The 121,431-nt window shown below is 36.0% G+C and overlaps 16 protein-coding genes across 20 annotated transcripts; 4 read left to right on the plus strand and 12 right to left on the minus strand.

Annotated features, from left to right (window-relative positions):
* Positions 1-389: 389 nt before the first annotated feature.
* LOC145230272 (cytochrome c oxidase assembly protein ctaG-like) lies at positions 390-1,611 on the plus strand. The gene has a single exon (XM_080095665.1). It carries the CDS (start codon positions 438-440, stop codon positions 1,338-1,340), a length of 903 nt encoding a protein of 300 aa, XP_079951791.1. The 5' UTR covers positions 390-437; the 3' UTR covers positions 1,341-1,611.
* A 30-nt stretch (positions 1,612-1,641) lies between these two features.
* Positions 1,642-9,019, plus strand: LOC145230256 (transcription initiation factor TFIID subunit 6-like). The gene is made up of 12 exons (XM_080095642.1): positions 1,642-1,828; positions 3,678-3,749; positions 3,905-4,073; positions 4,595-4,782; positions 5,105-5,236; positions 5,543-5,722; positions 6,091-6,273; positions 6,514-6,588; positions 6,655-6,780; positions 6,971-7,153; positions 8,450-8,596; positions 8,757-9,019. The coding sequence occupies exons 1-12, from the start codon at positions 1,658-1,660 to the stop codon at positions 8,781-8,783; spliced, it is 1,653 nt and encodes a 550-aa protein (XP_079951768.1). The 5' UTR covers positions 1,642-1,657; the 3' UTR covers positions 8,784-9,019.
* Positions 9,020-9,071: 52 nt separating this feature from the next.
* Positions 9,072-14,741, minus strand: LOC145230276 (arginine and glutamate-rich protein 1-like). Its single transcript, XM_080095669.1, has 5 exons — positions 14,360-14,741; positions 13,467-13,587; positions 11,216-11,320; positions 10,494-10,577; positions 9,072-9,511 (listed from the first exon to the last, which is right to left on the minus strand). The coding sequence occupies exons 1-5, from the start codon at positions 14,689-14,691 to the stop codon at positions 9,356-9,358; spliced, it is 798 nt and encodes a 265-aa protein (XP_079951795.1). The 5' UTR covers positions 14,692-14,741; the 3' UTR covers positions 9,072-9,355.
* A 4,836-nt stretch (positions 14,742-19,577) lies between these two features.
* LOC145230270 (spermidine synthase-like) lies at positions 19,578-22,539 on the minus strand. Its single transcript, XM_080095663.1, has 6 exons — positions 22,371-22,539; positions 21,904-22,117; positions 21,189-21,342; positions 20,531-20,760; positions 20,179-20,301; positions 19,578-19,752 (listed from the first exon to the last, which is right to left on the minus strand). The coding sequence occupies exons 1-6, from the start codon at positions 22,499-22,501 to the stop codon at positions 19,681-19,683; spliced, it is 924 nt and encodes a 307-aa protein (XP_079951789.1). The 5' UTR covers positions 22,502-22,539; the 3' UTR covers positions 19,578-19,680.
* A 1,139-nt stretch (positions 22,540-23,678) lies between these two features.
* On the plus strand, positions 23,679-24,800 carry LOC145230271 (transcription termination factor 4, mitochondrial-like). The gene has a single exon (XM_080095664.1). It carries the CDS (start codon positions 23,728-23,730, stop codon positions 24,631-24,633), a length of 906 nt encoding a protein of 301 aa, XP_079951790.1. The 5' UTR covers positions 23,679-23,727; the 3' UTR covers positions 24,634-24,800.
* A 33-nt stretch (positions 24,801-24,833) lies between these two features.
* Positions 24,834-30,786, plus strand: LOC145230258 (N-acetylglucosamine-6-sulfatase-like). The gene is made up of 11 exons (XM_080095644.1): positions 24,834-24,992; positions 25,069-25,177; positions 26,120-26,274; positions 26,823-26,888; positions 26,950-27,048; positions 27,332-27,508; positions 28,124-28,325; positions 28,618-28,832; positions 29,055-29,159; positions 29,484-29,675; positions 30,037-30,786. The coding sequence occupies exons 1-11, from the start codon at positions 24,843-24,845 to the stop codon at positions 30,199-30,201; spliced, it is 1,635 nt and encodes a 544-aa protein (XP_079951770.1). The 5' UTR covers positions 24,834-24,842; the 3' UTR covers positions 30,202-30,786.
* Positions 30,787-30,927: 141 nt separating this feature from the next.
* LOC145230285 (selenoprotein K-like) lies at positions 30,928-33,081 on the minus strand. The gene is made up of 4 exons (XM_080095679.1): positions 32,827-33,081; positions 32,315-32,399; positions 31,796-31,873; positions 30,928-31,375 (listed from the first exon to the last, which is right to left on the minus strand). Exons 1-4 carry the CDS (start codon positions 32,843-32,845, stop codon positions 31,285-31,287), a joined length of 273 nt encoding a protein of 90 aa, XP_079951805.1. The 5' UTR covers positions 32,846-33,081; the 3' UTR covers positions 30,928-31,284.
* Positions 33,082-33,438: 357 nt separating this feature from the next.
* LOC145230254 (copine-8-like) lies at positions 33,439-47,325 on the minus strand. Its single transcript, XM_080095638.1, has 16 exons — positions 47,158-47,325; positions 46,275-46,315; positions 45,565-45,611; positions 44,627-44,730; positions 44,518-44,557; positions 44,379-44,455; positions 43,929-44,096; positions 43,467-43,613; positions 42,958-43,033; positions 42,567-42,682; positions 42,038-42,158; positions 41,467-41,574; positions 36,296-36,423; positions 35,421-35,581; positions 35,079-35,152; positions 33,439-34,836 (listed from the first exon to the last, which is right to left on the minus strand). The coding sequence occupies exons 1-16, from the start codon at positions 47,268-47,270 to the stop codon at positions 34,597-34,599; spliced, it is 1,761 nt and encodes a 586-aa protein (XP_079951764.1). The 5' UTR covers positions 47,271-47,325; the 3' UTR covers positions 33,439-34,596.
* Positions 47,326-48,940: 1,615 nt separating this feature from the next.
* LOC145230257 (copine-5-like) lies at positions 48,941-56,049 on the minus strand. Its single transcript, XM_080095643.1, has 16 exons — positions 55,713-56,049; positions 55,073-55,110; positions 54,820-54,866; positions 54,592-54,695; positions 54,450-54,483; positions 54,319-54,389; positions 53,832-53,990; positions 53,430-53,576; positions 53,210-53,285; positions 52,496-52,611; positions 51,925-52,045; positions 51,400-51,507; positions 51,008-51,135; positions 50,411-50,571; positions 50,209-50,282; positions 48,941-49,939 (listed from the first exon to the last, which is right to left on the minus strand). Exons 1-16 carry the CDS (start codon positions 55,793-55,795, stop codon positions 49,763-49,765), a joined length of 1,644 nt encoding a protein of 547 aa, XP_079951769.1. The 5' UTR covers positions 55,796-56,049; the 3' UTR covers positions 48,941-49,762.
* Positions 56,050-56,278: 229 nt separating this feature from the next.
* LOC145230247 (uncharacterized) lies at positions 56,279-69,059 on the minus strand. Of its 2 annotated transcripts, none has more exons than XM_080095625.1 (20): positions 68,890-69,059; positions 68,586-68,731; positions 68,412-68,495; positions 68,064-68,161; positions 67,651-67,805; positions 67,321-67,543; positions 66,281-66,405; positions 65,553-65,637; positions 65,372-65,499; positions 63,236-63,350; positions 63,080-63,165; positions 62,913-62,970; positions 62,800-62,836; positions 62,471-62,605; positions 62,104-62,241; positions 61,510-61,729; positions 60,754-60,983; positions 59,551-59,727; positions 58,806-59,028; positions 56,279-57,067 (listed from the first exon to the last, which is right to left on the minus strand). In XM_080095625.1, the coding sequence occupies exons 1-20, from the start codon at positions 68,996-68,998 to the stop codon at positions 56,748-56,750; spliced, it is 2,892 nt and encodes a 963-aa protein (XP_079951751.1). In that variant the 5' UTR covers positions 68,999-69,059; the 3' UTR covers positions 56,279-56,747. The 2 variants fall into 2 exon arrangements, with proteins under 2 accessions (XP_079951751.1, XP_079951752.1); XM_080095626.1 differs by having other exon boundaries at positions 68,885-68,980.
* On the minus strand, positions 69,053-72,835 carry LOC145230263 (KICSTOR subunit 2-like). 2 transcript variants are annotated; one of them, XM_080095654.1, is made up of 9 exons: positions 72,444-72,835; positions 71,997-72,155; positions 71,660-71,824; positions 71,239-71,433; positions 70,739-70,851; positions 70,259-70,424; positions 69,804-70,031; positions 69,338-69,501; positions 69,053-69,268 (listed from the first exon to the last, which is right to left on the minus strand). In XM_080095654.1, exons 2-9 carry the CDS (start codon positions 72,132-72,134, stop codon positions 69,136-69,138), a joined length of 1,302 nt encoding a protein of 433 aa, XP_079951780.1. In that variant the 5' UTR covers positions 72,135-72,155; positions 72,444-72,835; the 3' UTR covers positions 69,053-69,135. The 2 variants fall into 2 exon arrangements, with proteins under 2 accessions (XP_079951780.1, XP_079951779.1); XM_080095653.1 differs by having other exon boundaries at positions 71,997-72,192; positions 72,444-72,834.
* Positions 72,836-73,294: 459 nt separating this feature from the next.
* Positions 73,295-78,893, minus strand: LOC145230260 (H/ACA ribonucleoprotein complex subunit DKC1-like). Its single transcript, XM_080095648.1, has 15 exons — positions 78,749-78,893; positions 78,614-78,666; positions 78,084-78,265; positions 77,696-77,880; positions 77,221-77,285; positions 76,761-76,887; positions 76,459-76,589; positions 76,080-76,223; positions 75,620-75,740; positions 75,439-75,557; positions 75,210-75,313; positions 74,354-74,432; positions 74,105-74,174; positions 73,776-73,891; positions 73,295-73,605 (listed from the first exon to the last, which is right to left on the minus strand). Exons 1-15 carry the CDS (start codon positions 78,774-78,776, stop codon positions 73,513-73,515), a joined length of 1,617 nt encoding a protein of 538 aa, XP_079951774.1. The 5' UTR covers positions 78,777-78,893; the 3' UTR covers positions 73,295-73,512.
* A 1,509-nt stretch (positions 78,894-80,402) lies between these two features.
* Positions 80,403-89,922, minus strand: LOC145230269 (calcium-binding protein 39-like). 2 transcript variants are annotated; one of them, XM_080095661.1, is made up of 9 exons: positions 89,683-89,922; positions 88,569-88,733; positions 88,059-88,177; positions 87,617-87,785; positions 87,134-87,259; positions 86,444-86,587; positions 84,255-84,404; positions 83,109-83,188; positions 80,403-80,619 (listed from the first exon to the last, which is right to left on the minus strand). In XM_080095661.1, the coding sequence occupies exons 1-8, from the start codon at positions 89,791-89,793 to the stop codon at positions 83,138-83,140; spliced, it is 1,035 nt and encodes a 344-aa protein (XP_079951787.1). In that variant the 5' UTR covers positions 89,794-89,922; the 3' UTR covers positions 80,403-80,619; positions 83,109-83,137. The 2 variants fall into 2 exon arrangements, with proteins under 2 accessions (XP_079951787.1, XP_079951786.1); XM_080095660.1 differs by lacking the exon at positions 80,403-80,619 and having other exon boundaries at positions 80,639-83,188.
* A 2,109-nt stretch (positions 89,923-92,031) lies between these two features.
* On the minus strand, positions 92,032-100,815 carry LOC145230250 (nose resistant to fluoxetine protein 6-like). Its single transcript, XM_080095633.1, has 13 exons — positions 100,502-100,815; positions 99,974-100,122; positions 99,381-99,547; positions 98,878-99,023; positions 98,528-98,695; positions 97,393-97,582; positions 97,084-97,258; positions 96,288-96,367; positions 95,940-96,062; positions 95,217-95,397; positions 94,175-94,364; positions 93,652-93,810; positions 92,032-93,296 (listed from the first exon to the last, which is right to left on the minus strand). The coding sequence occupies exons 1-13, from the start codon at positions 100,800-100,802 to the stop codon at positions 93,124-93,126; spliced, it is 2,202 nt and encodes a 733-aa protein (XP_079951759.1). The 5' UTR covers positions 100,803-100,815; the 3' UTR covers positions 92,032-93,123.
* A 2,999-nt stretch (positions 100,816-103,814) lies between these two features.
* Positions 103,815-105,162, minus strand: LOC145230286 (HIG1 domain family member 1A, mitochondrial-like). Its single transcript, XM_080095680.1, has 3 exons — positions 105,023-105,162; positions 104,577-104,689; positions 103,815-104,309 (listed from the first exon to the last, which is right to left on the minus strand). The coding sequence occupies exons 1-3, from the start codon at positions 105,084-105,086 to the stop codon at positions 104,214-104,216; spliced, it is 273 nt and encodes a 90-aa protein (XP_079951806.1). The 5' UTR covers positions 105,087-105,162; the 3' UTR covers positions 103,815-104,213.
* LOC145230245 (ribonucleases P/MRP protein subunit POP1-like) lies at positions 105,163-116,964 on the minus strand. Of its 2 annotated transcripts, none has more exons than XM_080095624.1 (20): positions 116,810-116,963; positions 116,658-116,724; positions 116,504-116,596; positions 116,131-116,196; positions 115,966-116,063; positions 115,586-115,690; positions 115,439-115,520; positions 115,049-115,215; positions 114,251-114,470; positions 113,894-113,999; positions 113,585-113,703; positions 113,425-113,514; positions 113,113-113,262; positions 112,437-112,534; positions 111,679-111,841; positions 111,340-111,527; positions 111,063-111,163; positions 110,634-110,989; positions 109,974-110,199; positions 105,163-106,471 (listed from the first exon to the last, which is right to left on the minus strand). In XM_080095624.1, exons 1-20 carry the CDS (start codon positions 116,873-116,875, stop codon positions 106,369-106,371), a joined length of 2,664 nt encoding a protein of 887 aa, XP_079951750.1. In that variant the 5' UTR covers positions 116,876-116,963; the 3' UTR covers positions 105,163-106,368. The 2 variants fall into 2 exon arrangements, with proteins under 2 accessions (XP_079951750.1, XP_079951749.1); XM_080095623.1 differs by lacking the exon at positions 105,163-106,471 and adding an exon at positions 108,831-109,218 and having other exon boundaries at positions 116,810-116,964.
* Positions 116,965-121,431: the final 4,467 nt, after the last annotated feature.

A 121,431-nucleotide genomic window follows, 5' to 3' on the forward strand; every position in this document is an offset into this window, starting at 1 on the left:
ATTCACTTCACTCCCATCAACAACACAAGGTTCAGTTGGAAACATTCATATAAACGGGGATTTTAGGTTCGGCCTGATTCAGCCGAAATTATTCGGCCTCGTGGCCGAATATTTGGTTGGCCCGAATCTTTTTAGGCAGGTTCAGTTCATCACTAATATAAAGGTGCACCAAGTGATTTACAGGTGCACTTTATAATGCTGTACTGTGAACCAACACCAAGCTGTGCTAATAATACACCAAAACATTCTGTATACATATCATTTTTCCTTACATGCCATTTTTTTAAGTTTGCTTTTAAAGTTCGACTACAAAACACGTTTTTGATGTTTGTAAAAGGAACTTTAAAACTTATTTAAAAGCTTAAACACACTTGGTTTGTACTGAATTAACAAACTTGGGTTAATTGCAGAGGTCAACTTGAACTGATGTTGATGTTATGATTGTTTTAAGATATGTTGCTTGTGCATTTGTGCAAAGAGCAGTGATTTCAAGCCAAAAGACAAAGTTATCGTCATTGCTATCTAGTCATATCAGCAATCTTGGCATTGGAAAACAGATAAACACTTTTGCAAAATGGTCAACAAAAACCAGCAAACAATTTTATGGGTGTCAGAAATACTATAATTCCAAGGTGCTATACTTTGGATGTCAGACACCAGTCTTCCCTAAACTGTTGTCATGGCAATTGCAGAACGCCAGAAGCTACAGTCAAGGACAGAAACCTCCGCCGAAAGATAATACAAGCACAAACACAGTGATATATATAGTGTCTGTGTTGATTTTTATGCTTGGTATGTCATACGCTGCAGTCCCGATGTATAAAATGTTTTGCCAAGCGACCGGTCTTGGTGGAGACCCAAAGTTAGGCCATAAAATGGACAAAGTTGAAAGTATGGAACCGATTCGGGAACGCAGATTGAACATATATTTTAATGCAGACCACCATGCGGCTATGCAGTGGAATTTTAGACCAAGTCAGAAAGTAATTACAGTTGTACCTGGTGAAACTGCTCTAGCATTCTACACTGCGAAAAATCCCACTGATGAACCAATTGTTGGCATAGCAACATACAATGTGTTGCCTACACAAGCTGGACTTTATTTTAATAAGATTCAGTGTTTTTGTTTTGAGGAACAGTGGCTGAACCCCCATGAAGAAGTCGACATGCCTGTTTTTTTCTACATTGATCCTGATTTTGATGACGACCCTTCTCTGGCTGATGTTGATGACGTTGTGTTGAGTTACACTTTTTTCAAGGCTGAAGAAGGAATGAAGCTACCATTGCCTGGTTTTATGAACGTCAAATCTGTGCAGACTGTTAATGCTGCCCCCGCTTAAACTAATAATATCCTAAAATTGCTTTATCAATGCTTCGATATCAGTCTACAATTTTGAACATGTTTTTATTATTTGGATCCGTCGTAAAATGTTTATGCAAGTTAGCCATCACACCATGCTTAAAGTTTTGGTACTGTGCCTTTAATAGGTCTGATTTATTATGGTTTGCTGCTGTATTTCATTACAAAGTTCTACTTAGATGAAGTGATGAATATATAGTTTCTGTTTGGCAAAACTTGTTCCAAGTAACAAGTTTTTTGTTTCCATGTAGGTTTTGTGTTTACTGAGTTTAACCGTCCAGTTTCAACAAAACCATAATGGCTGACCCTAAATCGAAAAGGAAAAATTACAAAGAATCTTCTGCTGATGAATTTTCATCGGAAAGTGTAAAAGTTATTGGAGAGTCGATTGGAATAACACACATACCGGAACAAGCAATGCAATATGTAGCAGATGAAACATCATATAGATTGCGGGAAATTATACAGGTAATTGCAATTTCAGGAACTCCAGTCTTGCACATGAAAATACCTCCAAAATTAATGCCCGAAGCAATTATTCAAAAGTATAAAAAGTGAAAAAAAAAAGTTTTGTAATAGTTATGAACACATGTTGATTTTACTCGATTTTTTTGTTTTTTTTTTCTTCTTTTTTTTCGTTTTTTTTTCTAACCTGAAGTTTGTCCACCCTCTTTTGCCATGAAATGTTTGATGGATTTGAATGAAACTTTCACAGATGCTAGATATAGTTATGTAGATGTGCCATCAGCCTTGTTTCACTCGATAGCCCCAGTATTTACCCCACCAGCCTCCAAAGTGTAAAACGTTTTTGTATGTTGCTGCGCACCACAAACAGAAAATTTCTGTGGTGTAATAGTATAATAAAGGCAACATAACATACGTTGCTTGTTTTGCACATACCAACCAGAGGGGTGTTAACAGCCTTATGATGTCAGAAAGGTCAACAAATGTTGCTAATGACACCTCTAGTGGTCAGAAGTTTATACATTGGCCGATTTGGATGAAATTTTACATGACTGTTGATTGGGTCATTGTAATTTCATATTTTATACTTTTGGGTGTAGAACCCCATTAGTTGCCCCACTCACCCCCTAAAATGGGTGAGTTTTTTAAACAGTGTCGGAATTAAATGAAATTGGACAGCTTGCGGGAAGACTTGGTGGACGTTCCTGCACATGTCAGTCAGAGGGGTGTTAACAGCCTTGTGACGTCAGAAGTGTTACAAATGTTGCTAATAACACCTCTAGTGGTCAGAATTTTAAACATTGGCCGATTTGGATAAAATTTTACAGGACTGTTGTTTGGGTCAATGTGGTTTCATATTTTTGGGTGTAGAACCTCATCAGTTACCCCACTAATCCCCTAAAATGGGTGAAATTTTTAAACAGTGTTGGAATTAAATGAAATTTGGACAGCTTGCAGAGTTTGTCATTTATAGGTGTCAATTGTTGTGTTTAACCCTGTAGTCCCAATATTTACCCCTCTTGCCCCCTAAAATGGGTGAATTTTTTAAACAATGTCTGAATTGAATGAAATTTGGACAGCATGTAGAGTGTGACATTTATAGTCGTCGATTGTTGTGTTCAACCCTGTCGCACCAACATTTACCCCACTATCCCCCCTAAAATGGGTCAGTTTTTTTAACAATGTCTGAATTGAATGAAATTTGGATAGTTAGTATATTATGTCATTTTTGGGTGTCGATTGTTCGGTTTCACCCTATAGACCTAACCAGTACCTAACCAGCCCCCTAAAATGGATGATTTTTTAAAACAGTGTTGGAATTGAATGAAATTGGACAGCTTGTACAATTTGCTATTTATAGGTGTCGATTGTTGTGTTTCACTTTATTTTGCCACTATTTACCCCTTCATTCCTACAAATAGAACACTAAATAGGAAATACTACAATGTGTGAATTGAATCAGATTTGAATTACTTTTAATAGCATGATTATTTAAGCCAGGAACTGACCACAGTGTTTTCTTAAAGCACCAAACTTACTGATGGTTATCTTATGAAGTGCATTGTTTTTAACTTTGCATGTGTGGGGACCCATGAGTTTCTGCCTGCAGGTTATAGTCAGTGGGTGATATGGGACCCAATATAAAATAAGTGTAGGGAGTATATTAACGTTTCAAAATAGGTTAAAGTGTATGTGCAATGGCAACATGTGCTGAGCCACCCTTCTAGTTTTTTTTTTGTTCTTTTGATTTTAAGCATCCTAATCAATTTCATCAGAAATTCATTGGACACATTCAAATATATATTTGTGTTTGCCGTATAATACAACTTTTAACTGTGAAACTGTATTTCAGGAAGCATTGAAGTTTTCTCATCATAGAAAAGGAGTAAAACTGTCCTGCCAAGACATTGACAATTCCCTAAAGGTCTTTTATTATTTGTGCATAAAATTGTGAAGTAAAAACCTAGTTGTGCTTTAATGAGGAATAGTAACAATCTAAACAGATAAAAAGCGACATGATATATTCGTTAAATGCTCATGCCACCATCAGTAAATATATTTTTTTCTGTTATATTTTAGTCAAAAAATTTGGAGCCTCTTTATGGATTCGTAGCCGAAGATTTCATTCCCTTCAGGTTTGCCAGCGGTGGCGGCAGAGAGCTGCATTTTGTTGAAGATAAAGAAATTGATTTAAATGAGATTATAACTGGTGGTCTGCCCAAAATTCCACATGATGTTGCAATTAAAGGTGAGTTATCATATCACAAAATGATAGTACAACTTAATAACAAGAAAATACAAACCAACCCTTGTGTGTGAAATATTTTTATTGTGTTCATTGTTGTTGCATATATTTAGAGTTAGACCGATTTTCAAGGTAGAGCTACTAACACCATAACGCAAATGACATCCAAAGTCGATTAGGGGGCGTAATGAGCTGAATTATTTTATTTAGCGGCTATAAATGGGTTGGGTTGGAAAATAAGTTTTTAAATTTTTTACATTAGTAACTAATTTTTTAGGTTAGTTTTATTGAATTTTAAGTGCTATTACCTTACCCCGACCCTAATAGCCCTAACCGTGAGCATTTTTGAAGATATAACCAAATCGACTTTGGTTGTTATTTGCGTTATGGTGTTAGTAGCTCTACCGATTTTCAACATAGGCATGCTAAAGAATAGACACACAAAAACATACAGGAATTTTTAAGCATTTTGGTAACTATGTGTTTCATCACATTGTAATTGTGGCAAACATCTTTGCTTGCAGCTCACTGGTTGGCAATAGAAGGTGTGCAACCTTGTATCCCCGAAAACCCAACACCTGAAAGTCAATTCTCAATTGATGTGTTGAGACGTAATGAAAAGTCTGAAAGTGGAAAAGCAATTGAACCAATCAAACGGTGCCAAGTGTCAAACAACAATCCACTTACTGCCACACTGTCACAAGGAACCAAGGTAAATCTGACTTGAATCTTTTAACTTTAATTATCTATAACAGATGATTAAGGTTGGGTGCATGCCTAATTTGCCATCTTATCATGTGAATAATCAGAGATATCACTTTTCCAAAATCAATGATCACAGCATGTGGATAATGTCCACAGCGAGTATATGTGGTAAGGTGGATTATTAAGAATAGTCTGTATTTAAATTTGTGACAAACATGTTTTTTAGTGAAACAAAACTTAACTTACCAAAAAATGGATGTATATAAGTTACACTAAATAGTAAAAGCATGAAGCCCACTTTTTGTGAATTCTGTGCACTTGATTTTCAGACTGGTGACGGAACTCACAAATCTTTGGTTGGATTGAAATCTCGTTTTACTCATGAACTATCGGTTGAACAACAATTGTATTACAAGGAGATAACTGAGGCTGCTGTTGGTTCAAGTGAAGCAAGAAGAGCCGTAAGTAAACAAATAAAATTGTAACAAATATAACCTATTTTCGTTAGAACAGTTTGAAACAATTGGTTATCAGTCTTGTAGGGGCCAATAGATCAATTTCCTAACTGGTTAAAAAATATTTCCACAATGCATAAATTCAATTGGGTTTCAATAGCCTCAAACTATGTGTTGCACTGTCCCCACAAAACGGGTCTATTGCTTTGCATGGCTTGGCTCAATGGCACATGAATATTATAAATAACTGCTAATGTAGTATTTTTTTCTATTTGGAAGTCAATTAAAACCATTTATTTTTAAAAAATTCAGGAAGCATTGCAAAGTTTGGCTACTGATCCTGGCCTATCCCAAATGTTACCACGATTCAGCACTTTCATATCAGAAGGTGTGCGAGTTAATGTCGTCCAGAATAACTTGGCGTTACTTATCTACCTTATGAGAATGGTCAAAGCACTCATGGACAATCCTACATTGAATCTTGAGAAATACGTGAGTTGGCAAAATTCTGTTTGACATTAATCTTGTTGAAGAAGCAAAAAGTGGTTCCCGAACTAATTTGACGAATTCCTCACTTAACAATTCAAAACATTTTCAGTCCTAAATAGACTACATAGTGGACACTAAACTATATAAAGATTGTATAAAATTAGGTCTCTATCAAGTTCACAGATATATTTTAAAAAAATATGTGTGTCTATTTGCAAACCTTTTGCACAAATTAAGATAATTTCTTCCCTAGTTGGGAACCACTAGATGAAAGTGTCGCTAACTAATTTTCTCATTGCTTGCATTTTTAGACACAAGCTTTATTGGAAAGATTTTGTCATGTTTTTAAAATCGTACAAATTTTATTCCAGTTGCATGAACTGATTCCAGCAGTGGTGACTTGCATCGTAAGCCGACAATTGTGTACAAGACCTGATGTGGACAATCATTGGGCACTGAGGGATTACGCTGCAAGACTCATGGCTCAAATATGCAGGAGTTTCAGCACTTCAACAAATCTTATTCAATCAAGGATTACAGGGACATTTTGCAAGGTTCATGGCTAACTAGTACTAATCTAATTTAGTCATGGCCCACAATGTTACTGTTTATAACATAATCAGCTAAGGCGAACATACACTCAGACTGATCAGTGATCACAGCAAACTCAATCATAGTTCAACGGTCCTGACGCATTATGATTGACAGTGTAATGGTTTTCTTGCCATGTACCCTCAAAATAAGTGATAAATAGTGTTAAGCATAAATAGTGTAAGATTGTGTTCCATTTTTAGTGCCTACATGATGACAAATCATCCCTTGCAGCCAGATACGGAAGTGTAGCTGGACTTGCTGAACTAGGTCCTGATGTAAGTAAATTACACACAATTCTATAAAGAGTTGCAGCAGACTTTACATTTTCATGTTGTGTCTAGGTTGTGCAGAGTCTGGCGTTACCACGACTACGGGTTGAAGGTGAACGGATAAAGAATATACTTGAGAGTCCATTGCTCAACAACATCGACAGAACTGCTGCTGAGCATCTTAGGGGACTTTTGGTTGTAAGTGATGAAATGATTTTCTGTTGATTTGTCCCAATAAGACTACATGTAAAAAAATAAAGCCTGATTCAACTGACTTGCAATAAAACAGGCGGCTCAGGAGCAGACTTATTGTGAGCATATTGCATCAAGGCGTTGCCAACCCACTAAGAATGAAAATACAATCATCTTAACTAACTTTTTACTGCAGAAACATTGTGGGTCTGTAATCAAAGGATTGCGGCAAGCACCTGATATCCCAGAGGAGTACTTGAATGAATATGGATCACTCGGTCCACTAATTTGCCAACAAATCATAAAACTTCGTGAACAAGAAGCCCACAAATCAAGACTTCTGGCCAGTGCTGGACTGGCGAGGCCTACACCTGCTGTGGTAAGACTTAAACCAGTGCATGTGAATGTGAAACCAGTGAATGGTCAAAATGGGTTTGGTATCTTATCCTCACCAGAGAAGTGGAAACGTGTTGTTTAATAAGTATCAAGCAGTAGAAGGAAAATCCAATAGGGATGGGCTAAGCCAGGGGCGGGCAACTTCTCCAGTCGGCGGGCCTGATATGGGAAAATAAAGTACTTGGCGGGCCGGATTCCCGAATCGATACATTAATCGCGTATTTATCCAGTGATTTAAAACGGATTTTTGACCACCTAAACCAGTGGTCTTCAACCATTTTAGCGAAATCGCCCCCTTGCTAGGGCACTGACTCAATATCGCCCCCCATTATATCGTTTTTTTTTAAAGTTCTTGACTCTTGAGCATTTGCGTGCAATTAGATTTACCCAGCACCAACGAATGCTTATGTTAACAGTTAAAACCCAATTTAATTGCTACAACAACACTGAGGGTCAATTTCACGCAATTCTAACGCATCCAAGCAAAGTTTGTGACGTCATAGACAAGATAACATCCTACGATTATGCGCAAACAATAGCTATTTTGATTAAAAGTAATGGGGCATTACTCGGCAAAAGAGAAACCTATACATTCCACATTCATAACTTACACTAGATTTATCAAATTTAAGGATGATACAAAAATTTCGCAGTTTTTGAAGTGCAAGTAGGCCTATAGAAAGTGTAAAAGTGAAACAAGTTTGAGGGAAAGCTCGTTACCGTTATATTAAAAAACGTAGAGCCGGTCACCATACATAGTGCATACACCACAGATTTAGATAGTTGTTTTTTTTTTTGCTTAGATAGTAACGGCGGGAAAGTTTTTTGCTATTGGGGAGCGTTACTGTCCGTTACAACTATAATTGGACGAGTATGCAAGTAGTGGGGGATTGTGGCCGCGGGCCACATTACCATGTATGACCCGGAAACTGTCTGCGGGCCGGTCAAAATCCCGTCGCGGGCCGTATGTTGCCCACCCCTGGGCTAAGCCAAGCGTTTTTTGACATCGCAGTTTTTTACGCTTGGTTCCTGGCCCAGCAGCTGCACAACTAATCCGATCATTCAATTTGCAAATTCATGCCCTGCTAACACCTGACACTAGCATTCAAAAGGGTATCCATGAACAAAAGGACTGTTGAGACTACAAAACTAGTGTGGAATTTGAAATGTTTGTTATTTGGCAAATAACATATGACACTGCTTCACACAAATCAATGTGTAGCATCTAAGCCAGAAGCAGACTTACTTCCTTTTGAGACCAATCATTTTCATTTGTCAGGGTTCCCGACCTCCACTCCTCAGTACTGGCAGCACATCAGGTCAATCTGTCAGCATGATTGGTGTCGCTCCTCAGCTCGAACGGCAATTTTCTTCCTCTTCACAGCAGTACAATATTACCCAGAGAAATGTTTATCAAAACAACAAAGTAAGTACAGATTTCCAGTTTGTAGAGCTCTTCTGGCAAATGTAATTTTATTCCTTCGCTCTACAAACCGGATATTATGCCTGGCAGCAATAGCTTATGTAATACAGATTTGTGGTGCTAGCTACATTGCCTGCAGTTTAAATGTTTTTTTGGTTTTTAGTTTGGTGGAATAAAGCCAGAATGGTGAGAGATCAAAAACAAAGAGTTGTTCTAGAAACTGCCATTGTCCGTTCAGCTACAGATGCTGCAAGGCACATCTAAGTGGAGAATCATGAGGATGAAAAGAACTGTTGTTATGTCTTACAAATATCGCACTTCTGTCTGTGGTAACATATCAATGACGTTTAGGCCAAAGTGGTAATACATTATTGTATGTATGAGCATTAAAATGTCATCGCTCGTGTAATAAAAATACCACCGTACTATTTTGTATGTGCTATAGGTTTAAACACAATGTGAGTCAGCTTCGAAAAGATAAGCTGCAAACTTGTATTTCAACAAAAAAGTAACAATGACAGACAGGGATGAACTGTTACACAGTAACAAAGACAAAAAGTAAACGCGATCAATTTCTCCCAAACAACATTAAATACTTACCTTACCAAGATCCCTAAACAACCATTAACAGCGCAAAAACCCAATATTGAAACAAGTGGTTTAAATAAAAGATTGTAAACAGCATGTATCACAAGTAACAAGTAAATCGCTTGCACCAGACATTCAAGTCAACAAAATATGCTGATTTTTCGTTCAGGTTGTTCATTTCAGGGAGAATGAAAGTTTAGGCCTGCTGTTTTTCTTGCCCAAAATAACATTCTGCTCTTGTCGAGTCTGTTTTTTGCGTTCCTCTTCCATTTTCAATCTCTCTTCGTGGATAAACCTCTGTTCTTCCACCATTGCAAGACGCTCTTCATCCTAAAATTGCAGAGGATTTATTTCACCGGTTCCCAACCGGGAAGGATTGTTAAATTTAAGGGGAGGAATTTATTTTAATCATAAACATAACTTTGTCCTGCACTAATAATGACAACAGAGATTGTTGAAATGTCTGCACGATGTATTCTATATACACCAGTACTTTTGCAGTTATGTTTATGATTAAATTACTTTTTAAGTCCGTGTATAGTGTTCGTAGCAATTTATTTTAATTTGTACATGTGGTTTGTAAACAGACAAATTCGCTCTTGGAATATAACCTGGGAAGTTGATAGAAGACGCAATTTTAAACCATATTTGTATGGTTTGGCTTTTACTGTGCAGTGCTGTATTACGGAGGAATGAAAATGGTTTGAATTGTTATGGGAGGAATTGGTTGAAAAAGGTTGGTAACCACAGCTTTATTTGAAACCAAATCACTAATTGGATTTTTTATGTCAACACAGTACGATTCATTTTGCAATTATCCATAATATTTTTACAGATTATTATATTCGTTGTTGTTTATTGAATGATATTACAGTATGGCAGGCCCATTGAAGGCGTTATACCGAATCAGCTTATTGAGTGGTGAAATTGGATTAACACCATGGTGTCAATTACCAAGAGTGTTATGCTGACAAATCTATTACAGCTGCAAGGCAAGATATCACAGCAGCACAAACGTTATGTGGCACACAAAAGTTATTGTAAAGTTGTGCTTCATCAAACAGAATATAGAAACCGAAAAAGGTTTTGTACCACATTTACTCAAATGATTCAACTTCAACGTAAAATGCAAACTAAATTCCAAACCAGACTACAACTACAAACTGTGTGCATTATATATATTATAAATTCACTACTCACTAGACTCTCAATACAAGAGATGTAGACAACAGTTGAATATAATGGCTGACTGTTTTTTAATAAAAGACGGTAAATGACTGTGGAAAGTTTTTAGTTGACTACAAATTCTTACCAGTTTTTGTTGTGCTTCTTTAATCTTTCGTTCATTTTCAGCCATTATAACTTCCAGTTCGACACGCTTACGCTTTTCCTCCTCCTTGAAAACATAAACCAAGTTAATATTGACAAAAAAACACATTTGTAAACATAACTACACCATAGTCGGTCCATACCAAAAACCTGTATCCTAAAATACTTGATATACACCAGATATATAACAGTACAAGTTGACAAAAACACACGCATGAATGGAATTTACCACTATGCAAGCCTTGAACACAACATGACCTCTTTTGTATAAGAGGCCACATGACCCCTCTGTAATAGTTCTTGCAGTTCCAATAACATCCAAGGACAGATAGAAAAGGCCAGCTATAGTTACATCACTTACCGGCTAAAACCTGAAATCGTTGCCGCACTTTTACACTATTTTTTTTCTTTCTTGACACTGCACCACTATCATGGATAAGAGAAAAACACGTTTTTATTTAATTCCACTGAAAAGCGTTTACACCAGCAAGCAGTCATTTTGTCAGGATGTTATTCTGACATACCTGACAGGTTTAAACACAAAACATCACGTTAAAACTGTTACATAACATGTTTGGAATTTGGAGACGACGCAAGATGTATGGCTTTCTTTCCACTACACCTTTAGTGGGCGTATTTCATTGTTTTTGGAGCAGTTTTTCTATCAATTTCAAAAAACCCTGCAAAAGAAACGTTTTGGCCTACCTCTTTTTCATGACGAGCTCGAATTTCAGCTTGTTTTTGTTTCTCAAGCTCCTCAAGCATTTGTTTTTCCATGACTTTTTTCATTTCCTCAACTCTTCGTAACACCTGAAAGCAAAAATATCCACGTTCTAATAAATTTCATAGTCATAGTTGCTAGGTTAACTTGCATGCCAACAACAAAGAAAATACTGAACAGGCGTTTCGTCCACCAGGTTGCATATTTAACAAATTTGTCATTCAACTGGTGTAATGCTAAACAAAATACTAGTTGTTGTTTTCAAGAACGTATTCACCAACGTTTCGCCCACCAGAGCGGTAGGGCTTCATCAGAGCAATGAATGAAGAATTGCGAGCAACAAGTATTTTGTTTAGCATTACACCAGTTGAACGACAAATTTGTTAAAAATGCCAACAACATTTAAAACAGTAACTAGACAAAGTTCTACAGTGATGCTAAGCATTGTTGAAGCAAACTAGAATGGTGGCTTTCTGATATACTTCCATTTTATATATTCTATACGATATTTACCAATTTACTATACACATCATTTGATCTACACATATGATTGTTTTTGTAAACAAAAACTAATGGGTCCCCACACGCGTGTTTGTGCGGATTTACGGTAAACAAATGTTGCGGTGATTTTTAAATTCTTAAGAACAAATTTTTAGAAAGCGTTAACCCAACAATGAAAAATTTTGTTGTATTTTTTTGCACTATTATTGTCGTATAATTACAAAAGCATTAAAAAAGAACGAAACAAATACTTTCAATTTAATCTCTTGCTTTGACCCAGATATTGTCGTCCAAGGTCGGGTTTTAAACACAATTTTTTTCTAGAAAGCTGTAACAGTTGTGTTACAGACAATTAAAATACGATTTGCTGCAAGTGTATACATAACTTTTCATTTAACTTTGTTTCGCAAAACGAGTTTTTCATTTAACTTTGTTTCGCAAAACGAGTACCATTGACCTGTAGTAACCTTTAGGGTGCACACACCAAACGACTGTTTGACCTTTTGACACCGTTTTCAATAGCACGCCGTCCTTGGTGTTCAACAACACCGTTTGACCTAATTTATACATGCCTTGAGTATTTGATTCAAAAAAAAACAAAAAACGCTACGTTATGGCGAAAGAAAGTTCTGAACTGTGTTAGTAATACCTACTAATTGACCTTAAGTAACCCGTGGTCATGCAGCGGCCAACCTAACAACGAGCATTTAAAAAAAACTGTTATCTTGCAAAAAAGTCAAGTTTATTTTTTCATATTTAGTTTGTTTAACAAAGTTTTGCTTGACATTATACGAAACCAAAGCACGCTTATTAGGTTTAAATCGCGTCATATGTGTGAAACCTTTGCCAAAACTGAAAATGTGAGTGATAACTTAATAAAACGACATGCATTGCTGTGCAAAACAGCTGATTTCTAATCACCGAAACGACGTCTCGTAAAACGTCTGTCCGACGTCAAGCTGAGCCCTCCCGCTCTGCCCTATTATTCGTAAACGTACTCTCTTGGGACTTCTGCCTACAGTGTCTTTCTTGACCAAACGAGCGTTAGACACATTTACGTTTCGGGGGTCTGTGGGTGTGTCGCTGGGTCATTCGGGGTCAAACTTCAGGTGGATCAAGTTCAGATTAATATCTAACATATGTCCAAATTTGAATAAATTTGAAGCACTCTTTCTTTACTAAACGACCGTTACAAACCAGCGTTAAAAATTGTACGTTTCGGGGGCCTGTGGGTGAACCGCTGGGTAATTTGGGGTCAAACTTCTGGTTGACCAAGTTTGAATTAATATCTAACATATGTCCAAATTTCAATAAATTTGAAGTACGCTTTCTTCACTAAACGAGCGTTACAGACCAGCGTTAAAAATTTTACGTTTCGGGGGCCTGTGGGTGAACCGCTGGGTAATTTGGGGTCAAACTTCACGTGGACCAAGTTTGGATTAATATCTAACATATGTCCAAATTTGAATAAATTTGAAGCACTCTTTCTTGACCAAACGAGCGTTACAAACCAGCGTTAGACAGAAAAAAGAAAAAAGAAAAAAAGAAAAAAAGAAAAAAAAAATACGGACAAAAACAATATGTGTCCCCTTCAGGGAAGGGGACCCATAATAAACATGAGATAACTTCCAAAGAACGAAGTGTCATTACAAATGTAGTTTTTTTGTGTGTTTTTTTAAGCATGTCAAGCTTTGATAACAAACCTTACAGGTTACGTTTAAACAATAGACATACTTCATTTTCAATCTCATCTTTCCGCTTTGCAAGTTCTTCCTCTACTCTTTTAGCAACCATTTCCTCAACTCGTCTGGCAGTCTGTTCTTCAATCAGTTTTTCCTCCATCAACTTTTTCTGTCTGCAAATTTCAGCAGACAAAAGTTAACACAAAGATAATGAATGTTGCAGAGAAACATTTCATCACATTTGAAAATTGTTGTTGTATTAGTAACTAAAGTTTTCCAATTTATTAATATTCTTTGCACATATTTAAGTGTTTTAAAAAGTACAATATATGCACAAAACTATGGCTTATAAATTTTTGTAAAAATTTCATTGATTAGCTCAACAAGATGAAAATCTCACCAAGTTTAAAAATATTCTATAACAACACTAACTCTTTAAACCTTTTGCCTAGAAAGACAAAGAGACATAATATATACTATCCGGTGATTGTGAAGCTGTAATCAGTATTTGTACATCGGGGAAGCAATAACCTTCAAAAGAGATTTGGCCATTTTAATAAGAAATCTAGCAAAAACAGACAAGTTTATTAATATTGCTGAACATCAACCTTAGATAAAAATTAGATTTTTATCTAGTAACCTTAAGTTACACATAGAACAGCTAGCATTTTATTGATGTTTTTTTTGTTTTTAATTAAAATGCTATATATATATGTATTAGCTCATATGGCTGATATCTCTTCACCAACTGCACTGACGAGACCTTACAGGTTATAACAGTGTGGACTGTCTGCACCTAATTAAAATGCTTTTTGTAACTCGTAAAAGTGTTGTAACCCCAGACAGCAATTATCACATCTTTATGCCAGCATGCATACCTAACACATTGGATTTTGAACCACACATAAACCTATTGGTAGAGTAACAGCAATGAACATGACATACATAAGCCTCTGGCGTTCAACAGCAAGTCTTAATTCCTCATCCTCCTTTCGTTTCTTCTCTTCGAGGGCGCTCCGCTTGCTCAGAGCTCGACCGAAAATGTCAATTCTTTCAGCGCTGGAAGACCTGGAACGAGATCTTTTTGAGCTGCCGTGGCGACTGCTGCGATCTCTAGAATGACGACGTTTTCGATCACGTGAACGAGAGCGATCACGATGTCTTGAACGGTATTCACGATCTTTCGAGTAGCTTTTGTGTTTGCTGTGCTTCTTTTTCACTTCCACGGGACTTGAGCTTCGGGATTTTGACATATTTTTCTCAATTAGATCAAACATGAATATTTAAAAAAAGATTGATTTAAATAATCTGCAAATTAACAGGAGATTTAAATGTGAAATAAATGCACTCACAAGAATGCTAGACCTGATACACAGGTCTATGGGTTAGTAACTTAGTATGCAAAAATGCAATTTCTTACGCTTAAGTTAATCACAGTTTAAGTGCAAAACAATAAGAATTGAAGAAACAATTAAATCATAGTTATCTTTCAACATACACACAAAAGTCAAAACAATTTGTCACAAAAACAACAACAAAGGAAAGCATAATTCATTTCAAAATTCAAAAACTTCACCTCACTGCTTACTAGAAACACAAAACAGAGTGCACAGTGGCATTTATTGAAAAAGAAACACCTCCACACAAAAACAACCTCCTTCAGCAATCAGCGAATGCGATTCTGTAATTGTATTTCGAGTTTCGACACCAAAGACAAACAGAGAAGAGAACTGATTAACAAGTAGTGACGTCACGAAGCAGGAAATGACGTTTCAGTGTTTTTCACGTGTCGAAAAGGGGCGCAATAAAACTAAAAATTAAAGGAGGGAAATTCGTTGTCCATGTTACTTAGTATTGGCTAATATTGAATGTTTGTTTATCAGTAAAAATATTTTATGTGGTACTGAAACATATCGCGGTTTCGCATGTTTGTTTCTTTTTTACATAAAAAAAGCGATTCCGATAGTTGGTTTCGTCGCAACCTGAAATTTTTTTTCGTTGAGAAAATGAGAAACTTTTCTGGTTTTTACACTGTTTAGGCGGGTTTTCTTCTTTTTATGTATGAGGTGAAATTCAACATCGATTTTTGAAGTTGCTGCTGGATTTTTCGATTTTTTCTCGCATTATCGATTTGTTTCTCAAACATTTGAACCTCAAAGGCGCGCCTATAAATGACCTAAAATTAGACAGGAACTTATAAGGAATCATATCATACATATGAACAAAACTTTTTCGTTATCTTTGGGCGTAGGCCTACCTGGCAACCGTCCAGGAAGCAACGTTTGAAAACCACTAGTGTGGACCGAAAACCATTAACTTTTTGTGTCAAGTGTAGCGGTCACGTGTTTTTAAACCATCGTTTTAGCACTTTGGTTGGCCTAAGCATTAAGCGATGGAAAATTTTAAGTTTGGATAATGTGGCAAACGCTGCAAATGCTGCAATTCTTGCAAATATGTTTCTCACTGTTGTAATGTGTTCGTCTGCAATGAAATTGTCAACTTTGCAACTTGATTAACTTTGCAGAACTGTGAAATCCATATGCCTGCTGGCGACATCGGACATCGAGTTGTGTTATTCACTTGCTCGTGTCTTCTTGTGATTCAGTAATGGTTGGAATTTTTGTGTTCAGTGTCGCTAGTCCCACACTAGTTCATGTACCCGTTTTCCTGTTGTGCCAGAGCCGCCTGGCCATATGCTGGGCAGTTGCGCAAGCTGGATATTGCGAAATAGTTGCGCAATTTATTGCAGCCGATATTTCGCGCTTTGCATTTTTGCAAGTTGTTAAGTTAAAACAAACTAAAACTAATGTGATTTAAAAAAGGGGTTTCTTGGTAATAATCGTAGAAAAAGGGAAAATTTAACTATAAAAACTGGTGTTTTATTGCATTTCGGCCTTCTATTTTACCTTGAGAAAATGAGACTTGCGTAAATAAAAATTACAGAGAAGGATTAAACCTTTTGTGGACAATGTTATGCAGCACAGTTACGAGTTGCAATAATGTCTACTGTTGAGAATAACTTGATTGACCAAGAAGAAATCGCACATACGGGCAGCTAGCAGAAAGGCAAGACGATCTGTCAGATTTTGAAGATCCTTTAAATACGGCCCTAGAATTCTCTGATTCCGAGAGACGTTATCTAAGCAACGCCGCGGTGTCTCATCCCTTGTTTCCTATATACAAGTGGTGGGTGCCTTCTCAAACCTGGCTGTGGTGTCTCAATACCTGTGAGCTCAAAAACGTTCCCAAATATTCGGAATTCTACGACGGCACTATCTTTGGTCCTGGTTATCACCTGCTGAGATACCTTCAGCAGTTCCGTTCTGTCTTATATCAAAAGGAGATTGCAAGTGTAGATTACTCCCAGGTGGTTCAAAGAGACGGACGGTGTGTCAATAAGAAGGCGGTGTGGTTCTATCAACGAGCGCATAAGCAGAACGTTGATTGGTTGGCGTTTGATTTGGCTGCCCCTGAATTACCTTTCGGGGCTCGACGCTCAGCGGAACGACATTCGGTTACTGGACTTTCGGTTCCTGTGGTACGCGATACTCTCGTCGGAGACGAGGACCACGCTCTACACAAGCAAGGCATTTTTTTCAATGTTTCGTTTCAACATTTAGGTTTATTGTTTTGTTATAGGATGGGGACTACATTTTTTAGCATTTTGCTGGTTTGGAGACTAGGCTGTTATTTTTCGCTTATTCGTCCCCAGGTTATCATTACGTCGACACAAACTAAACCCACACCAAGGTCCGGAAACCTTTCAACCTCCAAAGCTTGTCTGAAAAGTCCTGTGATTTCATTGCACTTCTTGCTACTCGACAAAAGATGTCAAAATGAAAAAGGAGAATGAATGTCTAATAACGAAACTGGTGCGATTTTATACATAGGCCTAATCAGGTTTTTTTTTAAGGTTTGGTTTGGGTGACCTCTAAGTAGTTTTAAGAGACCGCAAGTGTTTCATCTAAATACCAAAAACTGTAGTTGTAGTTGCAAGTCCAAATTTTGGGAAACCGCTGGAGAAATTTGGGGGACCGTTTCGGTCCCCCAAAACACCTTAAAAAACACTGGGCCTAATCATGACAGAGGAGGTAAACTGTAGAAATGTGCTCTTGCGAAGTTGCGATAGACTCCCGCACAAATTAAGCCCCCATCACACATTCGGTTTTGGCACATAAACAAGGTTACCACAAACCTGTTACACAAAATGTCATCATTGGTAGCTTTGAGCTGGCAAGTCCAAACAACCAGATTGGATAAACAAATGCAAAAATAATTTTGCACCACTATTGCTAAAGCCGTTTTGGCTATTTTCCACACCGGAAATTTTTCAAGTGAGTTTATAACTGATTCTAATATTTTAAAACATGTTGAACTTTCTAATTGATTATTACAACTGTCGTCCTCGTAAGTTTTTCTTAAGCGAATAAACTGCAGCGCAACCACACAACACAATAATTCGTTGTTGCAGTTAAACAAGCCTGAGAAAATCGACAGTTTAACTCAATATAACGATATGCAACATCCTTACTTATAAGACTCTCAGCAGAGTAAATGTTCAGTGCAAAAGTCAACATTTAGATTTGATGGACCATAAATTGTAGGGATGTGCGGAGCCGAGCCAGAACCCGAGTACTCGGTAGCGAACATCGCTGTTTTTTAAGCTCGGTGCTCGACCGAGCAGTTGCGAGCGTGTTCGGTGAAGCACGGAGCATTAACGTGAGATGCTCAATGTTCGACCAAACAGAAGTTTTGGCCCATCCCTATATTTAATTATCGTAAAAAACTAGAAGGGTGGCTTAGCACATATTGCCCATTGGGTCCCATATTAGCCATCGTCTTTTATAACTTTAGTCGTTTCTGCAGGCAAAAACTCATGGGTCCCCACACATGCAAAGTTGAAAATAATGCAATTCAAGAGATAACCATGAGAAAGTCGGGTGCTGTAAGGTAAAACACAGTGATCTGTACTGGGCTTAAATAACAATACTATGTAGAATACAAACTATAAAATTAGATTCACCCCAGATATTGTTTGAAGTATGTCCTATTTAACGTTTTAAAAAACTGACCCATTTTAGGGGGCTAGTAGGGCAACTAATTGGGTTCGACACACAAACTAAAAAATATGTAAAAACCACAATGACTCAATCAATAGTACTGCAAAATTTCAGCCCAATCCGCCAATGTTTAAAATTTAGACCACTAGAGGTGTTTTGAGCAACAACCGTTAATGTTTGTGACGTCATAGGGCTGTTAATTAGCCCCGAACTGCCATGGCGCAAAAACGACCACCAAGCAACCCAACGAGCGACATACAACTGGTTGCCTTGTAACACTATTGCTCCAAAGAAATCTTTCGTTTGTGGTGCCCAGTAACATACAAATACGTTTTACACTTTAGGGGCTTGTGGGGTAAATGTTAGGACTACAGGGTTGAACACAACAATCGACACCTATAAATGGCATACTATACAAGAAATCCAAATTTCAGCCAATTCTGACACTGTTTAAAAACTCACCCATTTTAGGGGGCTAGCGGGGTAAATACTGGGGTTATCAACAAAAACAAAGTGGGATGCACATCTACATGAATATATCTACCATCTGTGTAAATTTCAGCCAAATCCATCAAACATTTGATGGAAAAACGAGTCGGACAAACTTTGGGTAAAAACACCCATTTTAGGGGGCAAGCTGGGTAAATACTGGGGTTATCAACAAAAACAAAGTGGGATGCACATCTACATAACTATATCTACCATCTGTGTAAATTTCAGCCAAATCCAACAAACATTTGATGGAAAAACGAGTTGGACAAACTTCCGGGGAAAAATACCCATTTTAGGGGGCTAGCGGGGTAAATACTGGGGTTATCAACAAAAACAAAGTGGGATGCACATCTACATAACTATATCTACCATCTGTGTAAATTTCAGCCAAATCCATCAAACATTTGATGGAAAAACGAGTCGGACAAACTTTGGGAAGAAAAAAATAGAAAAAAACAAACAAACAATTCGAGTAAAATCAATATGTGTCCCCTTCAGGGAAGGGGACCCATAATAACTTAGGGTAACATATCTTAAATATTCCATCTAAAAAAATGAGAGGTACTCGGTCTTAAGTTCCATGCTAGCCTTCGAATCAGGTACTAAGCCAATAAAGCCTTTAAGGAAACTTGTTGTGGCTGAAACATTAAAATCAGTACAAATAAATCAGGTAAGGGCAGTGTAAACAATAAACAACACAGCATCAAACTGACATCAGTCCTCATAATCTGAGCCTTGGTTAGCTAGATATGTTCCACTTGATTCTGCACAGTTTGTTTCAAGTGCCTGAAACAAAGAGGGAAAACTCTCAATCTGTCGCTCGGTTGTTTTTATTAAAGTACCAGCCTCCATAGGTACAACTTCAATTGTTTAGGCCTTTAAGGGGTGAATAAAGCCTGGCATTTAGAATATACTACAGCAAAGGAAAGAAAAAAATGGCAATTTCTTTATTCATCTAACAAAAGCATTTTGAAGTTTGCGTAATATTAACTACTGCAAACATAAAATCCCTGTGATAAACTGATCTTAGCATGAAACTCAACCAAATTTTTTTTGCAATAAATATGGGCATTTAGAAATCAACAAATTGTTAAGGGGGTGGTGTCAAGAAATGCTGAACTCAGTTTAAGGTACTATAGTAGTGAAATTTCAACTTAGTGGCAACTCTTAGAAAGTTAACTGATTACTTTGTTCATTAGCAGCTGTACATACCCTTTTTGCGAATTGTGGCAATATAAAAGCTGCCTTATGGACATCATAGTTATAATATCGCAACGACATTGATTGCACTTCCTCATCAGTTATAACTCTGCAGGGATTAGAAAATTCAATCTCCTGAAACAAATGCAATATTTCAGTTTCAAGTAGGATACATGATGTACCACAGTTCAAACAGGGCTAAAAAGTAGTTGGCCAAATTTGCTGTTTTGATGATAAATTTTATTTTGCTCCAAACATTTTTGATGCTTCTATTGAAGACAAACTTTACGAATAATTAAAGTCTCTACATTCTTCTACTATGCAACCCTGACTGGAACCAACAACAATTGTTTGCCACACTTACTTTACTTGTACTGCATAACATATAACCGATTTGTCCACTTGGGTAAGTTGGCATCGTGCTGTACGCATAAGCAACACTGGGAAAAATACTTTCACAAAACGCTTTGACTTTGCAAATAAGTTTGAGATGCAACCAAACACATTCTCCTTGTGCGCAAATAACTCCACCAGGCCTCAGTGCCTTCGACATAAGTTCATAGTATGGTTTTTCAAACAACATTTCAGCAGGACCTGAAAAAACAAAGTAATTCTAAACAACTTTGACACAACAGTTTTTTGAATAATGGTTACGCAGCTAATGTGAGGCAGAAATATATTTGAAATAAATTTATTAAAGGAAACTGTATTACAAAACTTCTGGTCTCCATAAGTAAAACAATTGCACTGTTGCTTATGCAATAGCACATTAGAATTTAGCATTATGTTATGGATCAGACTCAGTAACCTAGTAAAACCAAAGATTAGGGACACAATATACTATTATTACTTCCACCTATTTTACTTCAACTTTTTACCATATCTAAGGTCTTGTTACATAAAATGACAAAACTAGCAAATAGTGTACCTTAAACAACAACACAAGCAAAAGAAAACAACAATTAAAGAGTAGGATGGTTTAGGGATAGTAATATACTACAATTAAAATAAACAACATTTACCTTCAGGATCAGAGGAATCTGTTATAATCACATCAAATTCATTTGTGTGTTTTTCCATAAATGCAACGCCATCTCCTATGTGCTGAATCACTCGTGGATCATTAAAGCAGTTGGACATCGTTGGAAGAAACTTTTTGCTTACCTCAATCACCACCTGAAAAGATATACAAAAATCACATACAAAATCTCTTCTGTTACACAAACTAATCAAAAATTAAAGAACGTTTTTTTAATGCTACAAATAACTGCAAGGCGAACATGTAAATAATCACTAGTTCACTGCAGCTGTAAATAGTTGTTCATAAAAAAAAATATTTGTATAATCTATATCAGGGCTACTCAATTACTTTTACCAAAGGTCCAATTTGAAAGGGTAAGAATTACTAAAGGTCCGGACACTTCTATGAAAAATGCAAATTCAAGAGATCTTAACCGGTTTGGGTTGTAGCTAACGGGGAGAATCGCCGTCCAAGCTAAAAGCTTGAATGAGGCAATAAACATGAATTTACTCCTTGTGAGAGTATATTGGCACAGCGTCATGCAGAATACATTTTATCTGGGTTTGCAGTATTGCATCACAAGGTAATGTTTTAAATTCTGTTCTTTACATCACAAATACAATTGTGCGCAAACAATCGTCAATTGTATGGTGGAATAATTGACCATTTTTTTCGTCACAGTTGGGTATTTGAGTAGCCCTGATCTATATCTTTACCTGGTCAATTTCACAGTGAGTAACACTTTCGACACATGAATGTTTCAAAACTTCTCTAACCACTCCACCATCGCCGCCACCAATTACAAGAACTTTCCTGGGGTTGGGATGAGAAAAGAGAGGTATATGGGTTATAGCTTCTTGGTAGGAAAATTCGTCACGCTCTGTGCATTGAATAACACCATCCAAAACGAGCACATTTCCATATGTTTTGCTGAAATTAACAAAAGTTTTAGGTGTGAAGTATTTGATACAATTTCTAGTAAAAAATGCAGTTTCCTTTTGATTTAATTATGTAGCTTGCATTAAGTATATTTCATCTGTACATGAAATTATAGCAAAACACACTAAAAAAATAACCAAGGCAAAAATACCTCTGCAATGTTATTCAGCCCGAAAAAATGGAAGGCAATTATAAAAACAAACTAGTTTTAAACCTACAAAATTATTCGTCGAACAGATCATACCTTTTGAAAACTAAAACATCTTGAAATCGTGACTTTTCATGAAATAAAACTTCCTCAACTTCCAGGGACATACACTGGCCTGGCCATAAGTTATTTAACTCACTAAACCAGTTTACCTTAAGTTCATCCATTATTTAATACACACCCTGTTTCAAAATAGTACATTAAAATATATTCTTTATTTGCAACACTACATTGTTTCGCCAGTACATCGCATTCTGTTAAAATCCTGAAAGGTTTAGTTGATCCTTCTCAAGAATTTGTAGAAACAAATATTTTTAACGAAAGCAAAACGCTTTAAACTGGAACACACAGACTTACAAGACGAACCCACATGCTTCTTCTAACAACTTCGTGTTCATAAAACTTTAACTTTAAATCTTTCAACATCACCACGTGAAACTTTTTGTGATTTCTATGACTATAATCAATCAAAGATTTTTCTCCACAATCCCGGAGAACATGCGCCCCAGAATTCTTGTAGGGAATCTTATTCGTTGTTCCTTCTATCTTGGATGGTTTGCTGTGGAATTCAAACGAAAGTCAGGACTTCTCCATTACTAAAGCACATTTGCAACCAGTTGCATCTTTTTAGCTGTTTGTTTTCGAAAACAGACCCGCTTCTTTTTCGTCTCGTGACGGAATTACGATTGTATTGTGACATCATTATATAAATTGTGATTTCACCAGATTTATCAGTTGATATGACGTCGTCCGTCGTCTACACAAAATTAGTGACAACTAAAAAAGCCTAAAAATAATTGACAATGCGATGCATTTGCGCCACACTTATTTGACGAAGGCCTTTGACAAGTGGGAAAATCATTATTGTTGATATTTCTGCTGCTTGTCTGTTTAGAATTCGTTTTTACATTCGCCTTTTGTTCTTCTCAACCAGAAAGATTTTAAACCAGAAATTTTAGCGAAAACAAGCGAAAACTCTCTTACCGTCACTTTTTTGTGTTGACTATTCATCATGTGTTAAAGCAGGTTGTTGTAAAACTCGTATAATGACGGCATGTACCAGGTTCCATTGTAGCGAAAAGAATAATAAGTAACAGACGCTTAGTAATTAACTAAACGTGTTGGATGAGAAAACGATTGTTTTTGCATGCTACGCCAAACCGATCTTAAAATAATCGTTACGAAATATGAATTGCGTGGTTGATTAATTCGTAATTGTATTACAGGGAGTAAAAGAAACAAGATGTGTTTTGCAAACCAAAACTATAGCTTTAATATCTATTACAGCATACCGTGCATATCAAGTGAACAGGAATGTTAGCAATTAGCATGCAGTTTCATTACCGTAACTGTTTTCTCTATTCTAAAGGGTTTAGTTTTGTGATGTTTTAAAATGTGGAGTGGGCATTTGCTGAGAAAAATTGTCTCTTCATCACAACAATTGTGCAAGTCAAATCAACTAAAGTTTTGTTTTATTTCAACAATCAAAGATATCAATGATGAATTCCATCTTCCTCTTAACCTTCATCCTAAACAGCCAACCGATGTCACAGTGCAAAAGATGGAAGAATTTTTAGCACCTGAGGGGGATTTCGGACTAACTCCAGGTCTTCTAAGGAAAGCTGTAACGAATTGCCCAGAATTGTTAAGTCTGCGACCGATCGATATAAAAGTCCGACTTCGAAGTTTGCAACTTCATCTAAACACAAGTGAACTACGTCAACTGTTGGCTAACTCGCCACAAACTTTGCTTGTAGATCATAAGAAATTAAGCAAGCAGGTTGAAAGGGTTTTAAATGTGTCCGGTCTTACTCGAAAGGAAGTAAAGGGCCTCCTTACTTTCGCAGGACAATATTTTATTGATCCCGTTGAGTCAAGAAAAAAAATGGATTACCTACATTTACATATTGGAGAAATTAAGTACGAAATGGATGTTTTATTGGCCATAGTAAATGTTTCATTGCAGGATATAACACTTCGTCACGAGTTTCTAAGTCGACGGGGTCAACATTTTCTTCCTGATCGCCATGGTAGCACAAAAATAACAAATCCATCAGTACCTGATATGATTTTGTCTCCGTTGGAGTATTTTTGTGAGAAAGTGGCTTTTTGTGATGTAAAAGAATTCGAACTTTTTTGTAAAATTTACCAACATGAAGAGGAAATCCTGAAATCGATTGAGGAGGCGGAGGATTTAAGTGATTCGGATGATGCTCCCTCAGAATTGGCGGATTATCTGATAAGGCATCTTAAGGGAAATGAAATAACAAAAACTGAAAACAACTTACAAGAAAACTGAATAGTTCACTTAAAATAAACAAGAAAAGCCAAGTTTAAGCAAACACAATTGGTATCATGCATTGTTTATTACTTTTTCTCAATTTTTTTTATGTGGTGCCATTTTGATTTGTTCACTTGGTTTTACAGCCAACCATTATACAACACTGTAATGTTTTTTGTGCAGAAGCATTTCATAGTTGAAAACATAAAACATTGCTAGGATTCTGCATGCAAGTAATGGGCAAATTAATAGTCTTTGCATTGCTTTGTGCATTATGTTCAGTTTTCAGTGAACCATCACAAAAAGTTCGTTTCAAAACTTCACCGAATATTGTGTTTATCCTCACTGATGATCAGGATGAAATACTTGGAGGCATGGTAAGCAAAATGCCCAAATGATTTTACTAGTATTTTAATTTTTAATGTAAGATTGATAATTCAAGTTATTTAACAGACTCCAATGGAAAATGTGAGAAAACTGCTTCAGGAACAAGGAACAACATTTTCAAACATGTTTACACCGACCCCAATTTGTTGCCCTAGCCGTGCAAGCATTTTAACAGGTTTGCATTGGGTATGTTTAAAAAAACTTTATCATCAAGAAAGCATATTGGCCACCACAACCAATCTATCTTGTGTTCAGTAGGTTGGGGGTTATAATCTTATCTTGGCCACTTTTGTGCCCTGGTGCAATAAACTTAAAAATGGAACCAGATGGTTTAAACCAGGGGTGGGGAACCTGCGGCCTAAAGGCCTACATGGCGATTGCCGTAGTACTCCCAAGAACCCAAGATTCTACAATCTTACTTGTGTTGCAAAAGAACAATTGTTTGTGCATAACCGAATGTCTTAAACTTGTCTGTGATGTCACAAGGTGCTCTTAAATCATTGATATTTGTAAACAAGCGATTTGTAATAAATCCTGATTTTGTAGTGAAGATTGAAATGTAGTCAGGAATTTTATTTAGCTTGGCCGGAAGTGCTACAACTCTACAAGGGATTTACAAAACAACCATTCTGCACGTCACAAAGTTTGAACACCACTGTCCGTGGCCTGGGAAATAGTCCATGCGGCCTAAACGACTGTTGATAAACCGTTTGGTGGCCTTTATAAACAAAAAGGTTCCCCACCCCTGGTTTAAACTAAACTGTCACCAATTCCCTAAGTCAAAAAATATATTATGATTTGCAATAAACCAGGCAGCTGAATGGCAGACTTATTGTGAGCATGATGCATTCATCCAATATATGTTTACTGCAGATAAAACTGATATAAAATAATCAAACTATGTTATACACAAAATAAATGATTGTTTGCAGTCTTTGCTTTTTATTATTGTCATATTTCTGGGTGTTTGTGTATGTTGCAAAGATTCCAATACTTTTCACCAGAGAAAACATGGAATAAATTTATGTTTAAACTGGTATAAGTATTTGTTGGTAAAACTGAAAGTTTTTAACATGTACAGATCGCTTATTATTGATTACAATATATGTTTTGTCAGGTCAATATTCCCACAACCATGACACTGTGAACAACAGCATCAGCGGCAACTGTAGCAGTCCATACTGGCAGAATACAGCTGAACAAAAAACATTCGCAGTTTCTGCACAAGCTGCTGGATACAAAACATATTTCGCCGGGAAATATTTAAATCAGGTTCAGAAACAAAGAAATGCCTGTTGAATTGGGGAAGTAGCATGCCTGTTTCCTGGTTATGCTTATTGCATTTTCATATATCAATGCCTAAAAGACATATGGCTGTAAACTGATTCCAATTGTTAAGTTTAAGCATGAAATGTTTTAAAGGTTTTCTGACTGGTTTATAAGATTACCAACCAACACTTTGTGTTTTTTCATAGAATTGGTTTTCTGACTGGTTTATAGTGTTACCAACCCACACTTTGTGTTTTTTCATAGAATTGGTTTTCTGACTGGTTTGTAATGTTACCAACCCACACTTTGTGTTTTTTCATAGAATTGGTTTTCTGACTGGTTTATAATGTTACCAACCCACACTTTGTGTTTTTCTGACTGGTTCATAATGTTACCAACCCACACTTTGTGTTTTTTCATAAAATTACTGTGCCATTTTTGCTTGACAAAAAGTATTGACTATTTTTGTTAAAGTTTGATGCCATTTAAAAGAATACTTAATAGCTTTTGTACCACTGAAAGCCGATTTGAAAATTAATGTTATTGTTTAGTATGGAACCACAAATGCAGGGGGGCCAGAACATGTTCCGCCGGGGTGGAATGAATGGTTCGGTTTGGTAAGTTGTTGCCATTTTTACCAAACCAAGCTACATACAATTTATTTACAAACATTAACAGGTTGGCAACTCAAAGTATTACAACTACACAATATCTGACAATGGAAAAGCTGTGAAGCATGGCGACACCTATTCTACTGATTACTTGACAGACCTTCTGGTGGGTGAGATAGGGTTGGTATTAAAAATCTTTTTTCCTGCATAACAAAAGTTGCAAACTATTATGTCTTGAAAAAAAAATGTTGTAGAACAGATCAGAGTAACTGTGACCAAACTTTGTGTTGCAAAAATATGAAAGTTATATAAATAAAGTATACCTTTCTGAAGAAGTGACGGAGACCATTTAAAACAAGAAAAGAAAGATTAACATTTACCTCAACTATAAAATGTGGTAAAAAATTAAAATTAAATAACATAATCACAAACAGTATGTTGTATTTCAGGCGAATAAGTCAAGCGAGTTTATTCATTCTCACATGAGCACGAGTTTCCTTGACCCATTTCTTGTTATGATTTCAACCCCAGCCCCTCACAGCCCGTGGGATTCTGCCCCACAATTCTCACAACGATACTTAAATTTATCTGCTCCACGAGGAGGAAGCTACAATGCAAATGGCAAGGTAGGTTAGGCTCACTGACTGTTGAATTAAAAACAAACCTTTTTCTCTCACTGCATTAAAAGTTGAAAAAAGTTTTTGTTTTCAAAAAACATTTTGTGTGTTTTTACACAGTGGTGGGATTCAAATTTTTTGTCAGTCAGTTCTATCACAAACGTCACATTTCTCGCCCGGTTCTGTTACAAAAAGTCACATACAGTAACCAGTACTGCTAACTAGTTTGCTGTTCTCATAAAACTTCATGAGCCGGTTCTTTTGAGCCCATGCGAACCGGCTGATTCCCACCACTGTTTTTACACCTGTTGAATGAACACTATTTGTCAAGGAAGCCGCGGTTGTTAAAAAATGTAGAAGAAAATAAGAGTCAAAAAATAACTTATTGTTTAGTTATGACCAAGTGTACAATCCTATTCATAGCAGCTTATCTTTAATTCAAATTTTCATGTTAAACTTACATAGCATTTTATTAATCTTCCCACATACAGTGTAAATACTAATAGATCTTAGTCTACAATGTAGTCTCTACGTTGAATATTTAACATGTATAAACTTACATAGGTTATTTCGTACCCTTTCATTACAAAGCAAATGTTATTTATTTGTAACTTATTCTTACAGGACAAGCATTGGTTGTTGAGACAGGCTACAAACCCTATGGTCGACCACTCAGTTAAATATTTGGACAACGCTTTCCGTAAACGGTGGCAAACTCTACTTTCTGTTGACGATTTGGTGAAAAAAGTAATGTCAGCTTTAAGTGATAGTGGGGAATTAGACAACACCTATATCATATATTCATCGGATAATGGTTATCACCTTGGTATGTTTTTATAACATAAACTTTTATTTTTATGATTAAACAAGACTATGTGCTTGTGTATGAATGCATTTTCTGCAGACATTTCAACTGTTGCTTTTTTGCCACCAGTCCATGTGTTTAGAACAAAAAAATTTCTTTTACCCAAAATGGTTTGTAGCTAATGTTGCTTTCTCAATTATAAACCTTCAATAAATCATTTTGGCCCAATAGTTAAAAGAAATATAATTCTGTTTTGCATGTCTCTGGAAAAAAAATACAATACAAAAATGTTATACAATTGTTTGACCAACAGGACAATTTTCTCTTCCAATTGACAAACGACAACTTTACGAAACCGATGTTCGGATTCCGCTTGTAATTCGAGGTCCTGGAGTTTCAAAGAATGTAACAAGGCATGAGTTGGTCACTAGCATTGATATAGGGCCAACTATCGTTGATATTTCAACTGGGGGTACTGGCAACTTCCCACCTACAATGGATGGAGTTTCACTAATGCCGCTGTTTAATGTGAGAAGCCTGTGTTTTTGTCACTACCAAGTTTTTAGTTCTTTACAAGTGCAAAAATGAAGTATATTTATTTCAACTATTAATAACAGTAAGGAGTACTTTGTCTTGCAACAGACAAATGCAAGTAATTTGTGATTATTTTTGATAAAAACTGGATGAAAATGTATTTGATAAAATAGTCAATTTAAATATAAAGTGCTGATATCTATTATTAACATGAAGGTCACAGACAAACCTAAATGGAGAACTGACTTCTTGGTAGAATATCAAGGCGAGGGGAGTCCACTGCCGCCCCCTAATTGTCCACATGGGAGCGCAGGAGAGTCAGTAAGTTGCTTGTAATGAATGTGTTAACGAGAAGGATTTGTATGAAATTACTTGTGTAGTTATGCAGTGTAAAATCAAACAGTTGTATGTGTAGAGTGAAATTAGAATTAGGACAACCCACTAACCTAGTGGTTCCAACTCTTGTAAATGGTCTTTTTTGTTCCTTTAGTTTTTACTTAGCCCCTGATATCTGACATGTATTGCATAAGCAAGCTGCAGACAGTGCACACTGTTCTGATCTGTAAAGGTCTCATAATTGTAGCTTGTGACAAGACATTGGTGCAGCTTAGTTTGCGAAAACCAACAACAGTTTTTCATTTTCAGCAATGCTTTCCCGACTGTGTATGTGAGGATGCTTACAACAACACTTACAGCTGTGTGCGAACGATGGACCTAGACGGCAAAGTTGACATAATGTATTGTGAATTTACTGATACAGAAACTTTTGTGGAGGTTTACAACCATACAGTCGACCCACATCAGTTGAAGAATATCAGAAACACCATAAACCCACAGGTAGAAAATAAAAACTGACTATAATCTGTGCAACAGTAGTTGTTAAAGTGGGAAACATTGCTCAATGGAAGGGGTTTTGCAAAAAATGGGACTTAAAGGGTGCTATGCTAGATTAAATTTAAACAGTTAGAATTAAGGTGACAAGAGAAATTTTGTAGGCAACCTGGTAATATGTTTTCATACAACTGACAATCCAGCACAAACGTTTAAACTGGTGCCACATATGCCCAATCTGTCATTTAGTTGTTGTTTTTCCAGTGGCGTTTCAAAATCAATAAGCACTGGGGTAGAAAACTTTTTTTCAGATGTCCAATACTTTGTAACTTTGCTCATTATCACAAAAATGAATATATTTTAACAGGTGCTAGTAAAGATGAACCAAAGGTTGATCACGCTTGGTGCCTGCACTGGTAAAACTTGCCGGGCACCTGGCAGTTACCAAACTTACGCAAGTAGATGGATGCAATGGGCACTGGAGTCATTAAATTATCTCACAAACCAACTATTTTTAATTGCTTCCATATAATGTTAAGTTCATACACATGAATGTATTGTGCCAAACCTGTCAAATTCCAGTGTTGATTGGTGACATTATTATATATTATGCCTATTTTTCAACTTCCGTCAATTGAAGTAGATTTTTTTGTCGTTTTTTGCTGATTCAAGTGTTTTTTTCATTGTGGTTTACATGCAGTAAAGGTATCTGCTCTTCTTAGTCATTTGAATCCCAGGGGAAAGACTGTTTGATGTTAGGCTATTCTGTATGGAGTGGTCCTTGTTTAGTCATACACAGCCGCTTGAAATATTGATTTTGACATTATAATGTGCAATATATTGTTTCACACTGTTTGTATGCTCACACGCATTATGATGCTTGAAATATATCTCTATTGTTCAAATACACCTCATACTATTACCGTATTTTACGGACCATAAAGCGCACCCAATTATAAGGCGCACTGTCAATAAATTGCTTTGATTAGTTTTTTGTTCATACATAAGGCGCACCGGGCTATAGAACGCAACGTATTTTAAGGAGTATCGGTTACCATATAAAGCATGGTTACCATATAATAGTATCGGTACTGGTTGGAGTGTAGGCAATAAAGCACTACTTGATCCATACATTAGGCGCACCGGCTTATAAGGCGCACGATCAATTTATGAGGAAAAAAAATGATTTAAATTGCGCCTTATGGTCCGTAAAATACGGTAATAACCTATTGTGTTTGTAGCAGAACTAGTCTTTCAGTTCAATATGGTACATATTTATTGCACAAAAATACACTTTGTACTCGTTCGTTTAGCTTCACAAGCATTACACAACTAGCGCTCGGTAGCTAAACTAACAGAGTTAACTAATAAAAATGTTGTGACTTTTCATTAATCCTGTGTTCCAACCAACCACATCTTAACAAGGTTTTGCAGTTGATCTTCATAAACTATGACATTGTGAGGTCATAGACAGCATTAATGCAGGTCAAAGGTGGAAAAGCATGCAGTTGTATCGTTCTAGCCTTGAAGCCTATTACTACAGAAGCCTGTATGTTTTAGTGCAGCATGTTTTTTCCACCAAGGCCTGTCGTGAGGTGACAGGCCTTTAACGTCCTCATCCACCACCTGCCATAGGTGGCGCCGATGGTCCTGTATTTCTTCTGAATCCACCCATGGGTCTACGTGGTCCAGGGCCATCTGGTCCACTAAAATAAAGGCAAAATTTTAATAATCAACCTCTTGAAGTGTCCCCAATGTTTAAATAATGCTTGATACATAAGAAATATTTGTTTGTAAAATATATCAGTTCCCAAATGAGCAAAGTATTTTGTTGTGCAAAGGCCCCTTACTTAAAATAATGGAAAACAAAGAGCAATTTTTCAGAATAATAATAAACACTGCAACATATATGGCTTTGCAACTAAACTTTAGGTACAGACAATATTCAAGCCAATAAAATGATGTTGCAGACTTGATTTTGCCCCACCCGAGTTATTTTAACAACCAGCAATTAGGTGAACAAATTACAGCCCTGCTAAAAATCATACATATGTACAACCTAAATTTTTTAAATTAAATTGTTCAGTGTTAGGGTTAAGGATGACAATTAGTTTGATTTCACTCACCCCCTTGGTTTTGTGGAATAGCTTGATTGATATCCACGGCCTTGCTTAGATAAATCGGGTTGAAACATAGTTTGAAAGCTGAAATAAAAGCACAAGGTTTTATTGCAAAGCAGCTGTGTAGCTGTAATGTCCATTTATTAAATGTAGAAAGTGTGGGAATTGGAACAACTGATTAAACCAATGTTACAGAATGAATCTTATGTCTGTGATTATTGCAAGAAAACTCATGGTAATCCCAATGTTTTAAAAAACATATAGGTGGCAAAAAACACATTTTTTGCAGTAGACATGGTATATATGTTTTTGCAAGTAGTCCCAAGTACCATATATTTCTTTATTGGTTGATTGTAAAACTTGGGCGCTAATTTTGCACACAAAAGTTCAGAAAAAAACAAAACCAAAACAGCACTAATGTTTTTTATTTCTTGCAACAGAAAGGCATTGAAAATTAAGTAGCAAAACATTCTTGAGATATATATAAGTTATACTTTACTCATTTAGATAGATTCTCGCACTTACAATAAAACAATGAAGTTTATGAAACTCCAGAATGTGTCTGTTACAATGGACGATCTCATCCATGATCTGTTGTTTTGGACTTCGCCTAAAATATAATTTTTCCAACATAAAATAACAAACAAATGTACTATCATGCCAAGTTTTTTGTCGCTTTATATGTTTTAGGTATAAAAACTCACAAAAACAATGCATGGTCGGAAAAAGTGTTTCATAAATGGCACACACTTCACAGATTAATGTGTTGGCCTCCGTGAATAAATTTATAAACAGTTAAAATGTCCACAACAAAAGGAATATTTCTGGTACAAACTTCACATTTTTTCAGCATTCAATATTTATATTTAATAATCTACAGCGTTTCTTACTTTTCAATTTATTTTCTAAATATGGTTACTTCAAAAATTTAAACATTTACTTTACGTCTTTTTATTAAATTCAGAATACTGCAAATTATTCGTCAAAAAATCTCTTTTCGGTTATTGCATTCGTAATTTAAGATTTTCGCACTTTACCTCCCACGACGTAAGGCATCTTTGCTTTTATTCCAACAACACAAAAGATAAAAACAATCTCACTCAACAAAAGTAACACAACTTATCAACAAAATAGTTTTTGTTTTCTAAACGCAAAAGTGAAGTTTTTCTAAACGCAATCCAGACCAGTACAGCTTTCTCTCCTTCGCGCAGTCAATGTAACGTTGTAAGTGCCGCTTTGGAAAATATTATTTCTTCATGACTCGACATAAAATTGCACAACATTGCAAAGACTTTTCTCGATTTTGCAACATAACACGTCATCAAATATAAATCCAATTGCAAACGGAAAAGTAATGGTATTTACGTTGATCAACAAAAAACTGATGAAACATATTGACGTGTTTATCGTTTTCAGTTTTAAATCGTCAAATTGATTTTCTTATAAGTACATAGATAGGCGAGCCATTTACACAAAGCGTTACAACACAAGTACGAGAGCTAATTTGATGCATTTTAAGCTTGTTCTACTATTGCGACCTTCGCTTTTAAGGGCTGCATACCGTTCTTACGATGTGCAATTTACTTCTGCTTGACGATTGTTTTCATGCAATTAGGTTGGCAAGTAATTGTTTTTTTGCGTCAGTCGAATAAAATAAATAATCATGAAACTTTTTATTTGTAGCATATTTAGGTCAAAACAAACGCACACGAAAGAGAAAAATAAACGATTAAAATAAAGAGGAATATCAACAATTGGAAATTCTGGGTTTTTGATTCGCAACAAAACTAAAAATGTTCATGCAAAATGAATTGTGCCGTTTTATGCAATACAAGTTATAATGTGGCATATTGTACTGACGAAAATGTACCAAGAGACAGTTATTAGTGCAACAAATAGCTTTGCTCAGTTAATAGGACTTAAGCCTTCAAATAAAACTTAAGTTTAGATGCATAGAATTGTTAAACCGTATTAGTACCATAATGTACAAATTCTTTTGCTTTCAATCAGTTGCTACAAAATAAAACATTATTTTATACAATAAAACAAAACACAATAACAAAAATTAACAAAGTCATGCAAAATAAAGTACAGTTTAAAAAGGCGACACAATAAGAAACACTGCAACAGAGCATTCAAGATTGTTAAAAAATACAAATATGAAACTACATGCACCAAGCATTCAGCACACGAAACAGTAGTTTAAAGGAGAGAAATTGTATCAGAGCAAATACATCATAGTGCAAACTTAATTGAAAGATGAAACTTTATTGTTATAGTGCGATAAAACATATTGGAATACTCAAGTCACCGGAAAATAAGTACATCGAACACACAAAACAGTGCACTTTTATTCCAGGGCATTGGATGGAACACGGAAGACCAGTAAGATCGTGAAAAGATGCATAAAATCAAACGGTGAAAAGATTTGATAAAGAAGCTTACATACATACCTTGCAAAGTAATGTCAGGAACGTATCTTGTACGGTAATACGACGAAGTTTTGAAAACATTTTTATCAAGTAAACTTCGGTTAACTCGGGAAAAAGACGGGATTTTTTTAGTTCAAATGGGCCCGGATTAACCGAGGTTTACGTACTGTATTGTACCAGTGAGCTGACCAAAAATGTAACTTTGCAATATTCTTTCAGCCCAGTTATACATATGTATTTGAAGCATAACAATACTTTGGTTTGGCTTGTGAACAAGTAACAACTGAAATTTCAAATGTCACTTAGGCAGCAGAGCAATCATCACCAATGGCTGAAGTATTTTACTGGCAAAACTGTTTAGGTTAAGCAAATTAATTAATTATAACCCGGTGGTGAAAATTGTGGGGGATTCTGTGTAACAAAAGATGGCGGTGCGTTCTGGGCTGGCGCGGGTTGACCTCGGTAAACTGGAGGCGGCGTTCCCGGCCTCAGGGATCGCGCTTTCATGTAGCCGACAAGTTGGTCGGGAATTTCCGCCAAAACATCTTTTGCGAGTCGAGCTTGGCTCAGAATTTGACCTCCACCTTTACCGACGTAATCTCGGAAGGGGACGAACTGATAATGAGAGTTAACGTTATATCATTTGCCGGGCAAAGTAGCCAGCAACAAACAAAAGCCAACAACAAAAAAGATGCATTATTATTAGAGACAGTTGAAAATAATGGTTACTCATAGACCTCATAGACCTGAACCAAAAATTCAGACATAACCTTTTTGCAAGGTGAAAGCCAAACTAAACAAGGTAACAACCGTTTACTTTATGGCATTTATTAATTACAGGACAAATCCGTACACACCTGGACAATATCTCGTTCCGCTTCAATGCCCCGGTATGAAACACGCACGGTGTCGCCATCGAGTTCTTCCATTGCTACAGCGAAAAAACAACAACAAATATTTGGTGCCAATTTACAGAAACCGAACCACAATAGTTTATGGGAAAAGGCACAGGATGCTAGTTCGAAACCCACTGTGAGCAAGATTTTTTTTTCTGGTCTAAAACTGTATAATCATTTAAAATCTGCGTAAGGCGCTATAAACTTTGGTCAGGCTGGTATCCACTATACCAAGTGACTCCGTTGGATTGTCATGTAAGAACCCTATATGACCAAGTACGTGAGTAGCTCAGACTTTCCTACCGTCAAATTCTGCAGGTCCGACTCCAACGATGATAATCGACATCGGCAGACGAGCAGCGTTAACAATTGCCTCTTTAGTGGCTCCCATATCCGATATAACACCGTCTGTTATCATCAGTAACACGTAATATCGTGACGCATCTCTACATGACGCTGCCATGCTGAAAGTAATAAAAGTATGTAGCAACAACTGAATGATGAAAAATAAACTACCTCAAAAGGTCTTATGACGCCAGGCATATTGAAGGCTTCGTACCTAATCAGCCGGTCTCCCAAGCATTCTCAAACGGTTTCAGTCGTGGGTTCGAATCCCACCATTCGAATCTCTGAACCTTGCCATATGGAAATATAAACAGAAAGGCTGGAAACCACTAATGCACACAGTTTAACACCGGGCTAAACAGCAGATTGAACTTAATTAGATACCCTTCATACAGTATTGGCAAGCATTGGCGTGGTACAGCCAGGGAAAAGCCATTCCTCCGTAAAAAAATTTAAGTACGTTTGGTCCCATAACTTTGTGTTTAAAACCAATTTGTATAGATCATAGTGTACGCCAGGCCTATTAAAGGCGTTGTACCGAATCAGCTGGTCCCCCAATGCATTCCCATATGGCAAGGCACAGGCTAGAAAAATCTAGATTTTCTTGGTACAACGCCTTTAATAGGCCTGGCGTACTATGATTTATATATGAGTGTGCCGTGATCGCTGGTCTGCATCGACGCTTCAGGGCTGATCCAGGTATGAATATGTTTATCGTAGCAATTTGTATAAAGTCACACAATTAAAACAAACAATTTTGCCCCTCCCAAATTGGCGGCTTGCTTTATGATATCGTGCCTAAGCATTATTGAAACACAAAACATGATCTTTACCTGGCGACATTGTTAATAATCGGTGAAAAGTTTGTGGGTCCATAAAGTTGCACAGCTCTGATACTGGACTGGTAAGCCTCCATTATACCTTGGATACCAAAACAATCAGGATTTGAAGGGTTGAAGTTCTGTAGACGAAAGCGACAAGTTAGGAATCAGAATGTCAAAAAGTGATGAAGTTTCAATAAATTGAAATTAACAAATTTTTTATTTTGTTTGGGAAAGTTCAAGTAAAACAAAGTTGTCTAATTCAAATCCTACTAGTTTTTAATTTGACCGCTTGAGTTTCGGCAATTCACACTTCAGAGACCATTTGTACAAAAATCCTTGCAGGAATATTAAGTGGGCAAATAATTTCATTTTTACTGCATTATACGCGGAATATTTCTATCTCCCCTGAAGAAGAGGCGGATTACTTTTTAATTAGTCGCACAAACACGCAACCAATGGCCAAGTGCAAGTGACGACCTTAAACCAACTAGCCAAGTGCGTACAAAATCGCCACTTGTTGAGAAACAATACACTGCATATTTAAAGAGCACAACCACAGCAGACACAACATTTATGCATCATGCATGCAAGTGAATCATGGTTGACCTAATGCATGAAAATGTTACAGCGCAATGCTGCAGAAAGCTTTAACATTTATTTTACAAGCACATATCGAACAGTAACGGATCTCGACACTATTGGGGTTTTTGCTTGCTCTCTGTAACCTACGCACATCCCTAATGCGCACTTAGTTTGAGTAGATTCTTAACCTACTGAAAACCTATGGTGTGTATAAACTGGTGTGTGGTCACAGCATGCACATCTGATGTTGCTCACAGTGGTCCTCAGTGTACTCAGGGAGCTTGTGTATGCCCAGGCACATGAAAATCTATGCTTTGAATAAACCAGTATGTGGCCATAGCATGCACATCTAATGTTGTGGTCCCCAATGTATTCAAAAAGCCCATGTACCCAAACACTCCTCTCATGATCCAGTTAAACTGTGCAGGTTCACTGATGATGACAACAGAGATTGTTGAAACGTCTGCACGATGTACTCTTTATACACCAGTTCTTTGGCAGTAATGTTCATGATCAAATTACTTTTCAAGTCCGTATATAGTGTTCCCAGTTAAACTTTTTACCCCAGTAAGATGTTGCAATTCTGTGACTAAATAATTAATTTTTGTAAACAGTTAACACTTTAAAAACAGACAACCAACTACGTTTTGTGTCGTTTTTGTGTCTTCATGGAAAAAAAGCAAATTCTTACCACGTTATTAAAACACTTGTTCAAAAGGCAAAAACGAAATCCGGCATAGCATTAAGTTTGATTCATCAACTTGTGCGGCAAATGTTACACGGTAAATTTGTTTATTAAGCTGAACTACGAATATAATCCATGGCTAGGTGATTTGCTTTCGTAGTTAAATAATTCCAACACAGCACAGGTGTCAATCATCGTGAAACCATTAGAGTCGGGCTCTGTGCTGCGATTTGTCGCTTTATCGCTCAACAACACCGCTTATGACGTCACAAATAAATAATTGATGACGTAGCGGACGTGTTTATTGCGCGGGCATTTGTGAAAATCCCGGCTAACGGCACACGCAGACTCAAAAAGTGATTCCGCTTTGTTTAAATGGGATTTAGCATGTAAAGCACAGTTTATGAAAAGAGTAATTTAATAATTTTGGATGCGCCTTATGTTGATTGTGTTTTGGTCTGTTAATTGGAGTTTAGTGATAGAGTTTGGCGTATATTGACAGAGCAACGTTTATAGGAGGAGGTGTATTTTATATTGTTTATCCTTAGGTTTACAGAGACCAGACAAATATAATTTCTGGTCCTAAACTGAAGTATCGCTTAACTAAACACGCGCTTTCGTTTGACGGTTACGATACCACCAGCTATATTTGTGAAGTAATATGTGTAACTTAGTTGGTAAGAAGCTAGTTGCCAACGCACGAGTTATGGGTTTAAATCCCACCACAGTCGGGTATTTTCAGCCTACGCTTCGCTGTATATAAATGCTTGCAAAAGTTGATTCAATTTTTAAACGAGCGGTTTTCACCGAGATAAATTTACTCCTAGAGCAGTGGTTCTCAACCTTTTTTACCACGCGACCCCCTTTAGAGATTTTCTAACACCACGCGACCCCTTTACACACGCACACAAGAAGTTTAACCAGAATGTGTTGATTGTGTTCATCACACATTTGCAATCTAACGTGGCTGCAATAGTTTGGCGCTTTGCTGTACTCCAGAATACCATTAAAATTGTGTTTGTGGGTCATTTTCAATAACCATTTCACTATTTCGTGTTTTTTTATGTTAAGAAAAGCCAAAAACCGCATTTGTAGATCGCAAATATTGTTGCGCCCGTTCTAAATTAAACGGTCGTGTGAGTTACTATGCTAAACAGAAGTCATAGGGAAAGTTTTTATGACAAAATCATTCCGAGTTGGGTTGCGTCTTCGCGACCCCCTCAAAAGTGCTTGGCGACCCCCAGGTTGAGAAACACTGTCCTAGAGGATAAACAAGCCAGCAAAATTCGGTCGGGATTAGTGAGGTAAAGAATCTGGGTTTACAGACAGACAAGTAACACGCTTGAGAACTTGCTTCAAACCAGAGTTGTAACCGGAACGGACTTTCCGTTTCCGGTTCGAGTTTGATTTAGAATAAAACGCATTTGATTCGGGCCTGACTTAACATAATTTGTGTCGTACTTAATCTTTGGTAAATGAAACCTCATTTTAAAATAGTCCTAATTAGAGCTTTATTTCATATTTGGACTTCTAGCTGGTACTTTCGGGTTCGGGCCCGATCACAAACCTGTTTTAAATCCTTCCGAGATTGGTAATATAGCAGTACCACCATATATTATCATTTGTTAATTTGTTGTTGTTCTTTGACGAGGATAAACATAAGCAAGTTTTTGCATGTGTTGTGCGATGGCCGACTCTACCGCTCAGGAAAGATACCGCAGAACAATCCAGAGCATTCAGGAAGCAAGAAGAATAAGAGAACAGGAAAAAATGATCAAGTTTATGGCAAAACCCTATGTTGCAAAGAGAACGACTCTGGATAGAGTTGTGTACAACCCACAACGTCCGCAAACTATCCAACGCTGTGCAGCAACACCGAAGCACAAACGAGAGAATGCGACAGAAAAAAAATCGGCGAAAAAGTTGAAGAAAAACAAGAAAAAGTTTGTGAAGGTTAAGGATAGAAGTCTTGCACAGGAAAAAGCTCTGCGCGTTCAACGGAAGAAAATGCTTAAAAGAATTAAAATGGAACGCAAGATGCAGAAACGCGCGAGAAAACAACAAAAACTTGTGGATAAAATGGAACGAACCCAACAAAAAGTAGAGAACATAGCGAATATGTGCGGCAAATGCTTGTACCCAATTTTAGGGCCTTTGTGTTTTACTACTGGTCTGGGTTTGATAGTTCTAGGAATATTCGGTGCTAACGTTCCCCCTGCGCCGATTCTTGTGATCGGGAGTTTGTTGGTGCTTGCAGCGCTCGCTATGATCACTATACACGCGGCGGCCCATGTACAGAAGTCACATCGACGTCGCAAGTACTTGCACGACCGGGAATCGGGTTGGAATTTCCCGCGTCCCAATGTGCCGATCCCCGTCCCAAATCCGTCCTTTTATATTTAAAATCCGAGCAGTGAAAGAAGTCGCCCACACAAAACCGGTTTTTGCTACTCAATAGCGTGTTGTCTGCTTTTTGAATTAAACCTACATGACTTTTTTCTATTTGAATAAGGAACTGAAGATGCCATTATGCGAAATATATATTCCAAGATTTTATCGACCGATTTCGTTACTTGGAAAATACTTTCCATTCTTAGTTACATGACTTTTTGCTTTACAAAATGTTTTGTTTTTCACTTTAATTCTAAACGCATTTGCACTTGTCACACAAGAATTTAACTGATTCCTATGATTATTATTTACCACATCCTTCTGTATATTATACCATTGCCATGTCGCTTTTGTTCAATTATTATTTACCACAAGTAAAAAGGGATCACCTATCTTTAAAGCTTTATCAAAATCTAATTAAACTAGAAGGGTGGCTTAGCACATTTTGTCGTTGCATTTACACTATAACCTATTTTAAAACATAAATATATTTCCCATGCCTTTTTTGTATTGGGTCCCATATAAGCCATAGTGTTTAGTTGTTAGTTGTTTCTGCAGGCAGAAACTCATGGGTCCCCACACATGTAAAGTTAAAAATAGTGCATTTCAAGAGATAGTCATAGTCCACATGCTACCCAAATTTTAGCCAATTCCAATACTGTTTAATAAACTTACCCATTTTAGGGGGGTAGTAGGGTAACTAATGGGATGTGACACTAAAGTAAAAAAAATATGAAACCTCAATGACTCAATCAATAGTACTGCAAAATTTCAGCCCAATCGGCCAATGTTTAAAATTTTGACCACTAGAGGTGTTTTGAGCAATAACCGCTAATGCTTCTGATGTCACCCCCTAACTGCCATGGTGCAAAAATGACCACCAAGCAACCCACCAACAAGTAACATACAACTAGTTTCCCTTGTAACACTATTGCGCCACAGAATTATTTCGTTTGTGGTGCCCATTAACATACAAACACATCATACACTTTGGGGGCTTGTGGGGTAAATGTTGGGGCTACAGGGTTGAACACAACAATCGACACCTATAAATGTCATACTCTACAAGCTATCCAAATTTCAGCCAATTCCGACATTGTTTACAAACTCACCCATTTTAGGGGGCTAGCGGGGTAAATACTGGGGTTATCAGGACAAACAAAGTGGGAAGCATATCTACATACCTACATCTACCATCTGTGTAAGTTTCAGCCAAATTAATCAAACATTTGATGGCAAAACAGGTCGGACAAACTTTGGGGAAAAGTACCCATTTTAGGGGGCTAGCGGGGTAAATATTAGGGTAATCAACAAAAACAAAGTGGGATGCACATCTACATACCTATATCTACCATCTGTGAAAATTTCATCCAAATCCATCAAATATTAGATGGAAAAACGGGTCGGACAAACTTTGGGGGAAAAAACAAAAGAAAAAAAACAAAAACAAATTCGAGTAAAATCAATATGTGTCCCCTTCAGGGAAGGGGACCCATAATGAACCAGTGATGTAAAAACTCACCAAAGCAAACTGGTGGGACACTCTTCCGTCAGGTGGCAGGCGAGCGCCAAATCCAAAAGTTGGAAAAAGTTTATCTGTGTCGTAATCCTGAACGATGTCTCCAACTGCCTACAAACAACAACAACAGCGTTGGTGAGGGCAACGATGACGTACTTCGAGTCGGTCACACAGCAACTGCAGCATTTGAAAACATATTTCGCAGGGCTTCAGTTAATTTAAACACGAAGTTTAATTTCTGCCTCTGGAATTTTTTTAGTTTGCTGTAACAAATAGATGGCTCCGTCAATAACACTATCCCCTGCTGGGACATTTTTTATCACGTAGTCATACTGGTTTGAAGATGCATTAAAATTTCCACATTTCCTAATGAAAAAGTCCAAGTTTATTTAGGTTGACGAAAAAGTGTTAGAGATTGACAAAAACATAGAATGTAAAAATATATCATCATCACTTTCATAAGTATTTAATTTTTGTGTGTTAAGTTTCTTAAAAAAACAGTTTTGAATGTCTTTTTCAAAAATACAAACAAAATATACAAAAAATAGAATGTTTTATAACTTTTTACTCATACCTGTATAGCAAGTGCATACTGATTTGGCTGGTGTGGGTTGATATAATGTAAAGATGACGGCTGTAAAGGATTTCCATTGGAAGCTGTGAAGTCGATTGCAACAACAAAATTCAATTCAGTTCTACAAGAATGCATCAAACATATGAGGTTTAATTGTGATAGGACAGACTCATGATAGGAAACAAAATAAACTCGAAGGCACAATGTGATTCAGGTACACAAGACACAGACTTGGCAAGCAGCTTTACTAAAAATCAAAAAATGTAATCATTTTATTTCACAAACGTTTTGAAAAAAAGTTTTCATCAGTGAAATAAAGTACAGAAAAGCAGAAACAAACACGCCTACATATATATTAAGAGAGAAGGAAATGATAAAAAGGTCCAATGAATTATGTCACACCAATGAAAGGTTACTATGATTTGTTGACACATTCTGATTTTACAACCGCTTTAAATGAGAAAAAAATTTTAAAGTTATATTTCGCTTGAAAGTGATGTGAAAATATACTTTGTAAGTTGTTACTTACCCTCCTCGAATGTAGTCAAGGAAAGTAAATTGTTTCTTGATGTTGCAACTGACAAGGTTCACAATTCCAGAATGTTTGTACTTTTTCTTTTTCTGTTTCTTTTTGGGGTGAATACACTACAATACAAAATGTTACACATTATGAAACTTCATCATTTTGTAATTTAGTACGTTTTCAATTTGTTTATAACAAGCATATGTGTTGAAAACATAAAACAGACAGTATCTAAATTAAGTTGACAAAGCTTTTTAACTAATTCTTAGGAAAGGTTTCCCTTTATCCACATAGCATATGGTGCAGTGAGTGTTGATTTAATTTATGTCAACATAACAATTCTGTCCCAATACAATAATGTAATGAAACACATGTTTTTGAGTATTGCAGTATTTACCTCATACACATTGTCCACACCAGGACCTCGTTTCAGTTTGTTCACGCTTGTTGTGAAAATTCCAATCAAATCGTGTCTGAGAAGTGGAAACAAAACAAAAATTTGTCACAGCAAAAGTAAGCCATAGTGACTTGGCATTGTTCCAGTTCAGTCAACAATGATCAAATCAACAAAATGCTTAGGTACACAATTTGCAGTTCAAAAATCCTAACCAGAAATAAACAGGCCAGTATATTAGTTTTAAACATAACGTTTCAACAGCAATTTTAACACTTGAGATTTGACACAAGTTGCTGTTGAAATGTTATGTTTGTCACAAATGAACTGATGGCTTGTTTGTTTCTGGTTAACAAAGTGCTAATGTAGGTTTTTAAAATTGTTAGGGAGTACAGATGTTTTACAGAACAAGTGTGAAAGGAATTTGGAAAATGTTTAACAAATCAGACAGTGATGATGCTGTTCAGTTCATACAAAAACTTTAACACAAAATTAGACCTTAATATTCTCACCCGCCATCCCGATCCCAGTCGTAAACTTCTACTTTGATTGTTCTGTCATGATCACCATTACATATTGTTCTCACCGGAACTTCGATAAGTTTCCAGTTTGGATTCAAAGTGTTTTTGATCACCTCAGTTTTATAGCAGACTGTAAAGCTGTAAAATTGTTTTGTAAAGATTAGAAGAATAGTTTTGCCTTACACTGAAAAAAATTGCGCCCATAATTCACAAGCCATAGAGGTTCAACTACCCTTTAAAAAATTGTTGTTTGTCTTAAAAAATACAAAATTGTCACTATTCAAGTACTTTGCGGACAAATACTTGCAAACCATTAGTAAAAGAACTAAGTCACTATTCGTAAAACCAAAATGTAATTCTACAATCAATAGTTTCAGTCAGGCATGCACGATATACAAATAGCTTTGTGTTGCCAATGAAAGGTCACTAAATGTCGTTAGTGTTAGTCCAAACCTGTTGTCCTCATTGCATCGACAAAACACCATGAATGGGTCCGATTTTCCAAACAAATCTTTTTTGTCCAACTTTCGACCATTAAACTCCATAAAGATCACATCCTTAGAAGAATCAAGCTCCTCCGCGGATATTATGATTTTTCCATGATCCTGTGAACTAACTCCTCTGGAAATATGTAATAATGTTATTTATAGTTTGCAAGATTAACATGACACCTTTTCACTTGAATTTTCATTGAAATGGCCGCTTTTGTTGCTAATAAAAAGGTTACAATTTTATGTTTTTGTGTTTAAAAAATTTTGCTTTTTATGTGGCCAAAGTCATGAAAATAACAGTGATAACATTTCAAATGTTTTCTGATCCAAAACAGGACAGCAACTGTCACAAGTGAACATAGTCGGCTAAACAACATCTTTGGTAAGAGCTGCCAACAAAAAGTCCTCTTACCTGAGGGGAGTAGAATATTTGCTTCCCGCACTTCCCACAACTTCACCGAGTGTACAAAAAGCTTGTCCGAGAAAGTCCTGAAAAAAAGACATATGGCCTGAGCATTTAAGTCAGAATCACAACAATAACATGATCTTACATGTTTTGAAAGATTGGCGCTCTTGGAATCAACATCATACCTAAAATAAATAAGACATACTTAATTATTTTTTGGAAGTTCAAATTGTTTTGGCATTAACACTGCTTACACATCAAATCTCATGGCCTGGCGTTCTTCGAAGAAATAATCCACCACAAACTTCTTTACAAAATCTGGATTTAAATTGTTCCATATGATTTCAGTTCGTCCAAACTGTAAAAATATTGATCACAATCATAAGGAAATGTTTGATTTGTCATAAATATCCATAATGCATTTGCACAACTCCAACCAACTATACAATATTTGCAGTAATTCAATATAGGTAAGAAGGGACATAAAACACAACTCTTTAATCTTGAAAGCAAATGTTTATGGGTTTCATTGAACCACATTTTTTTTTCTTTGAAAGTTTACACAGAATCTTTACATAGTGTAACCCAGGGGCCGCAAATAGTGGGTCGCGACCCAAATTTGGGTCGACCTTCCAGTCTGGGTCGCGAAATATTTTAAATTTCCCATTAATAGAAGCATCGCATCTACAGTATTAATGAATTTCGGCCTTTTTCAACCTTTTAATCATTATTGCATTGTTATGTATGACTACGTAACTGTTACATACAGGCTATGTAACAAAAGAAAAAGTTAAGTGCACCTGTGCAAGCATGCGTTTTCTGATTAGCTGTGTTCTCAACACAGGGCCCACAGTTCTCATTTCTTAGAATATATAACTTTGTTTACCTACAGTTATATGTGAAAATAGCAACTGACAAGAGCATAATATCAGTCTTAACATTGATATTTAGTTGCTTAGTATTTTTCACAAACTTGATGCTTGGGTGGCAAGAATTTAGAGCAATTTTTTTAGGGTCGCGCCAAAAAGTATTTGCGGACCCCTGGTGTAACTAAACACTATAAATGTAAAACATGTTTTCAAAGCTTCTATTTGCTTCACACAAACTTAGTAAAAAAGTACTTTCGTTTCAGGAGTTTAGTTTTTTTATTGCATAATTTCTGCAATGTAAGTTGGTAATTTGTGCTACATACCTCTCTCCATTCTTTTGAGCCAATCCCTTGTGTGTACATAACAACCACTGAAAAGCAAATAAAAGTTGTGTACTTATAAATTCTCTACAAAAGTTCTTTTGCAGTAACTTTTGTCATGACAAACCTTTAAAGTGGAATTTGTGTCATAACCATCTTAGGAGGCAAAAGAAACATTTTTGTACCTTAAATCAGGGATGTGCAACCTTTTTTATTGTCGGGCCAAATACAATTACCATAATTAGATCGTAGGCCGCACCTTTATATAACACAAGGTGATTTTACTTTGTTGCATACCAAATATGCCTATATTGAGTTAACTAAAATTCGCATTTCATTCCAGTCGCATTATTGTCAGGTCCCCAAAAAAATAGCACCAGGCACATTGATCTGCTCAAAAATATATAACGAGCGGACTTATTTGCCATTACTTTGATACTAACGATTTCTGAGGGCCGTGCAACCTTTAACCAATGGGCCGCAATTGGCTCGCAGGTTGCACACCTCTGCCTTAAATATATACTTAGTCAAAAATCTACTCTATAAAAGATCTAACAAAAATGCCAGCAATAAATGACTGGCCAATAATAATCAATTCTATAGATCAAAACAGATGAAAAATTTGGCTTTATTTGTGAAAACATTACAACACAACATTTATTTGTATGTTATAGAATACACAACTTTTTAATTAATTAATGAACTTTGCTTACTTGGGTCCGACTTGGAGAACACATCAGCATCAATGAGATTTCTAAAAACAAAAAGTATTTTAGTCAACCAAAAAATGTAAAGTTTCAAAGATGATGGTAAAATAAACAAAAAAATAATGAAACCTGCAGTAAACAGCTAATTCCATAGTAGATGCTGGTGTCATTGCAGAAAATGGTTTAAATGGAGCTGGTGCATTCATATTGTATAGTTTCAAATAACCTCTTATAAATTCTATTTACGACACAACTAAAATATCCTTTTGACATCGAAATGTTTTTAAAGCTAAGTGATTTATATGGCTAACTATTGTCTAAAGCTAACTGGCACATCTAGTTTTGACTGTTCCTGGTGCTGTCCAGTAAATGCTGCTACAAACCACAATGACCATTAGGACTTTTATAGTGGTCAACCACATAAAGTATGTGGTAAACAAGTTGGTACCACAATAGAGATGGATAGGAAATTAATCCAATCATCTCCATCAAGCACAGGTGTGGGTTTCATTATTTCTTTACAAATTCATCAGAGCATATGCTGTGTTAGCAACGGGACAGATGTCCTTAATTATCATTCCCAAATCAAAAAATAATAATTGCACAAATATAGACACATTCATTTGGTATTGTCCCAACATCAAATTAGTTTTGACATTCTTAATATGTGTCTCTACTGCTTTTTCATTGTATTTCCGATTCATTGTATATATGTTCTGTACTTTTTACTTGACATTGCGAAACAATAAACATTTTTTGTGAGGGTACAGTGAAATTTTCTAATAACAAGTTCAGTATTCAATGCATATACAATGAATTTTTGTGAGGGTAGAGTGAAATTTTCTAACAAGTAAAATAGATTTTTTTGAATTTCCAAATATTTGCTTACCTGCAAGATATAGTGAGCTCAATTGTCATGACAGGTTGTGAATTAAATCCTTGTTGCACAAGTCCGAAACTCGGTGGTGCCGAGGGAGTTGAACTTGTTCCATAACCTGACATTTTGTTTTGCTCACTTCCAAAATAATGTATATTTAAAGTAAAAGGCTATAAACCTAAAAACATGCACATATATAAGCTATTGCTGCCAGGCATAATATCAAGTGCTTGCATTTAATTCCTTTTTTTCGTTTGTTTATCAGGCACAATACTATAGTGTTATTTACCCTGATGAAGGCGACCTGTATAGGACGTTGAAACGTCGGAATAAAGATTACATTTGCTAGAAGAGCTCTACTGAAAAACATGCATTTTTTAAGAGGCAATTTTTTTGGAAAATGTAGATTGCACATGCAAGTAGAGTAATAACTAATAAAAGTTAAGCTATTGCTTTGTTGATAAAAACAATGTCTTTAAATTAGTTCTATTCGTTTATTAAGCTTTCCTTCAGTAAAGTGCTGACGCTCATAGAGTTTTTTTTGTTCTGTCTGACAACACAATGCTTTTCCTAAATTTAACTTATTATTTTCACAAACAAAGCCTTGTTTTGTCATCATTTAGTTGCAAATATGATCTAACCTGTGTTAACTAATACTTGCTACATTTCCACTAATTTTAGATTTCAACTTTCGAGCATACTTGACTTTAGTTTATATAATAGTGTCAAAATCGACAGACTCTTCTAACTAATATGTCAGAAAAACGATATTTATTGCAAAAAGTCACATTACAAAGCATAATATCTTAAGTATCAACTAAAACAACCAACAAGTGTTAGAAATGAGTCCAGTGAGTAATGAACTTCATTCAAGGATTGAGAAACAATACGAATGGCACGCTACATTGAATAACAAAGACATAACTTGCCCTACGTGACTTTCAATAAAATACACAAAACACATGTTTGAATGTTTTTGTTTTCGTCATGCGCCGATGCACGCCCGTCATTTAATCACATGACCGAATTGTCATCGCTCACTTTTCGAGGTCAAAGTACTTGGTTTAGTTGTTAATTTGTAAACCTTTGATTACTATTGGGTTACACTAACTGTTGGGAAATTGATTATCGAAGTTTCTCCTTTATAGTCTTATTGTCATTCCGTCCCATGATGACGCAGTGGAATGTTTTTTGTAAATCACGAGTGATTACGTCATCGAAACCGGGGGATTTTTCCACATTCGGAAAGTTACTATCGATGCACCAAGGTGCCGTGCATGTGCTGTCTCTAAGCAGTTGTTGTAGAGTATAACAAATCTGTTGCTATTGAAACCGTTTTTGTTAAGTGTTGGTCCCTTTAAAAACAAATTTGTGCAGTAGATCGAATAAGAATAGCTATTGTAATCAGTGGCGTATCTAGGATCGGTTTTAGGGGGGGGGGGGGCAACAGCATAAAATATATTGCGCCACCTTGCGGTGACAAGTGCGCCACCTTGCGACAACAAGTGCGCCACCTTGCGGTAGACTGTGTAGACCTCGCTGTTGGCACCTGTTGTGCCTATTAAACTCGCAATATCAACTAAATGCTGGTTAGCCTAAGGCCCTGTGAAGCCCTTACTCTTGCTGTAAGTAACGAACGTTATAGTCACGATTCGATCGTGTTCATGTAACACTTTTCAACACTCGACAGTTGTTTCTAACAGTGGTTGCCTCTTAATCATATTGTGAATTATCTTCACTTGTATGAGTGTGACGTAACAAAGTTATTATAAAATCCATTGTAACGCCATACGCGCAGTTGGACGCCAAGTGGCCTGGATTGGCATTCATTGTTTATTGAGATGTGTGACGAGCATCAATGCGTTACGCACATTAAACAAAATAGCGCACATTGCTATTCACAGTTTTGTCTGAAATTACAAGATTTAATACTAAAACAGCCGGTCAAAATTTCTTGAGGGGGGGCCATGGCACCTTGTCCCCCCCTAAATACGCTAGTGATTGTAATACAGTAGCCTATTATCACTTCAAAAGCAAACAACGAGTTATCTCAATTAACTACAATATGGTAAATCGTCAAATGTTTTTTAAGAACAGTTTTTGTACAATAGATTCTTGTTTTTCATTTAAAACACAATAAACCAAGAACCAAAAAAATGCAGTGTTGCAAATACATAAACGAAAAACCAATAACGCAAAAGAAACCGATGTTGTCTGTGCGGTTTTTGATGCACAATGCTGCCCACATACATGCGAAACAATTGATCGGCTTGATTTAAAGGTTATTTTGCGCTTTTGAAGCAATTTTTTACCATTTTTGTTTTGTAACTTAATTGCGCAATTTATCTTTATGATTGCAAATTTTTACTACCGTAAATGGAACAGTTTGGGTTAGTGGCATGCAGCACATCATGCTATATAACGCAAGGTTGGTGTCGCCAAAGATGGCCTACGTATTCAAACCTTTATGAATTTTGCTCACGCTGGTATGGTATAACCCTAGCTTAGGTGGAAACATGTTTAGGCCACATACGAAGGCGGAGCTGATACTGTACGACGACATAGTTTTGGAGATTATCACATCAGTTTGCATGGCTTGTTTAGCTTATGAGGCAATTTACCAAAAAGTGTTATGAGCTGGAAGCTGCTCGCCTTCTGGTTTTATTTTGTTCAACTTCATGTAGGTGACAAGTTGATCTGGGATTTTGGCAAGGACGTCTTTTCTCAGTCGATTCTCCCAAAAAAGTCCTGTTGTTCTCCCCTCTTTGTTAAAGTAATCACGGAGTGGAACAAACTAGAAAAAAAACGTTCAACAACTCATTAATTTTTAAATAAAATATAAAACACACACATTGATTAAGCGCAACTTTAAAATTAACACTTTTTTCTGATTTAAAAAGATGGAAAATTATACTTTCTAATGCTTTGGCATTGCTATTTATTTTTATAAGCATATAAAACTAAAAAAACAGAAGTATAGACCAAAAGAACAAGTTAAACCCATGTTATATGCTCGTATATGATCAAGGACGTTGAGAAAGTGCAAATGAATAAAAAACAAACCTGTACTATGCCTCGTTCCGCTCCAAAGTCTTGATGTGCCATCTGCACGGCGTCGCCATCAATCTCTTTCATTGCTACATTGAAACATCATTAGGGTTTTTTTTCGGTCGAGGTTCTATTTTTAGTTTAAGTTAATAGACATAAAACGACGCGCTGCTTTATGCATGATTTGTTTTGCTCAGAAAAGGAAAGCAGATCTTACCTTCAAAATCTTCAGTTCCAACACCAATAATGATGATAGACATTGGTAGCCGTGATGCGTTTACGATTTCTTCTTTTGTCGCTTCCATGTCCGTTATGACTCCGTCGGTAATCATGAGTAACACGTAATAACAGGAAGAACCGGGACAACGGGCTGCCATGCTAAGAGAAAAAAACTTGTAGCAAAAAAGCAAGAAATGTCGATTTTTTATTCGGTATTAGTCAACCGTTCCGGATTTCGAACATTGAGTTGAACTGAGTTTATTTTGCCGGGCAAAATCGCAGCAGCACAATTGCGCTAAAATATTCACCAAGCAGGAAATAGTTGCGCAACGTTGTAACGTTATAAAGCGCGACAAAGCTAAGGGCACAATTAGTGGATGGGTGGTAGGCGCGCTGCAGCTGCACCGTTCACCTACTTCACCTGCAAGCGTTAATTAACTAATCGTTAGAAACTGCGTAAGCAATTTTTCAGGAAATCACACCGATTACCATATATGTCACACAAGTACATATACTTTTCAAACTATTTTCTTTCGTGGCCGATTTAAAACTGCATTGCGGCCAAACAATGAAGTTTAACCCAAATACATCTCACCTTGCGACGTGACTGATGATCGGTGCAAAGTTGGTAGGTAAATAAAGTTGAACTCTATTTAAACTTGACCTGTAAGCTTCCAATACTCCTTCTATTCCATAACAATCAGGATTTGTGGGGTCACCATTCTGAAAGCGCAGTTGTTGTACCACATGACTTTAATTAAACCATCAGGTAAACTTCATTGCGACTTTATCAGGCCTGGAGTTTTATGAATGCGAATAAGGTTTCCGTATAAGTCTGCGACCACATTGTTTACTCTCAATAGAAAATAAATTGAACAACGCAATACGTTTATGCCTAGTGTATTCGTGTTGGAGTTTTGTAAGAACCAAAATAGCTGTAGGTTAGCCGTAGTCGCTGAAGGACCGTGTGTCCTAACTTTGCTTTACCAAAGGAAATCGATGCGCAATCTTTCCGTCAGGTGGCAACCGAGCGCCAAATCCAAAAGTCGGAAAACGTTTATCCCACTGGTATTGTTGAACAATTTCTCCCACTGCCTATAAAACAACAAAATTAAGTGTGGTAGGTTACGTAACACGGGGTGACGTATTTCGGTTTGGTTACGACATTTCGAGGGCATATTTACCGTTTTTCACAGAAACTGATTGATTAAAATGGCGTTGTTTGTTGACCAGTTTTGGTAATTTACCTCGGGTAAAACAATCAAAGCAACACAATTGCTCTTAAACATTCACCTTGTCGAAATGGCTGCGCACCTTCCAGACGTTAACAGCGCGACAAAGTTGAGGGCACAATTGGTTGTAACAAAGCAAAAGCGCTGCAACTAACGCGCTGGTTTTGTAGCAGAAACGAAGCGAATTTGATTTTCTTAAAAACGCATGATGAAAATTTTACTACAGCAAAACAAAACTAACGTAGCTAGACAAAACTTTTATGAATTAATTTCTACTTACTCGTATCGCCATTTCATACTGGTTCGGTTGGTCTGGAGTAACAAAATGTAGAGACGTATGCTCTTTTGGGTTTCCATTGGACTTTGTAAAGTCGATTGCAACGACAAAACTTAACTCAGTTCTGTAAACAAAACGTGCGAAACAATATTTGCCTGTAGTTGCAACACACCGGACATACAAAATTACATTTCAATGTTTCAATATTTACATTTGCCACCTTCATGTGAACAAAACCGACAGAAGTGAAAACGTCGAAGTGTTTTATTTGGAGAAAATATTTAGAGAAACTTAAAATAAAGCACTGTAGAAGCCAGATAGCAAAAAGTTTGAAGGCGCATAAGTGTTTGCGCAACTTTAGTGCATGATAAGCAAGTGTGCTGAAAACTATGAATCCGAAACGGCTGCTAGTTTGTGAGTTAATGTTAATAAGATATTGGGGGAGGCTTGTTAGCAGTGTTAGCCGAGGGAGGTTTCTTATCAACTGCAAACATACATGTGGCTGATCGAAGTTCATGCAAAACCGAATAAGCTTATCAAAGTCAAAAACTAATAGGTTTCACAATTAACATACCCTCCTTGTCTGAATTGAAGAAAAGTATGTTGTTTTTCAATTTCGAATTTGAAAAGTTTAATTATTCCAGAATGGTTGTAGTTCTTCTTTTTTTCTTTAAGTTCTGGGTGGATGCACTGTGAGATAAAAAAGAACATCTCTTTTCAGTCAGGCTGAAAAGACAAGAGTTTTGTAATTGCAGTAATGATATAATTCAATCTTTTGAGTTTATTATTCTTGCAAACGTTAATCAGGTACAACCAACCTTCAATAGTGAGAAAAAAACAGATTCAGTAGTTTTGGTTTAGAATTTAAATATAGAAGACTGCAAGTGCATTAATTTGCATATTGTCGTAATAAGTTGTGTGAAAATTACACGGATTAAAAGCTGCGGACATTACACACGTTTTTTCACGGGGTTCGAACCCAGGACAATCCCGGGGACGAATCCCGATCAAGTTTTTTGTGTGTCTGTATACGAGTCAGGCGCACCGGACCATTCGGCCAAGTTCCTGCCCTTTGACAAAGATACGTCGCCATATTGGCCAGCAGCCATCCAACGGTACTCCAGTTTGTTGATAGTACCAGGGTAAAAAACCTTGCCTCGCCTAGCCTTTGAAATGTTTTAAATTTAGTTTAGATTGTGTATTCCCAAAACTGCTTTAAAAGCGATTGAGCGTCGATTTTAAAATTAACTTTTAGCCGATTAACATTTAACAGAAGGGTGTTGGTTACCTTGTAATCATTGTTTTCGCCGGGTCCTCGTTTCAGTTTGTTTAATGTTGTTGGAAAATTGCCAATCAGTTTGTCACTGAAATATTGTGAAGAAGATTTTTTCGTCAATGAGCGAATGCACGTTCACAGAACGGGGTAAATTTTTTTGATGGTATGTTTTAATAAACGTTGCAGTTTTGGTACAAAATTGTTAAAAACTGTTCGAGCTACTTTGTCTCACCCGCCATCGTGATACCCGCTGTAAACTTCTACTTTGATTGTTCTGTCAGGATCCCCATTACATATTGTTCTCACTGGAACTTCGATAAGTTTCCAGTTTGGATTCAAGGTGTTTTTGATCTTCTCCGTCTTATGACATACTGTAAAACTACAAAGCGTTTTTCATTGTGAGGATTTTTTGAAGGCTATTTTTTTCGGATCAAAACTCTGTGGAAGCAAGACCACTTTAGATGTTGCTTTCAAACTTTTCAAACTTTCAAGAAATACAATTAAAGGTGTTGTTTAACGGGGTAAATTGCATAAAAATTCCACCCATTTTGTCTGTAACTATAACTATTTGAAAAAAAATCAAACTGTTTCGTAGATCTACTTAACCAAGCAAGAAATGAAAGTCAGTTTAAACCTGTTATCTTCGTTGCACCGACTAAACACCATATATGGATCCGATTTTCCAAACAAATTTTTTTTGTCTAATTTCTCTCCATAAAACTGCATAGAGATCACATCCTTAGAAGAATCAAGCTCTTCTGCTAATATTATGATCTCTCCTTTGGAGTTATCTCTGGAACCATGTGCAGTATTTTGTTCAAAAAATGTAAGTTACAACAAATATACTTTCAGTTATTTGTTGGAATATTAACCAGTCTGGCAACTCCACACCGGCAGTTTCGAAACTTTTACCCAAATTAATCCCAAATAATCCTAATGTGCAGATGTATCTAAACATTAAAAAAGATTACTGTTTTTCAGAAACGAAGCCTAAACCTCAATAACGTGGTGGAAAAAGATCACTGAACATGTCATTTGTTTGAAAAAAAACAAAAGCAAAATGAACTGAAAACATTTTGTTGTCAGATGGTTTTGATATCAAAAATAAATTACAATCTCACTTGAGCGGAGCTGTAAACTTGTTCTTTTTCAAAATATCTCCAAGCGTACAAGTGGCATGTCCCAGTTGGGTCTAAAAAAATTAAAAGGTCTATGTGAACATTAAGAAAATAATTGACAACTTTGATCTTACATCATTTGAAAGACTGTTACTAGCGGTGTCTATCCTGAAAAACAAAAACAATTTAATATACAAACACCTGCTATCGGAATCCGTTACACTATAAGAATACAAATGTTTAAATGCAGTTATTAACGTTAAATCACATGCTTACACGTCGAATCTTAAGTTCTGTTGCTCCTCAAAATAAAAGTTGATAACAAACTTTTTCACAAAGTCTGGATTCAGGCTGTTGCTGATAGCTTCAGTTTCTCCGTACTGCAAAACCAAATAGGAAATCAAAGATAACCTTTTTACGGAGCGTCCCTTTGTTTTTTGTGTTGAAACACTTCTCAATTTTGCATCAAACTTCAGTCATGCAGTGTGGCACTTAAATACTTACCTTTATCCATTTTTTTGTGTCCGGTTTTTCTGTGTACGTGATAATCCCTAAATAAAACAATCAATTGTTGACAATTATTTGGGGTTCGGTGTAATGGTTGACCTTTAGATAAAATGAAATAAAATGCATGTTCTGCTAAAAATATGTAGGCTACAATAATTATAAAACATGTATAAATTTAAACTAAGGATCATTATTTGGTTTAGCCTGTGTACAAACTGTTAAAATCGTGTATTTAAATTATAATACCTACTTGGGTTGGCTTTGAAATATAAGGCATGATTAAGATTCCTGAAAACAAAATACGATTTTAGATAAAACCCACATAAAGCAAAAATTGCATTCAATGTTTGCTTCTTCATTTCAGCACAAAATTCAAAAGTTTTTTTTGCGATTTTTGAATGTAACTTATGACAAAAAACTAAATATTGGCGAAGCTGAGACCATTTTGCACTATAGGCCTACTGTCCTAATTTACAGGGGTATTACAACTCATGGAACTTAAAATTGTTATCAAAATTATCTTTAAACACAGTTTTTTTTTTGACATGATACACAAAATATTTAAACATGGTAAGCTTAGGATATGCCACAAAAAGTTCGAAAAATTTCGGGAAAATGTTTAAAGTACAGCTTGCGCGGCATTTATTATGTAGCATAGTGCTCTTTACTTTTACGTTTTATGACATTTAACGTGCCACAGCTGCTGTCCAGTTAGTTGAATATTTTAACAGTTTGTAATTGTTGTAATGTAATTATGTTATATTGTCTTTCATAAAGCGAAATAAACCTCAACTCAACTTTAATGCAACATTTATTGGTCTTTCATCACCACACGACAACAAATCGAGATTGCAAAAAGTACATAAAACCGTACTTATAGGCCTACTTACCTACAAGACAGAGTAAGCTCAAATGTATTCCTTGAATCTTCAACATCGACATAAGCGGGTGGAGGTGTACGAGCACGCAACATTATTGCAAATCAATGAATTCTTAATTGTCCTTAACATTTGCAGCCAAGTAACTACTTCAAATTAATCCGAATCATAAATGCAACTACCATCCAGGCACTTACAGCACAATGAACTTGCACCATACGTTTGTTTTTCCTCTAGTGTTGACACAGCGGAAAAGTTTTACATTAACCACTTATTCATTTTTTCCCATTGACAAGTCGCTAGGCTTAACGAGAAGTTTTTGATTCACGTCAGGCTAATTGGTCAAATATTTCTGCTGTTGACAAACGGTTTTAGTTTTCTTGGTTTATATATAATACAGTATACTACAACACAGACCCGACAGATGACAATGGTTCGTCATCTGTCGGGTCTGTGTTGTAGTATACTGTACTAATTGTAACAAAGCAACAGAAACAAAAAAACAATTTGAAGTAGCCTAATTCAGAATCCAAAACCCGCTGTTAAATTCTAAAAACAAACGAAACAAGTTTTCTCTGCAAGTTACCGAAATATTTAATAACTAATATAACAGCCTGAATCAGAACACAATGATCATAACAGAGAAAGATTTCATCAGAAACAAACAAAACACGGTTTTGCCTGTAACAAAAACACTTTGAATACACAATTACGCATTTGAACAAAATATCTGCGCCGTATCAACTGGTACGACATGTTTTGAAACAAGTTGAACTGAATATGTTTCTAAAATAGTAAATGACTGTAAAAATGAAACTGTATGACAGATGTAAAACCGAATATTAAAAGAACCGAATAAATATGAGGGCTACAGTAAAAACGTGGAAATGCCCAAATTATTTCATCGTAAAACAAAAAATTCAAAAAACATAAAATTTTAACCAAATTAAACATAAAATAAACAAAAACAAGAACTTTAATCGAAGTTAAGAAAAAAAAAACTGTAAAAAATTGATTAATAGTTTATGATTTTCAACTAATAACTGATTATGCTTGAAACTGGCTTCGTGGGCTTTGTACGTGGACTGACTGATTTTGGGGGTAATGCTGATGGTGAATCCCCGCCCCAGGGGTGGGTTCATACACAGTCAGAGTTTGGTTGTAAGGGGGTGGGTAAGGTTGGTAGTGGGGCAGGTAGGTGGGCGAATGTGGGTAAACGGGGGCTTGGGTGACCATCGATGAAGCAAGTGGTTGGGCAACTGACAATGATGGGGTATGCTGGGTTTGACCGGCCTGGGTCAGCTGTTGGGAAATCCCCCCCGATTCTGCCACACAAGATTCTGGGTTGTCATTGGAACGTAATTCATCTGAAACCAATTCAATTCGTTAAGAATCGTGGTATATTTTTACAAGTGGAAGGAAGGTTTAAAAAGGGCTTCAAATTAGTAAAAACATAGTTGCAATATTGTAGCAGCCAAAAAAAAACAAAAAAAACATGAGTCAACACTAAAAAAAATTAAACATATTTTTTTCTAGAAAGCTGTAACAGTTGTGTTACAGACACATTAAATTAAAAAGCAATTTGCTACAAGTGTACACAAAACAATTTGTTTTTCATTTAACTTTGTTTCGCAAAACCATTGACCTGTAGTAACCTCTCAGGGTGCACACGCCAAACGACTGTTTGACCTATTGACACCGTTTTCAATAGCACGCAGTCCTTACTGTTCAACAACACCGTTTAACCTAATTTATACATGCCTTGAGTGTTGATTCCTAAATTTGTTGCCAAAAAAACGCTACGTTATGACGAAAGAAAGTTCTGAACTGTGTTAGTAATACCTACTAGTTGACCTTAAGTAACCCGTGATCATGCGGCGGCCAACCTGACAACGAGCATTAAAAAAAACAACATTTATCTTGCAAAAACGTCAAGTTTATTTTTTCAACTTTATTTTGATTAACAAGTTTTGCTTGACATATACGAAACCGAAGCACGCTTATTAGGTTTAAATCACGTCATAGGTGTGAAACCTTGGCCAAAACTGAAAATGTGAGTGATAACTTAATAAAACGAAATAGCATTGCTGTGCAAAACAGCTGATTTCTGATCATCAAAACGACGTCTCATAAAAAGGTTTGTCCGACGTCAAGCTGAGCCCTCCTGCTATCGTAAACCAGTGAGTTACTCTCTTGGGACTTCTGCCTAGAGTGTCTTTCTTGACCAAACGAGAGTTAGACACATTTACGTTTCGGGGGCCTGTGGGTGAACCCCTGGGTAATTCGGGGTCAAACTTCTGGAGGATCAAGTTTGGATTAATAACTAACATGTGCTCAAATTTGAATAAATCTGAAGCATTCTTTCTTTACCAACGGAGCGTTACAAACCAGCGTTAAAAATTTTACGTTTCGAGAGCCTGTGGGTGAACCCCTGGGTCATTCAGGGTCAAACTTCAGGAGGATCAAATTTTGGTTAACAACTAACATCTGACAAAATTTAAACAAATTTGAAGCACTCTTTCTTGACCAAACGCATATAACAAACCATGTTTTAAATATTTTGCATTTTGGGGGCCTGTGGGTGAACCGGTGGGTCAATTGGGGTCAAATTTCCCGGGGACCAAACTCGGATTAATAACTAACATCTGTGCAAATTTGAATAAATTTGAAGCACTCTTTCTTAACCAAACGCGCCTAACAAGCCAGCGTTAGACAGAAAAAAGAAAAAAAAAATACGGACAAAAACAATATGTGTCCCCTTCAGGGAAGGGGACCCATAATAAACTCTTTATAGCTTTCACTTTTTACAGTATCAGTTAAACTAACAGTAAGAAACGGTAAAATTGTTTCCATTGCATCAAGCAAAGCAGGTTTACAGCCCTGAGTTGAATTGGAGTCCAAAACCTTGCCAAACTCTAGCACAAGCCAATCCCAAATTGGGCCTGAAAGTTTGGCGAAATTGCGTTACAAATGATGCAGAGTGTGAAGTCATGCCTGAATGAAACCCATTTCATTCCAACTCATGACTTAACCTGACCCAAATAGCCGTACAACTCTATGAAAACAACCACTACTTAAAACAGCTGACTAGAGCAGAGGACGTACCGTTGTGTTGAGTAACAGGTGGATGTTGTTGGGAGTAAAACTGCACTGGTTGTTGTGAATGCTGTTGTTGTTGTGTGTGTTGGGGAGGAGGCACATGTACGAAGACGCGATTCGACTGGAACTGGCTCCCTCCTCCTCCTCCTCCTCCTGAGAGGCTCGAGGAAGGAGGAATGAGGAGTGGGTGGAAGTGAGGAATGGTTGCCACGCAACCGCCAGGATGCTGCTATAATTTGGACCGATGAAAAAGTTACTTAAGGTATGTGATTCGAAAGTTTTGTTACAAAGCCAAGTGAAGTTGCAATGGCATGTTTACTTAGTCTAATTTGTCATTGGCAGGAACACTTGCGACAAGCGCCTGAAAACCAAAATAGTAATCATAGTACATAAATATGACATCACCATTAAACATTTAAAATATAGCATGTCGCTTTTGATTTTGCGCCAGCACATCCCTCGCAAGTTTTCTGGGCGCTCTTCGATTGATCCAACCAACGTTTTTCTCGCCACACAAAACTTTATTATACAAAGTAGAAGCAGCGCATTTAGCCATCATCCACCAATTGTGCCCCTCTCTGTTTTGCGCTCCATAAAGTTTTAACGTTTCCGACTTGGTGACTGTTTTAGTGCTATTGTGTCGCTATGTTTACTTTTACCAAGCGAAAAAAACTCAACTTTAAGAAGCAACAATGTGTGTCATATCCCATCTAGCTAAGCGCACTCAAGCGAAGCAGAACACCGAACTTACCGACTGTATTTGTGGGGGTCCAAACTGTGTTGGATTGTTACTCGCGTGAACGTAACCCACTTGTTGGGGTTGAACAACGGGTGATGGTGGGACGACATTGTGGTAGTGGGGAACTCCTGTACCTCCCATTACAATAGGACCACTCCTCTGTGTTCCACCGCTCAACTGGCGGTAATACTGAAAACACCAGAGTCGCTTAAGAAGGTTACACGGGTTATAAAATCAAACAAGTCAATTTGTAAATTCAAAAATAACAACGCCTAACCACCAGCTTAGCGTTTTCATGCAACACTCTGGATGATTTTTCTACGGTTGGGATTTACAATTACTATGCATTTAAACGGCTTATGCTACTAATTGGAACCCGGACCCTTTCGCACCAAAAAAATTTGTCCGAATTCGGCGAAGTTTCGGATTAATCGATGCATGTTAGTTAAAGTCTTACAACATAACAAATCATTTGTTTCTCGAGTTTTGTCCGAGTTAGGTGAAGATCTGGACTAATCGAATCCGGTTTAACCGCGGTTTACTGTACAACCAAGATTGCCATCGACACGAACCCAAAACTAAGGACAACCGAAAAATTCAATTTTCATACGAAATGAAATAAAGGTTTTTGAACGATTTTTTTATATTACACGCCATATTTTTGGACAGAAACAATCTGCTCCAGCAACTCATTGTTCGTTAAAAATACTTCGTGCATCTTAGAAATAATCTCAGAAAATTGACGGTATGGCAACCCTTTGAATAGGTGACTGTGTGGCAGGGGTGTCCAAACTATTATTATAGGGGCCAATTTTCATCAGGTGAAGATGGTCGCGGGCCAACGCGTTTTTGCAAAGTTATTAAGCGGACAATTATAACACAAAATATACGGCATTTAAGGAAATTTTGGGTTTTTTTTGCGTCAGCACCATGTACACCTTCTTTTTATCGGTAAATACAGTTCCATGAAAAAGCTTTTGCGTGAAGTCGCAACAACCCAAAACCTTAATTCAAATCATAGCGGCCATACGCAACAACATGTGAAACAACAGCTGAGGGCCACTTAAAATGCTATCGCGGGCCCCGCTTTTGACCCGCGGGCCGCACTTTGGACACCCCTGCTGTATGGTATAGGAACTGTATAGGAAATTTTTCTAGTAGCTCCATTTTTGGGCATGCTTGATTTGAGATAGGTTTAAGAAGCATTGCTCTCACCTCAATGCCGAGATTGTAGAAATACTGGAAGGGATTCTTATTTTCAGTGAGCAACATTTCTTTGCCTTCAGTGTCGATCATAGTGACGGTTCCACTGTAGGGAAAGTACCCTGGGGGGCGCTGCACGTTTAGCACTGACCCCGATGCTCCTGCGTTTTGTTGGGGTTGTTGGGGCTGCATTGAGTCGCAGTGACCCAGAGGTTGTTGAGGGTATCCCCCTGAATCACCCACTACAAGAAAAGGAGTTTTAAAAAGCGTTTTTATTGCAAACATAAAAATATGAACGTAGGTTAAACCTTTTGCAAAAATAACAAATAGTTTGTTTTAATGATGTCCTCACTACAACGTTTTTTACATAACAAATCAATGCATCAGTGTGGGGTAACATCCCAATCAGTTAAATTGAAAAAAAAACATAGCATCACATTTCCACCACAGTATAACAATTGACAAATCGCAAATAGCTGTACACTGTACAAGTGCTATGGTGGATCCTAAATTTTTAGGTGGATCTAGATTCAGCCCCCAGGGGTTCTTAGCCAGGGGTGCCCGCACCACTAAGGGGTACGAAAACTGTTCCTAGAGGGTGCAGGGATGCTGAATCATAAAGGTTGGTTAGGTTCATTTATTCAAGCTATTACAGAAGGGAAAGCGAAAATTGGTTGGTGATTTGAAAGGGGTGAAAGGTTAAGAACCATTTATCTAGAATGCGCTGCAGTAACACTTTCATAAAATCCTCATAATTTACAAACTTACCAGGATTGATTTGTACACTTTGTGTTGTCGAATATTCATCTAATGTCATATTCGACATTTCCTCAGCAGCGTATTGCACCACCTTGTGATAGCAATCATCATCAGGTGACTGACCCGCTTGGTATGAACCAGAGGAAACATCCTGGGGTGGGGTCGACTGTGCATTGGGATTCAGATATACCGTATTATTGCTGTCGCTGCTGCCATTTGAATCACCAAGCTAAAAATATACATACAAAGTCTTCACATTGCTAGTGCACATAAATGCGCATAATTGCATGTTTATTTTGTTTAGGTTTTTCAGAAAAAAAGTCAAAAAATTTGATTAAATACAAATATTTTCAATGAACATTAATCTTGGAAATCACTATCATCGTGCAAGTAAATGAATTTTTTTATTCAGTGGTATGCACTTAACCAAATTTGTGCAACCACTTTCAAAAACAAAGTTATAGGCACAAAAACAATATTTGTACAGCCTTCTTTAATTTGGAATAGGTCCCGTACACTGCAATAGCCCACACAAATTTCGTACTACAACAACTGCTGGTATGTTGTTTGTGTTGAAGTATTGAGAAAAAACTGAAAACTCACCACATTATAATTTCCACATTCGGCCCACTGCTCCTCAGGGAAACTCCCATCAGTGAGAATCCTCGTGTCATACAAACCATTGTGTGGTTGGTCTGGAGGTGATTTACTGCAATTGCTCTCAATCCAAGTAGATTTACACTGAAGGGGACAAAAATATTTGACTTGACAAATAGGTTATTTTGTTACTTTTTATTCTATTGCATTTTATTGTATAAATTTCAATTTTTACACATTAATTTTAATTTCTCATGCTTTTTTACATTATAGATTTTAACAGTGTTTTTTTACATACAGACTAAAATTAACCACAACTGTATCTTTTCCTGTAACTTTTACTTTTTAAAAGTGATAAAAAGTGTTTACTTACAGTTTTGTAATCACTGGGGTCGCCCCACATATCGTCTTGCAAATCATTTTCATTCATTAAAGTTCCTTGCCCCACATCTGGAATTGATTCATGAGGTGACAGTGTTTTGCTGGTGCTTCCCCAGCGGGACTTTCCCTTACATAACAAGTGTACAAATGAACAGTAAATAGCCAAACAATACAGGTGTAAACAACATTAAGACAACATATTAAAATTGTGTTTAGGGGTTCAAAGAAACATTTTTATCACAAAAGTATTTTGTACAAGTTAGTGCAGAGGTAAAACAAGTAGAAATATTATGTCAGACACTGTAGAAGGACGTTTGTCACCTTGTAACGATTAGTTTTCTGCGAAGGATAGTCGTCACTGCACAAACAGCAAATAAAATATTTAGGAATCTATTGGTGACGTTAAACTACAATCACCACTAGCATGTTCTTACTGTGATTTTCTTGACAGATCTGTTTTCGATGAATATTGACTCTTTTCACCATTTGAGTCTGCATGAAAAAAAGTTGTTAACAGCCTAACGATATTTCTATGAAGGTAAAAGTCCAAAAACATAACAACCTAAATAGCCAATTATTAGTTGTTTAATGACAGCCTCACCAGAAAAACTACTTTGCGATCGCTTCCGTGTCCCACTGCACTCCAAACCACGTTGGCTGTATGAATATCCGTTAGAATCTTGATCCCTAGAAAAAGCAGTATATTCAAGAAGTGCAATATATCATATATCAGTGTTACATGATGTGTTAAAGTGACCTTTGCTTGTTATATTTTCTACCACTGCTGGAATTCCGGGAATAACCCCATGAACTTTCCCCAAGCGACGGCCGTCTCCTCCATTTACTCGGCCACACATCAGTTCGGCATGAACCTGTACATTTGTTGAAAGCACCAAAATTTAAATAACAAACTCAAGTTTGAAACACAGTGCATACAATCAATGCAAGTGATACAAAAAAACATTGTGAATATCAAACAACTTCAGTTATGAAATATGTAAGGCTCTCAACAAAATGCAAAAAGCACTACAGCAGGGGCCCCTGGCACACGTACCAAGGTTAACACATGACATGATTTTGCATGGCATGCTAACCGATATGTATGTTTATGTTGAAGTACTAATTTCATGTGTTACACTGCTTGTTTTCAGTTTTTTTTTTATCATGTCAGTGTCCTAAAATTCAGTCTACATGCACAAAACACTCAACTTTCTGCTTACTATTAAGGTCAACTGGCACAAACCACTATAACCCACAAAAACGTTGGCCACATGGAAATAACAAGTTATTGGGCATGCACTAGGGTTCCTCTATTTCTCGACTTTTTAGTTTCTCGAGAAACGAAATTTTTATTTAAGCCGATTTTGTAACAAAACCAAAAAAAAATTCCGATTGTACGTTTTTTCGCTTTTAGTAGCGATCGCAGGTAGTGATTCGCTGGCAAACCAGCAAAAACCTAAGCGACTGTTGGTCCGAGTTTTAGATATATATAACGCAACTAAGCGTGACTGCTGCTTAGGAAAGGTCAAAGTTTACTGGCAACGTACGTCAAAATTCGGTGTTTCGTTGGCAAAATAAGACAGTAATGTGTTCAGTGCGCTCAAAGGGCGAGTTGAAACGAAAAATACACATAACTAGAAGGGTGGCTTAGCACATATTGACCTTGCACATACACTATACCCTATTTTAAAAGATTAATATACTTCCTTTACATATTTTATACTGGGTCCCATATCATCCACTGTCTTTTATAACCTTGGTTGTTTCTGCAAGCAAAAACTCATGGGTCCCCACACATGCAAAGTTGTAGATAATGCATTTCAATAGATAACAATGAGTAAGTTTGGTATTGTGAAGACAAACATAGTGATTGGAACTGTGCATATTTAATATGCTATATGGAGTACAAACTATTTAAATTAAAAAACTTAGTTTAGGGGGCTAGTAGGATAACTAATGGAGGTTCAACACACACAAACTTAAAAGTAGGAAACCACAATGACTCAATCAATAGTACTGTAAAATTTCAGTCCAATCTGCCAACATTTAAAATTTCAACCACTAGAGGTGTTTTGAGCAACAACTGTTAATGTTTCTGACGTCAAAGGGCTGTTAACAACCCCCGAACTGCAATGGCGCAATAATGTCCACCAAGCAACCCACAAAGTCACAAACGAGTAACATACAACTGGTTGCCCTTGTAAGACTATTGTGTCACAGAAATCTTTTGTTTGTGTTGCCCAGTAACATACACATACGTTTTACACTTTGGGGGCTTGTGGGGTAAATGTTAGGGCTACAGGGTTGAACACAACAATCGACACCTATACTTGGTATACTTTACAAGCTATCCAAATTTTAGCCAATTCTGACATTGTTTACAAACTCACCACTTTTAGGGGGCTAGCGGGGTAAATACTAGGGTTATTTGGACAAACAAATTGGGAGGCACATCTACATAACTATATCTACCATCTGTATAAGTTTTAGCCACATCCATCAAGCATTTGATGGCAAAACAAGTCAGACAAACTTTGGGGGGAAAACATTTTAGGGGCTAGCGGGGTAAATACTGGGGTTATCAACAAAAACAAAGTGGGATGCACATCTACATAACTACATCTACCATCTGTGTAAATTTCAGCCAAATCCATCAAACATTTGATGGAAAAACAAGTCGGACAAACTTCGGGGAAAAAATACGCAATTTAGAGGGCTAGCGGGGTAAATACTGGGGTTATCAACAAAAACAAAGTGAGATTTCTCGAGAAGGAACTCTAGCGTGCACAACTGAAAAGGCTAGTGGTTCTTTTGGTGAAAACAGAATTAATGACCTAAAATTTCATAGTAAAGGAAATATTACAAACAACTTCTTAGTTTTGTTTGCACTTACCACTGAAAGTGTCCAATGGTTTAGCATTCTTCACTGCAATCGTGTGCATTCCTCCTAGTGCTTCAATAAACACAGTGATCGGGCCATTCTCTGGTGAAACTTCTTGCACATGGCTCACAAGAGTTTTGCTGCAAATAACAACAACTTAATACAACAGAAATAAAGTAATGCTTGGTCTTACCTGTAAATACTGAGAACAACCAGACATCGATCACCGATAAGATACTGCATCCCTTCAGCCACAGCAAAGTCAATGTATTGTTGTTCTAATAATTTGAAAAATGTAAACTAAAACTGTCCAAATCCACGAAAAAGTTTAACAAACAATTTTCGACAATGGAATATCAAAAAAAGTTCCACGCTTGTGTTTACAATAGGTTCAGTTATGCATGAGCTGCCTTGTGTTTACTAGGTTGGGTGTTCTATTCCTGTCCAGGCAACTTGTGTTTCTTTGACCAAAAAACTTAAGCAACTCTGCTTAAAGAATTAAGGGTGGGGGGACACTTTAGAGCAAAAACATTCAGCTCATCTATGATTTAACAATCTTGCAATAAAACAGACAGTCATTGTGAGTATCATGCATTTAAGGGTTGTCCGGCCAACAAAAATAAAAGTGAAACAAACACGGCGTTGAATAATTACATCAAGCCACATTACAACATATTGGTTGCAAAACTTCTCAGGATAAGGATCCCACTTTATTAGAGAGGCTTTAAAAAACATTTGAATTGATGAGCAGTGATTGTTAAAATGTCTACCATATGATGTCTTATTATTACACACCAAGTCTTCTGGCAGTTATGTTTTAAATCAGTTCAAAAAGATCCATTTCCACACAAACTATAGGAAGATACCTCATGTAACAACTAACAAACAATTGTTTGTGACTTTTGCCTTAAAGTTTCATACTTCTCTTAATAGTGATCCAAAAATCATAATCAATATTTCGATACACAGATGGATCCAGTCCTCTCACAAAATCAAGTGAAATTGGAAGTTTGTATGCAAGGCCAAGTTGATCCTGAGGTGGAATGCTAAAAAACAAATGTAATAAATAAATCAGTTTTAGTGTTTACATATATCAGCGGTGTGCAACTGGTGGTACTAAATACCACATGTTACCATGTGGCAAGCAGTTTTAATGGACATAAATATGCTTCAGGCAAAAATGACAATTTTGCAGATATTTGAATGTGCCGTCAGTTAGAGCTGTTCGGTTTGGGGTGAGGATTTGTTGTTAAAGTTACAATACCATCTGGTCTTATTTACTAGTGATGGGACGATACCAGGTTTTGAAGCGAGTACCGATACAGAGTACGAGTACCAGTACAGTGTTGTACTTAGTTGTATATCACCTGCTAATTTATCTGCCATGACCGGCGTACAGGCGTGCACACACACAAGCAGAAAAAAGTAATCTCCATACGACAGCGAAAAAAAATATGTAACCTGGCGGAACTTTTTCCCAAATTAGTGCTGTCCGAAGCATATATTGGCACAGCAAGTTTTCCGTATTCTTATAGTGTAAACCGGCCTTCGGTATGGAATGTTGGTATCGAAAACTGAGACAAAATATTTCGATACCGAGTACGAGTATCGTTACCACCGAAATCATTCGCTACTGAGTACCGGGTACCCTTCCCATCACCATTATTTACCCTTGTTGGGTTTATATTTTCTCGTTTGCAGTTTTCAAACCATGCAGTAATTAGTACCACCTGTGGCAATCAGCAGCTTATTATAAATGAGCCGTGCGACCGATGGAGCTGATTGAATTTTGAATGAAGGGAATCTGCAACACTATTTCAACGCAGTGCTAGCGAGCAATTTTAATTTTTTTCTGCAATATATTCATTGGCGAGTAATAAATGTCCATTGAGCTTCAACAAAGTTCACTGAGTTGGGATAAGTCCATTGTTATCTGTTCCCAATAAAAAGGTAAAACTTACTCTGCTGAAAGAATCCCAATGGATGGTTCATAAATTGAACTGATTGTAAAACTTGGTGATGGAAAACTAGCATTGTCATCATCATCATTTTCATTTTCATTTCCATTTCCACTAGAATCAGAAGTTGAGGGACAACACAACATTCGAAAAGTATTGATGGATTTCTTTTCCTCAATTTCTCGCATCCCAAGAACATTTTCAAACAGAATTGAATAAAGAATTGCTACAAATAAACCATTTACATTATTTAACTTCTGACAATCAATTAATTCAAGTATGCTTAAAATCCTGGAGGAAACTAGAAAAACACAATGCAAAAAATTCACCTACATTGACATATTCCATATGACTTGAAGTATTCTATTGAATATACACTGTCATAATGCTTTTGTCCAGAATGGCAAAGATAAATTATCTCGTAGAAATCATTTTCTGTCACATTTTTGGCAGATTGTCCTGGTTGCTCATATATGTAAAAGTCAACGCTGCAAAAAGAGATTAATCATACGTTTTTGGGGGCCAATGCACAACATGCACCATTAAGTTTATCGGTGCTGTTTTCTGAAACCAAAATCAACCATGTTATGTAATTCTGTTGATAGTTATCACAATATTACAAAACATTTTTTTTCCTTTGGCTTTATATGCAGCTTCTGAATTTATTATGCAGCATGACAATGGCGGACAGTTGTCTGCTTATTATACTGCATTGGGTTGCGTTTCTCTGTGATTTTTTTTGTTACCTGTACATTTTAGACAAAGCGCTTATCTCAATTTGGTCAGCTGACTCTTTTGGATTTGACATTTTGTGAAGATATTCATCAAAAGGATCATCAACAAACTAAAACAAGAAAAGCTGTTAACACCGTTAAAGAAATATTCAACAAGACTAACCAATCCCTTTTGATAACCATTGGCAAATAACTTTTTGCACCTTACACCTTAACTTTTTTGGTATTTGAGTCTGATTTCAATCACAGGGAATTAAAAAAACATGTGATAGGTAAAATAACAAAACAGAAGCATATGTATTTCAGACACAATTCAAAACTGCTTAATGTATGTTGAAGAATTGAAAATAGTATATTTACATTTTCGAAGATTGCTTGATTTCTTTTCATGTATCTAACGCATGCTTCACGTATATATAGGTGGTGGGACTGGGTCTTGAAAGCCTAGAAAAAAGTTTAATGAATTTACACACAGTGATGTGCTTTTGTAACTGCCCAACAAAAGGTTTTTTTATTGAATTAAAGATACAAAACCTGTTCTGAAAATGCTCTAAACAGACAGGAACCATCTTTAGGAATAGGTTTTCTTTTCCTTCCGATGCTTGCCAAATAATCGTCCATAATATCCATGTGATGACGTTTGCATGTCCTCGCGTGATCGTTGTAACTCGACATTTTTACTTCCGAGAGAAAAAGTTTGTTTTACGCTTTTTTCATTTAGGCTACGCCGCTACGGCTATACTTTACGAGCTCGAGTAGTCGCTCAGAAAAACAAACTAAGCATTTTTTTTTCTACAAAATGTTGTAAAACTTTTACACAGCACAGAACTTACCTTACTTTGTGGACTTTCGTAGACTTCAATCCTAATTTCAGATAATACGCGCGGCGTTATTGTTGCGTCACAATCACCCGACATTTTGCCGCGATTCTTATGGTAGCCGACCATTATTTTTTTATTTGGGGTGCGCCTTGTTTTTTTACAAAGGAACTTACACAATACTCAAAGTAAAAACGCATTTATTTGCAATGCGCAAATGTAGTACAGAACAAATTGGAAAAATAGAAACAAAAACAATTCAAATGCTATTTGCTGCCGGGTTTAATTAAAAGAGCCACTTTTTTCAACCTTAGATGGTTAAGAATATCATTGAAAAATGTTGCGAATGTGTGATCCTTTTCACTTTTGGCTTGATTGAATAAAATCACTAGAAACATCCTGCAAAAACATTCCATGTAAGTCGTAAATTTACTCTGGTCCATTGCACAAAGAACCCATTAATCTAACCTTCTATCTATTTGAGCACAAAAGCAAGTTCCCTTTTTATCTCCATTTTGCAAAGTCACAATTTTTTCCTGTTCCAATTCCTCAGCTTTTTCATAAATTCCTGCTTTGGCGAAACTAAAACTTGTGGCTGAGGTCTCTGGCAAGGTAAGGACGCAAGTGAAGTCCTAAAAAACAGCAAAATTTCAAACAAGTCTAAACAAATAAGTTAAATTGGGGTACCCCAGTTTTAATAAAAAAGGTATTGGACTAATCTTATGTTACTAATAGACATTTTAACACAAAAAATGTTTTTATAAGTTGCGACACATCAGCATGGTGTCAACTGTAGCACAAACCACAGCACTAAGATAATAACATGCTAAACACCAAAAAAAAAACTACCAAATGGTATAACAAAAAGACTCATGGTAATGTATAAGCCAGTGTATCTTGGAATATGGTTAAATATTCGAAACAGTTTGTTTACCTCAGCAGGAGATGTAACTACAGGATTTAAATTAGGTTCTGGGAATGTGTAACCATGTTCCGGGACTGTTTGACTTTTGTGAGTATCAAGCAGAAGAAATATATTTTGCACATCATTTTTCTTGGCAAAATGAAGAGATTTTGAAACAAAGTCGTAACTTATTTTTGAAAGTCCAGTTTTTAATTCTGATTTCAAATCATCGTGTTTGGCTGCAGATTGGCTCAGATTCTAAGAAGCAGAAATAAAAAAATATATTTGAACATCACCAGTCATTTGTATCTCATATTTTTAATGTGTGAGCAAGCTATCAAAGGAATCCGCTTTACACCAAACAAAACTTGTAAAACCCACAAGTCATTTAGCTTAAAATATCATTGTCAATGCTAAATTTTTAGAGGTTTATAATAAATGGCAGCTATAACAACAAGCTGTTTAGTTTCTTGGCAAGCGTTTACCTCATAGAAGTAAAATGTAAACTTTGAAACCAGTGCTTTGAAAAACTTATCCATCCAAGAATACAAAGTAGAAGTTGATGCTGAAGATCTTTCACCAAACCCAAAAAATCCTGACCGAAATGAACTGTTTTGGTGTTTTCCTAATATAGGTTTCCATTTCTCCAAACTGAAAACAAGAATAATAGTATTTTTTTATAATTTACATTTGTAGCTGGGAGACCTAAAATGTTTGTAATCAACATTTATGTTAAACATAACGTGTTTCTTAGTAACTTTTAAATGTTTTTTTTTCATGAATCTGAGCATGCACATTGCTATAACTGATGTATATAGAATAAAGGCCCATTTGGAAACAATTCTTAATTTACAGCTGATTTCAACAGGTTTTGTACAAGATGCAAAAATTTACTTTAAAAACAAACTTTTTCCAATAAAAATCCACAAACCATTGTGAATCAGAAACAGTGATGTAATACTTACATTTCATAAACTTCTTGAAGGTGATGAACAGAATCCACAAACAACCAATTGGAGATGCTTTGGCTGGCTTGGTACAAAGATAGGATAGCAGTCATTTCATCAACTAGCATTTCCTACAAAGCATTACCGTATTATGGAGTAGTTCCAAGTCACAAAACGTTACAAAGTTCTGAAATGTTGGCCAAGACTTTTTATTGGCTTGTGACAGAATTAAAATAAATTTAAAGTTTTGATTGGAAATGCTACAGTTGGTACCATTTGTCTAACTTGCCCAATTGAGAACCACTGAGTTAGACTAATAATTTGACAATTGCATAAACACATCAGATGCTTTTTTTCTTCAGTACACTTGTAAGTTTGAAACGTATCAGGTTAATGGCACAACCAAATTGTCAAGCATCATTACAATTTTGTGCAATTAACCTAACACTTTTCTTACAAATAGCTACATATGACAGTGCACATATTTTCCAAAAATGTAGACACCAACACATGCTCACCTGAAGATCATTTAATGCAGGACAATCAAATTTTCCTGTGTATGAATCAACCAGAACTTGTAGTTCATCTGTTAGTGAATCCAGAGAAGTCAACATTGAGGTTTTTGGAATTTGCATGTACATGTTGATGCATTCACGCCGGGCAGCACAGAAATCAGAGAGTTGGAGACAAATGGTAGATAATATGGATGACTCCTGTATTACGACTTAAATTGAGTTTGTTTCGCTTTGTTGATTGACACATAGTCACATAGTTGCCTTAAACTGCTTAACACCTACACACTGTTTAAATGTTATGGAGCACAAAAAAGTGGAGGGCACAGTTGGTGAATAACGACCTAACGTGTTGCAGCTACACTATATTATAAAGCATTATTAAGACACAATTTTTTTACAAGTTATTTTTAAAATTGTAAGGTACCTGGGCATCAGTGCCAATCTCCTGCTTTTCAATGTTTAAAAAAGTGCTCTGTAGAGTTGAATAGCCATTTTTGAGTGGATCTTTTCGACCAAACCAAGATCTTTGCTCCAGAAACTCCATGGAATAATATATTTTCTCATTCTGTGCCAGGGTTGACAAAGCAACCTAGAACAATTGCATCAAAATCAGACAAGTGTTCCTGTCTCTCTTTAAATTTTAGTGCTATAACCTAAAGCAAATTAAAAAAATGCTTTCTATAAAAAATGTTTTGTTGACAAATGTATTACTTAACTGACCAAAATGAACACAACATGTACAAACATAAAATGAAAATCACCTGTAAAGGGACAGGAATCAATTTCTGCTTTTTCTCCACAAACTCTTTTGCTTTGTCCCATGAAAATGTGCCAAGATGGTGTAAAAAGGTTTTGATGTAATTTTCTTCTGAAAGCATCTCCGCATTTGTATCACCCATTTCGGAAAAATTGCTCCTTAACTGTTTCAAGTTTTTTAAACATTAGCAGTCGTGCAAACTGCAAGTGAAGAATAAGGATGTCAGTTAACAATTTATGTGTCGTTTTTGCAGTGAAATTTTTTAAAACTTTAAGCTACTGCTATGATGGCAACATTACCAGCTATTTGTGGCGTAATACATGCTACGGCTTATACCTCGCTCGGTAGATTGCAATTGGAACAAAATGTAATACACGTGCATTATAATATATTAAATTTGGTTAGTTTTGGATACAATGCAGCTCTAGGTTAATTATCCGTATCAAGTTACCTGTAGTTTCGTGGTGGAAGAAATACCATGCACAAGGTTACGAACAAAAGTTAAACCTCCAGCTTCAGCACAACAACTGAAAAACTCATCTGCAAAAAGTGGGGAAATCACCTGACCTGCAATCGCAGTGCACAAAATTTTTTGACAGCTACAGTGCTACACCCAAAGTCTATTATGGATTTTGGCTACACCGGTATACGTTTTTTGGTGACGATAATTTCAAATGTGACAATTATTCATAATCGGTCTGACGTTTCAAAATCTGAGCTTCGCACGTTTAAATTGTCTGATTTTTTAAAATAGTTGGTGACTTCAATTCAGTTCAACCCCTTGGGTACAGCAGTGGTTCTCAACCTTATACTGATCACAAACCACCTAAACCCTGTTTGGATGGATAAACCATAAGATAGACCTATTCTTCTTTAGTAGGACAGCATATTTCTTAAACCAGCAAGATTGCAATAAATAAAATGACATTAGATTCGACCAAAATCAGAGCTGATTAGTTTGAGTTGAGTCGATTTTATTTCGCTTGGTGAATGAACACATAGCGATACCATTGTACTAAACCAGTGGTTCTCAAACTTTTTTTGTTGCGACACGCTCAGGGGAACAGAAGTGGTTAAGGCAGGGTCAAAATCGACAGCATAAGGCGGTTACACTAACCACCACGTTTTCTTGGTGATTGCTTACTTTACCTGGCCTTCTTAGACCCAGCTAAACAGGACATTCAACATTTTGCTATTAACCGGATTTGTCTGTATTTACAAACACTCTTTCCAGTGCATCGTCTTTTCGGGTGTAGATCTTGCCCCCTATTCTGCTATCCTTCTTTGCAGATTCGAACAAGCTTAGAATTGTGGTTTGTTATTAAAAACGTAGAAACCGTCAAAAGGAATTCACACACACCCATGATGAAAACATGATACATGTTGCAAAACTAAAACAAGGGTAAAAAATACAAGATAGGAACAAATGGCAGTGAGCAACATAAAACGGCGCCACTTAGTGGATTTCGTCCCTTGAAAGTGGTTGTTTTCACGATGTTTTAATAAATTTGTTCATGTTTTCAGTCCTCATCAGAATCTTCCTTCTTTTTTTTCTTTTTTTCCTTTTTTTCTTTCTTTAGTTTCTTGTCTTTTTTCAATTTTTTGTCAGGTGACTATGAAACAAAAGGTAAAAATTTAATATTCTGCACATCATCACAACATGCATGTTTTTGCGGACTTATAATTAAGTTTATTCTCTCAATACGCCTGGAAATATCAAAGAACAAGACAAATCATCCTGTTCATGTATTAACAATCTTTGAAAACATAAATTAAACCTCACCGCTAAACCACTTTGGTCAGTAACAGCGGTCGTATCAGCTGCACTTGTATCCATTGTTGTATCTGCTTTTTTGTCCTTTTTCTCTTTTTTCTTCTTTTTCTTTTCCTTCTTTACTTCTGTAGAAATTACAATATTAAATTACACAACAAAAAATTGCTTCACCATACAGAAATGGTAAATCAAATGCAAAATCATTTCAGGTGCAAAACATATTTTCTGTGTCCTGACCTGGTCAAAAATTCACAAAACCTTTTACAATTTACATAAACCTGCAGATTTGGTCAGAAAAGACATTGCAACAAGAACAGTTTAGTTTTGTTTACAAATACCTGGAAGGGGTGTTTCACTGTCTATAACTTCTATTTTCGGAGTTGACGTTTCTGAGTCATCTCTCTTTCTCTGCATTAAAATTAAATATTAATATTTTGAAATAATTTTTAAAGAAATAAAAGATTACAAATGTCAAAGTCTCAGAAACGAGGAATATGTTTTCACCAGTTTGTATTGTATGCAGGGAAGAATCATCAATGACCTTTTAAATGTAAAAACGTATTTTAATGTTGCTTATAGATTGGTACCTTTTTTGCAGCCGGACTTGAAGATTCAATGTCTTTTTGTGCAGCCTCAGTTTTGACAATGTTCCCAACGTCTGCCAAGCTGCATATATATTGAACAAAAATAGAAAGGTTAAGTGTAAAAATGACCAGTTGGGCCAAAAACAACAAAAGATTTTCATGTAACAATACTAATGTTTTTGCTTTTAAAATTTGGTGTAGAATTATAAGTTAAGGTGTTTTTCTATCTATATATTTAACTGCCCAGATACAATTAACCATTTGTTTAGTTTATATTTATGCAAAATAATATAATTTAAAAGTTTTATTTCATGCAAATATAATAACTTAGGAGTTATATTTCATGCAAATATTATAATTTCTTAGTTAATTAAACAACACAAACATATAATGCATGCACTTTTGTTCAAATGGACATGTGGGGAAGCATAGTTTGGCCGACACAAATTAAAATCGGTTTAGCCAATCTGGATGCGCCCCAACTACTATGGCACAAAGTAACCCTCGATGCCCAACAAATTACATAGACATCGAGTTCTCAAATTATGCCACAAATGAATGAAAAATGCATGCCTTATTTAAACACCACACAGCATGTAAAAGAGAAACAGAGAAACGTGCAATTTTTGAACCACATAATAATGTGAAAAACATGCAAAAATAATAACCTTATCATACCACAAACATGCAAAAATAAAACTGAAGAGCATGCAATTTATACAAGTTTTGGATGACCTGAAAACATCACCACAAAAATGCAAAAATAAAACCATGCCTGTTGCAAATAATTTTTCAAAGAAAAACAACCATACCACATCATAAACATGCAAAAATAAAACCAATTATTCACATTACAAACCTGAAGTCAGGATTGCCTTGTATGTAAGCCTGTGGCGTTTTTTCGTTTGGTTTTCCAAATTTTCCTAACAACCCTTGTTTTATCATGTTCTTTTTTAATGTTGCCTGTAAACAAAAACAGTGGTAAATTTTTCCCTCCTCAAATCAGCTTTCATTTCACAGCGAAAACAAATTTTCACAAAATGTGTCATCATAATAACCCAGATACAATGTAGAAATATACTGGGTACCTTGGGTCCTAAACCCCACTTTTTGGGGTAAGTGTCCCTTTCCATGATGACCCTTTTGATTTTGGCAACAATCCCATGATCACAAGTAGAAATCATGGCAGTGGTCATTAGTGCAATGGCTAAAGTGTACAACAGCACATCATTCAAAACACCACGGTGCAAAAATGTTTTTATTCTTTACCCAAACAGATTGCTTCTCCCTTTGTGGTGATGACAACGATTTCTTGGTTTAACTCGATTCCATCTTCGTACCTTAAAACCCCAGGAAGAAGGATTTTGGCTCCATAACAAATTGCATTTACCTGTTTAAAGGAAAAAAATCAAAGTTTCTGTGGCTGATTTTGGGCATGAGCATCAAAAGAAAAATGTGACAAAAGTCTCAGAAACGAGGAATTTTCCTATCACCATAATATATATGAAGGGAAAAATCATCACAGACTTTTAGTCTAATGCACGTAAACTTTTATTTACACAGTTCAGTAAAAAACAAACATAAAACAGCTAGAAAATTAAAAAAGAGGAGGGTAGAGTAAACCTCGGGTAATTTGGGTCCTCACCTTAAGTGGACAATTTTTGGGTCAAAACAGGTCCAGATTAACCAAAGTTTACTGCATTGAAAACATAATAATCTCATATCTTACCGCACTGTCCTTTAGGATGATGCGTTTGTGATTAAGGAGAAGTTTTTCAAGTGGACTGATAACTCGTCGGAGGTAGGTTTCATCTTTGTGGTGGTCGTACTGGTATTGTGCATCCAGGACATCGTGCATTGTCACCATGTTGTCCTGACAACAAGTGATATGAGAAGTCAATTAAAGACATTGAGTTTTGTTATTTATCAAAATATTAGTAATATTTTCGAATTTTCGAGAAATACTTATTTTTCTGTTACTCTTTAGTTTATAAGGTTGCATTATTTGTAAAACCAGTGGTATCAAAAAAGAAAAAATCTTTGTTCTATTTAAGTATTAGTTAAGCATTTGTCAACAGTAATTTTAACAGGTTCAAGGGGTTAAGTACCTCTTCTGAAACAATTCCTGATCGAACTCTTCTTAGTTCTTGCATTTGTCCTCCGACACCCAACAATAACCCAATGTGGACGCATAAAGTTCGAATGTAAGTTCCTGCTTCACACTTCACCCAAAATACACCTAAAAATTAGAAGAAAAATTAATTCATTGAAACCACACATTTGCAGTTTCATATATATGTTATTAGTTGCACTAGATCTTAAGGTTACAAAGAAATATGTGAGAATGTTTAACCGCTAAGCAGATGACACACACATGTATATATATATATACATCAAGTAAACTGCTTACCCAAATGCCTTTCAGCATCAAATTCAAGCAACTTGCTTTCATAAATTGTTCGAATACGGAGCTGTCGTTTTACAGCAGATATTAATGGTGGCCTTTGGAATAAGGCACCAGTGAGCGTTTCGATAGCCTGCAGCAGAAACATGGCATTATAAATTTACGATCACTAAACAATAAAACGATATATCCTTAAACATATACCCATCAGTTAAAGCATTATGCTCAAAGACTTACAAACTTGTCAGTTAACAAATATTGAACAAACAATGTTTAAATGATATCAAGAAAACCTTGACACACAAAACATGTTTCTTCAACACTTTCAACCATCAGTTTATTAACAAAACTGATGAATTGAAACATTGACTGAAAAGTTTTAAGTGCCTCATAGAATGGATAAACTTATATCATCACATGGGACTGTAAAGCAAAATGTCTGCAAGTAATAAAATAAAATACGCACCCGAGCTAATTTGAGCTCACTTTCGATGGCACTGTGTAAACGTACAATGCACACATATTCCTTGCCTGTAAAATAAACAAGTTCTTTGATTATAAAAAAAAAACTTCGTTAAATAAGAATAGTTTAATTGTGATAAATCACAGTACGCCAGGCCCATTGAAGGCGCCATACCGAATCAGCCGGTCACCAAGCATTCACCACCATGTGGCAAGGCGTAGGCTAGAAAAATCTAGCCTGCAGTGGGATTCGAACCCAGGAGTCTTTCCGGGACTTGCACTGTACCAACTGAGCCGCGCAGGCTCAGTGGAGTATCCGCCAAAAGTCGAATCAGATTGTGATAGATGCACTTAACAATTTTACTTATTTTATTCTGTTGCATATAGCTCTTTGAATGTTTAAACGACACTTTTGTTAAAAAAGTTTTTTCTCTGTGTGTTTTAGCAAATTTTAAACCACAATTCTACAAACACAGCACCTGCTGATTGCTGAGACTTGACGAGTCTTGTTGCACGAGAGATGCAGACAATTAAACAACCGGTCACTTTTGGGTCAAGGGTCCCACTGTGGCCTGTTTTGTCCACCTTCAAAATTCTCCGTAACCAAGCAACAACTTCATGGGAGGAAGGATTTGCCGGTTTGTCCAAATTAATAAATCCGGTTCTGCAACAAAAATAATCTTAAAGCTTCTCTTGAAGAGTAACTTTTGATTGGTCACAAACCAGGTGGCAGATTAAATTAAAACTAAAATAAATCAGTATTATTTGTGGCATTGATTTTAGTACTGCTAAAAATCATACCACTTTAGAAAAAAACTTGTTACAGTGCATGAAAAAAACTAAAAATAACTTGTTGCTTCTGCTTACCGGACATAATCATGAATATTTCTTTTCAGTGGTGAACATCCAACTGGCAGCGGAGTGTAATGATTTGTTCTGATATTGAGAAGGTTGTGATTTTTCAGTAACAGCGGCCATTCTGAAGTGTTGAGCTTTGGAGGTGGTTTACTTTCTGGTTCGATAAAGAAGTCTCCATTCCTTTGTGTATCCTAAGGAACAACAAACAATTTGGCAATGTAGCTTAAAGCACTATTAGAGCATTGTTAACTACAGGTGGCTACACTTAGCACAGATAACATAAAAAGAAAGGATAAATAAGAAGAAAACATTACAACTTTGTTATTTGTAAGCATGACCAAAATGAAACAATTTTTTTTGCACTGTATTTCAAAACAGAAATTTAAGTTTACAGATTTAATAAAACCAAAAATAATTACTTTGTAAATTCAAAAACTAGTGTTTTAGCTATTACATCATGCATAGCAACCTAGTATGCAATTTACAAATCATTTCGATTAAACAACGAACAATAAAAGTTGCATAGTTGAAAAACTTACCGAAATTTCCTTAAGCTTTTTTGCTTTCTTCGCCTTTTTCGGAGTGCTTTCTCCTAGAAATAGTTAGAATAATATGTATCAACCCGACAAATAATCAAAATGCTACACAAAGTGCAGTGAAAATCGACAACTTACCCAAACCAGTTCGCACAACGTCCGCCATCACGAACAAACTGAAACACGTGGTTGCAAAAACTTTCCAAATGCACGTGGAAAAATCATGGCCCAGCCACTCTAGATCCGGACCACTGGACACTAATATTTTTTGTTTTTCTGTTAATAAACTTTAAGGTATGACAAAAACAAATGGCAATGCTGCTGTTACTTGATTTGTAAATAATTATAAAAATGATCACAACGTAATTTGCAGTTCGAAGGCTAGTTGATCGGATCCTAATTTCAAAATTTATCCTGTCAAATACCACTTGTTCTCAAACCAATGCCAATTTCTGCGAAAATACTTTGAGATCAAATCAGAGCTGCACGTCGGAACAGGCTTTTTGGGTCGGCTAGTGCCGAGGTAGATTAAAACAGGCTCGATTCTGACAAGACTCGCGCTCGGCCTTATTTCAACAACTAACGTAACCAACTTACAATCAGCAGTTTGATCTAAAGTTCTCGAAAGCCTTATTTTACCGATTTACAGGCTTAATCAAGGTTTATCGGGTTCGAGCCAGGTTCTGGGGTCATACATTCGACTTGACAACTTTAGATATCAAACTACTAATTTTCTGATAAGGCAGTGGTTCTCAATCATTTTAACTTTGCGACCACCTTTTAGAGACTTTCTATCACAACGCGAACCCTTTACAAAGACGTTGAAGAAGTTTTACTTCCAGAATGTGATCATCATAAATTTGTTATCAAATATCACTGTAACAGTTCGGCTTTTTCTCCGCAGCGAACCCTCAAAATTGTTGTCATGGCTTACATCACTATAAACATATTCACTACTTCGTGCTTTTCATTTCAAGAAAAGCCAAAAACCAAATTCATAGAAGTATTTTCGCAAATGCTGTTGTGCCAATTCTAGACCAACTGTCGTGTGTGTTACTGTGCTAAACAGAAGTCACACGGAAAGGTTTTATAATACGGATAAAATCATCCTGAGATGGGTTGCGTCTTTGCGCGCCCCTCAAAAGTGCTTAATCGTGACCTCCCAGGTTGAGAAACATTGCTGAAAGACTTCGTGAACAAACTAACAAAGCCCATCCTTCCGACCTTAAGGTGATACCCAAACTTCTAACGCCAACGCTACTGCTGGTCCAGTACACGTACCGCCTGAAACAACTTACCACCGGTGTAGCATGTAGCATATATAACCTGAAAGAACTTGTCATAGTGGTGTATCCAGCAACCAATTTGGAGAAGAAATATATTTTGTGGTTTTTGGTCGCCATAGATTACTCGTCAAAACTCTGGGGAGCCCTATGTAAATGAGGCAAATAGCCTCTAATTTTACAGTAGCCTACAGGTGTCGGCAACCAAGGTGGATTTTGATGGCATGCCAAATGATTTTAGATTGATGCTTAAGTATAGTTTGATAGAAACAAAACTATTGCATGACGTGCTTTAGCACTTCGTTATGATTCAATGGTATCAAAACCGTGGCCTGAAAATACAATCTGCTTGCTGTCTCATTGTTATCCCAATCGGTCCGCACAAACCACTATTACAAATAAATTGGTTGGCCCGCGAAATCATTTTGACATAGAATGTAAATGGGCACGTGTCGTTAAAAGGTTGCCTATCTCTGCTATATAAGGTAAAGCCGAGAGTAAACCGTCCATTCGGTACAAACGCAAACTGTCCGTGTTGATTTTGATGAAAAAGCCATCGTCAAACATATCCAATAAAACCAAGATGATTATAGTTCAGTGGTCGGCAACCGCCGGTTCGCAGCCCGGTGCCAGTCCGCCAGCAGTTTCTTACCGGGCAGTATACTTTTTCAGGGTAAATGCTTTAAAACATTTTGTCCAGATAGTTTTTGGTTCTTGGAAAAGCGTCTGAAGAAATCAAAACATGTAGAAATCAAACTTGGTTATAATTTGCGAAACAGAAACCAAATTTCACAAAAAAGCGGTGAGTTTCCTTGACAACGCAAAACCGCTGACGTCACTGTCCATGCTATTGTCACATGTGACGTCACAAACGATGCCGATGACGTAAACGAAAAATCACCTAAGTTCACAAAACAATGGGGGGACGCGCTGCGGGTTACGTAAAAGTGTACAAGAGTAAAATACGACTAACACACCACCGGTAGAGGACCGATTTTCGTAATGCAGGAGGCGACGTTAAAGCACTGAGTCAAATGCACACATAATAATAATAGGGGAGTGAAATTGCACATTTTCAAAACTGGATCTTTGAATTTTGATCAGTCTGTTGTATTTGAGATTTACAATGTTGTGAGAAATATTAGTGGAAACTTTGGTTGAAATTTGAGAATCGTGTGCTAACTTAAAGTCGATTCTCACGGGGTTTGATAAACATCAATGTCAGCTATGCCGCGAACATTATATTGGATCCAAATACGAACAGAATTGTCAATAGAAAATCTGTGAAGCACGTTTGTGACATAAACTGTGAAACCGTACAAAGCAGAAACGATGTAAAAATTCATTCCAAATGCGAAAATTTGTAAGCGAACAATTCTGTGGTCACGTAAAGCGTTTTTATGAATGAATACGGCATTCGACTTTGGTATTATCATGAAACAAAACGGAAAGATTGTTTGACCTTTCATTCGAAACAATGCATTTAATGTTTTCTTTTCCAAAATTTTAAGTAGTTCACACAAGTTAAACAAACCCTGGTAGATTTTGTAATCACCATATCAGGGCGTTTTAGCGGTTTATTAAGACCTGCTCAGGATAACGTAATAAAAATGATGCAATGCCAATTACGTGACCCATTTAAAACAGCTGGTTGCCAAATACCAGTACATGCCAAACAAACGTGCAGCATGTTAACAAGTTATGCATGTGGAAGTGTATGAGTGTAAAGTATCGGTGAAATAGGACGGTAAATGATATTTCCAACAAAGCAAGCGAAGTCCTAATTTTGCTGGATCAAAATATCCATATTTTATCACGTATTTTGTGGACAATCTTTGGGAAACTTACAAAACTAAAATTTTTGTAATTGTTTGGCTGAGATTGGTTTACATTTAACAATCTAAAAAGGATATATTTTTTCCGCTATTGTTTTTTTTGCGTAATAGTTTTACGGTATTTCAGTGGCTAACAACGCCTGCCTTTTGTTTAAACATAGAATATATCGGACGTGACGGGTTTAAATGTAGCCGACGTCTCCCAGACAACCACAAAAGTTTGAAAATCAATAAGACTTTGGACGTGATTTCCTATGGTGACGTTGCGACGAAAAATTCGAATCACCAAAAAAGAATAGCGAAGTGAAAATACAGTTTTGGGTCACACTTGAGACTTGACATGAGTTAGCGCTTGGTTTAAATTGACAGAGAGTGTCTTAAACTTATATGCAGTGGTGGGATTCAGCCAGTTCACAACGCTTCTATTGAACCGTCTCACGAAATTTTATGAGATCAGCGAACCGGTTAGCATTACTGGTTACTGTCAATGGACTTTTTGTAACAAAACGTTATAAAAATATGACTTTTGTGATGGAATCGGCTGACAAAAAATTTGAATTCCAACCACTGCTGATATGTATGGTGGAGAATGGTTCAAAACAGTAACATAGGTACAATAATCCATTTTTATCGGTGGAAAATATATAGCCTTAGTATCACACTGTATTTTTATTTTAAAACATGACCACTACTAAAATGACGTCCTTTATGCCCAAGTGTAATAAGCAAAACAAAAATTCTGTTAAAATTCGTCTTAAATTTTACAAATATAGTATGATTTGTAAATTACAAGTTTTTATGGGTTTTCCTAAGTCCGAACTATGCAAAACTAAAATAGCAAAAGCAGCCAAATACAAGAATAATCAATAATTGCATTTTTGGGTCTGATGATAACAATAGTGATGATGATGTCATAAGCACAAATATGACGTCACTACACGCGTCAGCAGAATTTAACAGGACTTCAAAAACTAGCAACAATAACAAAAAAAAATGGAACCAACGAAAGGAGAAATTTCAGATAATTGAATTTTCGGGCTACTTTGAAAAAATAACGACAAAGAAATTTAGCGTGAACCATTTGGTGCCAGGAACTCGAGCATAAGCTATGACAGACAAAAATCCCCCAAAAAGAAAAAGTGTTTCTTGACGACTGTAGGTTTTTTACGCCAAAGTATAATTTACATGTACGATGTGACCAAAATTACATCTTGCATTTCTAAACGTCTTAAAGCGGGCATTCGTAAAGTCAGTAAAAATATTGTCCCAAATTTTCTTCCTATAACACAGACCTGTAACTCTTCGGGCACCGGGTACGAAAAGCGGCACAACTAATTAGTAGTAGAACGCAAACGCGCCTTAAGCTAAAAGTGCATATACTTGCGGAACGACGTCCAGTTCCACTGCTACTACGCATGCGCAGTAGGCGCGTTACCATGGGAACTCTTGAGTTCCTTGATCTGTGGAAATAAAACGCTTGTGGTTATTTTCGGTTCTGTGGGAAATTTCTTGTCAAAGTGAATGAAAAAGAACCTGGTAATTGTGCCGTGACAATTTTTGCAAGCAACTTTTTATGGCAGGACAACAAATCCATAAAAAACGCGAACACATAATTGACATAAAACTTAAATCTTACATCACATACAAAATGTCGATCTTTTATTGTTTTGTTAGAATAATAATTTGGAAAGACAATTATCACATTCAGCATTAATTTTGTGTCACATCTAAAGAATATGTAGACCTTACATTTTAGACTGGAATTTTGCAATAACTTGGTACTTAAAATCTTTAATACAACTATTCTGCTTCATTTACATATAACACAACACATTTTTGGACAGATTATAAAAATAAATAAACAATATCTCACTTACTAACACAGTCTACCAAAAAATACAAGAGTAAAATTGTTTTTGTCAGTTAAATAACTTTATTTCAGTTGAATGTCAAATTTAATATGACATACACCCAACATGTACTTTGACACAACATATATCCATTGCTGTGATGTTGTCAGCATAATAGCTTGGTTACAGTTCAACTGAACTAGCACCTAGTTTCACTTTGTTGATAGGTTTGCTTGTATTTACATAGCAATCAATATTTTAAGCACTTAGACCAGCGATTCTTAATTCGTTGCAGGCCATGGACCACCAGTTAAGAACCATTTACCTAATTCCAATTTATTAAATACATACAATGTCCAAATGCAAGTGGATATTTTGCATAAACTAAAAGGGTGTTTCTCCTATATATTGCTAAAAATATTTTATATCCTACTAACAATTTACTACATAATGTTTGTTTTTGCAAACACATTTAAATGCAAACCAGTGACAGTGTTGATATGTTGTGAATACTTTCAGACTCGTGAATATCTTTTATTTTTACACAAGTTTTGTCTATATTCTTTTTAAAATGTTTACAGAAAAAAATACGGACACATACACAGTGCAAAATATGCCAATCAAATTAGTTACTTACACATATTAAAACGATTTACATTTTCTTTTGTAAGTTTACCTGTTTTATGAGATAAGCTTTTTCATCATTAAACTGTTCGTCGTCTGATCTGTCGTTGTGAAAGTTTTCAAGAAACTGTACAAGTTTTTGTTGGTTTTTCATCAAAATATCAAGAATTGGTTTCGTTTTGTTTGGATTTGCGACAAACACCTACAAAATGTTACACAGTTCAGCAACCGAATCCAACTGCAGCACAATGTTGTACAATATCCATTATTTAACACAATTGTACATTATGATAAACTGCATTACTTTTTCTTGTTTTTTAGGCTTTCAAGATGCTCTTCTACAAATATATGTGTTGTAGAAAATGTGTCTGTACATAGTTTTGCATACTTAATAAGGTAGGCTCTTAGCTTTTAGGCTCACTTAGTTGTTTATTGATAAAGCATGTTATATCTTTAAAACGACAATGCCAATTTCCCAGTCAAGTCAAACAAAGTTTTTTTACTGTACCAGGTTAAAAAGGTTTCAGATCTATGGTTTTAATGAAGGGGCCAAGCAACCTCAGACAGTGCTGGCCTGTGGGGGATTTTATTTGCAGATGGTGCTAAAACCCTATGTTGGCAGACTGCAATGATACTGGGGTCTTGGACTAAAACCTATCTCCAGCAGCACATTGCAACAAAACAAACCTATGCCTTTAACTTAAAACAAAATATAATCGCCATGATGACTTGCAACAGATTGTAACTGATCCATAGCATAAAAAGTTTGCCACCCAACGTTGTAATTATAATGTATCTCGGTGCTTTGAAGTTTAAACATTTGTCAAAGTTTATGCTTTGAACAGTATGAATGCAGAAAACAGCAAAACTACAAATCAATTGGATTTTCCCTACTGTTCCACAACCACTTTTTATGCAAATTAACTTTTTGTGTGTGGAGAAATTTATTTTTAGCACAACAGAGCTAAGGTTGAATTATCAAAAATCTGTAACACAATGCCGTCATACTTCCCTATTACATTCTTAATTCATCAACCTATTAAATATTAATTTTTATATGTGTGTAATACGCTGGTGTAAAAAGGTTTTACTTAAATAAGTCTACTATCAATCCCTAATTCATTAATCTGACAATTAGGTTAACACACTTGTGTATCCTAGAATGGAAAAGTACACACTGCACTCATTTTGCACTGGCAAAGCGTATTTGTTAATGCAACAATCTAGACCGCTGCGTAAATTACCTACTACAACTAATAATGTTGACTGATAGGTTTGGTTCATTTTAACAGGATACAGCGCTAATAAAAGAAGGTTTTCCTGTTTTGAGGAGCTAAAAAGTTATATATGACACATTAAAGCCAACAAAAGCATAGAGAGAGCTACATGATATATGTAATTATATGGACAACATTTATTTAGTTGAATTTACAAAGCAGTAAACTTGCTTGCTTGTATGTTTTAGGCTTTATTTCAACATTGGCTAGAGAAGATGTTCTTTTATAATAATGGCCCGAATTGAAAGCACTCATTGTGGCAAGGTAAAAAAATGTCAAAAACCTCTAAGTTTTGTAGTTTGTCTAAAACAGTGGTTCTTAACCTGAGGTACACGTCTGTTATACCCGAAAGTCAGATCTAAACTTCAGGGTTCCCGCAACTTTCGTTCACAAATTCCATGACTTTCCAAAACTTTTCAAGGAAAAAAAAAACAAATTTTCATAACCTTTATCGAAACAAATTGTGCAATTCCCATAGTAAAAATAGTAAAGAGGCTTGGGTATATGTAGCCAATTTACCATACTTGCAACGAATATTCATATGTTACATGATTTGAAATTCCTATCTCTATCTGGCATTTTCAGGCGCCAAATTCCATACTTTTTCAAGGACTTTTGCAAAAGCTGGCTTTTTTCAAAACTTTTCCAGGCCTTAAACATTACAAATTTAAATTCCATAACCTTTCCAGGTTTTCCATACCCGCGGGAACCCTGAAAATTGTAACTCCACTGACCCAACTGATCAGCCCTGGTTTAGGACAAAATTTGTGTTTTTTAAACATTCCTTTAAAGTTATTAACTTTTCGTGTTTCAGAAATATGCTAGCCTCGTCAAAAAAAAACAGGCCTGTCTTGGTCTACCCATTCAAACAGGGTTTAGATAGTAAGCAGGGATAGAAAAGTTGCTAGGTGGTTTGCAACCATATAAGGTTGAACTGGTTTAAGTAAACTGTAAAACTTATTACCTTAAAAACATGAAACGCCTCAAATTGAATGTTCCGACTTTGGTCCTTCAAGTTATTCATCATAATCTTGAGATTTTCTGGTTTACTGATGTATTTTGTCATTATCTGGTAGTTGTGGCGATCTAGCAAGAGTTCTCCCAAAAGCTAAAGAAAGTAATATAATATAAGGAATGATATTTTCTACTTTATAGGTTTATACAATGCACAATAGGTGCTGTTTGAATTAAAATTTAAGCATCCGTGACATTGGAAGCCAGATATATGTAAATTTTATTACCACATGTATGGTACAAGGTCCACGTCTAGATGTCAAACCATTAAATGTAAAAATATATAACTGAAACGAAGATATTGCTATCCAAACATTTTTGTGAAAGCATTTTTTTTTAATTTGACAGCACATCTTAAGCTAAAACGTAAGTAAGGAGCATAATATAGTTAGTGATTTATACTATTATGTTTAAATGTTAGTTTTTTTCTTAGGCACTGTCTGCAGTAGCTAGTCTGCTAAAAGATTAAAAAAATAATTCAGAAAAAATAATAAGATTTTTAAAATGGAAAGGTTAAAAAATTTGAAGATGTACATGTTGTGTTAATAGAGTTGTTAGTTAACAGTTCTGCAAAAGCATAACCATGATTATTTAGAGCACGCTGATTATAAGCATAAGCAAATTAAAATTTAGTTCATACCTTTAACGACTGTCGCCTCGTCACATAATTATCAGAATTGAGAAGCTCGGTATAGCTTTCGAAAACTCTGTCATAATGGTCGGTGAGGAATTCAGTTCGCAACATTTTGTGACGGGTTAAAAGATCCTAAAACAAACAAAATACAGTAGTTTTAATGCACAGTATATCATACTTTTTTGATTTTCACATAAGTGCTGCAAGCTTTTCTGTATATTGGCCGTCACAGTATGCCAAGCCCATTGAAGGTGTTATACATAAGCAGTCGAAGCATTCCCATTTAGGATAACGCCTTATGTGATTTCTGTGTGAGTGTGCCGTGATTGCTGGCCTGCATAGATGATTTAGGACTGATCCCAGTTATGAATTTTTGTTCATCTTATTACATAAAGTCCATGCAAAAAAAATATTCTGTTTATTAACAATTTTGCAAAAAGAATCTTCTGGTTGAGGTAGTAAGTAACACATAAATATGATTATACCAACCTTAAACGTAGCAAAGGCATCTGATGCAATGTCAAATGTGGAAAGTTCAACATATTCGAAGAATTTAAAAAAGTCTTCTGAATCTATGACGATTTTGGCAAGGGTTTCATATCTGATGCACTCTCGAAGCATAATGCCGCAGCTGAGTGCAATTTCAGGAACTTCATAGCTTCAAACAAAGATCAAAGTTAAGGCTTATGTCTGCATAATTCATGTGGCTTAAAATGCAAGTTTTCACATCTAGATATTGAATCTAATTCCTATACTTACCACTAACATTACTAAACAGATCTTAGAAAAACTTTAAACGGACTGTTTTGTTTAGGTAATATTTATGTTGCATACGAAAAACGCAGCAAATCAATGTTGGCTTTTTACATGGCATGCACTTGTTTTCAAAACAGTATATAAAAGGCTGCATAAACATCACAAACATTCTTACCCCTTGATGAGAATGGTGAGAACTTCAGACCGCGTGCACAAATATTCAACAGTGGGTACTCTTGTACCGATTTGCCGCCTCAATAAATTGTTAAAAATCTGTGTAAAGTCTTTTTTGCCCTGCAAATATAATGTTGGCATTAAACTTAATAAAAATTCAAAACCATTTTATGCAATAATTTGTTATTAAAACGCTAAACAGTTCCCTTATAATCTGCAAATGAGTACAAAGCTTAAAGATGTACAGATGATTTTACTACATGTCCAATTAGCAAAGTTTTTTAGGCAATTATCTGGAATATGGTGGTACTAAGGAATGAACGAGGAGTGCACATTGATATATACATATATATATGTTTATTTACTCTTTACCAGCTGAAATAAACTAGTTAAGATGGTCAACAATGACAACGTTGAACCTTACTTCACAGTTTCTATTAATTGCATTGGGCTCATCGTTGATAAAGGTTGCAGATGGCTGCTCTAAAAGAAACTTGAAAGTAATACAAACCTCAAAATCAATGTAGGAAAGGTTGGCCAACACTAGTATGACAATGTTGCTTTTGTATATCTCTTGTGCAAGCTGAGCAACCAGCTCCGACTGTGGCTCATGTTGTTCAGTGCCACACATAATGATCTTCATTGAGACAAGATTTTTTGTGACATCATCGCTAGCCTGCAAAAATAATAGATCTGAATTTGTTGCTCTTTATGTCCATGCTGTGTATAACCATGTTGTTTAATACAGGCTTAGAAAAGCTTAAAACAATCTTGACTACAGGTACAGATTACAATATTCAGGTGCACTAGTATATGGTGCTATAAATACAAAAAAGAACTGCTTTGTCCATTGTCAATGGGTATCATGAAGTCATTATAATAGGAAAAATTCTAAACATAAATTAAACAATCCACCTAAATAAGCAGATCCCCAAAGGATTTGCTCCAAGAGATAACAAATCCTCCAGAGATATGATTTTTAGCTGAGCTGATAACTAATCCCTAGATGACCAATTACTGGAGGCTGACACATAAAGATGTGTATTGGTAAACACAATTTTACATCTCTGAACATTGGATTTTGGCACCAATAATTGTGATTCAGATAAATGTAAAACTACTTAACAATTTGCAAAATGCAAACTCATTGCTGGAGTTTTCGCAAACCATCAATAAAAGGCAACATTCTTGGCATTACTTACAATGGGTGAAGTAGGCAATTAAAAACTGTGTGCCTAAATATCAGGTAAAGCAGTGGCTTTTAACCTGGGATATGCATACCACTAGTGGTATTTAAACACAAGCAGTTTTCTGTTAAAGTTGATTCAAACTAGTTTCAAAACTTAATTGACCCAACTGAGTGGAGGAACCACTGAGCTACAACAACTGCTCGGCCAAAATTATGAGAGGAAAACAGTGCTTTATAACTGAAAAAGTCAAGGACTGAGATCAACACTGCAACAAATGCATGAGTTAAAAAACCTATTGTTAAAATGGTTTAAAAAAGTCCACATATACTATCAGAACTAATTCATGAACATGTCTTGTTTAAAATTATCTTAAACACAATTTTCATCAGATGAAACATAGCCTAAACATTAGCAGCAAAGGCAATAATTCCACACTTTTTCAAGTCGCTTCGCTCCTCCTTGTTGCTGTTGAAGAATTGTAATAGCAGCCGTCAAACTTTTAATGATGTCATTTGGGCTTTTATGTCCTTTTTTGAAAATGGACATGCTGCCAAATTCAACAAAAAGTAGTCTTCAATTCGCTTCAAAGTAAGGTGATGACAGATTCACTCTTTTATTGTTGGTTTTACAAATACAAGTGTTTAAAAATATCGTTTTCTGTACAAAAATTAACAAACCAAGTTTTAATTTTCGATAAAACATATGTGTAGATTATATCTTATTGTGTGTTCCTCTTGTGTCACCGTGTGTAGGTTATATCTAAGCCACAATTTCGTCAAAAATATAAGATATCTAACTGTACCTGAGCCTGAGGTTACTCGCGATAAATGTGTGAACTGTTTGTTATGCCAAACAACACCACACCCTTTCCAGAAAGTAAAAAATTCACAAAACATCGAGAGATAAAGTTCTACACGCCTTTATACATGACACCCGTCATTGCCGTTTCCACAATTCCATGACGTCATAGATGGTCGCCGGCGGTGTTACGGAAATTTTTCAGGGGGGTATTTGTTTGCTATGCGAAAAACATTGTTGAAAAAACTACTTATTTTTTACAAACCAAATTGTGAAGCTTGTATGGGACAGTTTCTACGCATTAAAGAACATTTTGTCAAAAATATCACCCAAAATAAATATTTGCGAAGAAAAATAAGATTTTTCTGTTCAAAATAAATATGATATTTTTTTGGCATTTTGTTCACAAAAAATATGTTTTTCCGCGGATAAATTTGTTTGTGGTGATAAATTTTATTGCAAATGTTCCAACAAGTGCTGCTGACCTCTATTTGTACAAAAACTGCATAAAAACATATTTTGGCACTGATGAGTTGAGGTCGGTAAAATATTCACCAAGCTGGAAATAGCTTCACAGCATAGTAGGGGGGGCACAATTCGTAGATAGATGGAAAACCGTTACTACAACCGTATTTTGACAGCTGGGACTCACATAGGGGTGGGTGGGGCGAGGTAGGCGCGTAAGGACATCGATACTGGGAGCTACGTTGGTGGAATCAGTTAAGTTGGGACCCTATCGCCAACCACCCATGTGAGGGAAAGAGGGTGTGGTTTAATAGAAAAAGACACCACCGGAAGAAGACCTGTTGGATAGTTTTACGCGCCGGAAGAAAGGGTGCAGCGGTGCTATAATGACAGGCTGTGATTAAGTCTAAGGCGGTGGATAAAATGACAAATATTGGGGGTGGGACCGTGGACAAAAATTTAAAAATGTTACATCAATAACGTACTGCAAAAATCTGTGCAGTTTTATGTTCATTTAGGTTTCTGTTTCAGTCCATGTTTAGCGTTCCGTTTGTTTTTATGTGCTCTTCGGACCTAGCTGCCAAGAAAACTCCAAATGCACAGCTTTGTAGCCCTACTACCTATAGAAAATTACCGGCTTGCTATTTGCGAACATTTAATTATATTAGGCCCAAACCAATACATCGGCCTACTCGGTTACAAAAACTTATGCAAACAAGCGGTTTTGTAGAAAACCGTTCAGTTTTTCCGAAAGTGAAAAGCCTATAGGGCACAAATTTTCTTTTAAATCGATGATACGATCTTTTTCAGTTACAACATTCGCAGTTCCCACCCGATCTACTATACAAAGTGTCACGGGACGGCAATAGCTGAGCTACTCCTATATCCCACGAGTTAATTGAATCATTGATCTGTTTATTTTTTTTTGCTTTTTTGTGCCGTTTTTATTATGTTATACAACATCATGTTCTATCGTCACTATGTGTGTGCTCCACCCTTTATTATGGCGCCGGAAACTATATCCAACAGGGTTTCTTTTCGTGTTGAACCCCACCCTAACACGGGTGGTTAGCTTTTAGGTTCCAATTCAACTAGTTCCACTAACGTTGCCCCCAGACTCCATGTCCAAATGCGCCAACCTCACCCTCCAATGTGAGTCCCTGTCACATAACGCTTTTAGTAACAGTATGGCTGCAACACGTTTATCATCTTTCCACCAAATTCTTCCGGTTTGGTAAATATTTTCGCGCAATCGTGTTGCTACGATTTGTATCACCTAGCGAAATAAACTCAACTCGACTCAAACTGCGCCAACCTTTGACACCAACGCGTAAACATATCAGCATAGCAGACTTGGGCTTCTTCGTTACAGCCTGCTCTCTAGGCTCCAGTCTTAAATAGAAAATAACCTGTTAAAACGGTTTCCGACAATCAAATGTCGCACTCAGCAAACTATTCACGGAATGTTGTCAAAACGATAATTTCCCGCTTATTTTACAAACGCAGAAAGTAACAAGTCACTTGGAAGAAGAATTATTTATTTACAAACAAAACTGAGAATTTGTAACACAATAATTTACTATGTAAGTGCAATTAACACAAAACAACAATCATATGAATCTTTTTTACCGTGATTGAATTGTTACACCGTTCATCTGATTCAGGACGGGTAGGGACTGACACGAGCTTGCAAAAAATGAAAAAATCCATCAATGAATAGAAAGAATTTTGCATATGCATCAAAAGCTCGTTAAACTATTCAATTGAGCGCTGTATCTAATGTACAATAAAGGCCGAATTTTGTCAATGAAATTAGTTTGTAAAACGCTTTACACGCATCTCTTCAAAAGGTTAATGTTTAAAAAGTTTAATTTTTTTCTATCATTTAATTGACTCAAGTGGATATAAACGGGTGTAACTGATGTGGCCCCTTATATCACTGGTGGTGGCATGAGCATTTGACGAAACTTTTGTGAGGTTATTTTATGTTGTGCACAACAGTTATAATGACTAGTAGTTCATGAACCTTGAGGTACAACTACTGATTTTCAAAGGATTGCGCAAAAACACACACATAAAAGTTGAAAACATGAGGTCAATAGAATAAATTAGATTAAAAGTGACAAAAGATCCTTGTTCAAGTTGCAGTACGAAATAATCAGGATTTCGTAAAGGTTTAATGGATAAGCAAAAATTGAATTGTAAAATTACTTTTCATAATAGTTTCAAATTACATATCATTGTAAAAAAAGTCTTTTGAAAACTGAAAGAAAGATTGACAAGCATAGTATGAGGAACATGAACCAGTAATTGTTGTTTAAAAGTTGAATGAACATTAAAGGTAGTCGCACAAAATGACATCACAATTGCACTTGTGAAAAGGTACAGCTTTCAACAAATCAAGTCAGTAAAAATTTAAAACACAATGAGAAACTTTAAAAATTGCATAAAATATATGCAACAATGTCAGGATTGTAAAAACAAGGCATTTCATTCTAAAAATTGGCCAAGGAATCTCTTACAAAACCTAAGCAAAAAAACTTCACAGCAATTATGTAAAAATGGTAAATTGCCTACAAACGTAAAACAATAAAATATAAGACAGTAATTATATTATGCTGTAGACTGTCCATCGAAGTTTACAGAATTGTTGTCAAATTGAAGATGATTCGTTGAAACTGGTTTTGTCTGGATTTTTCCAGTTAAAGTTTTAGTAATCATAATAACTGGTGCCTCAACAAGCAAATGCACTGCATAGGCTAGTAGATTTGCTAGGACCAAGGCCGCTAAAAAATAACAACAAATTAACAAATGCACCAAAATTGCTACCACACTAAACAGAAAGCAAATGTAACCTCAATTTATAAATGTAACCATTCTATTTGAATAAGATACATATGATGTCCTGTAGGTGAAAAATTTATCTTGTGTTCATTAGGACTCATGACTTGTTGTTTTATTAAATTTTGACGATATATAAAAGTGTTTACATTTTTAAACCACATTTTTTAGCTGGTGTGCTTTAAACAAATATAATGTTTTTTCTTTAAAATATACAGACTAAAAATATATAGGTGTTATAGAAACTATGAAATTTATAGGACATTTTTTTACACCTTTCCAATTCTAAAAATCCCTCACCTAGGAACAAACTAAGAACATATGGAATACTGTAGTGAACCATAACCTCTTGACTTCCGAAAAACCACCAAATTATAAGTGGGTGAAGCAAATATGCACAGTACGTCAATCGACTAAGTGGTATAAATCCTTTCCAACTAAGAAAAGTGTTCACTGGTCCTGTAAAATAGTATTAAAGAATTGATCAACTACAAAATCATTAGTGGAACAAATCATGCTGTTAGAATTTTTTTCGATTTCATACACTGCAAATTTTTTTTTAACAGTTGTTTCAGTTTTTGTTACTGGTGTTGTAAAACTACAAATGAGTTTGGTTAATTGCATAACTTGTTTAGTTGCATAAATCTCAACCATGACTATTTGATTAGAAAATCATTTAAATTATCACATAATCTGGTTGTATAAAAAATTCTAAATTGATTATGTGCTAAAACACATTTATCTGTACTACAAATATAAGTGCGACTTTTGAACTAAAAACTGTATGTATTTATTTTATTTTTATGTTTAAAAAATTCTTTACCTCCTCGGCCATTACTGCAGGCAATAACCACCCAAGCGAGTCCAACACACCACATTGGTCTCGCCATCGCATTATAAAATGCCGCAGTGTTCACTGTCAAGGCCCCTCCATGTGAAACGGTTGGATAAAGTCCGTAAATAATTGACAAATTCAAAGCGGCTGCGCATAGCCAACCCAATGCTGCTGCAACCTGAAAATACAAGAGTCATAATAATAGTTGTTTTTCCTTATGTTTGTGTTAAAAGTGAGAAGAAGTAAATGTAAAAACAAGTGCCTTAATAAAAATGAAATTTTTTTTCCAGAGGTGTGCACAAAATATTCTCAACAATGGAGTTGGTTTTAAACGCAATTGTCTGCACACAGGAAAGGTGTTTCATAATTATTTTATAAAAACTAGCATACATGCTGTTGTTGTATTTTCAAGCTTTTTATTTTTTCCATGTTGTAATTTTGGTTTTTATACTCTTAACTTTGAAAGTATGTAGACAGCATGTTTTTTACACCCATTTTTCAAAAGAGTGAATACTTTGTGTATATATGTTGTTTTTTCAACACCACATTAAATTGATAATTTTGTAGCATTATTGTGCTAGGTGCAGCAGAGCGTATTTATTGCATGCATTCAAAGAGAACAACCAACCAATATGCATTACTGCTCTTCCACAGCATGCATTACACCAAATGCAATGGACTTTGATCAGCAAAATTTATGTGCATGACATCCCACAAACAAATTTGTTTACCAAGTTTATTGCACTGATGTTATTGCAAATGTTTTTTAACAGTTTGCAAATGTCACTATATTCCAATATTTTTTTGGCCCAAAGAAGGAAATTACAACTTATTAACAGTACAAATACTTGTTTTGAAGAAGTGTTAGTTTTGATTATCAAGTTTGTATTTTTTTCCCATTTTTTGGTTTGGTTTGAAAAATACATTTTTAGAAAAAAACAACAGAATTTTGTAAAAGTACTATTGTGATGTCTTGCCAATTTACATTTTTCAACTGCTAATATTGTAAGTGCTAAATAATTGTACAAACCAGTGGCATCTTTATTTTGACTTGTTTGGTTTGCAGGATGTATCCGGTCAAAACACCGACAAGGTAAGCTCCTATTCTGCACCATGGTTTAGTGTAGAGGTCACTAATGTAAGTGCTGTAAACCTTCGGATCCGTTGAATTGCCAAGACTGAGGGTGCTGTGTTGAGGATTGGATACAAAACTGCATAGAAATAACACTCTGGGTAACATGCAGGTATATACGGTGGAAGCAGTGGAGGGTTTCAAATGTTTTGTCAGCCGGTTCCATCACAAAAGTCATATTTTTTGAGCCGGTTTTGTTACAAAAAGTCTAGTATTCCAGAAATGCTAACCGGTTCGCTGATCTCATAAAATTTCACGACACAGTTCTATAGAACTGGTGCGAACCGGCTAAATCCCACCACTGGGTGGAAGTACATTATTACTTGTAAATTGTAATTGTAGAAATATAAACTATGTCAATATGTTTTCTTTCACCAAGTGAAATAACTGTTTTGGTAAATGTATGTTTAAATTTTGGAATTCAAATCAATTTACCACTATTGCTCTTGTTGTTGTTGTTGCTTTTTTTGTTACAAATCTTGAGGGTAACAAAAAAAATTTCAGTTGATTTTAAAATTATTTTTTTACATACCCATTGAAATCACATACTTAAAGTTAAAATGAACCAAGTGGATAAGATTTCGCACAAATGTAAGGGTTTTGTATACAGTGATATCTTACCCAGCCAGTTGACCAATTGACACAATTTGAGGTTGCTGTTTGGTAATGGAGGAAAATACACCAGTAATTGTAATACTTGCAAATATGACAAGGTTTGTAACAATCATTCCCGTTACTGGACTCCTAGAATATAAAAAATATATATTTTACATGTGTCGTATAAGTCGTTTAAAAAAATAATGGTTTGCAAACAAACCATTAAAATCAGTCAGCATGCAAAGTTGTTTTTTCAGTTATTGCAAAAAAATTGATTTATTTTTTTTACTTTTAACAATGTTCAATGGGTAATTATCACACAAAACTATATTGTATGACAAAAGTATACATAGCAAGTGTGTAAAAACTCACCTGTACAGCAAGTAAAGAAATATAGGAAGCAAAATATAAAATTGGGTGTCATTTGCCAAATACCATCCCCATGGATAACACTGAAATAAAATAAAAACATGTTTTTAGTCATTTTGAAAAAAGATTTTCATTTTACGTTGTTGGTAACAGTAAACTTCCTGTTGGCTGCTGTATATGGATTTAAAATAATGCTGAAGCAGAAATACTGAAACTAACAGGTTTCAAAACAGCTTTTTACCTTAAATCAGTGATGCTATAAACTGTATGAAACTATATCCTATGCTAGCTTGCATTGGTTTATGTTGGTTACCTATAAAGTAAAGTCTAGTTTGAACTGAAATCCACCTACAGTAGCAGTTTTCCGGTGACAGCGGTTGATTCTGTTTGGCCTTGGGTTTATACACTGGGTTTTGAATTACTTATAAAGCTGACTTTTTTATGGTATCCTTGGCCACTAGTAACTTTAAAATGGAAACTGGCTTTTCACAATACTGTTTAGTTCCCTCTAACAAAAAAAAAATTAAAATTTTTAACAAAAAAAGTACTAGTGCCGTAGTAGTAAGTTTAATTCCTAATTAGAAAGACAAGTTTTGTTTTTATTTATCATTGGTAGACAGGCAATGCCAGAGTACATTGTGCTCATAATTAGTCTACATCAAGCTGCCTGTTTTTATTGCATTTCTGTTAAACCCTTTTATATATAGTAGTTGTAACTTCAATTTAGTTCGACCCATCTGATTTTAATTAGATGAAGCAGTGATGCTTAAATTTATTGCTAATTTAATATTTATATTACCTCAGAGTTCATGATGCTTGGATAGAGGTTGTTGATATAAAGTAAACTACTCCACCAATATTTTCGACATTCTTCAACCAGAGGATTGACCAAACCTGGCCATATTGGACCACTTCCAAACTTTGGCCATAATGTGACAGAAAGTAGCATACAAAATGCATATGCTGGCGTGAGCCTGGAAAAACATATATTTCACAACTAGAGGTTATGTTGCAAAATCCACGTTCTATGCAAAAAAATTGTATTTACCCCTTAAGTTAATACACAATTTCTGATGTTATACAGTGTTTGCAAGCTTTTTTGCAATACCTGATATAACGCAACAGATACATCAAAGGTACATTGAATTTTCCATTAGTTTTTCCTAGCTGTCTTAATCCCAAGTAAGTTGCAAGCAATCCACTGATGAAGAAAAATGAATCCACAGAAAAAGTTCCATTCACAATTCCTTGGAATTCCAAATGATTACCCAAGTAGTTTGCGGGATAAACCAGGTTATCTGAAATGAACAAAGTTCACTAAATATTCAACAACAAAAAATTGTTGCTAGATTTTTAAAGGACAATCTATTCCTAAAAAGATTCAGGAACAGCTATAAAGAGTGGGGCAGTCTCTTTATGTTAGCTTTTAAGAGAATTGCAAGTTCAAGCGATAATTTGTTTTTCATTTCTCTTTTGTTAAGCGGTTCCTCACACCAAGACTGGTGGAACTTGGGCTAAGTGGATGTCATTGTTCACATATTGTAAGAATAATTTGTAACAAAGGAATATACACAACAGTTTGCATGACTACACAAAGTAAAGGTGTGTTCATAAATCATTATATATAAGCAACAAGTTTATTTTATTAGAAAATATTGGTGAAAAATTCCACACAGCTTTTTAATTTCACCAAAACTAAAAATTTGCAAAATGGTTTGCTAACGCTTTGCATTACATAAACTACCACCAGAAAGAATATTGTATGTATCCCTGCTGATAACATTGATGACAAGGTGGGACTGAGTGTATTGCACAATATTTGCAGAATATGTAAGGGAACCTATTACAAGTTTACTTAACTGTGCATTAAAGAGCTTTGCAAATACACAGGAATATTATGAAACATGCTGACAAGCATGGCAAACATTGTGCTACAAAAATAGAATTGCATGCAAAGGCAAAATGGATATGTTGGGTGCCACACAAGCTTGGTAACAAAAGGCCAAAAAAAATATAAAACACACAAATCGAGTTCAAAGCCTTCACTTTTATAGTAAAACGAGAGTCTGAATTTGCACTTGTTTCATGACCACAAGCCAAATTCATGATGTTAACCTGCAGTTTATGTACAAAGACCATGACATACTATTGAATTTGCTGTGAAATGTTGGCGGTGATATTAAAAACACACTATCCACTTAACACTATGCAATCAGTCATTACAAACACAAATTATACCTTACCTGTGAAATAAGCAACAAACAGGAAGGAATGACCTAATATGACCCATGACATACTGATAAACCTCATCCCATGTAAACAGTGGATATCTCCATCTCTCTGATCGGTGTTCAGCAGTCGCTTTGTGTTTTCAATTGCAGAAAATGCAAGAATAAAGGTATGCAATTTACCTAAACATACAACATGTTTTAGATAGAGTTTTTCTATCGAAAACAATAAACTTCATTCAAATTTTACTTTTGGATATATAAACAACAACATGTTGAAATAAAATTATATTCTCAAATCTCAAGTGAAAATTATAATGTGTTTTTTGAAAACATTTCAAATGACTACCTTGTTTGATTAATACCTGTTTTATATTGTGTTGTATTAAGTGCATCAGTATAAAGAACTTCTTGATCTGGGTCTTTGCTCCACATTTCCACTCTTATAGAATGAATGTATTCATACAGAGTTGCTGCCAGGACAATGAGCACAAATATAAGAGGAGCAATTCTGAAAAAAGGTTTGTAAGTTTTTAGTGTAGGAATAACTGGATCACCAACTTAACGTAAGTACTTTAAACTGTCATTGTTTTAAAGGGACTTATCAATAATAAACAAATTTACCAATATATATATAATTAAACAAATTAAACTTGATTTGTGATTTCTTAAGACCTAAATGGTCAATACAAAATAATGTGTTTTGAACATTTAGATTTGTTCTTCAAAAATAACAAAGCTTTATTAACAGTGTGGTATGTTAAACGTTAGGTCATGTGATCTTCACAAAACTATTTAAAAGCCCAATATGTTGTATGTTATCAATAAGAGGTTAAAACAGTGTACACTTTTATTTTATGGCACTTACACGTCTTGAAATTGAACTCCACCAAATTGCTTGGGACAGGTAACAATTGTTTTCATGTTGTAGCCAGTTTCCTTGATAGCTGCATCAAACAAGTCTGTGATGTTTGAAGAAGAACAATCGGCAGGAAAACAATTCCCAAGTGATAAACCAGTTTCTCCGAGCTGGTACTGCAATATATCAACATGAAATTAAGTATTAGCAATTGTAAAAACAAGCTGCACTGATGAATATGATAGGCCAAAACAGGGTGCACTGTCTGTAGCTTATATTAGCACAAGCTCTACAAAAACATGATTGTCATGGCTTATACTGAGGAAACTAGAGATTCACACCCAAATATACATTTATGAATGTTTTCGCTGGTAGATGTTTTTTGTTTATAACAATTTCAGTACACAAATCTTTTTTATAATATATAATCTAGAACAGGCGTCGGCAACACACGTGCTAAGGGTGGCACTCGAGATGATTTTTCATGGCACGCCCAATGATTTACATGTATATATATATAAGTAGGAATTGAAAATATTTTGGCAGAACACCATTTGTGCAATAATTAAATTGAAAGTATGTAAACTTGTAACTACACTTACAGCACTTGCTCCAGTTTTTCCGAAATGTGCGGAGCAATATTGTGTGGAAATGTTTTCTGTCGATGCATCCAAACATTCATGAAAACGACCCAACCATATCAAGTTCCCTTTTAATATTCCACTCTCTAGTTTACCCCATGAATCCAAAACTACAAATTAAATGTTAGTTAGTAAGTTTTATTAATAGTTTTGTTGGTAAAATGGTGTTGGAAAAAAGTAACAACAATAAACGGGCAGTAAGTTTTCATTATGATTTAAATACTATACAAATTAGCATGTAAGTTTTAAAATGGATATTCATACAACAAAATAACAAATATATAAACTTAATGATGAAAATAACAGCCCAAATAAATGTAAAAAGCGCCACATCACTGATGATGGCATAAGCATTTGCCGAAACATTTGAAATATAAAGCATGTCGCTTTTACGTCTATTTAGACCATTATTTTTACCATTAAACTTATGAACATATCTGTAAATAGTGTTACAAAATAAACTGCTGTTCAAAAGTAAATTTTCCATACTTTGTAAAGAATGAACACTTTTGGAGCCGGTGAGTTCTTTTGCTATTTGAAGCAAACTTGTGACGCATGCGCTCACATTCTGGTCAGCTTTGAAAGATGTTTGATTGAACACTAATGCTGGTGTTAACTTGCCAACTGCTTCGTAAAGTTCCACATCAATGGCACCACTGCTTCGAGCAACATGATTGGTTAAGCCATCAATGGGATTAATAATCGTCAAAGGTGAAGGCAGATTTTGACTTGATACAATTTGTATTAATGCAGCAAATGTCAATGCTACAAAGTTTGTAATTAAAACCATTTTAAAAAGTGGAAAACCTACAGGATTAATATCCAGTTAATTAAGGTCAGTAATCTTTAAGTAGAAGTTTGTTTTTGGTGTAGTTGTAAACACATTTATTTGGCAAAGTATACCAGGACATTTCTGTCACACTAACAACTAGAACTTGTTTACTTATATTAGAATACAAAAAGTTTTTAAATCAAAAAAATATAAAATATGTTACAAAAAGATTTGAAATCTTATGAATAGATAAGTAAAACAGAATACACAAACACAACATGTATATGTCTTAGCAAAAGGTAAATGCGTATATGTGTGGTAATAAAACTGCTTTATTAAGTTAAAAACTACATTCCACAAAATCACAAATAACAATTGTTTTTACATTTTTTCCAAGTAATCCGAACTTGTAATATTTGCAGCTTACGGCAGGAAAAGCTTAAAGTTTAACTACAAGCTTTTGGTCAACTTTAAGCTGTGCGATAACGTGCTGTAATCAGTGTAACGACTTGCTTATCAATCTGGCAAACGTATGACCCGGTTTCTTTTTCTTTCATCACATGACATTTTTTGTCGCAACCCGCAATATTTGCCGAGTCACCCTATCAGGTGATGCGAATAACAGCTGATCCGACTGCGTCATGGTTTTAACCGGTTAAGAGAAAAGGGTTTATTTACAACAGCTGTAGATAATTTAAAAGTTAAGCTGAGTTTATGTGAGAGAAACCGAGCATATTAATTGTACCAAAACGTTCACAAAGACGGAATAAGCTGCGCAACATTAAAATAACGTCCCAACGTTGCGCAGCCATTCCTGGTTGTATCACCGGCGAAATAAACTCAACTCAACTCAACTCAACTCAAAGCGTTATGGAGCGCAAAATATGAGGGCATAACCCGTGGAAAATGGCTGAACACGCTGCAGCTACACCATAGGTCGGTTTTCAAGATTCGGACTGGTATGAAAAGGTTTTTATGTCAGGTTGTACAAGAAAGTCACCAATACCGAGGTGCCATGTTTGCACAAATTCCACGTTTTACTGGCTTTGACTTGTTTTGCACTTGCAGAAAGACAACGCTTGCCACTTGACAAGGATACCACTTCGCTTGATCGCTTATCTTAGCATTTTGCAGAATTTTATTTAGCGTCTTTGAATAAAGTAAGAGCTGTGTGTCATCTGTAAAAAGGTGCGTGGTGCACAGAAAGATTTAAAATGACATCTGGCCCTTCAAACGATTTAATGCAGCGCTAACAAGCAATAAAGTAGGCTACAACTCTTTTTTTGCTTGTGAGCAGATATCACACCTTGTGCTATTCTTCTACAACTTAATAATACGGATGAAATTTTCAGTTGCGAAACTTTAGCGTTGCTGTTAACTCAATATAGGCTGATCGCAAATTAAATTGTGTTATATATTTTCGGCTTGCAATTTTGCTGCTACGATCTGTATCAACTGGCGAAATAAACTCAACACAACGTCTAATAAGTGAGTTGAAGGTAACATAACCCGAAATAAGGCGACCCATACATGCAAGACTCGACGTTATATGCAGCACGTTTTCATCAATTCCCAAAAACACTACAGGCCTAAGCGCAAGCTATATTCTTGTACTGCTAGATAGTCGTTTTTCACACCACACGTGGCGTTCGTTTTATCTTTGCTGTTGTGAGATTGCAGTTTTGATGCGTACAAATTTTTCGGCCGAATCAACTGAATCTTTAATAGAAAATGCTGTACAGGCGTTTTCGTCCACCAGGTTGCATATTTAACAAAAATGTCGTTCAACTGGTGTTAATGTTAAATAAAAATACTAGTTGTTTCTATCCATAACTTGTATTTTCGCTGACGTTTCGTCCACCAGAACGGTAGGACTTCTTCATAGCAATGAATGACGAATGCAAGCAACAAGCGAAAGGCGCAGGAACAGCGTGATACCATGAAAAATAATTATATTATAACAAAGGCCATCCGTGGCGTCACGCGAAGGCGTAAGCTACGCGTTTGACATGAAAACACAAGTTTTTCTGCCAGGCAAACAGTGGTGCCACACAACAAGATAGTTCGTGTTTCATTAAAATTTTAGTCCTGTGTGGTTGCCTCCGCCCTATAGTTGTCAGCCTGCCAATGAGTGACTTTTTGTATGGGGTGTTCAAAACGATTAATGCTTAAAAAATCAGTTGAGGTGATTTGAGTTGTGGCGTAGTTTGAAAGATTGTGTGATACCTCATTGAGCAGAAAAGACACGTTTTACGCTTTAAGTTTGTGCTAAAAATTTATTTATTCGGTTTCGGCCGAATCGCAACAAATGATTCGGCCGAAACCGAATCTTCGTAAAAATGGCCGATTCGGTCGAATAAATTCGACAAACCGAATATTCGGTACATCTCTGGTACAAACGCAACTGGCAAGTGAACCAAGCAACACATTTAGCAAATGTAGGCTACCAACTCCTACGTAACGAAATTTGTCAAAATTTTTAATGACAGTGTGTCCTTGCCTCGTGTGTATATAAATCCGACTGCCTTTGCTTTGCGTTAACTCATATGTTAATACAAATTTGCTACGAACTTAAGTGAGTTCACTTAATCATTAAACCTAGCAAGCGCTAGGTCGCTACACTGTCATGTGCCTTTTCTAACCGATGCTGCAAACCCATATAACCTTGATTGATGTTCAACGACATGAAATGAAATGCCAGGCTACAAAAGCGGAAACTTGAATTAATATTTTTCAGGAGAGAACGCAACTGTTTTGTAGTGGTTGTACGTAAGTTATTAGACACGCATTGTCAGTTACTCCAACTAATACAACTTCTGAGTGAACCCTCATGCTCCCCAGGGTCTGTTGTGATGAACCCGGTAAGCCCAGTTCGAAAAGCGCTGCCAAGGGGAATTTGCACTGAAAATCATCAGCGCTACCTAGCGGCTGTCGATAGAATAATACAAATACAAAAAGTATTTCGTTTTTGAATGGGTTTGCCTGGAACTTGAAACTTAGTAAAAATTAACACTTTACAGCAAAATTCGATTTTTGCAGAGTAAAATATTTTATTTTTGGCTCTTTTAGCACATCTCACAGTAAGAAAAACATTGAATTGAATTATTTACAAAAGTATATGGTAACAAAACATTTGCCCCTTTAAGTTTTTAAAAATAACCTTGATCAGGCCACCCCTTAATCCTGAAGGTGAATAATAAAATTTCAAACTAGTTGAAGTTCTTGAGTCAACAATGACTCAGCACTTGGGATTACCCACTATTGAAAAGGCTTGATGACACTCAAATGACATAAACTTCCTTTGTATAGCGGCTACAAGGTCAGAGAGGTCACACAGATTGGCAGTTCTATACAACATGGTACATTGCCAAAACTACATTAAAGCACAAAAATGGATAAAAATTAAACAACATAACACAGTGCTGAAGACTATTTCTTTGTGGTCTGTGTCAATGATGCATTATCATTGTCCATTACATAACGTTGAAACAACAAGTAACCCACACCTCCTGTGAGAAGAGCAACCTGTGAAGAAATAACAAACTGTGAAAATGAGTTTTGTGTCAATATATTCGTGAATGAAACCACCTTATGGTTCAACAATTCAGTTTACCCAGTTGTGGTTACTTATTAACTATTTCTGATGCCCGCAAGGGCATTGCCACAATATAAAGTACACATTTTATTCAACCACAAGGTTACACAATTTCTTTGCAAACAAGCAACAATCTTTCTAAAAATAATTGCAGTTATTATTTGTGACGCAATATGTTAAACAGAGTAGCAACTTACAAAAGATCCTTGAGCAGCTAAACGAAGGTTTATTAAATACAATGACATTCTTGTTTGTCGGGTTCTGAGTCCCCACAAACCATAACCGACAATTCCAGTGGCAGATGCACAACCTAAAAATGGGTAAATTTATCAATAAAAATGAGTACAATTGTATGGAATATAACGCATGATATTGAAACTATTTGGGTTCATTGTGCTAAACAAATGACTTTTGGGGAGCATATATTGTTTGTTTTTTTAAAACCTATATACCTAGTTATTTTACCAAATAGATTACATGTTAATTAGTGCTTTTATATCCTAAACATTTGATGAGATAATTTAACAAGACACTTGACCAAAATTTTCATAGATTTTTATCAGGAATCATTTTGTAAAACACTAAAAACCTACGTACAATACTAGTTTGCAAACACATACACTCTTTAACAACAATACTTTACCAGTATAAAATAAAGGTTTCTCCTTGATATTATTCACAGCACGAGCGAATAGCGATTTTTCCATTGTGATAAACTGTTAAATACTAAAGTAAGGTAAAAAACAATAAGATTCTGACAATTTCAGACAAACTATGGCAATATCTAGAAAAAGGTAATAAAAATTAAGAATATAGCAACCAAATAGTCTTAGTCCACAGCAAAACTTACAAGTCAAAAACAAGACAAATCCAGTCAAAAAACACAAATCAAATAATGCTTCAAGGCTTGTTTGTTGCACTTGCACCACATAACTATCTAATGTTTGTTAAATACCAGCTTGACAGACAATCATGTTTCTCAAGCCAAATTGACGCAGGTAACATCGTGAAACTCATTTATACTTAAAAGTTACAGTTGCAGACACCATTAGATTAATCAGCGTCCCAACAAACAACTAGCTGAAAGGCTATGCTGACAAATGCTGTCACCTGCTGCGAATAAATTTTAATTCATTGAGAGTTTGTCTTTATAAATCCGGTCTACGTGACCTTCTTCAGGCAGAGCGATCGTGACAAAGCGCAACGCGAGGAATCCGAGGATGTTGCAGTGTTGCGTAATCCATGAGGTCATCGCATGACGTCCGTCTGTTCACCGCGGCTATATCAGCTGTTAGTGACGTCAAAGTTGTTTACTCAGGTCAGTCATAGAAATCGTATTTTAAAAATGCAAAAAAATTAAAATCTGTATGTTCATCTTTACTGAGTTGAGTTGTTAATTTGATTTGTCAATGTTTTTAAATTTCTTTCAAGATATTATGGTTCTTACTATTATTTAAGATATCGTTTCATGTTTAATGCTCCTTTGGTCGGAATAGTGTCACCACGTGACTCACTGCATGGTTTTCAATCTTTATCGACGAAATTTTCCCTTTACCCCTAACATTTCAAAACATTTTCATGTCTCCTCATCAGACTACGAAGTAGATGCTAAACCATACGAAAACTAAAACTCATTTAAAACTGTGTATTTATTGTCAAAACTTTCTTTTTTTATTCCGTTAAACCAATTTGTTTTTAATTATTGGACTTTAGTAATTGATAGTTGAAATCTAATTTAACTCAGTGGATAAAGCAATACACTTCAGTTGTGAGGAAAACACAATTAAGTGGTCGACACTAGACTTGAACCCGCGACCTTGCGATTACAAGGCGGTTGGGCTATCCACTCACCCAACTCAACACAAACACTTTACTCGAACATAAAATTCCACTTTAATCTTTTGGACGACGAACTATAATTTTCACAAAACACACAAAGTGCAATTTCCAAAATTTCAGTAGAAATCCGAACACCCAACAGCAGTAGGTTTACACAGGCAAGCGTATCTTGAAGCTCTGAAACGAAGAGCGAGCCCGCATTCTTTGTTGTCTGGACATCTTGTTGGACATTGTGGGTTCTTGTCTCTCGGAGCTTAGAAATAAAAAACAAAAATCGTTTGAAAGATCTTTCAGAAAGAAATGTTGCAATTTTATTATAGCGGTTTTTACTTATGGGTTCTGACGTGTTACATTATGACTACATAAAACACGTAGAATGAAATAAAATTGCAAAATCGTCAAACTGTTGTCTGTGGTCCTATATAATGTTGGAAGTTTAAATACAATCTTAATTGATACGTGGTCTCGTTACTGTGCAGGTAGAACGCTAAATCATATCATTTAGTATTGTTTGTAACATAGCTAAATCTCGTCCTGCATAACTACGTTGTCTTTTAGTTCGTAACAAAAGCCTTCTGGATCGGGTGCTCGAGAAAATTGCGAAGAGAGCTTAGTGAAGTAGGTTATTAAACCACTCATTTACGTCTGGACTACAAGCGCAGGGGAAAATATACAGGACCAAGAAATGTTTACATAGGTATTATTTGCGTACGATTTGGGCGCAAAAGGTAAAAAATCATCATCTTTCAATAAAACTACGTAGTTAATAGAAGTACAGATAGAGCATATTATAGAGCAGTGATTCTCAACCGCGGCTCTTAAGGGCCACATGCGGCTCCCAACTACTTATTTTGCGGCTCGCACCAGACCTCAGAAAACCACCAAATATTGCTATTTTAGCTTTCAATGTAATTCTCTTCAGTGATTTTCCGAGGTCTCGTTTTTTTGCGGCTCCTAACACACTTAAAAACTCCCATTTGGGCCTGAGCATTAAAAAAGTTTGAGAACCACTGTAATAGAAACCGGCGCTGCCAGGCATAATATCCTCCTGGAAATCGTGTTTTTATACCGACGTCGAAGATAACCTGTACAGGACGTCGAAACTTAGGTGGCCTATAACAATACAATTGCAAGGAGAGCATATTTTGTTGGCTGAAATCGTATTTTTTAAGGAGAGATAACAAACTTGCACAAACCTGATCCGCCTGAGTTATTATCATCATTGTTTCCAAACAACAAATCAAAAAGTAGATATTGCATCAAGAAATTATTTCCACCCAAACCACTTTGCAGGTTGAACTGGGCATCTGCGCTAGGCGGGAAGCAAGGCCCAAACAACAATAACGTAACCAGCAAAAGTTTTAAAATACTATCCATTGTTTATGGATTAAAAATATTTCAAACGCTACTTCCAAAGCTGCAACAGTCAATAAAATGGTTTTTCATAGAATTCATCTAATTAACCGAGTATTTTCAGTGTTAACTTTCTGAAAAGATTATAGTAGCTCGTTTTGTGAAAGTTGAAAGCATTAAAATAGTTTAAAACTATAATATCCAATTTTATTAGAGTTCTTGCAAAAAATAGTGCGTTGACTGCACAAAGCTGATAAATCAACTTGAAACTATCTACACTGACTTTCTTGGCAAGCTGTGCACACTATGCCGAAAGCAAAGGGTCTGAACGAAAACAAAACTTTTAATTCTCGAGTAAGTAGGATAATTGCTAAGTGCCGTAAAGCTAACGACCAGTTCTCTTCGGGGCTCGGTGTTTAGCCGTCGCGCCGCGGCTAGAGCAGCAATAGAAGTTCAATCTATGGCTTCTAATTTGCCCGACGGCTATTTTAAGAGACTCGATGGAGTTGTGAAATTTTATCATGTGAGATATTAACGACATAAATATCAACAAACTGTTCACACGAGACAGGTCAAATTCTTACGACCGGACTTGAACGACCACAGATTCAGTTTAATGTCTGACGCGTGCCGTTGTACAACAGCAGGAACTAGTAACCTTTATAACTTCTGGGTCAAATATAATCGACATTATCAGACAGTAGGATGTACAGTTTTATACACAAGTTTCCTTTACTTTGTTGCGCACCAAACACGTCTTATATTATCTTAACAGCTATTTTTCTAGGAGTAAGGCCTCAAATCGCCACTGCATTTTTAAATGAAACAAAAGTACGTGATAATCATGCTTGAATTATCTGACAATTAATAAATCAAGTTTATAGAGCTCTTCTGGCAAATGTATTTTTATTCCGACGTTTCGACGTCCTATACAGGTCGCTTTCATCAGGTTAAATAACACTGAATGCGCGAAGTACAGTGCACGATAAACAAAGGAAAAAAAGGTTTTCCTGTATAGGTCGTCGAAACGTAGGAATAAAATTACACTTGCCAGAAGAGCTCTTTAAACTTGATACTATGCCTGGCAGCAATAGTTTATGTAATAAATCTTGGTAAACATAGAGACTACCTTACAAATGCTTTTCAATTACAAAATGCTTATACAACAGTTCGACGTCGCAAAGATCGAAACTGGGAACTTTCCCTCAATAGTTTTTACCTGATCTAATCCAACTTGCAAACAAACCAGCAAGCCATAATTGAAGAGACAATTTTTGCTGTAAACTATATTTGGACGTTTTACCGACTTACGATGTTGGGTGTAAACTTACAAATCTATATTGAGTGCTATCGATCAGCCGCATAAGGGCGATAGGGGGCTTTGCGCTTTTTGCAAACTCCTGCATCAACCAATTGTTTGTCACCTGCTCCCTCAACAGCGACACCAAGTGATCAACTGCAATAAAACCTACACCGCCACCGGAGGCGTAAGAGAACAGAAAATCGCCGGAGGTCACGAATCCGATTATGGGGCGTGTCGGCAAAACATTAAACTTGTGTGGCTTCTGATTGGTTGATTGTAAAGGGGCGTGTTCATCTTTTTTCTTCTGCTTTCGACGTTTTTTCGCTTGTTCAGTTGCAAGTTTTCTGAAGCAAGTAATTGTTTGCACGTCAAAAACGTTTTTTGTCTTTAAATTATTGTAACGATGTACTAATACGGAAATCGTCCTGATCCACGGATGTCCAACAGATGATTCCAGTCACATATATTGACATTACTTAGCTGACAACTGATTTGAGTGCGCTGAATTTGACAGCTAATTAGTATTTAATTTATTATGGTTTAAGTCAATAAATGATAAGCTATAGTCAGTGCACATTGTTTCGACTTAAAAGGTGTAATCAGTGCAGCGCGTGACGAAAGATTAGCGAACGACCTCATGTAGCCATAGCCATAATAATGCTTCCTTAATTAGTTTTTGACGCGAATTACGACAAAACAAGAAAAGTGAGATATAAGATAACACGTTTAATGGTGAAAATAACGGCCCAAATAGACGTAAAAAGCGACATGCTTTATTGTTCAAACGTTTCGGCAAATGCTCATGCCATCATCAGTGATATCATAAGCATTTGCCGAAACGTTTGAACAATAAAGCATGTCGCTTTTTACGTCTATTTGGGCCGTTATTTTCACCATTAAACTTATGAACAGATCCGTATGTAATGTTCCAAAGATAACACGTGAAATGCGAATCGTTAAGCTCACAACAATCATGTACACGAAAAAATGCATAGTAATACCGCATTAAAAAAGGTATTCAAAACATTTACTTTAAGTGCCCAATTATCACGACAGAGCACTTCTTTCATTTCTTAATTCAATTCCTCAATAAACTCACCTTTCTTTTCTATAAGGATCCCAGTGTTTCGGTTCAACAGGTCCAGTGCAACTTTTCAAACCTTCTCCGTTTAAATCCTCGAACTCACGTCGAAGCTCAACAAAATCGTCGCTAGATGGCGCACACAGCATAGCCCGGGCTGAGGGAGTTCCCCTGTTTATGGGGGAGATTTGTACACACACCAGGGTAGGTGGGGTCAACGATTCCAAAAGGCTTATAGCGCTGGCTACAAAAACAAATATTTAAATCAGACGATTCATCTACAACAGTGGTTCTCAACCATTTTCACTCTGCGACCCCCTTGAGAGGTTTTCTGACAAAATGCAACCCCTTTACAAACACATATATGAAAATTTAATACCATTATGTCATCATCGCACATTTATTGTCAAACATCACTGTAACAGTTTGGTATTTTGCTGCACAGAAAACCCTTAAAATTGTGGTTATCATTATAAAACTTTTCTATATTTCGTGCTTTTTATCTTAACAAATAGAAGCATAATATTGCATATGCTGTTGCGCTAATCCTGACTGAAAATTAAACTTTCATGTGTGAATAAGCACGCTAAACAGGCGAAGTTGTTGTGATAAAATAGGGTTGCGCCTTCGCCACCCCTTCAAAAATGTTCGGTGACCACCAGGTCGAGAAACACTCACCGAAATCTCCAGCAGACAACAATCTTCTCAATGTTGCCACTTTTTCTTTGTTACGTAACACTGCCATCGCTGTGATGTCGCTATCTTTAGATTTCTTAGACGGGATGACGTCATGGTCACTGGATGTCGCACTTCTTTTTCGCGTCACTGTGCTGAATGACGTAGCGAAGTTTTGATTTTCGGTCAAAACCAATTCACTTTTTGACTCAACTGGTTGTTTCAGTGGAGGGGAAAAACCAACGTTTAAACTTGACTCTCTCTCGCCATCTAGCGGTAGGAATATGTGATCCCAGTCGGGCGAGAAGGGAAACGGCGTTGCCATGACACTGAAGTTGACGCGTTTTGCTGGAGGTTTGCTAAAACAAAATAAATAATATTTCTTTCATATATATATAATTTTTGCTTTTACGTGTTTAAAGAACATGTTACCTGTAATGTCGTTTTAAATTCGTTTCCATTTCAGCTTCCCACCATTTTCGACCGGCACCGGTGTCGGGGAAGTCCCGTGGGAAGAAGGGAGTTTTGCATTCCTGCAAAAATAATAAATTAACAAAAAAGTACTTCTTAGAATAAAAAACAGCAAAACAAACACATTTTTTGGAAACGCCACAAACAAAGTGAAAAAGATAAAAATTCCAGTTAATCATCAAAAACGACTCGATTGGTTAAAGTTATGAGGCGCGATACAAATTTTGAACCGACTCACCAGATGTGAATGTTCACTTTCTCTTATTCCACCCGCTCGCGCTCTGTGATAAACGAATGGAATCCAGAACGCGGTTCCCCATTTTTTGGGCAGAATAAGATCCCAACCTGACCCGAAGTCTTCAGGTGGACCAGCGTGAACCGATCGACCTTCAGTGACCTCTGTACCTCCAGCGACTCCTTCAAAACCTAAACAGCGCGATATTAAAAAAAAATAGAATTACACAAAAAAAATCAACAAGATGAATTTCATCTACCCATTAAAAAACTGAAAAATACCAACTATGACATCACAGAAAAATGACGTCACGCTTAAACGTAACCACCAGAAGGTCTAAACCTGGCTTTTTCAAGTGTGACGCAATTCCGCTTCTTCTTATCAGCAGAACAGGCACAGGTGTCGCCAGAGAGTCAAGCTTCTTCGTTTTCTCTTCGCCCAATGTGAACTTGGCTTCGTTCTTGCGCGTGCTGGTCACGTGATCTGGCAACCGACTCAAAGCGACCTGAAAAAATGAAAGAGAAACTAAACAGGTAGCTTTTGTTGTTGTATACTGCTTATCGCATAAATTGGTGATTTACCCAGTGGTGGGATTCAGCCGGTTCCGACCGGTGCTGTAGAACCGTCTTACGAAATTTTATGAGATCAGCGAACCGGTTAGCATTACTGGTTACTGTCAATGGACTTTTTGTAACAGAACCGGTTAAAAACTATGACTTTTGTGATAGAATGGGCTGACAAAAAAAATGAATCCCACAACTGGATTTACCTTATTTTCTGTATTACAACGCATATGTATTTGGTATTGAAGTTTGTTTCGCAGGGTAAAACAAGACATAGCAGCATCATTGCGTAAGAATATTCACCACGCCAGCAATAGCTGCGCAACGTCGCGACTTTATAAAGCGCGACAAAGTTGAGGGCACAATTGGTGGAAATATGGTAAACGCGTTGCACTTACATCGTTAATAAAATTTGGCAGGGACTCACATTAAATTTTTTTTATTATTTATTTAGTTTAATTACTATATGTGTTGGCAGGTCTTACTTTCGTTTCTGGACTGACGTTTTTGTGTTAGTTTTAAAATAGCAAATTTCACCTCTTCCAATATTTCACTTTTCCATTTCGGAGAAAGGGGAAGCTCCTCCAGGGACTTTTCATGGTCGTCAACTTCAGAAGCATCCAGCAATGAAGGCTCTAAAAAATCTTGAGCATATTAACGATGGCACAAGTCAATAAGTGTATTTAAATTGTATGTAAGGAATAGGCACTTACATATTTTATGTCACATACATAAAAAGTTGACATTCCAGCAAAGTATTGGCAAATTTTTTTGGCTTATTAGCGCATATGTCTTTAGCTTCTCATGTGTATAACATCAAATAGTGAATGACAATACACTACTACCGAATTTTCTTCGTTCATAATTAATGCAATACCTAAGCTTGCCTAATCACGAACAGGAATTTAAACATATTATCATGCATACAAAGGCTAATTGGCATTCCAGCATTTATCTTAGACTGAGAGGATCTTGTTAGTGAAGTCAACTTTAAGTTTGCAATGCGCAGATAATTAAAAATCAACTCATTACAAACCAGCACGAACCAAATTAGAAACATGTGGTTTTCAGCTATTTTTAAATATATTTCACAATTTGTCAAAATTGACTACACTATGTTAGTTACCAAACCTGGTAAAAGTGTTTTTTTACAAAACATTCAAATTTTCTATGGATTAAAGAACTTTACAACATATTATATCATTTATTCTACCTTGGGATAATGTTGACTTTAGAGTAGGTTTTGTTTTCTGTAGTGGAAGTGTGAGCCGAGGATCGTTCACTAAAACCGACATGACAGCTCCATGGCACACTCTGGTGGTGAGTTGTTTGTGGGTTTTGTGGAAGTTGCAACGATGACATTCTAAATTTGACAACAAAACAATAAGGCCTAAAATTGCCCAAAATTTTTCACAGTATATTATGCAACCCAGAACCATCCCTATTACCAAATACAAAAATCTTCTAAGTTGTGATTATGAAAGGCTGCAACATTGGAGCAAAAATTTTGAATCTTTAAACTGACCCAGAAGAGTGTGGCTGAAGTTTTGTTGTTGCTTCTTGACCTCATCCTTGTTTTCATTAATCCAAGATGACAATTTAGCACTCAAGTGTTCTAGAACCACAAACACAGCCATAAGTACCCATAGTTTTACTCTTTCAAAGTCAAACAGTAAAACTATTACCGGCAGAATTTTGAGATGTCAAATCCTCACCAACTTTGATTAGTTGTAAAGTAGACATCAATGTGACACTGGATTTGGGGCCAGTAAAGCGGAAACGATTGAAATCACCAGTTCGATCACTGAAAAACCCAAACACACTGTGCAGTTGCAAAAAACATGGTTGCATCAATAGCATACATATGTTTTATTATTGACCTGGGTGAGACTTGAACTCACAACCTCGGTGATTGTGGCACCGATGCTCTGCCAGTTGAGCTACCAGGACCATGGGTGGTTTATTCACATTTATAACCAATATAGTAAGCGTACCTGGTGGACACACCATGTGTAGTTGATAGTTGTTCTAACACTTTCGTTGCTTCCTTATATGGTGCAGGGTGAATCCAACACCATACAACATGCTTTGATATAGTATCTATATAGTACCAGTGAAAAAGTACTTTTTTATCAATATGTATTAAACCAACGGTGGACAAACTTTCTAGTACAATAACAATACTCAAACAGTTGCAGTTTCACAAAGTTTTGTAGAACATAAACCATCATAGTTGTGTGAATATTTAAATGAGATCTTAATTGTGTTTATTTTTGCATTATGTACTGGTTTGTTTTTACCCCAACTAACTGATATGGTACTTACTTTGAATTTAAACCAATGTTTATTACCTTGGTTGTCCTCTAATTTTGGTTGCCATAGAATTCTCACAGGACAGATCACTTTATCGCATGTCAAATCACACATCATCACTTCTGCCTCAATTTTTCCACTGAGTACCCCATCATCAAACACAGATGAATGTTCATGTTGTTGAATCATATTTTTAAACATGTTTTTCACATTGATTTGAGAACCAGTAAGTTCCACACAGTGAAAATAAGATATGTCCTGGAAAATAAAAAGTTTTATTTCATTTTTTTCCTTTCTATTGATGATTAAAGTTACGAAGTATAATCTGCCCTAAAAGTTAACTAAACGGTCAACCAAAAATGTTTCTTGCAATATACATTTAGGCTGGACATTTTCTTAACAAACTACAGGATAAAGTTCAGAATTCCCTATGTCAGTGGTTCCCAAACTTTTTTCTTTTAAGGCGCATTTTAGAAAAAACAAAAATTATTTGGCGCACTTCGAACATTTGAAAAAAATATATATTTGAATTTTTTTATTTCAGTTTAAAATGGCACAGCAAATTAGTTGACAAAGGCACTAACTATGAGGTCATAAAGCCGCTTTACAAGTTACTCTCATAGTTAAATAGCCTAGTTGAACATCTCAGAGACGTGGAGCATGTTGGCCTAGTGGTCTAAGCACCTGGTACTACTACTCTACTTGATTGATTTTAATTTCAATATTTTTTGCGGCACACCTAATGACATCTCGGTGCATAGTTTGGGAACCACTGCCCTATGCAATGAAATAAAACAATTACTGGACTTCAAGCTCGGTTGCTGTGTTTTACTTACTTGTATGAGACAATGTTTGGCAACAGCCCGATAGCAAGCTCGGAAACTTTTATCATTGGGATAAATGGACACACGATGGCTCCAATGCTGATAATGTTTATCAGAATTCTCGGTCATATGAAATCGCTTGGAATGCCAAAGATGTGTCTCTAACCAGCCTTGATTGCCTGTAGATTTAAATCACAATTTAACACGAACTTACTGTCAAAGGGTAAAAAGTAAAAAGGTGTACTGACTGAGTAAGACTGACCAAACCTGACTATGCCGAAAATATGCCAAAGATAAATAAAGATTTTGTAAAAGGAAAATACTTGCAGAAAAAACAATAATGCAAAACAATAGTTTGTTTGTTTTCAAATAGTTTATGCTATCATAGATGCAAAACTTTACCTGCTCTTTTGGCATATTCATTCTGCAAGGCAAGTTTCTTTCTTCTTTTTCGGCGACAAACCTTTTCTCCAGTTTTTGAAGACTTAAAAAAGCAAATAGATTATCAACTAATAAAATCATCAGCTTGCAAGTCAGGTATGTTTGTACCTCACTGGGTGGAATCATTTGTTGGCTTGCAAGTTCTCGTAATCTTATTGGAAGTCGTTTGACATTATGTGACGCTGCTCGCCTTCTCATGTGCTTTGGCAGTGTCTGAAAATATTTGGCAACAAAAATAAATTATTACCTGGCAAAACTTAATTTAAGGCACATAATTTAACTAACAAAATGTCTTTTAACATCAGAAAAAAGTTAAAATTAAGGTTTGTTATAATCATTTTTGGTAAAAACCTAATGCAAAATAATGTATCCAGCAATTCATAAAATAACCTATTTTTACATCACTGAAATTTACCATAAGGCACATGTAAAACTTAACAAAATCTTTTGGTGGTTTACACAAACATTTAAGTTCAGCAATTTAATACCTGAAGAGCAGTTTTGCTTCCAGAATGTTGTTTTACAGCTGCCAACATTGCCTTGACTTCTTTTTTGGCTTCTTCCACATATTCTGCAACTGGAACAGCTGAACACAAATAAAATGCTTTGAAAAGCAGCACCACAATGGGCATTGTGTGGTCACAAATATATACCTCTTGGTAATTCAAAAGTGTCATCTTTAGGATCTGGCAGCAAATCTTTGTAGTATTCATGTTTCTCTTGTGAAACAAAACAAGTTCAGTGTGATCAACAAACAATATTTCACAATCAATATTTTCTTAATTTTTGTTTCATAAACCAAACCTAGTGAAAATTCTACCTGTTTTTTTTCTATTTTTTTATACTTTTTTTAAATGTTAAACAAAAAATAATTTATAGGAACAAACAAAAAAAATCATGCAAATCGCCTTTTGTTTCATCTAACAGACAAATAATGGCAATTGAGCTAAAAATTTGGACAAGCCCCAAATAACTGCGCAATAAAATAATCACATATATAATTGTTTAAATTGTTTATTCTTTTACCTGGATCTAATGTAACATTTTTTGGTTGAAACCGCATTCGTTTCTTCCATTTCTTTAAACGGGAAGATTCTTTTTTCTCATCAGCGGATTTTACTGCATCACAAATATTGAGTTAACAGGAAAATTCGTGCAAGTTATAAACTAAAACTTTTACTTTCGGATTTCACATTGCTTTCTGGTAGCTTGTCAGAAGCATCTGTTGCCTGTGTCGTCCCTTTCAACTAAGAAATAAGAATAAAAGCTAGTAATTTCGTTTTACTTTATATTTTTGAGGCTTATCGCAAATGCATAAACTTTAAAACTTACACTTGTTGATGACTTCGAATCAGCTACTGGAAAATCGTTCTTTTCAGTATTCTTTAAATTGTCCATCAGTTTTTTTCTCGGTCGTTTTATGTCCTGTAGCTGTTAGTTGTACATTTGTTTAGTTTTTTTTCACCATTCGACACATTTACTTTTTCAAAACAATTCTACATGTGTTTTGCACGTAAATTAACCGAGACGCCAGAGCTTATTGCAAATAATTACATACCTTTGATTCAAACTTTTACCACAAATTGAGCATTATATATTTACATACTGCATATGTAAGTTAACTAATGCTATTATGTACAAAACCTAAAAATAAGTCGCAATTTTAAATTAAATTGACTAACACATTATTGTTACGTTAAAGCACGAACACATAGGTATTTCCCTAAACCGATACGCTTTAACATTTCTATTTATCTGAGTTAGTTTTGGAATATTTTTGATTTTCTAAAAAAAATTGTCAAGCAATTAGTTATTAATTTTCGTTTTGTAGCAACAATTTATCTATTGTATACATCCCAAACGCCGCCTACCATGCAAGTCTTAACCGGTAATTAAGACTGCCTGAGAAGTTTAAAAGCGAAAATGTATTCATCGGACATTACAGAGATCCATATCGGAAATAAAGAACGTTTTAGTGTGAAGTGTAGGTGCGAAGGCAGTCAATAAGTTGGTCCGAAACTGCTTCCAAAGAACATATCAAATTTACAGCGGAAAATTTGTTGAAATGCTTATTAAAGTTAACCCTTCTACCAGATAGTACCGCTCGACATGTCCCACCAACGTTTCTCCCAGTCGTGTTTACCCACAAAGTGCCAACCTTACTTTCTTGTGAGCTCCCGCCACATAGCGCTTTTTAATACGGTGTAGCTGCACCGCGTTTGGCCATTATCCACCAGTTGTGCCCGACACTATTTTGCGCTCTATACCGTTTTAACAGACATAAAAAAAAACTTGGCCGAATTACTTGGAGCGCCTGATCCACATACAGACATAAAAAACCTAAAGGGGATTCGTCCCCGGGAGTGTCTTGGGTTCGAACCCCGTGTAAAAAAATGAACAAAAAAAAAACGTTGCGCAGCTATTTTCGGCTTGGTAATTGTTTCAGTGGAATTGTGTCGCTATGTTTCCATCACCAAGCAAATTAAACTCATCTCAACTCAAATTTGATGAAAAGACTTTCCTATACGTGTCGGCGCTCATGGAAGCAGTTATGTTAACCTGCGTTTCTTCTAAGTGGCGTTCCATAATGACTTATGGGTGGTTCGCAGAACTTACACTCATTATGAGATGAACTGGAAATAATTGCACGTGGGCCGTTATTTTTAAACATTTCGCACAAAAAAGTTGGTTCTTCGCAACATTAACATGCCATTATTGTAGGCCTTTATCACTTAAATTTTCTCGGTTCAAAGAAATATGCTTCCAACCGAAATACCAGTATGTGATTAGTTTATTCTTAAATGGCATGCGAAATTCTTTTTACTGGGCTGTGGTTCATGACCTGAAACTAAAGAATCATTGATGCAAACCTTGCTTGCTCAGGAATGGCTCAACGACCAAACATGGTAACATGCAGTTGCATTTTGGTCGAAAGCACCAAAAGCGATTTCAGCCACATTAAGAACGCAAACTGATAAAAGAAGCGAAAGAAAAACTGCCCCGGGACAATTTCGCGCAAAATAAGCTGCGCTTGCATTATCGGTTTGTAGATTCTAGTTTGGCCAAGATTCCTGCAAGAAATTGCAAAAAGATTTTGTTTCAACATGGGTATCCAACAAATAAACTGACTACTTACCGATTTTTTTTTCTTTTTTGAATGTGGTTTGGCTTACGTAAACTTCAAAAGGGCTATTTTTACGTTTTTCAATAAACAATGGCAATATAACCCAGTAATGAAACCTATATAACTTATCTCAATTACAACTTAAAGGAAAGGAAGAAACGTCAATTTATTTTGCAGTCACTAAAGCAGCGTTACAAGTCGGCCAAGAAGTGGTTCGTTAGTAAACACTTATCGCATGTGCCTTGCACTATGTAAGGTTTTTTGCTAATTGTAGGTTACTTGTTGATGAGTCACGCAAAACCGAGCAGGTTTAAGCGATATATCCTTCATCAAATTTTGTCCTTTCATCAAATTGTGTGGTGAATATATAGCTTAACGATCACGTTCAGAACAATAACTGTGGGTAACTTGTTTTCGGGTTTGCAATAATTGTAAAAAGCAACTGGCCTGTTTTCAAAAATGGTCTGATTCAAAAACGCCAATTCCACGGACAAAAATCTGTTTTAGGTGAAAAAACAAACAAACAATGATTACAATTAAACAAGTTTACGCTGTTACGCTGCCCAACCTTTTTTCCATTACTTGTTATTGCGATAGCCTATGTGCTTTTTGACCAGGAAAAATGAATGAATCAAGCGATAGTATACTTATTAGAATTTTATATAATTTGCCAAACACAAATATTCACAGAAGTGAGAGGGGGACGTGTTGGAATAGCTCAAAGTAATAGTAGTTGAACTAAATGGGTTGATTCGGGCTTGACTTTTCACATAATGTCATGATTTCAAGTGGTAAATCGTGAAAAAAATCGGACCAGATTGGACCAGCTTTCGCCCCAATTTTTAAGTTGGCTAAATGATTTTTTGCGACTTAGGTTTGCAAATTTGTGCCTTCGTGCTATGCTGCATCGCACCAACGGATTAAGATTCGTTTAGTATTTTGATGTTTGGAAGTTCAAGTCAGCCGGAGGCGGAATGAATCCTTTCAGCGGTTTCTCGCAGCAAATATTATTTGCGCAAAAAGAAATGTCAAGTGGACGAAGTACGCAGCGTCGAATCTGTTGGAAGCACGCACAAGGTCTATATGCCTGGTAAACGACCCTACATCTTCTCTGATGATATGTTTTTAACCCAGGGTTGTTTACTGTTAAGGTCTACATTGCTTTTACACGATCATGTCCACTAGCAACATATTCACAACATATTGAGTTTTTAATTCCAGTTTTTGGTTTTCATTTATCATTCAAAGCGACTGTGGGGAAAATAAAACAAGTTGTAATTGACTGCAGCCAAAACAAATTTTCGCTTTTTATAAACTTCAGCGTAAAACACCCTAAATACATCTGCTAATCTTAAACTCTAATGCAGGACCAAAATATACAAATACTACGCAACAAAATTGTTTAACTAACCGGTATTTTTCTGGTGGTTGGCAAGAAATCACCTTCAAGTAATTCAGAAAAAGGTTAAACGTTGTCAACAGAAACCGATACGGGCACGTATTTTCCCTGTCAGAATTGATTCATCGGGAAATTTTTACCCTGTGGCAATAGACAGGATTCTTCTTCGCAAACTCGTGCAAGTTTGGCCTAAAAAGCTGCGGCATTTCTGAATCTCGACGATTTCTTGTCGCCGCTTCTGCTTCAAGTTCAAGATGTTGAAGCTTGTGTTAGGAATTTTACTGCTTGTTGGGGTGGGAAATTGGTAAGAATTTATTTAAACTTAATTTAGTTTTAACTTATTTGGTACCAACAATAATGTATGGTGCTTATGTATCTTTGGTATACTGTAAAGTGATTTGTCTAATGTTTTTTTTCGTTTAAAGTTGCTCTTTTGTTGATTTCTATTTGCTAAAAATTCGTTTGTTAACAAATTATATCACTATGAAGTATCTAAATCTGAATATTAAATGCTTACGGTTCATGACTGGTTAGAATCTAACCTAGAACTCTTCTCTTGTTTCCTTATTTACTTAAAACAATGGCAGTTGTTTGGCGATAAAAACACACACAAAAGGGTAAAAATTAGGGACAAATGCATGTGATCTTGAGTTTTTAGGAAAAGCAAATTGACAAAACCACTTTAACTGTGAAACGCAAAAATTGATTTGTTAAAATGTTTTTACAGTTTTGAACACACAATTATAACGCCTAAGGGTCTTCGAGTCGGTGCGGAGGAAACAGCAATCCTCAATCTGCATGGATATGCGGCCGCTACTTTGTCCTATTTTATACAAGTAAGTTTTTGCACCTGAAACATTTCTCTTCTGAAAAACATGAATTATGAAAGAAGTCCCGGCTTTCAAATCGGTTGAATCACCAAAACAAAAGTTTGTTACACATGTAATTGGTGCTATATAATAATGTTATAATGTAAGTTTTTGCTTTCCAAACATTTAAGGTAGGGTTTCTTAACCAATTGGGTATGTGTACCCTCTGAGTATTTAAATCACCAAAACAGGGGGATACAAGATATGTGTCCAAAATTAGAGTTGTGTGAAAAAGAAAAGATTTACTTCTGGGTAAAATTACAACATTTTCACAACTAAATGTCACTAAATGTTTGCAAGAGTTGTTAGTTTTACTTAAAAATAATTACAATTTCATTTATTTTTATCCGTTTACCATTTTTCACGACAAGGAATAAAAATAAATTTTCTATTTGTTCAAGGGTGCAAAAATGGTAAGAATAAGAACCACTTGTGTGGAGTAAAGACAAAATTATATTTTCTCAAATAGGATTTGCCCAACAAGCAGTCTTTGATGTCACAAGTGAACGATAGAATCCTTGATGCAGACGAATGCAGCAAACCCATCAAACTCAATCTCCGG

Source organism: Phallusia mammillata, chromosome 5, assembly GCF_965637545.1.
Source record: "Phallusia mammillata chromosome 5, kaPhaMamm4.hap1.1, whole genome shotgun sequence".
Taxonomy (NCBI): Eukaryota; Metazoa; Chordata; class Ascidiacea; order Phlebobranchia; family Ascidiidae; genus Phallusia; species Phallusia mammillata.

Coding starts and splice junctions, on each gene's coding strand:
- LOC145230269 (XM_080095661.1), bottom strand. CDS start 89,793: ATGTCCATTTTCAAAAAAGGACATAAAAGCCCAAATGACATCATTAAA. Junction 87,260..87,616: donor ATGCCTTTGCTACGTTTAAG/GTTGGTATAATC, acceptor TGTTTGTTTTAG/GATCTTTTAACCCGTCACAA. Junction 83,189..84,254: donor AAGCTTATCTCATAAAACAG/GTAAACTTACAA, acceptor TTATTTCCACAG/ATCAAGGAACTCAAGAGTTC.
- LOC145230256 (XM_080095642.1), top strand. CDS start 1,658: ATGGCTGACCCTAAATCGAAAAGGAAAAATTACAAAGAATCTTCTGCT. Junction 4,783..5,104: donor CACTGTCACAAGGAACCAAG/GTAAATCTGACT, acceptor CTTGATTTTCAG/ACTGGTGACGGAACTCACAA. Junction 8,597..8,756: donor ATGTTTATCAAAACAACAAA/GTAAGTACAGAT, acceptor TTTGGTTTTTAG/TTTGGTGGAATAAAGCCAGA.
- LOC145230247 (XM_080095625.1), bottom strand. CDS start 68,998: ATGGTCGGCTACCATAAGAATCGCGGCAAAATGTCGGGTGATTGTGAC. Junction 65,500..65,552: donor GTTGTTCTCAGTATTTACAG/GTAAGACCAAGC, acceptor TGTTATTTGCAG/CAAAACTCTTGTGAGCCATG. Junction 60,984..61,509: donor AAGTGTACAAATCAATCCTG/GTAAGTTTGTAA, acceptor CTTTTCTTGTAG/TGGGTGATTCAGGGGGATAC.
- LOC145230270 (XM_080095663.1), bottom strand. CDS start 22,501: ATGGATGAACTTAAGGTAAACTGGTTTAGTGAGTTAAATAACTTATGG. Junction 20,761..21,188: donor AGATTCCTCTGATCCTGAAG/GTAAATGTTGTT, acceptor TTGTTTTTTCAG/GTCCTGCTGAAATGTTGTTT. Junction 19,753..20,178: donor TGCCACAATTCGCAAAAAGG/GTATGTACAGCT, acceptor TCTTTGTTTCAG/GCACTTGAAACAAACTGTGC.
- LOC145230257 (XM_080095643.1), bottom strand. CDS start 55,795: ATGTTGCGTGCTCGTACACCTCCACCCGCTTATGTCGATGTTGAAGAT. Junction 51,508..51,924: donor AGTATGAAATGGCGATACGA/GTAAGTAGAAAT, acceptor GTTGTTTTATAG/GCAGTGGGAGAAATTGTTCA. Junction 49,940..50,208: donor CGGAACGAGGCATAGTACAG/GTTTGTTTTTTA, acceptor TTTTTTTTCTAG/TTTGTTCCACTCCGTGATTA.
- LOC145230276 (XM_080095669.1), bottom strand. CDS start 14,691: ATGTTTGATCTAATTGAGAAAAATATGTCAAAATCCCGAAGCTCAAGT. Junction 13,588..14,359: donor GTTGAACGCCAGAGGCTTAT/GTATGTCATGTT, acceptor TGAAATTTGCAG/ACAGAAAAAGTTGATGGAGG. Junction 10,578..11,215: donor GAGCTCGTCATGAAAAAGAG/GTAGGCCAAAAC, acceptor TATGTTTTCAAG/GAGGAGGAAAAGCGTAAGCG.
- LOC145230271 (XM_080095664.1), top strand. CDS start 23,728: ATGTGGAGTGGGCATTTGCTGAGAAAAATTGTCTCTTCATCACAACAA.
- LOC145230285 (XM_080095679.1), bottom strand. Junction 31,874..32,314: donor ATAAACTTCATTGTTTTATT/GTAAGTGCGAGA, acceptor CTTTTATTTCAG/CTTTCAAACTATGTTTCAAC. Junction 31,376..31,795: donor TATTCCACAAAACCAAGGGG/GTGAGTGAAATC, acceptor CCTTTATTTTAG/TGGACCAGATGGCCCTGGAC.
- LOC145230272 (XM_080095665.1), top strand. CDS start 438: ATGATTGTTTTAAGATATGTTGCTTGTGCATTTGTGCAAAGAGCAGTG.
- LOC145230263 (XM_080095654.1), bottom strand. CDS start 72,134: ATGGGTGATACAAATGCGGAGATGCTTTCAGAAGAAAATTACATCAAA. Junction 70,032..70,258: donor TTACATTTTACTTCTATGAG/GTAAACGCTTGC, acceptor TCTGCTTCTTAG/AATCTGAGCCAATCTGCAGC. Junction 69,269..69,337: donor TGTGCTCAAATAGATAGAAG/GTTAGATTAATG, acceptor ATGTTTTTGCAG/GATGTTTCTAGTGATTTTAT.
- LOC145230260 (XM_080095648.1), bottom strand. CDS start 78,776: ATGGCGGACGTTGTGCGAACTGGTTTGG. Junction 76,888..77,220: donor GTGAGCTCAAATTAGCTCGG/GTGCGTATTTTA, acceptor TTTCTGCTGCAG/GCTATCGAAACGCTCACTGG. Junction 74,433..75,209: donor CAAGGCAATCCTGACTTCAG/GTTTGTAATGTG, acceptor ATATATATGCAG/CTTGGCAGACGTTGGGAACA.
- LOC145230250 (XM_080095633.1), bottom strand. CDS start 100,802: ATGGTTTTAATTACAAACTTTGTAGCATTGACATTTGCTGCATTAATA. Junction 96,368..97,083: donor CAAGCATCATGAACTCTGAG/GTAATATAAATA, acceptor ATTTTATTTCAG/TGTTATCCATGGGGATGGTA. Junction 96,063..96,287: donor TTTCTTTACTTGCTGTACAG/GTGAGTTTTTAC, acceptor TTTATATTCTAG/GAGTCCAGTAACGGGAATGA.
- LOC145230258 (XM_080095644.1), top strand. CDS start 24,843: ATGCAAGTAATGGGCAAATTAATAGTCTTTGCATTGCTTTGTGCATTA. Junction 26,275..26,822: donor CCGGGAAATATTTAAATCAG/GTTCAGAAACAA, acceptor GTTATTGTTTAG/TATGGAACCACAAATGCAGG. Junction 26,889..26,949: donor GGAATGAATGGTTCGGTTTG/GTAAGTTGTTGC, acceptor AAACATTAACAG/GTTGGCAACTCAAAGTATTA.
- LOC145230245 (XM_080095623.1), bottom strand. CDS start 116,875: ATGGACAATTTAAAGAATACTGAAAAGAACGATTTTCCAGTAGCTGAT. Junction 113,515..113,584: donor GACATCTCAAAATTCTGCCG/GTAATAGTTTTA, acceptor TTGTGGTTCTAG/AACACTTGAGTGCTAAATTG. Junction 110,990..111,062: donor AATTTAAAACGACATTACAG/GTAACATGTTCT, acceptor ATTTTGTTTTAG/CAAACCTCCAGCAAAACGCG.
- LOC145230286 (XM_080095680.1), bottom strand. CDS start 105,086: ATGGAAAAATCGCTATTCGCTCGTGCTGTGAATAATATCAAGGAGAAA. Junction 104,690..105,022: donor GAAACCTTTATTTTATACTG/GTAAAGTATTGT, acceptor ACCCATTTTTAG/GTTGTGCATCTGCCACTGGA. Junction 104,310..104,576: donor TAGCTGCTCAAGGATCTTTT/GTAAGTTGCTAC, acceptor ATTTCTTCACAG/GTTGCTCTTCTCACAGGAGG.
- LOC145230254 (XM_080095638.1), bottom strand. CDS start 47,270: ATGTCAGGTTATGGAACAAGTTCAACTCCCTCGGCACCACCGAGTTTC. Junction 44,731..45,564: donor GCTCAAAAGAATGGAGAGAG/GTATGTAGCACA, acceptor ATATTTTTACAG/TTTGGACGAACTGAAATCAT. Junction 35,582..36,295: donor ATTATTAACAATGTCGCCAG/GTAAAGATCATG, acceptor TATTACTTTCAG/CATGGCAGCGTCATGTAGAG.